Source organism: Lytechinus variegatus, chromosome 5 (assembly GCF_018143015.1).
Source record: "Lytechinus variegatus isolate NC3 chromosome 5, Lvar_3.0, whole genome shotgun sequence".
In the NCBI taxonomy this organism is placed as follows: domain Eukaryota; kingdom Metazoa; phylum Echinodermata; class Echinoidea; order Temnopleuroida; family Toxopneustidae; genus Lytechinus; species Lytechinus variegatus.
In genome coordinates this window covers 739,935-884,113 of record NC_054744.1, presented here as the reverse complement: position 1 = coordinate 884,113, position 144,179 = coordinate 739,935, and the positions used below count along the sequence as shown (strand labels likewise).

General features: G+C 36.7%; 3 protein-coding genes and 1 long non-coding RNA gene across 8 annotated transcripts in view; 2 read left to right on the top strand and 2 right to left on the bottom strand.

Annotated features, from left to right (window-relative positions):
• LOC121414789 overlaps positions 1-475 on the top strand; it is a 6,150-nt gene extending 5,675 nt beyond the window's left edge. Inside the window, exon 3 of the mRNA XM_041607845.1 lies at positions 308-475. Within this exon, the coding sequence (XP_041463779.1) occupies positions 308-475 (168 nt within the window). The remainder of the gene's footprint in view (positions 1-307) is intronic.
• Positions 476-1,767: 1,292 nt separating this feature from the next.
• Positions 1,768-10,086, top strand: LOC121415020. Of its 5 annotated transcripts, none has more exons than XR_005969944.1 (6): positions 1,768-2,461; positions 2,858-3,170; positions 3,702-3,918; positions 6,630-6,875; positions 7,990-8,131; positions 8,519-8,611. XR_005969944.1 is itself a non-coding variant. In XM_041608064.1 (6 exons), exons 1-5 carry the CDS (start codon positions 1,848-1,850, stop codon positions 8,028-8,030), a joined length of 1,431 nt encoding a protein of 476 aa, XP_041463998.1. In that variant the 5' UTR covers positions 1,768-1,847; the 3' UTR covers positions 8,031-8,076; positions 8,519-8,605. The 5 variants fall into 5 exon arrangements, 3 of the variants coding, with proteins under 3 accessions (XP_041463998.1, XP_041463995.1, XP_041463997.1); XR_005969943.1 differs by having other exon boundaries at positions 7,990-8,166; XM_041608064.1 differs by having other exon boundaries at positions 7,990-8,076; positions 8,519-8,605.
• Positions 10,087-38,727: 28,641 nt separating this feature from the next.
• LOC121414784 (dolichol kinase-like) lies at positions 38,728-90,868 on the bottom strand (the record flags this gene model as incomplete). The annotated part of the gene is given in 12 exon segments (XM_041607842.1): positions 38,728-38,870; positions 38,872-39,056; positions 42,581-42,679; positions 45,073-45,241; positions 52,399-52,596; positions 59,096-59,249; positions 63,348-63,451; positions 64,509-64,666; positions 67,820-68,121; positions 74,709-74,784; positions 77,820-78,000; positions 90,800-90,868. Coding segments are annotated over 12 exon segments (1,734 nt in total), but the record flags the coding sequence as incomplete, so codon positions are not given.
• On the bottom strand, positions 88,744-89,361 carry LOC121415019. Its single transcript, XR_005969942.1, has 2 exons — positions 88,971-89,361; positions 88,744-88,814 (listed from the first exon to the last, which is right to left on the bottom strand). It is a non-coding gene; the product is annotated as an uncharacterized LOC121415019 (long non-coding RNA).
• Positions 90,869-144,179: the final 53,311 nt, after the last annotated feature.

Here is a 144,179-nt window from a genome sequence, read left to right as displayed (position 1 = left end):
AATTCTAATAACTTTTTACTTATTTGATGTATTTTTCTCAAATCTTTGGCAATATTTTTTATTATTTTTTCTGCTATTTTTGCAATAAAAATTTTGTCAGGGTGAACTTCCCCTTTAATACAGGTTTACATGAACTTTAGATCACAAATGAGATTTTTAATAATATTTTGATGAATTTTTCAAAACTAAACCATCATTCAACAGACACGACACCATAATGTACACAATTCACCCAAGTGTGGATTCATATCAGGTACATGTAATCTATAGAAAAATGCAAATACACATACTTTTCTCTTTCATCTAGAAAGCATACAGGTGCCATCACAACACAAGACCAGCAAAGGAGTCTACCAATGCAGGTCGTCGTGTGGCCTCTAAGAACACCAACTGCCCAGCTGACATGGTTGTCTCCATTAAGAAATCAGTGTACGAAGGGCGCACCGTCAGCAGGTACTTTTTAATGGCCATTTGAAAAGAAGTGGGGGGGGGATACTTAAAGGGATAATTCAAAATTGGTTTTGATTTTTAATCTGGATTATAATTATGATTGATTTAAATATTTTATTAATTTTCCCCAAATTCAATAATAATGGTTAAATGTATGCTTATGTAAAATTAACATATCCTCACATATGTGTTACCCAGTAATAGCGCATTTCATATAATACGTAATCAGCAAATTGCACATAAATAATGATTATTTTCGAATTTAAATTGTCATCCAAGGATACTTGGACCGCAATTCGAACCATTTTTCAATCACATTTCAGTTATTTCATAGATTTTCCTCAAATAAATGGCATTTAACTTTTAAAATTAATATTCTGCTTTAATATACAAAGTAGGTTTTCTCCTACCTACTGAAATAATTTTCTTTCTGGGGCACCCGAAGAACCCCACAGGAATATTGCAATGTACTTGTTATGATATCGTCACTAAATTCCTAAAAGTCCTAAAATTTTTAAGTCCTAAAAAAGTCCTAAAATTTTTAAGCATGGGGAAAGCAGTATACTATAATTTGCATATTATGCAAATTAACAATTTGAATTTGATTGTAAATTGATCATACCATGTACACTAGAGTGAAAAAATAAGAAAAAATCATGAATTGCACAGCTTGACTATGATGCAAATTAGACCACCTCTCCCTGCTTGAATGTATTAGGATTTTAATTCAACAGTAAACTGTAAGTTAGGATATCATATCATGTCATATATTGCAGATGTTTGTTTGTTAATATAGTGGTGTGTAATGTGTTACATCTTCAAATGCGGTAGATTAACATGACTATTATCTTTCCATTATAATAAGGCCCCCAGAAAACTTGTTATGTTGCCAACCGACGGTAAAATACAGAAAAACAGATTTTGTAAGAAAATGCAGGATACGTTTGAAGAATCAATCTGCTCGAACACTGGCTTGAAAAAAAGCATACTTGTATGAGCTTTGACTGGCTTCTGCCTATGTTTCACCATTTAGAAATTCTTGAATGGATTATGTCCACAGTTTCGCATTTGGAAACTTTGGCTTAAATATTCAAATTATGTACTTGTGAAAGCAACGTACCTTTTTTTGTTGCCAAATACTGATTTTATTTAATTGTATCACTAATAATAATGATAATAATAATAACCATGATAATATAATAATAACAATAATAATAATAATGAATAAGAATTTTTATAGCAGCAATCATTCTGGAAAATAAAGTACTATCAGAATAATCATAACGAATTTGGATTTGGATTTTGGCATCTAGACTAATTGATTACTATATTTTGTTCTTTCCAGATTGTACCGCAAGGTATTTAAAGAAGAGTTTGGGGAGTCAACTGGTGAGGGGATGCTGCATAGCCTTAGAACGTACATCTCTCATTACAACACGCAAGTGGGCTCAGAGTGCATGGCGCTTGATATAACAAGCGACAACAAAGTTGTGATGGCTATATGCACTCCGCTAATGAAGAGGGTCCATGAAGAAGTGAAACATGCCTCAGAGCTGGTATTCATCGATGCCTCATCGAACATGGACAGGTACGGCTGTAGTGTCTTTTTGCTGCTGACGCATAGTTGTGCAGGTGGCCTTCCTCTGGGGGTGCTCATCACCTCTAGTGAAGCAGAGGGGGTGATTGAGGCAGCCCTCAAGCTGTACCGCTCTCTCCTTCCCCAGAAGTGTTTTGGAGGAAGAGGAGTCCAAGGGCCAGCTCTCATCATGACCGATGACTCTGCAGCAGAACAGAATGCCATCAGTCACGTTTTCCCTGCCAGTCAGACACTCCTTTGCGTGTTCCATGTTCTCCAAGCCACGTGGAGATGGTTGTGGAATGGCAAAAACCAAATCCCCAAGGAGCAGCGACCCAATCACCTCCAACATCTAAAGCGCCTCATCTACGCCTGTACTGAGGAGGAGCTTGAGGAACTGTACCAGGAGAGTCTTCAAGACACAACCCTGTCCGAGTGAGTTAACTTTATTGCTTTATTAGTGAGCATGCATGTATTGAGATTACGGAAGAGGGTCCCCCATTATATTATCATGTAATGCCCATATAATAGAAGAGTCTACATGTATGTTAACCCTCAATAGCCTGGGCTATTTGAAACTGCATAAAATTATGACCATTGCAATATGTATAATATAGATCCAATGATGATAAATTCAACGATAATGATAAATTATTTCTTATAGAAGATGATTTCAAAATATATATTTCAAATAGTCTTTTAGATTAACAAATAAATGAGTTTGACTAGAAAGATTTAATTTGTCTAGGATTTTATCAAATATGTATGCAGAAACAGTTGAGATGTTTAACATTATGTGTATACTGATTGCCACTTTTTTCACTTTAACAGCAAATTCAAAGAGCATCTTACTGGCTACTATGGGAGGAAGGAGAAGTGGGCAATTGCTTGTCGACTTGACCTCCAGGTGCGTGGTAATAACACCAACAATTTTTGCGAGGCAGCCATGCGTGTCCTAAAGGATAAGATCCTGGAAAGGACAAAGGCCTTCAGTATTCCCCAGCTGGCAGACTATATGTCCACCTTTCTGGATGAATACTACCAACAACGGCTGATTGATGTAGCCAATGGACGCCTGCAGAATGTGATTGCCTCTAGGTATATGCCCCAGGAGAAATCAATCAAGCTCCATGACATCAGACAGGTAATGAAAGTAGAAGACCTCCTAAAAAAAACAGGAATCACCCCCAAAACAGAGGTGCAAACCCAGCTTACAATCAAATGGCATGCTTTCTGAACTTTCTAAACATAAATCAATTGAGTTACTTGTACGTTTAGCGATTTCATCGTTTTGGAAACCTGTTTTTTGTGTGGAAGGTTTTGCCTATACTTCATATCATGTATGATTTTAATATGAAATTTGTTAACAAGTTTTCCACATTTTAAATCTAATCCCAAACCTTTTGCTTTCAAAACTTATGTAAGAACCTACCAGATGCTGAAGATAGTCTGCAAACATTTGAAGAACATAATAAAAACATCAGAAAACATTACTTTAAAAGTCAGGAGACAAGTTGATTACTTGATTATAAGTAAGATTATTGAGTCAAGAGCTTATATCCCAATATGTAGAATAAGTAATTGTAGAAATGTTCATTAAATTATTGTCAAGCTGCAGTAAATTGTAATGGTGTAAATTGTATAACTATTGCTTTAACTTTTGTTTTGGTTATAGCTCTCAGACTCCCAGTTCATCGTAACAAGTCAGACTTCGCAAGACAGGGGGTACGATGTCGATATGGAACTTGGACACTGTTCTTGTCATGCTGGGAAGACTGGAGCCCCCTGCAAACACCAGGCAGCAGTGGTGAAACATTTCAATGTTTCTTCGACAAACTTTGTCCCAGTCAATGACCCGCAGTCAAGACTACTGCTGTATAAGATCGCAACAGGTAAATGTTTGAAGCAATATCTAATTTTATATGTATATGGTATTTGGAATTTCAAGCTTGGATTCACTTCTTTATGTGATATTCCATATTGAGAAACATTCCAAATCTTAATTGTACAATTTCACTGCATTTTGATAAAGATGCAAATATGTCAATAGAATGAATAGACCTCTATTCTGTATTCAAGAATCCATACTAAACGAAACAAAAATGCTGATACACACATGTAAATAATGTAAGCATGATGGTCTGATTTAAATTCTCATCTCACATCCCTTCTCAGATAGATGCCTTTTTGGAGGTTCAATATATTTTTAAATTTTGATTTATACACTAATAGCATAACATATTTATTTAAAAAACAGAAAAATACAACACATGAAAGTAAGGTTTTCCATTAAAGGGGAATCCAACCCAAATAAAAACTTGTTTTTATAAGGAAAAGAAAAATCAGACAAGTTGATTGGTGGAAGTTGGAACAATATTGGACAAACAAAAAGAAAATTATGAATTTTTAAAAGTTGTAAATATTGGTAATCACTATACCAATGGAGACTTCAAATTGGCCGCATATGGGATGTGATAGTGATGTAAGGCAAGGACTACTCTTCCATGTACTCCAATACACATTATGGCTAAAATGTCATTTTTCCCAAAAGTTTTATTTCAAATTATATTTTTCTTTCACGAGGACATGAAACAATATACTCCCTGGGTTATATTTAGATTACTGCCACAGGGGAATGGGTACTTAGGAGAAAACCACAAATCCCTGATAATAAAGTACATGGCCTATGGGAAAGTTGTCCTTGCCCCTTGTCATAATTTACTTACTCAGTTGCCAATTTGAAATCTACATAGTATTAGTGATCTCAATTGTAAAGCAGCTATAACTTATTACTTGTCCGATTTCTTTCAAACTTTCACCATTCTGTTTAATTTATTTTTCTCCTTCCCAACACTTTATGACCAAGGCTGGATTCCCCTTTAAAGAACCATGCAAAGACTTTGATTATGTCGAAAAAATAAAAATGATTTAACTGCACTGCCCCCCCCCCCTCCCCAGACAAATTTAAACATGTACTCCAAACAGCTGCACCTCATGCCACACAATTTCATGAGTTTTTTTTTTGAAGTCTTGCGCATATTTTGACACCAAGTTTGCGAAAATCAGACCACCCATTACAGAGTCACATGACGTTTTGTGACCAAAGGTATACCGGAAAAGTATTATTTTTTTCCATTTTGTGTACAAAACCAATGGCAAAGTGATTTTTTTTAATTGGGGGTATAATCCACTATATTTTCCTGTTTTGGCTTTTTAAATAATTTATTCCGACATGATATTGATTGAAATGAAGTACTAAAAAGAACAATAAAATACATAACAATTGAAAAACAATAGAATTCATAAAAAAATTCATAAAGCAATAAAATACATAAGAATGAAAGCATACTTCAGTTATTTTTCCATGTTTTAATGTTAACCAGTCTTCTAGTATACTTATGGCACCCAAATGATTTTTAAGATGCTTAATTTATGAAATTATTTAAAGAAACAATATCCATGCATCTCATTTGCATAAATTATCGTAACTAATGAAATGAAGTTGTTTTCGTTAAATCTTTACCACAATCCATCTATTAACGGGACTGTTGATGTGCGGGCAAATTTTTGTGGCAATCGGCCTCTTTGGAGCCAAGAGTGTTTCTATGGAACAAAATAGCCCAGTGCAGTGATGGTTAACGATTTGGATGCATTTGAATATTTTTTAAAATATTTATAATCTGAAAACCCATTTGCCGTTTGTTGTTGTTTTTTCCTGGCCACTATTGTAACAGTTATGTAATATAATTGATTATGATACCAAATTGTTTCCAATATAATTATAGTGGTAACAAAAGAAAAGTCAACAAAGTTAAAAAGAAATTGAAACATGAGTTGTGTGTTGCAGTAGGGTTTTTGTTTAGGGTTGGCGTTATGGAAATATGTATTGTAAAGGCCGTTCAGAAGGTATAATTTTGATTAGTATGAGGGATTGCATGTGGAGCTAATGCTAGGGTGCTAGGGAACCAAGGTAAGGTGGCACTTATGACCCTTGTGGGCTTTTTAATGTTACATATACACATGTTGCCTGATGATCTAATGCCACAGTGTGACATCTGTCCATCTGTCATGCATCCATCCACAGTTTTCAAAATGCTTCTCCCTTATCATTGAGGGATTTAAAACTACTTCACTGAATCATGAAATTCAATTGTCTAAATTGTAATTTAGTAATTTTATTTAAAATCACAGAAAAATGCTTCAACATATTTTGTATTTTGATTCTAATTGAGGTATGCATGCACACAAAACTTTACAGAATTTTGATATTTTCTTTTGATCACAAACTACTAACTTGTGCAAATTTAATCTCAGGAACAAATAGATAAATGAAAACCCCTCGCAGGTCACATGGTAAGGTCAAAGGTCATTTTCAGGTCAACATTAAAGTTTACGTGCAAGGCTCTTATGACAAGTGTTATTCCATCCCAGTCATTTCACAATGAAGTTTCAATATAATTCTCTTGCGTGCCCTCACAAATCACGTTATTTCTGGTTATTTTTCATAAGTGGGCGAGACACAAAATAGCTTTTGCCTTGTTTATATGATACTATTTTTATGAATAATCTCTAATGGCCTCTCTCCTATAATTTTCATGAAAAGGAAATTGTAGTGTTCCATCAGGGTTCTTTGATGGATTAATGACCCAGCCCTCAGTATCAGGAGATATTTCCATCATGGATGCTAGCTTCCCAGCAGAACCAGTAATAGATGAGATGGAATCTATTCCTACAAGCCAAATTGATCCCAATCCTGCTGTTGCAAGTCTGCGTGCACAAGCAGCTGCTCAGAACCACTTTGATCTTCGAGGCTCGACAAGATCAGCACAAACATCTTCCAGCACCAATGGTCCTTACCTTTTTTCAGATAGTTCCATCATCGTTTTGCTGGCTTTAGTCGCATGTTTGCCAGACCGTTTTGCATGCTCTACTAAATACTGTTCTAAAAATCCCTTTTGTTTATCTAATTTTTGTCTCGCCTGCATAGCAGAGACTCTATGCGGCGATAGGCAAGGCTTATCCGATGGCGGCGTCAACATTTAAATCTTGACCAAGGTTAAGTTTTTGAAATTTCGTCATTACTTAGGAAGTATTTGGACCAGGTTCATGAAACTTGGACATAAGGGTAATCAAGTATCACTGAACATCCTGCATGAGTTTTCAGGTCACATGATGAAGGTAAAAGGTCATTTAGGGTCAACGAACTTAGAATATGCTCAAGTTTTTATGCCAAAGAAGTGGCCAGAGGCATTATGTTTTTGGGTTGTCCGTCCATCCCATTTTGTTTTTGTTGATATCTCAAGAACCGTAAGGTGGTTTTACATCAAACTTGGTATGAGGGTATATCCTGGGAGGATAATACTTTGTTTGGATTTTAGGGTCACGTGGACAAAAGTCATGGGTTATTTTTGTCGATATCTCAAGAACCGTGAGGTGGTTTTACTTCAAACTTGTTATGAGAGTATATCGTAGGGGTATGATACTTTGTTTTGAGTTTAGGATCACAGGGTCAAAGGTCACAGGTCATTTTGTGAAGAACATTTCTGGTACAGTATTTTACATACTATGAGACATGAACATGTAACTTGGCGTAAGGGTAGAATGTGACAAGACAAATATTAACTGGTATTTTTGGGTCAGAGGGCGAAGGTCACAGGACTCATTTGCATGTACCGGTATATTGGATCTCTGACAGGGCTATGAATATTGGTAAATGATATTTCAATATTTTTTTGCCTCCATCAAGAAAGTGGCCCATTGTGCTATGATTTGGGGGATCTAATTGGGTCAAAGGCATTGTGGTCATGTCATTATTTGAAATATGGGAATCTAGGTTATTATTTAACCTGTTGGCTCGGGTGGTCCCTGTTCAAAGTCTATGGGGATTAAAAGAATTCCATAGGGAAATTGTTAAAAACCAAATCATAGAAAGCTAAATTAAATCAAAATTTATATTTTACTAGGTTTAGAAAGTACTTCATCTAATTCTGGCCTGCATGGATGAATGATCAAGGATTTAGTACCGGTCTTATAATAAAGTCAACCTACAGGTGATGATTTGCAGCATTTCTTCAGTGCCATTTACACGTGAAAACACAATCAAAGGTACCCGGGGGCCGTACCATTAAACTGTCATAAGTGTACGTTTTTTATAATTATACTTTCATAGTTAATTTTTTTTTTTTGGGGGGGCTTGCTTTGTTTGCATGCCTTTTTGCTTGTATTGTTTCGTTACGTTGAAAAATTTTGAATTTACTATTTTTTGGAATTGTTGTACAACTTACATGGTATGAATATTCTGAATGGATAAATGTTATTAAGAATGTAAGATATAAAGGTCAGTTTTGACCTGAAGATTATAGCTTAGACCTGCAATTCTCTGTAGACAACAATACGTCACACATTTTTTTGGACACCTTGTAAATCCAATGTCATGTGACAAACACAATTCTTCCTTGTTGACATTCATTTTTATTTCTTTTCATTTTCCAGATGATGACCAGCTCCTAGAACAATTCCAGAATATGCATGATGACCTGTGCACCAAGATGAAACAGTCACCAGACCTCTATAGACCCGCCATAAGGGCCATGCTGGCCAGCTACAGAGGTATCAAGACAGATACGCATCTGGTATCAGCACTGCATACCTTTGGGAAGTATTCTGGGGCTGCCATGACAGTTAGGAAACGAGGTCTGGCAGCAAAAAATGCTGCAGTAAGACATTTGAACCTGAAAGGTTCCAAAAAGATCGGTGTCCAACCCACATCAACTGCTCGAAGGTGCCACATGGGACGTGGAGCAAGTCGACTACATGCAGGACGGCCACCCAAGTCGTTGCGCATCCAGGAGCATGGCTATTCCCGACTGTCTTCATCCCAGTCATCAGCTGTCGTGCCGCTAATGAGGAGGAGAAGAGCACCTGCTCCTCACAGTTTGAGCCATGTTGTGTCGCTTAACAAAGCACTGGGGAAGACGCACAGTGCTAAATAGGTGGTTAACTCTACTAATGTTAGTGACAGGGTATAAAAGGGTAATGTTTCAAATACCAGCTTTGCATTTTCCAGTTTTGCATCTTATTGAAAAGAGATTGACTTATCAATTTGACATCATTCTTATGAAAATTGAGTGCCAGCCAAAAACATTTTTTTGTATTGGGTGTTCCGAAATTCAGCTTTGCATCTTCAAAGCTCATAGTTTTAATATACTGAAGAAACCAAATATGATTTTAATGCATGTTTTCAGTATTGGAAAGGCTAATAAACTTACCTAGACTGTCATCATCACTCAGTCTACCTGGTCCATCCATCTGAACAATATATATGCAACAGACATCAAAGATGAGGAATTTTTTATATATGGCCTCTGCAATGTTTAGTTTGTTTACCAATGTCTTTATAGATTTGTTCAGAAACCCTAACCCAATTCAATAAATATTTTAAATGATTTATATAAAATCAAATAAAAGATATTTAGAGCATACCATTACTGCTCGATGACTATCTATTACTATAATTTTAGGGGAAAATAGTTTTTGAAATGTTTTCAAATTTACCAAAAACTATCTTGTTGCTTTTAATACCTGAAACTTTATCACATATTTGTCATATATGTTTTGTACATACTGTTGTGTTGGGGTTGGATCGATTGCACTTTAACTTTCAACCAGACTTAAAATGAAGGAGTCAATACAAAGCCTGTACAGTTCATATATACATTTATTGAAGATGATAACTAAGGTGATGATGATGACAAATAATACAGGAACATGAGTAAGTCTGATGGTGACTATACTCTGCAGTATAAAATATAAACTCTTCTGTAGCTGTCTGTATGCTGGAACAATCTGTAAAGTAATCTGTAACAAGCTAACAATCAATCTGCATTCTCTGAAGTAATCTGATTTGGGTTCAGAAGTAAACCCCTTTTATATTGGTCTGGTCTAGACTCTTTACGATCAAACAGGTGTTGGTCAACCTTGGACGCTTGACCAAAACAATCTGTACGTCATAACTTTACTCTGAATTGGGGGAGTTGACCTTATAGGGAGAACATGAAATGTAGTGAATAAGAAACCCATAAAATATGTGTGCGTCAGAAGTTTAGCTGGAAGAATGAGTAATACTTTCTAATGAAAGTTGGAGCTGGTATACTTCCTGTAGAAGTATTGATTATGTATTGATATAATATTGAATATGTGAGATATGTCTTATCATCACATAACAATACATATGTAAATGCAGTATTGTGTCAGAATATGTATGGTAAGTTGTGTGATATCACATTAAGTGAAAATGGCAACCCAAACATAAAGGTGGCACCAAAGACCAAACCAGGTTAGTTTATACCAATAGAGGTAAAGGTGAATTAAATTGATTTGCAACTCAACGTAATACAGACATTGACAAGTTGTGCCAAACTCCACAGCTTGTAATTTTGGAGAGCGCTTAAGCCCAAAACCTGCAGGGGGGGGGGGGGGGTTAGGGGGTTGGATTACCGTTACACCAGTGATTTGAGAATTTCCCTAATAAATCAAAGTAATGGTTATGGTGTATGACCTAAATAATGGAAACAGGCATTCATATGATACAATGTTGCTTAGAATTATGCCAGCATATTATTAGTTAAGTGTACCTTTTTGTGGGGGGGGGGGGGGCAGCCTGTCCAAATTTTACTTTGGCTGGCTCTGACTGTCTCCATTTTCAACCCATTTTTGAAAAAAAAATGGTGTAAATTTTATCAGGAAGTTATATACATTCAAATGAGATATACAATTACATTGGCATGTACATTGGAGAAGTCGTTAGTAAGAATTATAAAACGGGTTGAAAAATGTAGCCAATGCAAACGGTTGATTCACATCACATGAATATGTGTTAGTTGAGCTTGGGTGTGTGTTAGTTCTCTGAACTAACACACAGGGACTGGGGTCGGTGATTTTAGAATTTCCCTAATAAATCAAAGTAATGGTTATGGTGTATGACCTAAATTAATGGAAACAGGCATTCATGTGATACAATGTTGCTTAGAATTATGCCAGCATATTATTAGCTAAAGTGTACCTTTTGGTGGGGGGGGGCAGCCTGTCCAAATTTTACTTTGGCTGGCTCTGACTGTCTCCATTTTCAACCCATTTTTGAAAAAAAAATGGTGTAAATTTTATCAGGAAGTTATATACATTCAAATGAGATATACAATTACATTGGCATGTACATTGGAGAAGTCGTTAGTAAGAATTATAAAACGGGTTGAAAAATGTAGCCAATGCAAACGGTTGATTCACATCACATGAATATGTGTTAGTTGAGCTTGGGTGTGTGTTAGTTCTCTGAACTAACACACAGGGACTGGGGTCGGTGATTTTAAGCTTTTTGCCCTTTTAAAAGACACTTTTTGGTAAAAATTAATACACTCAACCCGTTTTGTCTCACCTGCGAAGCAAAGTGAGACTATAGGCGCCGCTTTTCCGACGGCGGCGGCGGCATCAACATCAAATCTTAACCTGAGGTTAAGTTTTTGAAATGACGTCATAACTTAGAAAGTATATGGACCTAGTTAATAAAACTTGGCCATAAGGTTAATCAAGTATTACTGAACATCCTATTAGAGTTTCATGTCACATGACCAAGGTCAAAGGTCATTTAGGGTCAATGAACTTAGACCATGTTGGAGGAATCAACATCGAAATCTTAACCTGAGGTTAAGTTTTTGAAATGTCATCATAACTTAGAAAATATATGGACCTAGTTCATGAAACTTGGACATAAGGTTAATCAAGTATCACTGAACATCCTGCTTGAGTTTCACGTCACATGACCAAGGTCAAAGGTCATTTAGGGTCAATGAACTTTGGCCGAACTGGGGATATCTGTTGAATTCCCATCATAACTTTGAAAGTTTATGGATCTGATTCATGAAACTTGGACATAATAGTAATCAAGCATCACTGAAAATTTTGTGCAAGTTTCAGGTCTCATGATTAAGGTCAAAGGTCATTTAGGGTCAATGAACTTTGGCCGAATCGGGGGTATCTGTTGAATTACCATCATAACTTTGAAAGTTTATTGGTCTAGTTCATTAAACTTGGACATTAGAGTAATCAAGTATCACTTAACATCCTGTGCGTGTTTCAGGTCACATGACCAAGGTCAATGAACTTTGGCCGAATTGGGTGTATCTGTTGAATTACCATCATAACTTTGAAAGTTTATGGATCTGATTCATGAAACTTGTACATAAGAGTAATCAAGTATCACTGAACATCCTGTTCGAGTTTCAGGTCACATGATCAAGGTCAAAGGTCATGTAAGGTCAATGAACTTTGGCCATGTTGGGTTTTTTTGTTGAATAACCATCATATCTCTGTAAGTTTATTGGTCTAGTTCATAAAAAAGGGAAATAAGAGTAACCATGTATCACTGAACACTGAGCACTGCTGCTATATTGAACCGCGTGATGCAGGTGAGACGGCCAGAGGCATTCCACTTGTATTAAAATATTGACACATGATTTTGAGCTCATGCATTAGGGCGTGCGGCAGCACTCACGATTATTTTATGGTGACCAACAAACGAAGCTTGCTGAGTTCGTTAGGAACCACAAAATAATTAGGCACCACGAAATAACCGTTCATGCAGCCGCCCGACCTAACGCATGTGCATTCATGTGTTAATAGTATACTATTTACCTCGAAGTAGAGCTGGCCTCAACTGTATATACTGTATATGTACATATCATGTTTATGATATAAAGCGATGCGATTAATCCAGTAATGAGTGCTATATAAATGCAAATATTGTATTGGATTGTATTGTACTGTGGTATACTATTAGTCAGTCGAACCTCGTTACAAAGCAGTCAGATACATCAAAACCCCTTACATAATATGGTACTCATGCTGGTCCCAGCTCTTTATAGATTGTTTTTGTTGGTTTTATTTACCCTAATATGAGAAATCTGATAGAACAAGATAATATTCATAATCCCAAGGACCTCGTTATAACAAGGTTTCAACTTATTAAAAAATCATATCTCATGAAACATGTACAAGTACATCTTATTTTCTCATTTTTCCAAGATTGTGCAAAAATACTCTTGTCATTTTGTGGTGTATTAGATCTTTCTAAATACAGGTGAACCTCACTATAACAAGTACTTTAAGAACATTACAATTACCTTGTTATATCATGTTTCTCACAAAGTCACTCAGGGTAAAAAACAACAACAAAGCAATACAAATACACCAGCTAAATCACCTTTTTATGAGAGGATTTTGTTATATCTGACCTCTGTAGGTTCCATTTTACAATGTACATGCAATTAAAGGACAAATTCACTAAATATATCTGACCTATACTAAACCCTGTAATACATTTTTTATATTTTGTTGTGAAATACCTACCGGGTATATACATTAAAAGTTCGGAAAATGAAAGAATACAATTTTTGCTATTTTTTTTTTTGGCTATGAGTGAAAGTTTGAAGAAAATATACCCCAAATTAACGAAATTATGAATCTGTGACGTCACGAGTTATTTAAATGTACATTCCATAAAATGTAATTTTTTCAGAAGAATATTCCCATGTGCATATACCATCAAACTTATGTTAATATACATGCCTCTATGAAATAGATTCATTCTTTTATCAAGAACCATTAAAAGAGACAAACATATACAACACATGGGACATGACATCACAGAATCAAAACTTTAGATATTCATATCAAATTTCGCTATGTTTCTTCAAACCCTCATATATTTCTTTTATTTTCTGTTTTTTTTTAAACCAGTAAAACCAGGGAGAACTTTCCCTATATGAACATCTTCATTTTCCATATAGTGTGTGTTGTGTGTGGGTGTTGGGGATGGGTGTGTGTGTGTCTGTGTTTTCTTTTCTTTTTTTCATTTGGGGGAGGGGGGTTACAATGTAAACTATTATTGCTCTGTGATTCAGGAAACGAACCCATACCCAATCAAAATATATTTCATCCTAATCTAGCTATCCTCTGCCCACCCCCCCCCCCCACAGGCACACATATTACAGAGGTGCCAACTAGTACTGATTTTCAGTATTTAGTACTTAAAAATGAGAAGAATACTGATGGTTTCTTGCAAAATACTGATTTCTAAGTTTCATTTTTATGTGTTCTATGGTATTTCTTCAGAAATACTGATTTCCTCACCAAAATACTGACTCTTTTTACTTTTAAAATACTGAATGATCTTGTTCAAGTTGGCAGCTCTGATATTACATGCAAGTAAACATTCTCAAATGGAAAGTGACAGGAAGGTAGATTCTGTTGACCTAGTGTGTTTGCATGTTCAAATGGCACGATGGACACATGTATGTGGTTTGAATTGTGCTGGGTGGTGGAATCAAGGCCTGCAGTCCTCAAAATATAAAATTAGAGCAAAATTACTTTGCTGCAGTTATTAAAAGCGGAATCCAACCCAAATAAAAACTTGCTTTTAGAGGAAAAAGGAAAATCAGACAAGTTGATAGGTGTTAGTTTGAACATTATTGGACAAACAGAAGTTTATGAATTTTAAAAAAACCGAATATTGGTGATCACTATATCTACGGAGATTTCAAATTGGCAACAAATGTGCAGTAAATCCAAAAATGAGATAAGAGGTTTTCACAAAGATGAATTTTGACATTTTATTTTAAAGATATGCAACTGATGTGGTTATTACGAGTTACACCTCACATTTATCAGTTAAGTAATTTCAGAAAAATTTGAGATACAAGGTTTTAACAGCCAAGTGACGATACGTTCCATTATGATAAGTGCTTTCATTGACATTGCAAGTTGAACTACAATGTATATTACATGTATTTATTTCATGTGGGAATTTGTTCTTATAATTAGTCCTATAATGGTCAATGTTACAGACTCTAAGGGACTCTTGTGCATTTTTTAAAAGATGTCTTTAATTTTTTCCAAGTGCGCCAACCCTGAAAAAGTTACTAGCTTAATTAGACTCAGACTAATGAACACCAATAATAAAGTTGAAGTTCTCATTTATGGGGGACTCTTGCACATTTTTTCATGACAAATTTTTCCACAGTGCACCTGAAAAAGTCTCCCAGTGGGTGGGGGTGGCTCTTGTATGTTTTTGGAATGTCTTCAATTTTTCCCACCGTGCCAACCCTGAAAAATTCACTCAGTTTGGGTCTAGGGGGGGGACTTTTGCACATTTGTTCATGTCCGATTTTCCTCCGGTGTGCCAACCCTGAAAAAGTTGATCAGTGGGGGGGGGGGGGGGGGTTGGTATAGTGTATAGTAAAATATTTTACATGTTTATCATATGCACACTATAAATACTACATATAAATATGATTTCTTGTGATAATACTTGCAGGTACAACTGAAGAACATACATGTATATGGTCAGATAAGTGTTTTGAAGAATGATGTTCAAACTGGTTGGAACATGCTTCTTCTCTCCTTTTGTTAATGTCAACAAATATTTTACTTTTAACATTACAATAAATAAACATGTACACCAATAATGATACTCAATATTTTCTCATCATTTTGATTGCATTGATTTACATTTTGCATTACAGGGATATCACCAGTGTTGTGTTTGTTACAGATTGATGAAGATGGTGTTGGAAAGTGATATCATTATGAAGTTTGTTATGATGATAATGTGATAAAAATGATGGTGTGGGTGATGATATTTATAAAGGCAGTTGTGGTAATGTGATTATTCTATACCATGAATTTGTGTGTGATATGATAGTGATAATGCTGATGGTGATAATTGATGTAGAACTTTTTAGATTAGTTAGATTTGGGGGGGGGGGGCCTGACCTTAATACAATACCCACTTTGTAGATATAGGTACCCATACCTACATACACGTTATTTGGATAGACCAGGGAGTTTATTTAATTACTGAGATAAAGTTCAACTGCATACAATCACGACAATTTGTGTGACTAAATTGCGTTATAGATCTTCTCTATTCCTGAATTGATAATGAAATTAGTATAACACTGCCCTTAAAGGGGAAGTTCAGTATATGGGGTAGAGGGTGCTTCAGGTTGATAACTACTTCGGGAGGGAGGATGAAAACTACCATGAGTATATTGAAGCAGAATTATCATCTATGAAGAAATATGCCTTTGGTTTGAAGAAAATCTGTTCAGAAATGGCTGGAATATGAAGCAAAAACTACTGTTAACAGTTGGGTATACCCGACAATATATAATTTCACATGCTATACGCTGATTGGCCTTTTTTTTTGGGGGGGGGGTAATGCATATGTTAGAATTTTTAATGGACTAGCTATCATTTTAAATTTTGAGGGATTTTTTTTAACCGATTATAATGATAATCAACTGTTAATTAATTTTATCCAATTTATCTCTAACAGTATAAAGAAGCATTTTTTTTAATGGTTTCTAAAATTGCTAAATAATATTCCACTCCATAAATGTAATGTTAGCATGATTTTTTGATATGGTTGAAAAATCAAAACCACTACTGAGAGAGATCTGAGACAAAACAGAACAGATTATTTACTACAGGTAGTTTAGTTTTTGTTTCTAAGTATATTCATAGACTCAATAAATCTGCACGAATTTGGAGGTTGGGAAGGGCTTGTTGCCATAAACTACCATTGCAATATACCCCAATTTATCCTCATTATCAGGTCCTTCGGAGAGGACCTTAAGCCGTCGGTCCCCGACCTGGTTGCTTGCTCACAGGCACTTGTGGTTTCTTAGCAGTCGGGTGAAAACCTCGATGTATGCGTGTGTACTCATGTCTATATAGTGACTGCAATCACTAACGAGGCTAAGTCCACGCGCATGCGTATTGCACAACTTTCGTGGTATTGCACTTTTTTGCGTACCGAAAGCGATAATGGCCTCTGCTCAAGACGCTCTGCGGCATTAAATGAGAGAATCTGACGCGTTAGCGGTACGGTAAAAAAACACGCAGGCCGCGCTAGCGGGATCATGAAATGCCCGTTCCATAGGGGTGCATACGCACGTACTCACACACTGGTGATCCGTTCCAAGGACCCCCGTTTTCACAAAATTGTAGTTCAGAAGCCCGTTCCGAGGACCCTCCTTTTAACAATAAGCCCGCTCCAAGGCCCCCGTTTTTTGTCTCGCCCGCGGCACACCCCTACCACTTAGTTTGGTCGAGTGCCCCCCCCCCCCGGGATCTAAATCTCATTTTTTTTTCGCTCGCATCAATTGTTTAGTTATATAGCTATCCTGTTCACGATTGATTAAAATTTTCCATTCTTTATGTAGAAAAGCCATGCATTTTTTCAGCTCGTGCTTTGCGCCATATCAATTTGTTGTGTACAAAAAACGCTCGATCCTCTTATAAGGCATAGAAATGGGACGTTTTAACGCACAGTCACTAATACGCGCCGCTGTCTTCGCATCGTGCAGGCAGTCTACGTGTATAGTGGCGGGCTGCTACATTGCGGTGCAGGGGTGTTCAACTTACATATCGTGAGCGCACTCAGCTGCATGTTTTCACTTTTTCTCCTTTCTCTCCTTTTCTTGTCATTTTTCCTCGCATTACTTGTTTTCATAAATTTCCCTCTCACTTTCCTTGTTTTCTCACTCCCTTCAGTTTTGTAACTCTTCTTGATCACTTGCATTCATTGGCACACCCCCCGGTCAAAAATGGTACGGTCCTACCCAACATCACTCAAGTCGTCGCTGTACGAATAATGAAAACGTGCAAAATTCTTCACGCGCTGCGTTGCCTAGCTAGGCGTGTGTACTGTGTACTTTACTGGGTACACTCAATGCCATCGGCTGAACCCGCCAAACTATAGTGACCAATTATTGCAAAAGCTTTTGCAAATGTGAAAAGTGACAGAGGTTTTTTTTACCCAATCAAAATAATTCTTAGGTATTCGCAATCTACAGCATTTTCTGCAAAATGTCTTTTTTTTGATAGGGTCTATTGTGACGTATATATTTTTTTACAACAATGTGAAGTCGCACCAAACGTTTCGTTTCCCGCACTTGCCCATTGGCTCATGTACAAATGGATTTCCAAAATCATCAAGAAAGGTTCCAAAAACCTCAGAAGTGACAGAACTTAATTTGACTAAAATTAAATGAAAATCATATCATGTTCAAGGTGAGAATCTGCTCTATTCTATTCTGTTTTGATAGATCACCTTGTTGACGCGTTTGGGAGATATCTTAGCAAATCCCTCAAAAACGGCGTATTTTCTATTATTCTCCATAGGGAAATAATTTAACACGCTACGCACTGCAAAAAAGGAGCGCAAACAAATTGATATGTCGCATTAATTGATTATTGAAATATGTAACGTCTTCATGGCTAAGTGCAAGCAGTCCTTAACAGATACCTTTTCGATCAGTTCAAAATGTATATAAAAATGTTCTGCGCTCGCATGATTAATGTAAGGAAGATCCCCAATTACTTATCCTTTTCATGATGAACAGGGGCCTGTTGCAGAAAGAGTTGCGTTTAAACGCAAGTCAAAAAATCAAACGCAAGTCCCAAATGCGCGCTGTTGATTGGTTGAAAATCAAGTTGCGCATAATTTTTAGAGTTGCGATCGATTGCAACTCTTTCTGCAACGGGCCCCAGCAGGTCTAAATGTCAAAATTTTCCGCTCGCGCTTCGCATCAATTGTTTAGATACATACCTATTCAGTTTAAGTTACAACAATTAAGTGCTTAGAATTTCAATTTTTTTGGTAAAAATGTAAAAAAAAAATCAGCCCGTCATTCGCACTCGCATCATTTGATTTTCAAAATATGTAACGTCTTTATGGCTAACTGCATGCAGTCTTTAACAGGCACCTTTTCCATCAGTTCATTTCTATACTCGCGCTTTGCGTTCGTAAGTAATTATTGAGCCGCATACACATCTTTTTCAGGATAACAGACATTGCCCAGAATGTTCAAATTATTTTTAGGAAAAAATATACACATGATTTCCCCAGAAAATTTAGCTCGCGCTTCGCGCTCTTACTTTATAACTAAGGATTATGATATTATACATTTATGTTGATTTATAAGAATAAAGCTAAGAAGTGACTTTTAGGACTACTCCTTTATAGAAACCAAAAATCATCTTCGAGCGGGCGATCGGGAAAAATATGACCGAAATCCCCCCCCCCCCCCTTATTGGCGAAGGCTGGATCCGCCCCCGTTAGTCATAGGTGGCTGGAGGAAACGGCCGATGAAATGTGTGTGTATTTGAGTTCTATCAGACGTGTATCAATCAGATATGATTATTTACGCCTGGAACCGACCTTTAACGTCACCATCCGAGAGACGTGACCAGGGCTCGAACCTCTGCATCAATTTGTAACTTCCCCACTTAGCTTGGATTTCAGGCGCACGCCACGACGCCCAGATGAATGTGTGTGTGTGTATTTGAGTTTTGTCAGACGTGTATCAATCACATATGATTATTTACATCTGGGACCGACCTTTAACGTCACCATCCGAAAGACGTGACCAGGGCTCTAACCTCGAACCTTTGCATCAATTTGTAACTTCCCCACATAGCTTGGATTACAGGCGCACGCCCCAACGCTCAGTGAAAGCACCATGTCGATCTAGTTCATCAATTACCCAGCTTTTCGAGGAGCAGTTAAAAATATTGAGCTTTTTTGTTTTGCCAGTATCCATATGCCAAGCTTCAAAGCGGATATTCAAACTCACGACATATAAAAAAAAGAATTAAAAGAGAGAGACAGAAAGAGAAAAGTTGAGGAAGCATTGAGAAAGAAAAAAAGAAGAAAAACATAGAAACAGTTCTTTGTTCAAGTGTTTGTAATCGATACAGTTTCTGTTTTATTTTCATTTTAATGTTTTTTTTCTCTTAAAACTGATCAACGTATATATGTACAAATGTAGATATATATGGCCTATAAACTAAGGTCCTATACTCTATATGGATAGAGTATATGACCTCTGCATCAATTTGTAACTTCCCCACTTAGCTTGGATTTCAGGCGCACACCACGACGCCCAGATGAAAGCACCATGTCGATCTAGTTCATCAGTTACCCAGCTATTCGAGGAGCAGTTAAAATATTTTCTGGGTCATCATAGTTGGACTGCTCTTGATTATTTTAATTACTTTATATCATAGATAGATACTGTTCCTATACATGGTCATGAATAAGCAAATAGCCTTCATATTGAGTTGGCTTAAATGATGAAATACGCATGCATTCAGTTAATGTATATACGGATTGATATTTATATAAACCCCTCAAAAAAGTTAGGAAATCTGAGTTTGACCATTGATTTCTCCCAACTGCAAATTTTACACAATGCATATTGATATGATTCAAAAGATCTCTTTAAAATGATGACTTGCTTGTTATGATCATGCCATCACGAAAAGAGCAGGATAAAAGAGGCAAAAGCGATTTTCGCCCACTTATGAAAATAACCAGAAATATCGTGATTTGCGAGGGCACGCAACAACACAATTTTAACAAAACTTAATTGTGAAATGACTGGGATGGAATAACATTTGTCATAAGAGCCTTGCACGTAAACTTTAATGTTGACCTGAAATGACCTTTGACCTTACCATGTGACCTCCGACTGCAGCATAATATGCAGGTCCCCCTGCAAGTCCATCTACTATCCAAGTTTGGTTGAAAAATGATTTACGGTTGCGGAGTTAGGCATCATAAGAGAGTCTTGCACACAGGCGGATCGGGGGGGGGGGGGGCCGGGGGTCGAGAGGCCCGCCCCTCCTATTGGCGGGGGAAAAAAGGAAAGAAAGAAAAAAAAAGAAAAAGGGAGGAGAAAAAAAGAGGAGGAAGACGATTGAATAAATAAGATTAACTAATGGGAATACTTTTTTTTTCTCTTAAAGGAGGCGCGCTAGCTCAGTCGGTAGAGCGGGGGTTTCGGTGACCCGGGTTCGATTCCCAAATGGTGCGCTAGTGCCCTATCCTCATTACCAGGTCCCTTGGAGAGGACATTAAGCCGTTGGTCCCCTGGTTGCTTGCTCACAGGCATTCGTGCTTTCCTAGGTAAAATAACCTCGGTGTTATCTTGAATAATAGTAATAATAATAATATAGGATATTTATATTGCGCACATATCCACCTTGTTAGGTGCTCAAGGCGCTCCTATATTACCCGGCTAAGCTAGGCGTTCATAGCGCACACAGCTTCTAAAGGAATTACTTCCTACCGGTACCCATTTACCTCACCTGGGTTGAGTGCAGCACATTGTGGATCAGTTTCTTGCTGAAGGAAATTACGCCATGGCTGGGATTCGAACCCACGACCCTCTGTTTCAAAGTCCGAAGACTAATCCACTGGGCCACAACGCTCCACACAGTGCCTCCCAGAAAAAAAACGAAACCGAGATTAAGCGATGATTTATCATAACTTAATCACAAATAAAATAGACAAATGCCTAGCTACCAATGTAAAGCTTAGAATCTCCTCTCTCATCTGACATTACTTAGATTATTCCTTATTTACGCATGAGTGAGCAAAAACAATTCAAAGATGCCAAAAACTCATTTGGCGGGGGTATCTGAATTTCAAAAAGAAAATCACATGACCAAAAAGTTCAATATCTGCTCTTTTCTTTGATACCTTAATCACAAAAATGGTCAAGAAGTAAACAAGTTATGATCCCTCGAAACAATGCTTGTATTTCATTTCATTAAATAAACGTGTTTTCACCAGTTTCCCACAGAAGCTATCGCACGGTAACAAAAGGGTTAATGCATGGCTGATCGTCAACAAAACGGATCGTGGAGTGAGTTTGAACGCTAGCCTGTAAAACCTCTTCATTTTATGAAATTATTGAAATTCAAGCCTTATTTCAAATAACCAGAACTTTGTTATTCCTTGACCATTTTCCGTAATTGAGGTATCAAATCAAAGAGCAGATATTGAACTTTTTAAAAATGTGGTTTTCGTTTCAAAACCCAGAAACGGCCCGCCAAGTGACTTTTTGGAATCCCCTTTTCAAATTGTCTTTGCTCACTCATGCGTGAATGAGAAATAATCTAAGTAATTCCAGATGAAAGAGGAGATTCTAAGCTTTAAAATGGTAGGTCATTTGTCTATTGTATTTGTGATTAAATTATGAAAAATCATCGATAAATCTCGGTTTCGTTTTTTGTGGGACGCACTGTATAAACGGGTCTGGAGAAAAAAAGACTTCGACTTTGCGCATTATGGACGCATATGATTTTAATTTAGAACAGATTCGCCAAATATCCCTTTAAATCTATTACATTTGTGTGTAAAGTTGAAACATTTTTGGGTGATCAAAATTTATTGCATTGGTAATTAACGCCCACAAGGAGCGGGGCTAAGTGAACTTGAAGTTAACCAAATTTCTGTCACTTTAGGCTTCCAATGATTTTAGAAGAGTTTAGACCACGGCCAAATTTAGGTTAGAGTTTAGAAAATTATCACTGGTTGGAGAGCAGTCGGCATGCTGATCAAAGAATAACAATGTCACAGAAAATAGGGATTTAGGAATTGAAAAAAATCATATCATGCATTCTTTAAGAGTGGCTGGCATTGTGCTAAATTAATGAATTTAAAGTAACTTGCAAAGTTTAACCTATGAGTGAAATGTTTGCCCAAAAGCATTTTTAACCAGATTATTTATGCAAAACATATTTCATGGTTAAAAATGCCCATAAAACATCTTTGAAGTCTAATTTATCTGAAGTCAAACAGATCTCACATATTTGTAATTTTGACATATTTTTTTTTGTTTTATGGCTTAACAAGTATTTTACGCCAAAGGGTTAATAAAGTCAGACTTAAGTAAATAAACTAGACAACTTTGAGGTTACGTGTGACTGTCTTTAATGACCATGGCCAAGAGACCAACACAAGGTGGCGCGCTTACAATTTGCGGTTGCAACATCGAATCATCATTATTGTACTAATACAACATACTGGCGTGACTGCCTTTTACTTTAGTCTCCTCTTTTACAATATAATCTGTATAACAAAATCATGATGATTCGTAACTAGCTTACTATTAGGTTACACGGGCCTTCAAAGTGGCGCAGGCCATAGATATTCATTCGAGCCAACCCATTGCTATTTTTTTATTTTGATATGGATGATTGACAAAGTGTATGCATATGATTGTCCATCTAACACTGATTCTATTTTTGGTAATTACTGAACTTCCTTTTCCCAAATTGGGAAGAAATATCACCAATTTTGGACTATATTTTGACTGGCGGAAGGATAGGGCTATTTTGCTGTTTGAGGTGATGAATCTGCTCCCCCCGAAGATGTCTTCAAACACGCCAATTTATTTTTAAAATGAGCCGGTCGAGGGACCCTTTTCTGGTCAGATATGGATTGCCAGATATATATCCTATCCACTGGTAGTGAACATTCGTCCCCGAATTTCATCCTTATTTTTTATGAATTTTTTAAAGTGCCAATTTAACACATGAGTCTATGGGGAATGAATTAGGCCTGTGAAACCTGTACCTTGACCATAATCTATTACATGGGGAATTCCCTAGTGGATGAAATACCTGCCCTAACTCTTCAGTAGCAGATTGCTTTCACTAGTATACATGTTTCAATCATCAAGAAGTCCAAAAACTGAACTTCATGGCTATATACAAGGCTACATAGGGGGTATAACAGGTAACAAATTGTGATTAGTAACTCTGTGTACCTAGGCTAGGCTGTGTAGGCTGTGCGTGTGTTTGTCTCTGGGTTGCATGTTGTCGTGTGTTTTCGTATACCGACGAGCGCTGCTGTAAATCGTGTATAGCACCCATCACAAGATATAGTACACATTAGATAGAGGCCTTGCATCAATTGCACTTGTGAAATTGGTTCATGGGGAAGGGAATGGGAAGAGAAAACTTTAGAATTTGGCTGAATTAAGAGTGGTGGATTCAAGAGGGAGGGGAGGGGGTAGAGAAAAGCATAGTTAGTATGTTGGGGGGGGGGGGCTGAGAATGAGTGCCATCCACTTTTACTGACTTCTAGCCAGACTAGCCCCCCATCCATTTAGAATACAAGCCATCTAACCCCCTCTCTCCCTGTCTCTCCCTCTCTTACACCCTGGCTTGGGCCCTTGTCATAGGAAGATGTGAATGTATAGTATGCTTGTATGTTGATTCTCATTTCTTTTTATTGTTATCTAATTTAACTCATGTGAATCTGGTATTTATAATTGTAGGTAGATCTTGAATCCAGATATGCACACTATTCATATCTACAATTTGCATTATAGGATTTGGGCCCGGCCGGCCTACATTCCATCCATTGTTGAGCTACATATAGGAATGTAGGATGTGTGTAAATCCATAGACATTAGGAGTAATATCAAAATTGGTCATTACATAACACATCTGTATATTTCATGCATTTCTTTGTGATAAAGTGAGTGTACAGGAAGGTAAATTAAAAAGAAACCTTCATGTGCCATACAATACAGGTTACACGGGCCTAATTACTAGTGGCAGGCCATATATATTCATTCGAGCCAACCCATTGCTATTTTTTTTTGTTGTTGATATGGCTGATTGACAAAGTGTATGCATATGATTGTCCATCTAACACTGATTCCATTTTTGGTAATTACTGAACTTCCTTTTCCCAAATTGGGAAGAAATATCACCAATTTTGGCCTTTGACTGGCGGAAGGATTAGGGCTATTTTGCTGTTTGAGGTGATGAATCTGCTCCCCCCCGAAGATGTCTTCAAACACACCAATTTATTTTTAAAATGAGCCGGTCGAGGGACCCTTTTCTGGTCAGATATGGATTGCCAGATATATATCCTATCCACTGGTAGTAAACATTCGACCCCCTAATTTCATCCTTATTTTTTATGAATTTTTTAAAGTGCCAATTTAACACATGAGTCTATGGGGAATGAATTAGGCCTGTGAAACCTATTAAATAAAAAGGGTTAGATCTCCGTTGGTGTAAGACTCTGATAATCTAGATACCAATGTATCATAACGAGTTGAATACTTAACGAACATATTAATAGATCATAGGTCACAATTCAAATAACATCACATGGCATCACCACTTCCCATCTCCCTCCATCATCCAGAATGGGGAAAAACACATTAATTAATGGGCTTAAAAAGTGGCTACCAACATCATCGCTATCTAGGCAGCAAAAATCCGACCCAAATCCACTCAAAAATGCAAGGCGCAATTAAGGTTGTGCACTAAAAAACAATTATAGACACGAATCAATCGACCATAATCCTGCACAAAAAAAAGAAAACATACATATTGGCAAATACTTCAAGTAATGAAACAAGATTAATATAGTGACCTCAGAATAACATGTCCACATAACATTAAGTGCACAGTTCGACGGTCTCACCCTAATAGCAATAACATTATGTTGTGGATAATCAAAAAGGATGGCACAACAAGACAAAAAATACTAAATTATAAGCAGTCTCATACAATCTCAATGAGATCGAAAAGCCCGCAAAAATGGAAAATAAATCAAATAAAAAAAACAGCCACTTACCCACAGTTTATGATTGTTCAACATTACTAGGCATACTTAAATACACAATGTCTGTCAGGCATATAAATCATTATGTAAAACAAAAGTACAGAAATATCAGAACGAAACAGAAATCATTTTCTCAAATATCACTGAGGCACATGTATACTGTATATATGAAAGGATTATATCAGCAAATGTCAAATAATCATCACCAGCATAAAATCATAAAAACATACATTCATGAAATCAACAAAACTTATAACTGGCAAAATCACTCACCCAAAATACACCACACAAATAAACGACAAACATCATAAAGCTGTTTATTGTGATCAACCAAAATCACTTATCAAAATGCAATCCTGTAACATAAAAAATACCTGCAAAGGAATAAAATGAAACATTTCGACATAAAATCACAATCAAAATCACTATCAATAAAATAAAGAAAGCATTTTAAAAGCGTTGATACCTGCAAATAAACATAAAACAAATCAACATGGTAATCTGTATATAAAATCAATTAGGCATCAGTTGACAACTCAAAAGACAAATCCGAATAAAGCGATAAAACTATGCCCTAGACTAGCATGGGGCTGATCTGGCGAACGAGCACATCCTTCAGGGACAGACAGATCAGCAGGACCATTCTCTGGAATAGCATGGGGCTGATCTGGCGGACGAGCATGATGACGTCCTTCAGGAGTGGACAGTTCAGCATGGCCAAGCTCTATGGTAGCAAGGGGCTGATCTGGAGGGCGAGTACGGCAAGCGACATCAGTCCAGATGGAATGAACGTGCTTATTAGCGATTGAGATGCTAGCAGGGTACAGACATTCAGTTGAAGGTGACGCTTGCAGGGCGAACGACTGAAAGTTCTGCAAAATCAACCCATCCAAGACACATGGTACCCGTGCCAGATGGATAGCTTGTGCAGTAAAGCTACTGCTGCTGACGTTGGCCGGGCACAGAGGCATAGCGGTTGCTCTGTGGCTGTGACCCGCGACGAAGGGTAAAACCGAATCGGCCGATGGTGTAACGGTAACGGACATGCTATCAACACATCCGGGAGTGTCAAACCTTTGATCATGAGGCAGCACGGTACCTCCACGGTCAACCACACGGTTGCTACCAATGCAACGATCCAGTAGCATATCAGGCAACATGTTAGGCAAAGTCAGGTTAGGCAATACCGTCACGTCAGGCAAATTTGTCACATCGGGCAAAGTCAAGGTAGGCGTAACTGTCACATCAGACAAAGTCATGATAGGGGAAACTTTCAAATCAGACAAAGTCAAGGTAGGCGAAACTCACATCCGGCAAAGCCAAGTTAGACAAAAATGTCACATCAGACGGAAAGTGAGAAACATAGTTCCGACTAAGATCCGTATCAAGGGAATCTGTGAAACTGTAGATCATGATGGATTGGCAACAATCCCAAAGTAACAAAGATTGAAAATCATTGGCAGAAAGTGGAGAGCGACTCGATCCACTCGGAGGAGGAGAGGCAACATTGCCATGCCAACAATCGATGCAATGAAGTGAAGAAGACATTCTGAAATCACGCAAACGCGAAACTGGATGAGAACATGAACTGCTTTCATGAGTGTCTGCAACTCTACACTCTTGGAACAATGAAGGCTCACTGGCCTTGATATCATGACCAGTTACTTCACTGATATTTAACACTATGTCATTTTTCTTTGTTTTATTTGCACCTGTTATGTGATCAATAGGCACATCATTTCCATGAGCTTTATTAACCACACCAACATAGGCTTTATATCCATTTTCCTCATTACATTGTTTTACATCACCTTGGTCATTTTCATAAACCAAACCATCACAAGCTGCATACTCAACCTCTTCATTCCATCCTTTCATGTCAGCACTGTTTGTTACATTCACCTCATCATCACTAGTCATGTATCCATCATCTGCATTACATTGTTTCACATCAACTATGTTAGAATCATGCCCTTCACCATAACTACTCTCAACCATCATCTACATTGCATGGTTTCATTTCACCTTTGTTAGTTTCATGCACCTCACCATCACTAGTCTCATCTCTTCGGTCTTCATTCCGAGATTTACAACAATTACTTTTAGCTTCATTCATCTCTCTATCACTAGTCTCATATCGAACATCTTTGCGTATATTAGTGTTAACTGGTGTGACCGTGAACCCTAATGTAACATGATTGTTAAATCCATGACTATCATCCATTTTACTCTCATTTTCCTCACGTTCCCGATCAATGAGAGTGTGCGTTGTAATTGAATGTATGCCAGCGAGATCAACATCACGAAAACATGGCGGAGCTGCTTGCGATGAGGAAGCATAGCAGAGAGTAGCACTGTCTCCAAACATGATCAACTGCTTGGAGGGGCGAACCGAAATATCGTTCTGCTCCATAAATGGAGCCCCAGCAACAATATTGCGAGAACCACGCAAGTAGTCATCATGGACTACCACACCATCAAATCAAAGCTCACAATCATCATACAATAATGTGAACTGAGTCACACCTACAATGTGGGTCTGATCGATGAGACTTACAATGGAAACATCATCAACAAAGTAATCATCAAAACCGAAATCATCAACAAGAATCTCGACACCAATATTATCTGCTAAAGATTCAGTGATTAAATTGAGCTGTGATCCGCTCTTCAATTCCACATTAATCCACGAATTATCAATTGAACGGGCACAAAAACAAGGTTTATTCAACATCTGCCTGTTCGCAGAAAATTGGCGCAACCCTGATGGCTGCGACGACCTGCTATATAGCCGAACATCAGCTCGACGAATCGTGAACGGCTGCCGCGGCGGTCAACGCGGCCCTGGCCATGGTATATGTGGGACTACACAAATTTAACTTCCGACTGCGGGAAGAAACCCAACCTCTCGTCTACCACCGATAATATAAAACACGGCGTGCCTAGCCCCAATTTACAGGGTTAAATTAACTTCGGGAAGGCTTATTCATACTCGATGGGTGGATAGAATACAGCTGCCACCACGCCAAGGGTTAATAAAGTAAGACTTAAGTATATAAACTAGACAACTTTGAGGTTACGTGTGACTGTCTTTAAAACCATGGCCAAGAGACCAACACAAGGTGGCACGCTTACAATTTGCGGTTGCTAGAGGATTCTAAAAAATACTTCTGTTCTGCTCTTTCCACAGCTCTGAACATTGCTGATTCAGCATCTACTGGATAAAGACAAACGGTACAGGAACCCATTTATGTTCACAGCTTTTCTGTTCAAGCCTGCCTAGCTACCACCATGCCTGTCGTATCCTGCCCAATTCCAGGCTGCGACTATGCCACGCCGGATCTGGATGCCTCTATTGTTCTGCCCTGCTCACGATCCACTCCACAATTCATGCCTCTGCTGGGACGGGGTCTGCTGCCAAGATAGAGAAGGTCAAGAGTCCCACCATAGTTGCAGCCGGTACTAGCGAAGACTGGGCTTACTTCACCTCTCGATGGTCTGATTATGTGGAGGCTACAAAGATTTCTGGCAAAGAAAAGGTTGCGCAACTCCTTGAATGCTGCGATGAGCCTCTTCGCAAGGACCTTACAAGATCCTCTGGTGTCAGCCTCACCACCAAGTCTGAAGCAGAGGTGCTGGCGGCCATCAGGAGGCTTGCTGTGCATGAGGAAAACACCATGGTGGCTCGAGTGGCACTACATAACATGCGTCAGGACCAGGATGAGACAGTCCGCAGCTTCGGGGCCCGGTTACGTGGTCAAGCAGGGATCTATAAGTTCATCATTAAGTGCCCTGGTTGCTCTATGGATGTCAACTACACTGACGAGATACTGCGGGATGCCCTTACCAGGGGGATCGCTGACCCCGGGATTCAGCTTGACCTCTTGGGGGGACAAGAACCAGACCATGGACTTAGAGGACGTCTTCCAGTTCATCGAGGCGAAGGAGGCCGGCAAGCGTTCTGCTTCATCCCTACTGGACTCTCACGTCGTGAACTCCGCGAGCAGCTCATATCGGAAAACCAAGCAAATGCACCTCAAGGAAGGCCAAGACTTGTGTAACTGTGGCAAGAAGGGACATGGACGGGTGCCCCTGCTCGCGTCCGTAAGACACAATGTGATGCCTATGGACACAAATGCAGGCACTGTGATAGATTCCACTACATGGAAAACGTCTGCCGAAGCAGGGACAAACCTAAGCGTCTCCCTCCGGTGACCCCTGAGGGACAGGAGAATGCTCTATTTGACTCCTTTTGCTCTGTTCATGGCTATGATCAATCCTGCGGAGGCCATGGCATTCCCCTTGATCATCACGTTTATGACAGCCTTAACCAAGCATGGATCAGAAAGAAGTCTTCCCGGCAACCCTTTGTAGATGTGACTGCTCTGGTTGTCCCTTACGACGACGAAGCTCTTGGATTTCGGCTCTCCTCCCCTACGATGCCTCAATCTGCCCCTGCTATGGCTGACACCGGGTGCCAGAGCTGCTTGGCTGGCATGAAGATAGTTCCCGCCTTGGATTACGTCAACGGGACCTCATCCCTGTCAGTATGAAGATGCGAACTGCCACTAAAGGGGGCGTCAGGATTCTTGGGGCCATCCCTTTGCGTATGTCTGGCACGGGTGCCCGAGGCCGTACCGTCCGGACGTGACAGCTTATCTACGTTCCGGACAGTTGTGATCAGCTCTTCCTCAGCCAAGAAGCCTGTGTTGGCCTTGGAATCATCTCAGATAGTTTCCCACAACTTGGTGCGACACGAGACCCGCCCCTGCCGGACACGGCTGCAGTCCTTGAGGGGCCTCATACAGGACGTGCCTGTCACTGCCCTCAACGTAGATTGCCCCCACCGCCTCCCATCTCGCTACCTTTCCCGGCAACTGAGGACAACCGTGCCAAGCTTCAGCATTACCTCCTTGATTATTAAAAGGGTGGTATGTTCAACACTTGCGAACACCAACCACTGCCCCTGATGGATGGCCCTCCCCTTAAACTGATGGTGGACCCCGATGCAGAGCCTATCGCACATCACACACCTGTACCTGTCAAGGCTGGGTCAAAGTTGGGTGTGCTTGAACCTGTACCTGTTGGAGAGCCTGTAACTTGGTGCCATAGGATGGTTGTGTGTGCCAAGAAGAATGGCAAACCAAGGACTGTTGACTTCCAGGCCCTCAATGCTCATGCAACCGGCGAGACACACCACACTCAATCCCCTTTTCTCCAAGCGAGGTCAGTTCCACATGGCAAGAAGAAGACTGTCTGTGATGCTTGGAAGGGCTACCACAGTGTACCCATCTGCCAGGAAGATCGCCATCTCACAACATTCATCACACCCTGGGGTAGATACCACTACAAAACTGCGCCTCAGGGTTACATCGCTTCTGGTGATGGCTACACCAGGCGATTAGACACATTAGCTGACAGCTTTTTCCAAGCAGTCGAGTGGCTAGACATCTGTGGTAGAAAAGGAATCATCCCCAACCCTACCAAATTCACACTTGGCGCGGATGTTGTTGAATTCGCAGGATTCGAAATCACTACTGAGTGTGCGGCCATGCCAGAAATACCTGCAGGCGATCCTTGATTTCCCAGCACCGTCTAATATCACTGATGTGCGGCGGTCATGGTTTGGGCTTGTCAATCAAGTATTGTATGCCTTCAGCATGACAGAGAAGATGTTACCATTTCGTCAGCTCCTGAAGCCCAGTACGCCATTCGTGTGGACTACTGCCCTCCAGCGGGCCTTCGACGAATCCAAGGCTTGTTATTGCCGGCGAGATTGAAGATGGCGTCAGGATATTCGACCCCAGCAAGCCGACCTGCCTGGCAACGGACTGGTCTAAGGATGGCATTTGCTTTTGGCTTCTGCAGAAACACTGCACCTGCAATGGCACAATCCCCTTCTGCTGTGTCACAGGTTGGAAGGTAACACTTGTAGGGAGTCGGTTTACTCATGCTGCTGAATCCCACTATGCCCCAGTGGAAGGCGAGGCACTAGCAGTAGCGGATGCCCTTGACAAGGCACGATACTTTGACACTGCGGTACAAGTTCAGGATGTTCCACGTCCCTGGCGTCCGTCACCGAGCTACAGATTGCCTCTCTCGCCACCCTACAGGCAAGGCAGAGAAATTGCACCTCCCAGATGACGTAGCCATGGTTGATGTTGTGCCCCTGTCATTCCTGCACTCACCATCGCTAATGGGGGGCCTTCGGACCTCGGACCCTACCACTGATTCTGTTGAAGTCTGCACACTATCCTCTGCCATGCGTGCCTTGGACTCTATTCACCTCAAATCGGTTACATGGGATAGAGTACATTCTGCGACAGCGAGTGATGACAACATGCAGACCCTCCTTGAACTCATCGAGTCTGGCTTGCCTGAACATCGCCATGCATTTCCTCACCCACTGCGTGAATATTTCCAGTTTTGTGATGGACTTTCTTCATTTGATGGCGTTATCCTCTTCAATGATCGTTTACTCATTCCTCCTTCCCTCCAGGATGAGATCTTGACCCACCTGCATGCTGCTCACCAAGGGGTTACCTCGATGACTGCTCGTGCTGAAGCATCTGTCTTCTGGCCTGGCATCACCCCGCGATCAGAGCCCTACGTGCAGGATGCACTCAGTGTAACCGGCTAGCCCCATCCAATCCCAGTGCACCACCGGCTCCCCTGATCTTGCCGGCCTTCCCCTTTCAGTGTATCTGTGCAGACTATTTTCATTACAAGGGATGTAACTATTTGGTCATAGTGGACAGGTACTCGAACTGGCCAATCGTCGAACGGTCTGCACAGGGGGGCGAGTGGACTCATCACATGTCTCCGTCGTGTCTTCGCCACCTTTGGCATCCCCGATGAGCTGGCTTCTGATGGTGGCCCTGAGTTCACAGCAGTAGCTTTGCGTCGTTTTCTTTCGGATTGGGGCATCCATCATCGTCTTGCCTCTGTTGCGTTTCCCCACAGCAACTGTCGAGTTGAGGTTGCTGTGAAGACCATCAAGCGCCTCATCATGAGCAACACGTGCACTACTGGTTCCCTTGATACGGATCACTTTCAACGAGCGATACTTCAGTATCGCAACACCCCGGACAGGGACATGAAGCTCTCCCCGGCCAAGTGCGTCTTTGGCCACCCGATCCAGGACTTCATTCCTATTGCCCCTGGCAGATACAAGCCACACAACACCTGGTGTGAGACCCTACAGGCAAGGGAAGAGGCCCTTCGCAACCGTCACATGAAGGGAGCAGAACGCTGGAAGGAACACACAAAACGGCTTCTTCCACTTGTTGTTGGCAACCACGTCCGCGTTCAAAACCAAACAGGGCCGCATCTTCTGAAATGGGACAAGACCGGCGTGGTGATTGAAGTACGGTAGCATGACCAATATCTAGTCCGTGTTGATGGGTCCGGCCGGATCACCCTACGGAATCGCAAGTTTCTGCGGCATTACACTCCGGTCCATCGGCCCCTGCCGAGGACAGTGGAAGATGACCTTCGTACCCACAGTTACCCGAACACCCCATCTGCCCCGTCGATCTTGCCACCTACTGATGTGTCTAGCGGACTACAACCACCATCACCGTGTCCGGTTGTGCCCACTCCGTCTCGACAGCAACCTGGGCCCATCACCGACGCCTGCCCATCCCCGGTGACAGATCAACCCGATGGCTCCCGCCGACCAGACCCTGTTGATGTCTTGTCATCCCCGGCCAGCCATGCTGCCCCAGCTGCGGTTCCTCGTGAAGCTTCCCCTTCGGTGCCTGCTCGACCACCTTCCCCTGCTCCATCGCCTGAGGATGACTGCATCGCTCCTGCTGCCACGCCAGCTCCTTCGCCCAGGCGATCTCTCCGTCGGGCCAGTAGACCTGCATGGCACTCGGACTACGAGATGTCTCTCTAACGTGCTATGACGTCCTTTTTGTGTTCTTGGAGTTTCTGTTTTACGCGTTTCTGTTCCTGCTGGTGTTCGTGTTTCCGTTTATTTTGATGTTACATTTTGTTTTTCTTCTACTTTTTGGAGTTAGCTATTTGGAGGAACTTTTTGAAATGGACATTGCTTTTTGGACAGGACTTTCATCTTTGCCACTGACTCGTTTTTCATCGCTTTTCGTCGTGCCAAAGGCTTGGGGGGAGATAGAGGATTCTAAAACATACTTCTACTGTTCTGCTCTTTCCACAGCTGTGAACATTGCTGATTCAGCATCTACTGGATAAAGACAAACGGTACAGGAACCCATTTAGTTGCAACATCGAATCATCATTATTGTACTATAAATACAACATACTGGCATTACTCTAAAAAGATAATTTCTACTTTCTTAATTATGCACAGCTTTGAATCAGCCTCTTGATCCATTTTTATTGTCTTGTCCACCAGAGGTGAACGCAAAGGGATCCAAATGTCGTCCGTCCGTCACAAACCATTATGACACATAACTCTGCAATTGTAATTCATTTTTCACCCAATGTAGATGTACTTATAGGAGACCTGCATATCAAGGTGCAGTCAGAGGTCACATAAGGTCAAAGGTCATTTTGAGGTCAACATTAAAGTTTATGCACCAGACTCTTATGACAAATGTTATTCCATTCCAGTTGTTTTACCATGAACTTTTGATATGAAGGGGTATGAAGGGTATGTCTATGATTCTAGGCGAGGCGAGCCGAGGGGGAATTCCGTGTGTGAGAAAGAGGGGGGGGGGGGGGTTGGTCGTCTCCTCCTCACTTCTGCCCTTTCCAGCCTGAACAAGTTTTTGTTTTAATGCTTTGCATCGTGGACCCTTTCTTTCTATTATTTTTTTTTTGATAACTTTGCCAAAATTTGTTGCTGATTGGTTTCCATTCTAGGGGTTCTTGCTCATGTAAAAATATGATATTGTTTTAAAGAAATGATATACATGTACTCCTCTTTCTCCTTGTTGCTTTTTATCTTTCTTTTTCTGATCACACCAATCTTTTGTATGTATCTGAGTTATCTTTAATTTTTTATGTAACTTTTATAGTGGAATTTGATGTAAATGATTTGTATGTTGATGATTTATCAATAAAAACATAAAAAAAAACTTTGATACAATTTCATGCCCTTGCAAATCACAATATTTCTGGTTACCTTCACAAGTAACATCGCTTATGTCTTGTCTTTCATCCAGTATTAATTATTCAATATATGAACAAACAAATCGAGACAAAGTCCATTTCGCCAACCTGTGATTTTATTTCAATAACTTAGGCAATGGATAAAGACAAAAAATAAAATAAGATCATATAGAATTTTTAATCTTTGATTGCCATGTTTTATGAATTTCAACTTTATAATCTTTTGGGTCTTCAAGATTTCTTCATACTCAACCTATTTATTCTTTGTTCAATAAATATAAAATTTCTGTATACAAATAAAATCAAGAAGGCTTAGATGATACATTTTACACAGTATTCTAAAGGGCAAGAATTTGTATTCCATATTATTTAGATCTTGGAAAAGCAGCCCTGTTCACCCACAGTTTTTTTTTTCGATGGAAATCGCCAGAATGTATTCATAAATAACATGACTTCTATTGTTTTTAATCAATGAATATCAAAATAATGATACATATATGAATGGCTCCATACATGTACATAACTTGCATTGGATTTGTATATGCATTAATACAAAGTGTTACATAACTTCAGAGTCACAAACAGTACAACAGGTGCATGACACTTGAAGGAAAGTCATGAAATGTTGAGGCGAGATCGTTTTGCATTACACAGTTATCGAGAACAATGTTGAGGGAGCCAGGGGCTGTCTCCCCCCCTCCCCCGGCTGGATAGGGTTAAAGCTAATTACCTAATGTGTCAGCAAACAATTACATTAGAATCAAGATTGTCACCATATTTTCTTATATCTAGATCTAAATGTAAATAAACTTATCTCTGTGAAATCCAAGCTACAATGTAAAAGAAGACCACACTAAAGATGGGACAGTGTATTATCATTGCTTAGAAAAAGATAAGCTGAAATACCATGCTCATACTCAAATGTTTTGTCAATTTCTCAGCAATTAGGGGAAGGCGGGGTAAGTTGAGCCACCACCCCGAGGCCAATAATGATTGAGTCAGACATTGTGATGGTGTCATGTTTTGATGACCCATTGCACAACCCTTAACCCCACCACATTGTTTTCAACTTTGAAACCAAAAGTACTATTAAGAGGAAAAAAGTACAAAATTTCAGCCAAAAAAGTAAAAAAGGGTGTGAAAGGGATCAGTGTCTTTTACCCAAACATGTCCTTAAATATAATGTTAGTCCAGGTATGGATTCTCATTCTTGTCATTGTCTTTTACATGATGGATGCATAAGAAATGAGTGGATGTGAAAAAATTGCATTAAGTTCGGACAGTGGTAATTTGAACCAGCCAACATGGGGCAAGTTGAGCCATAGTAATTCTTATGGTAATGTTTATACATAAAAAACCTTAAAAAGCCATTGATATGCAGACAGAAAGGAGCAAATTCACATGACAGTTCTTTTACTTTTAAAGGATGTTAGTAATTATAAAGAATTACATTGTAGCAAGTGAAAAGACTAAATAAACAAGTGGAACACCTCTGGCAGTCTCGCCTGCATTACGCGATTTAACATAGCAGCAGTGCTAACTTTGAAAACTACTATAAAATAATCATTCACAAAAACACCATTCACATGACATATATACCACATTCATTGACCATAAATGACATTTGAACGGTGACTTAAGACTTGTCAACTACACCCATGTCCACATTTCATTCACTCTATCCTTAAACTTTCAAAGTTATGATGGCAATGCAACAATTACCCCATCATGGCCTAAGTTTATTGACCTTAACTGACCTTTGACCTTGGTTTTGTGACCTGAAACTCACAGGGGATGTTCAGTGATACTTGATAACTCTTATATCCCAAGTTTTATGAACCAGATCCATAAACTTTCAGAGTTAGGATGGTAATTTAACAAATACCCCAACATGGTCAAAGTTCATTGACCTTAAATGACCATTGACCATGGTCATATGACCTGAAACTGGCACAGGATATTCAGTGGTACTTGATTAACCTAATGTCCAAGTTTCATGAACGAGATCCATAAATTTTCAAAGTTATGATGGTAATTCAATACCCCCAACTTGGCCAAAGTTTATTGACCCTAATTGACCTTTGACCTTGGTCATGTGACCTGAAACTAAAGCAGGTTTTTCGCTAATACTTGATTAACCTTATGCCCAAGTTTCATGAACTAGGTCCAAATACCTTCTAAGTTATGATGTCATTTCAAAAACTTAACCTTCGGTTAAGATTTTGAAAATAATTCTCCCAACATGGTCTAAGTTCATTGACCCTAAACGACCTTAAACTCAAAAAGGATGTTCAGTAATACTTGATTAACCTTATGTTCAAGTTTCATGAACTAGGTCCATATTCTTTCTAAGTTATGATGTCATTTCAAAAACTTAACCTTATGTTAAGATTTGATGTTGACGCCGCCGCCGTCGGAAAAGCGGCGCCTATAGTCTCGCTCTGCTATGCAGGCGAGACAAAAACTGACATGCTGGTTCTTCCCGCATATATTTTGTACATAGTTTTTGTGGCTCAACTTACCCCAGAAGGTGGCACAACATACCCCACAGAAGGGGCAAGTTGAGCCATTTGATTTTCTAACATGCAAAATTCGAAAAGTGTCACAACTTACCCCGCCTTCCCCTCCACTTCTACCACAATCATTTGGTACCATCTTTCATACATAAAAACACTTGGTGGTCAATTTATTGGATTCTGTTCTTTGGTACATATAAACACTTGGTGGTCAATTTATTGGATTCTTTTCAAACTAATCATTGGATCACTTCTTCAACTGGCATTTATGCCAAAAAAGAAAAACAAATTATCAACCATGATGAGATCAATTTCCAAAATAAAATCATTAAAGAAAAAGTGTGTTGCTAAGAAGAGCACATAATACCCTGTAACGCAGAAAATGGAGCTATTGGTCAAGCAAGAGAAATGGAAGGTGGCGACTTCACCTTTGACCTTCTGACCTCAAAATCAATAGAATCCCTAGGATCTATGCTAGTATCATTAGAGCTGTTAATGATAACCTCTTTATCGATAGTCTCATCAATAATTGCTTGTTGTTTTTAATGCTTTATTATTCAGATAATATCACATCTCTTATAGATACAAGGGTAATAAATACAATATACAAAATAAAGAGAAGTACATGTATACAGCAATATAACAAATAAAAATATTATACATTATGATAAACATTTATTTAACAAAGATTATCACAATCCATAATGCAAACAGAAAAAACAGTTTCTTTCACTTGTATTTAGTATATAATAATGCTGTATTGTAAGATGAAAAATCCAAACATAAAGACTTTTTTAAAGTTCTGAACAAATAATAAAATTGATACATATATAATATTTTGTTTAATAAAGATGTCAATAGGCTATTCCATAATAAAAAAAAAATATTTATATCTCCATATTTTGTACCCCCCCCAAAAAAAATAAGTCCCTACGTTTATACTTAAAGTTGTACACCAATCTGAATAAAGATTTTATATATAAAACACACAAAATCAAATCAACAGAACAAAAACAAAACAAAAAATATAAAGGAAGAGCAGCCAAACTGAAACCCATATTATTTATCTTTTACCCAAAATGGCATCATGATATATTTTATAATATTGAATTATTCCAATACCAATCAAAATACGCTTTGTAGGAAGATAATCGTATATTGATTTAAAAAAAATATTTATTTAAATTGATGGGTAGGGATCAATGGGAGGGAGAGTTTGCAGAAAGAAAAATTTTGACCAAAGCAAGTATAAAAAATGCGTATTGATTATGTTCTTTTGTCGATAGTTATAGATAGATATCAGGAAGATATTTTTAGTGATATATCGACAGATAATTTTCCTAACAATAACAGACTTCAGTATCATACATGTACACACCAAGTCATATGAGCCTAGGTTTAAGTTAAAATAAACTTATCGCGTTTTATACAAGAACTGCAGAAGGGTAAGATGAAAAAATGTCACTGTGATCTTGACCTTTGACCTTTTGACCTCAAAATCAATAGGCCTCCTGTGATCCATGCTAGTATCATACACACCAAATAATATGAGCTTAGGTTAAGTTAAACTAAAGTGATCAGGTTTACAAGTAGTCAACAGACGGATAGACAGACAGACAGGCACTTGGCATGATACCATAATACGTCCCATAGGATGGGTGTATAAAAGAAAGAAAATGAAGACTGGACAAGTTTCTCATGATAAAGCCATGAATATAGCCATCATAAATGATGGGGAGAACTAGATTATCAATCTGTGTTGTAAATGCTTCTAATAGAGAAGTAAGAATAATGGTCCATGTGATGGGTATCCAAGCACTACTAAATGATGGTTCAACTCCAAGGAAGATTGATAATAATGCACATACTATCAGCTGAGACACCACAGCACCTAATGTCCCTTCTATTGTTTTTTTAGAACCTGCAGATAGATAAATACAAGTACAATATCATCCCTTTGCACATTCATACAGTTGAATTGAACTCCCTTACATTTATATTAGGGAAGCTATAATTGGTGAACACTCTTAAGTAACATCTACAGAATGAATTATCAGTATAAATATTGCTCTATGGAAATCTACATTCAAAGAAAATATTGTGAAAACAATTTTCATTATATTCTAGGAATTAATTCCACATGACAACAGACCATTATATTGCAGCCTTGTAATTCATTGTTGGGTCGGATGAGAAAATGGGCCAGGCAAAACCAGCCACTTGCCTACAAAAGAGAAAGTCCAAATTTCCTTAATGATAATACAATCACCTCAGGCATTCATTCTATAGGTTATTCATCAAATTATTGTATTTTCAGGGGGGAAGAGGGGGGCAATATGTATCCCAATCACATTCTTGTAATTTCAGACGGCAATGCATAAGTTTTCTCATCACATACCCACTGTACAGTCATTTTCTTGACAAGTTTGGTCAAAATACATATTGCCTTGGGAAATATCTAGGGTAGTATGTCTCCAGAGCACAATTTCTTGTAGTGTTTTAATATTCACAAAACATTCATTTGATACCGGGGGGGGGGGATGGGAGTTGGGCACTTGCATTGACAAGTGGATACCATACGCGACCCCAAAACACGTAAAAAAGGATGTCTTTTTCAAGATAGGCATGTTACATACGTAATATAATGAGGGTGTCAAAAACGCTAAAAATAATTTTAAAAGGGTATCTATTTCGCTAGGAAGTTATGTGTTTAGGGTCAAACTTGCGAGGGTGTAAAAAAGACTATATGTTTTATGAAGGATGTTCTTTTTATCCCAAAAGTCAACACTACATGTTTAGAGTGTGTGAGGACTAAACCCCATGATGTAGGTACATCTGTGACATAGCAATTAAAACATTGCTGTATTTGTTTAGGAGTCCAATTCAGGGAATACTTGCCAAGGGTATATTTTTGTTTCCAATACTTTTTAAGGGTAGGGTTTCACATGCCAATACTTGCTCAGGGGTGCATTTCAGAATATGGAAAATACTTGTTTAGGGTGCTTTTTGAGACCCCATGGTTGCGCATGGTATCCACTCATCAATGGAAGTGGCTCCCCAGGATTTGATATTTATTCTAAACCTGGGGAACGAGCTGACCACCAGTGTGTCTTGGCTCTCTTCCACTGTGTGTTATAAATTTCTTGTCTTAAAATATACCTTTTGAGAATGAACTTTTTAATAATACAGATCATAATAAATTAGCCTACAATTTAATTAGCATATAGGAATTACAATCTTTTGAGAAAAGTACTTGTTTTGCTATTTGGTAACATCCTTATCATGACACTGAATGTAGTGAATTGGAGGCATTACCCTTGTTGGGGAGATGGCTGCAGTTAATGGCCTGAACTGCGGTTTTATACCCCTTAAAAATAACATTATTAGAGGATCCAAGACATTTCTTCCGAAGCGCTATCAACCATGTATCAACCATGTATCACCCAATAATCCCACTAATGTAATATTTATCCTCTGCAGGCAAGCCCGAGGGTTAGACCATAAACAACTGCTGTGATATTACGTAAGAACAGCTCGGCCTTTTAGAATTTCATCATTGTATTTGATATCTAATCAAATTCTCAGAGGCATATTGTATTTTGAAATCCAATGTTATTTTGTTTTCAATTTTGAAGAAAATCAGCCCCAAAATAAGGAAACAAAGAGAAATGAAACAAGAGTGTCACTAAGGTGAGCACATATTAACACACTCGCCTGTAACACAGAAAATTGAATTATTGGTCAAGCAAGAAAAGTGAAAGGTGGAGACTTCATCTGTGACCGCCTGACCTCAAAATCAATAGAATTCCTGGGATCTTTGCTGGTATCATACCCACCAAATTAAATGAGCCTACAGGTTAAGATAAACTAAAGTTATGTTTACAAGGACTTCAGAAGGGTAAGATGAAAACATGTCACTGTGACCTTGACCTTTGACCTTAAAATCAGTAGGCTTCCTGGCATCCATGCTAATGTCATATGAGCTTAGGTTAAGTTAAACTGAAGTTATCACATTTACAAGGAAAAGTTAATGGATGGACAGACACCGAGCGTGACACCATAATACGTCCCTAAACGGACATATAAAAATGATGGCGAGTTTGCTCGAATTGGCAAGCTGTGTTATTGCGGTTTTAGTTCTTTTGGGACCCACTGAAGTCAAGAAACACATGTTTAGATAATTAAATAACTTGCCCAGGGTGATTTAGGTGGTTCGTAGCGGGTTTGCCTTCTCTAACGATGGTCTCATCAGTCAAGTGGGTCTATATTACAAGACTTCATTGCATGCACTCTAGAATAGGAACCTGGCCAGAGTTGAGATCTTGGGATGGCTACTGGTTCATAATTGCTTTAATATGCATTGTGCAAAAAGGGGAGGTTTATTTTTAATTGGTCTATTGCCAAGTCGTCCAGTTGTCAACTAGTCTACTATCATTTGGTCTAACGTCAGTTCGTCCACTATCCACAATTTCTAAATGCCATTTCGTCCACTCACCATTTTGTCTAATAACCAGTTGGTCAAACAGTCATTTAATCCATATAACATTTGGTCTAACATTTAGGCCGGTTTTGGGTACACGTGTACACGCCCAGTCAAGTCAGTACATGTGTAGTGAATTCCGTGACTGTGTACAAGGTAAGAGCATCTGTATAAAACTTGCGTGGGAGTTGTAAACAATTGACAATTACTTAATTGAACACAATTCTATTTCTGCAATTGTCCTGTGTCTAAAAATGGATTATCAATCATATCATTATCAGAATTAATTCTCAAATATTGTCATAACTAATATTCCACAAACTTTTCTCACAATCGTTTTATCAGCATATAATAATACCAATTCAAATGAACATCTAGAGAAAATTACATATGATATTCATTTCCATCGATTTGGAGCTCATTTTGGATCCAACTACATCTCAGTCGAGTTGGTCTCTGCTAGTATAGCACTTGTTGGGCGGCAAGCAAGCCTGTCGTTTCGGGAGAGTGAGTGTAGTAAGGGACTTTAGTGTGTGTGTGAGTCTGGACTGTGAGTTGACCGAAAATTGTTCGGATTGACTATGCTTGATTCTTTCTTCCATGTTATTTTATTTCAAACGTACATGTAGATGTTGTCATCTGCAAATATCCTTGTTTTGGATATTTTGGAATTTGCTTGGATACCCCTTTTTTTTAGTTGTTTTGTGATCATTGAAAATCCAGATGATCTTTATTGCTCTGCATCTAGTCGCTTGTGCAACGCTTGCCCGACCCTCAACGCATAGACGAACAGCCAAACAGTTATGAGACGAATTGGTCATAGACGATCTGGTGAATAGACAAAGTGATGATTGGACCCAAATGGTTGTTAGACTATATGTTGATGGATGGAATGGCAATACATGAAGGTAGACCATGTGGTGAGTGGACGACAAACGGGATACAACCTAGAAGAATCTACTCACCAGGCCATCTCACACGCCCATATTTTGATCCAATGACAGATGCTGCTGTATCACCAATACCTGTTGATAATACACCACTGTACAAAAAGAACTTGGATTCTGAAAATAATAATAAAAAACCCCACATTATCTCATTATCAAAGAAATAAAGCACCACATTGCTGGACATCACACTAGCACAAAAGTGTCTTGGGCTCCATCTTACAAAGAGTTTGATCCATTGTAACTCATCCATCCATACAATAATTTTTCTACAGGAAATTTGCACAATCTGCTGAGTAAACAAAGAAAATCACACTGAGTCTTCATGAGAACGATAAATGCATGAATATACATCATATCTAGATAATACTTGTAACAGATTTGCATTTTAGATGTTGACATTGCTGGCCATCCATATTTGTGGTTGACCAGATCAATTGCAACTCTTTGTGATAGAGGGTCCAGCGCATTCATAACATTGCATACAAGCATCTGTTAAACTGAAAACGCATGTTTCATTTAAGTTTTACTCCACATGCAGGTTGCTATTAAAAAGACTAGTAGTGGATCTCAATGAGAAGTGTATGAGATTATAAGGATGTATGACAGATAATATTGCTTTGATACCTCAGTCATATGTGATAAATATTACTAGTACATCTATGTCCATTGACCCAAAATGACCTTTGACCATGATCATGTGACCTAATACATGTGCAAAACAATCATTCATACTTGATTACCCTTATGTCGATGTTTCATGAGCTAGATCCTAGCGAGAGTTCATTGACCTTTAAATCATCTTTGACCTTGGTCATGTGTCCTGGAACTCGCACAGGATGTTCAAGGATACTTGATTGCTCTTATGTCCACATTTCATAGATCCATAAAACTTCAGTTATGATGACAATTCCTCGAATAACCCCAACATGACCAAAGTTCATTGACCTTTGACCTTGGTCATGTGACCTGAAACTAGCACAGGATATTCAGTGATACTTGACTACTCTTATGTCCAAGTTTCATGAATCAGATCCATAAACTTTCAAAGTTACAATGGTAATTCAACAGATACCCCAACATGGCCAAAGTTCATTGACCTTGGTCATGTGGCCTTAAACTCGGACAAGATGTTCAGTGATACTTCATTACTCTTAAGTCCAAGTTTCATAAAGAAAATCCATAAAATTTTGAAGTTATGATGGTAATTCAACATATACCTCCAACTTGGCCAAAGTTCATTGACATTAAATGACCTTTGACTTTGGTGATGTGACGTGAAACTCAGGTAGGGTGTTCATTAATATTTGATTTACCTTATGTCTAAGTTTCATGAACTAGGTAAAGATATTTTTTAAGTTGTGATGACATTTGAAAAACTTAACCTTGGGTTAAGATTTTGATGTTGATTCCCCAACATGGTCTAAGTTCATTGACCCTAAATGACCTTTTGCCCTGGTCATGTCACCTGAAACTTGAGCAGGATGTTCAGTAATACTTGATTAACCTTGTGGCTAAGTCTCATGAACTAGGTCCATATACTTTCTAAGTTATGCTGTCATTTCAAAAACTGAACCTTCGGTTAAGATTTGGTGTGGACTCTGTCGCAGTCTGAAAAGCAGCGCCTATAGTCTCACTCTGCTTGTGGCAGATAAAATTTGTTTAAAATGGGAAAACTCCAGGAAAAAAGGAAAAGTTGGCAGGCCTGAATAAAATGAACATCCAAATGTTTGGATGAATAGGAAAATATGTGGAAAATTATTGCGGTAGAAAATGCTGAAAAATAAGCATGGCATTGCTACCAGATGTAAGGACGCTGTATTAGAATTATATGGAAATCCATCAACATCACAATTTTTTTCCACAGGAAATTTGCACAATGTTTCATGAAAAAAAAAAAAAGCTCACTGAATTTTATAGAAACCAATGAAAGTATGAATATAAATCATATCTAGAAAATATTTTGAACAAACACATATTTTAGATGTTTACGTTACTGGCTTTCCTAAGTTGTGGGTGATTGGATAAATCATAACTATTTACAAGACAGCGCCCAAGTGTTTTTCCAGGAAATGATAGTAACACATTGTTCCTCATGGACTGATAGTGGCAATTAACTTTGACTCTTCTTTTTCATTACTAAAACAGCATTTCTGTAGCTTTGAATCAATACATTGAGAGTAGCTTACCTTATTAAAAAGAAATACATTTTGACATTGGGAATTTTTTTGTTGTAGGTCAGGATTTACTACTAAATGAGTTTAATTTAATCATTATTAGAGTCCACACACATGAAAGCATTTCGTACTAATTTAACTTTTTTTGATGATGCTCAAACTAGAATCATTTCAAAACTTCAGGTGAGTGTTGAATAACAAATAATTGCCATCTAATTGTACCTTCCCTGAAATCCTTGATTCTGATTTGCTGGGTTTTTGTTCCACACACAGGATTTAACAAAAATCCCTCTAAATATAAATAATAATTGCCAATTTGATGAAGAGACTTACCAAACTCTGCCAGTGAAGCATCATTCGAATAATGCAATGGTTGATAAAAACCAATCAGTAGACATATTGGTGTTAATATAGCTATCCCAGAATCCTGTTCATTAGTGAATGCCGACAGTGCATCATGGATCAGATCACCATATGGCTGCACTCGGAAGATCCTGATATACTGTAAAAAAGATGAGGAGATTCTATGATCCATTTGATTTTATCCCACATGGTCAATATTAGTTTGTCTACAATCACTTCATCCATTTGATTTTATCCCACATGGTCAATATTAGTTTGTCTACAATCACTTTATCCATTTGATTTTATCCCACATGGTCAATATAAGTTTGTCTACAATCACTTCATCCATTTGATTTTATCCCACATGGTCAATATTAGTTTGTCTACAATCACTTTCTCCATTTGATTTTATCCCACATGGTCAATATTAGTTTGTCTACAATCACTTCATCCATTTGATTTTATCCCACATGGTCAATGTTAGTTTGTCTACAATCACTTTCTCCATTTGATTTTATCCCACATGGTCAATATAAGTTTGTCTACTACCACTTTGTCCAGTTGATTTTATCCCACATGGTCAATATTAGTTTGTCTACAACCACTTTGTCCATTTGATTTTATCCCACATGGTCAATATTAGTTTGTCTACAACCACTTTGTCCATTTGATTTTATCCCACATGGTCAATATTAGTTTGTCTACAACCACTTTGTCCATTTGATTTTATCCCACATGGTCAATATTAGTTTGTCTACAATCACTTTGTCCATTTGATTTTATCCCACATGGTCAATATTAGTTTGTCTACAATCACTTTCTCCATTTGATTTTATCCCACATGGTCAATATTAGTTTGTCTACAATCACTTTCTCCATTTGATTTTATCCCACATGGTCAATATTAGTTTGTCTACAATCACTTTGTCCATTTGATTTTATCCCACATGGTCAATATTAGTTTGTCTACAATCACTTTGTCCATTTGATTTTATCCCACATGGTCAATATTAGTTTGTCTACAATCACTTTATCCTTTTGATTTTATCCCACATGGTCAATATAAGTTTGTCTACTACCACTTTGTCCAGTTGATTTTATCCCACATGGTCAATATTAGTTTGTCTACAACCACTTTGTCCATTTGATTTTATCCCACATGGTCAATATTAGTTTGTCTACAACCACTTTGTCCATTTGATTTTATCCCACATGGTCAATATTAGTTTGTCTACAATCACTTTGTCCATTTGATTTTATCCCACATGGTCAATATTAGTTTGTCTACAATCACTTTCTCCATTTGATTTTATCCCACATGGTCAATATTAGTTTGTCTACAATCACTTTCTCCATTTGATTTTATCCCACATGGTCAATATTAGTTTGTCTACAATCACTTTGTCCATTTGATTTCATCCCACATGGTCAATATTAGTTTGTCTACAATCACTTTGTCCATTTGATTTTATCCCACATGGTCAATATTAGTTTGTCTACAATCACTTTGTCCATTTGATTTTATCCCACATGGTCAATATTAGTTTGTCTACAATCACTTTATCCTTTTGATTTTATCCCACATGGTCAATATAAGTTTGTCTACTACCACTTTGTCCAGTTGATTTTATCCCACATGGTCAATATTAGTTTGTCTACAACCACTTTGTCCATTTGATTTTATCCCACATGGTCAATATTAGTTTGTCTACAACCACTTTGTCCATTTGATTTTATCCCACATGGTCAATATTAGTTTGTCTACAATCACTTTGTCCATTTGATTTTATCCCACATGGTCAATATTAGTTTGTCTACAATCACTTTCTCCATTTGATTTTATCCCACATGGTCAATATTAGTTTGTCTACAACCACTTTGTCCTTTTGATTTTATCCCACATGGTCAATATAAGTTTGTCTACTACCACTTTGTCCAGTTGATTTTATCCCACATGGTCAATATTAGTTTGTCTACAACCACTTTGTCCATTTGATTTTATCCCACATGGTCAATATTAGTTTGTCTACAACCACTTTGTCCATTTGATTTTATCCCACATGGTCAATATTAGTTTGTCTACAATCACTTTGTCCATTTGATTTTATCCCACATGGTCAATATTAGTTTGTCTACAATCACTTTCTCCATTTGATTTTATCCCACATGGTCAATATTAGTTTGTCTACAACCACTTTGTCCATTTGATTTTATCCCACATGGTCAATATTAGTTTGTCTACAACCACTTTGTCCATTTGACTTAATCCCAAATGGTCAATATTAGTTTGTCTACAATCACTTTCTCCATTTGATTTTATCCCACATGGTCAATATTAGTTTTCTACAACCACTTTGTCCATTTGATTTTATCCCACATGGTCAATATTAGTTTGTCTACAATCACTTTCTCCATTTGATTTTATCCCACATGGTCAATGTTAGTTTGTCTACAACCGCTTTGTCCATTTGATTTTATCCCACATGGTCAATATTAGTTTGTCTACAATCACTTTCTCCATTTGATTTTATCCCACATGGTCAATATTAGTTTTCTACAACCACTTTGTCCATTTGATTTTATCCCACATGGTCAATATTAGTTTGTCTACAATCACTTTCTCCATTTGATTTTATCCCACATGGTCAATATTAGTTTTCTACAACCACTTTGTCCAGTTGATTTTATCCCACATGGTCAATATTAGTTTGTCTACAACCACTTTGTCCATTTGATTTTATCCCACATGGTCAATATTAGTTTGTCTACAATCACTTTCTCCATTTGATTTTATCCCACATGGTTAATATTAGTTTTCTACAACCACTTTGTCCATTTGATTTTATCCCACATGGTCAATATTAGTTTGTCTACAATCACTTTCTCCATTTGATTTTATCCCACATGGTTAATATTAGTTTTCTACAACCACTTTCTCCATTTGATTTTATCCCACATGGTCAATATTAGTTTGTCTACAACCACTTTGTCCAGTTGATTTTATCCCACATGGTCAATATTAGTTTTTGTACAACCACTTAGTCCATTTGATTTTATCCCACAAGTTCAATATTAGTTTTCTACAACCACTTTCTCCATTTGATTTTATCCCACATGGTCAATATTAGTTTTCTACAACCACTTTGTCCATTTGATTTTATCCCACATGGTCAATATTAGTTTTCTACAACCACTTAGTCCATTTGATTTTATCCCACAAGGTCAATATTAGTTTTCTACAACCACTTTGTCCATTTGATTTTATCCCACATGGTCAATATTAGTTTTCTACAACCACTTTGTCCATTTGATTTTATCCCACATGGTCAATATTAGTTTTCTACAACCATTTCATCTGGTTATTTTTTGGTCTAATTGCCATTTAGACCATTTATAATTTTGATGAATGTTAATGAACCAATTTTTCATTTGACAAAATTATAGAATAAAAACCAAGAGAGGACAAAAGTAGTAATTAGACCTACTTTGTATTAGAATAATAGAAAAAGACTAAACTAGAAATATCACTGAAGGTGACTAATACCCCTGCCCTATTGCGTTACCTTGGAAAAGCAGATTTGAACACATTCAGAAAATGAATCTTGCATGTCTTTATCTTAAGATGAATGTTCGTGTCAACTTTAATGAGCACTGGATAAAGACTAGGGAATTAGTTTGATCCACAAGGAGTTTTCCAGGAAATTTGGCTATAATACGTGGATAGCATTGCAACACAATTTCTCACAAAGCAAAAAATGTTTCTTTTACGCATATCGTTAACTCAAGACCAATGTGTGAGCCAATGTATGAATTGATTTTATTATTTTCTTCTGTATTCATATCATTCATAATACAGTTTTCCATAACACAACAACATAATATCATAACAAGTGGAACACCTCTGCAGTCTCGCCTGCATTACGCGATTTAATATAGCAGCAGTACTAACTTTGAAAACTACTAAAAATAATCATTCACAAAAACACTATTCATATGATGACATAATACCACGTTCATTGACCATAACATAACATTTGAACGGTGACTTAAGACTTGTCAACTACACCCATGTCCACATTGCATTCACTCTATCCATAAACTTTCAAAGTTATGATGGCAATTCAACAATTACCCCAACATGGCCAAAGTTTATTGACCTTTAATGACCTTTGACCATGGTCATGTGACCTGAAACTTGTACAAGATATTCAGTGATACTTGATTACTCTTATGTACAAGTTTTATGAACTAGATCCATAAACTTTCAGAGTTAGGATGGTAATTTAACAACACCCCCAACACGGCCAAATTTCATTGACTTTAAATGACCATTGACCATGGTCATGTGACCTGAAACTCGAGCAGGATGTTCAATAATACCTGATCAACTTTATACCTAAGTTTCATGAACTAGGTCCATATACTTATATCTAAGTTATGCTGTCATTTCAACAAGTGGAATGCCTCTGGCCATCTCACCTGCATCACGCGATTCAACATAGCAGCAGTGCTGACTTTGAAAACTACTATAACCCTTAATGACCTTTGACCTTGGTCATGTGACGTGAAACTCAAACAGGATATTTGATGATACTTGATTAACGTTATGTCCAATTTTAATGAACTAGGTGTATATATTTTCTAAGTTATGATGACATTTCAAAAACTTAACCTCAGGTTAAGATTTTGATGTTGATTCCCCCAACATGGTCTAAGTTCATTGACCCTAAATGACCTTTGACCTTGGTCATGTAACATGAAACTCTAAAAAGGATGTTCAGTAATACTTGATTTACCTTGTGGCCAAGTTTCATGAACTAGGTCCATATACTTTCTAAGTTATGATGTCATTTCAAAAACTTAACCTTGGGTTAAGATCTGATGTTGACGCCGCCGCTGTCGGAAAAGCGGCTCCTATAGTCTCACTCTGCTATGCAGGTGATACAAAAACTGAACATTTGGTTAGATTTTGAAAAAAATTCTCCCAACATGGTCTAAATTCATTGACCCTAAATGACCTTTGACCTTGAACATGTGACCTGAAACTCAGGCAGAATGTTCAGTAATACTTGATTAACCCTATATTCAAGTTTCATGAACTAGGTCCATATACTTTCTAAGTTATGTCATTTCAAAAACTTAACCTTAGGTAAAGATTTGATGTTAACACCGCCGCTGCTGTTTATCAACATGTGTAGAGAGCTTATGATATTAAGAATTGAGAGTTGACTGACAGTATAGGATGTTATGAGAATATTTAGTATTCAAGTAATATCTAAACATTCCTAGGCATGAGACTTATATACCACATGGTGAAGGATAGATAGGCTAATTCGGGGCCTAATCCCATCAGTGAGGTATATGTATGGATAGATAGTGAGACAATAGGTTCACTTAATGCTAATAGTGCTAAATAAACATTTTACAGAGCACTTGAAAACATCACATGATCAGAAATTCATTCAATCTAATTAAACTAAATATCGTGCAGAAACCAAATAATTTAGAACTTTGAACCAATTCGCGAATTTAATGAGCTGTGACTTTTGATCTTTGACCTGCGGACTCCAAATTTGAACTTGACGCCTGTATTTTGGTGTCGTCTACCTACACATCAAATTTTTTAAAAATACATTGAATGTTTTTCGAGTTATTGCGCATAAACCGACTCGCATATTAAATGAGCTGTGACCTTTGACCTGCGAACTCCAAATTCGAACTTGGCCTGTATTTTGGTGACATCTACCTACACATCAAATTTTTTTTTTAAATCCATTAAACCTTTTTCAAGTTATTGCGCGGAAACTAAGTTTGGTGACGGACAAGGGCAACACTTAATGCCCCCTCTGTCTGCGGGGGCATAAAAATAATGAATGCTCTATATTCGAGCTGAAATATATTTTGTATACTGACTTCAAAACTTGACATTTAAAGCTCCATATCAGTCTATATTGATTAAGATATGAATCTCATCAAACAGGAAATGCGAGCACAAAGGGTGAGCGAAAACTCTATATATGTAGTGACATAAAAAGAAAGTTTTCCCCTCACCTTATTTTTTTCAATCCTTTTACTCCTCTTATTTTCCTATTTTCTTCTATCTTTCTCCTTTTTTTCAATCTTTCTCCCCCTTTTTTTTGCTCCGCCAATTTTTTTCAGGGGGAGGGGTTGGGACATATGCCTCCTGGCTCCCCGTAGCTATGCTACTGCGAAGATTGCCAAAACGAATGATTATGCTAAGGTGACATAAAAATTATGATCAAATTCTGGGATTCATAAAGAATTGGAGATCACTTTTTACGGCTTTTGATTCCAAGATACTCGAGAATGCCTTGAGGACTTCTTACGTCCAATTCGTATGATTCTATGCACTTCCTTTGTCTAGGGGGTTATTGTCTGGGAGTACTTGTCCGGGAGGTAATTGTCCAGGGTCCTGATTCGGTTATTCATTTATTTATCTTTTTTACAAAACCACTATTCTTTCTCCTTTTAGGTCAACAGGCTGTTTTTCCTTTATTTTTCTTTTACAAGTTTCGTTCTTTTGATATCCAAGCATCTCTTTGTATTCATTCAGCTTATCATTTCTTTTGAAATTAGTTAGCTTGAAGACTTCCTATTTCTAGTTGAAATAAATAAATCACTCGCATGCCAGGACAAGGCCTGCACAGGAGGTGACTCCCCCAGTGCATATGGTCAGCTCAATGAGCCGGCAGTATGGTGGGTCAGCCCACTAAGCATGTACGTGGCCACTCAGCCCTGGCAGCTCTCAGTACTCCAACCAGGGAGGGGACGACTCCCCGCAGGTTATAGAGGCACACTCGCTTGCTTGGGATTGATACGGAAGTGCAAGTTCAATAGTTCACCGAGAGATGGCGCTATTGTGCAAAAATCTGTGCACAATATTCAAGGGCAAGTCATGAACTAGCAAAAGTAGATGGATATATCCAATGATATCGTAAATAAGAAAATCAAGTATTTTCATGATGATTTGCACACCAAGTATGAATTAAATGACACTACTACTAATCGTACTAGGCATTTGTATAACACCATCTATCTACATGTACATGAAGACATCTATTCCAAAGTAAACTATTAAAGTTACTATCCTGGCTCTTGCTCAAGCTGCTGTTTCCACTCATTCCTGCTTGGTAACCATTCATATCACCTGGGTCTAGTGCTGTGCAATGTGGGTAAATTCCTTGCTGAAAGAAAACACATTATGGCTTGGATTTGAACCCACAACCCTCTGATCCACTAAACCACGACTCCCCCACAATTAAAATTTGAACACTATAGAAAAAAAGTACTGACCTCAGTCAATATGAAGATACATGTGAGTCCAGTGGCAGCTAGAAGTAATAACTGCGGATCAAGATGGAGGCCAGGGATAAACACTGCTACAGCTAAAATATGAAAGATCTTTCTAACTTGAGTTGATGAGGTTTGATTGAATATCACCACTCCAATGCCAACAGTTATCAGAATTAACCAGATGTTGATTAGAATGATCTGTAGAGGAAGATAGAAGAATAGCACTCAACTAAACACAAACAAATATAATGAATTCAAATGCAAGGGAAACAGATTTCGAACAGTGCCCTCCTATATCTGTATGTATGGTTTTGTCATAAATCTAATTTGAAATTCTGTAATGTTTTATGTGTCATTATGTGTCATTATTTTCAAAAACATAACTTTATCATATTTTTAAGAGGTTTATTATAAATAATTTCATCAGTGCATTTCTTATTATGTATCATCTTTATCAATTAATTTCTGTGCAATTTCTATGTGGATAATTTTAATTGTAAATGTATTTTTATCATGTATATTGAAATCGAGATCTTGTAAAACATGTGTAATTCTGTTTTCACTGCAAGATATGTCTTCCTTACAAGTGGTATGCCTCTGGCAGTCTCGCCTGCATAACGCGATTTGATAAAGCAATGCTGATAGCTATTTGAAAACAGCTATTGAATAATTATTCAATATAGAAATTATTCATATAAAATACAATGTCCATTGACCCTAGATGACCTTTGACCATAATCATGTGACCTAAGATGTGTGCAAAACATACTTAATTACCCCTATGTCTATGTTTCAAGAACTAGATCCATAAACTTTCTAAGTTACAGTGCCAATTCATCAAAACACGGCCAAAGTTTCGTTGACACAAATTCAAACATTTATAACTCTCTGGCGGATTTATGTCAAACATTCACAAATATTCTTCTGTATATTTTCTGCTTTTATTTCAACACCTTCAGGGTAAACTTCCATTTTAAGTTTGGCTTTTTACACCATTTTGTCTACTTTTGTGGAGATTGCTGAGAATGTAATTTTTATACTGCATACCACTCGTCGTATTAGCATTTCTAAGTGAGGTAATGTGCAATATTTGAACAATTTTTATCTGTTGACTTCAATCGTATTTTCTTCAAGAGCTTTAATTCTTCATTGTCCCACAGACTACATTTCATGTAGTGTTTGTTTTTACTAACTGCCACTTGCCTGGCACTGGCCCAAGCTCTAACTTTACTATGCAAAGTTTAAGGGAGATTCCTAGCAAACATTACCTTCTTGTGAGGCATGGCGAGTGCAGCAAGCCAGGGCCTCTTGACAGCTGAGCTGAATCATATATTCATGAGGAACGTCTGTCTAATGAATATTTATGAGCTCAATGAAATATTTATTAGTAACCAATACATTGACCAATGAAATGTCAAAGCTGTTTCATCTGGGGTTCGGAACAGTCCACTAAAGGGGATATAACCAGCAAAATGCTACAAGTAGTGGTACTACTACTACTACTACTACAGTACTAACATTTGAGTACTACTACTAACATATCACTGTCCCGAAACTTCCCAAGAGATCGGCTTGGTCCACAAGGGGTAGCACCAACTGAACAACTCGATTCCAGCATTCCCTCAACGCGGAGTTAATCCATGTGACGCAAAGTGGAATCGCATGAAAGATTACACTTTTTCCATATCGTGTGGTAGTCCAAACATTTACAAACATCTCGTCCTTTCAGTGCAGATTTAATTGCATCAACATGCAATTCCTTAAATTGTTCATTATTCAACATTTTAGAGGCATATTCAATGCTCTTTGATATTTTGTCATCACTCTTCGAAAAGAATCCATATGATTCTCATTCAAGAAGAACTCATGAATATTCAATATGACGTCATAGCAGCCCGTGCTCTCATTGGATGATTTTCACCAACCCATCTTTGGTCAGAATATTGGTAAAAACAATAAAAAACAAAGGAAAGTTGGTGAAATTTGGCTCAGAAGTCAAGAGGCCCTGGCTAACTGTGCTCGTCAAGCCTAATTCACTTCGCAAACTATATCCCTCGCTTTGCTGGAGAGAAGCTGCCAGGGCCTCAAAAAGAAGCTAAGCAAAATTGGGCATTTCAAAATATTCATATTTCAAATCTGGATAAAATATTTATATTTCAAATCTTGATAAAATTTTTCTATCAAAACTCATATGGTTAATAAATACAGAAGGGGAACATAATTAGCCACATGGGAGAATCAAGACAAAACAAACAATTCTATACATGGGACTACATGACTTTTTTTTTACTCAATTTCAATTTAACAGAAACTTGAAAGTATCGCTTATTTTGTTAAATTTTCTTTTGGATAATCTGAAGCTTGGTCATCATTTTACAGTGTATTAAAAGAAAATTTTCAAATATAAGTTCATTTTACATTGCCTGTGAGTGGACATTTCAAATGTCACTCTATTAACTGTCACTCTGTGAATAAACTGGGTATGGGTTCACGCTTTAAGTCGTAATAAACAAAATAACACATCAATTTTTTAATGTAATGTACAGCTAGAACAGAGAATCCAATCAATAACTCAAGCTTGTGATAACCATTTTAAAGTTCACAGAGTTTGAGCGATATGTTTTATCCTAAAAAATGCATGCTCAAACTCTGTCACTCCGTAACCATGTTTATGAATATTCATATCTCATTAATCAAGTGGATGGCTGAAACAAATTATTTTTAAAAGTGGGTTTCAGGAACAACTGTCAGGTACCATTTCTTTGCAAATAATGATTCAAATATGGGGGATAAATTTGTTTAAATGCTAAGATTTGTTTCTGAATGTCACTCCCGTTACTTTGGAACTGCTCTAATCTAGAACTTCATTCTAAGTAACTCTTTCAACATTAATCATGACAAGAAGATCTATTTCCAGCATAGAAAAGGAGTTACTTGAGAGTCCTGACTTTATTGGTGGAATTTCTACATGTACTGCTGTGGAAAAAAATTGATGAATTTTTAGCAAAAGTAAATAAAAAAGAGTGCACTAATGGAAAACTAATTAGGAGGCAGCGTAGCTCAGTTGGTTAGAGCGAATGTTTCAGATAAAATCGTAGATCTCAACGTAAGGGGTTTGAGTACTGCTCATGCCGAAACCCATCTGATGCTATAGCATCGTGTGTTAGCGTGCCTCACCACTGTATTCAGTGCAGGTGTAATTGCAGTTGGAAAACATGCTGTCCATCGAAAAGGATGCAAATGTTGGTCCCGTGTATGGGAGAGTCCACAACCTATGCATGTTAAAACCAATACACTATTTGTCAAAGAGTAGGGTGTTCACCCGGTGTAATGTACCTGCTGGTCCTCGGTATTACGCGTGAAGCGTTGTGGCCCAGTGGATTAGTCTTCGGACTTTGAAACAGAGGGTCGTGGGTTCGAATCCCAGCCATGGTGTAATTTCCTTCAGCAAGAAACTGATCGACAATGTGCTGCACTCAACCCAGGTGAAGTAATTCCTTAAAAAGCTGTGTGCGCTATGAACGCCTAGCTTAGCCGGGTAATATAGGAGCACCTTGAGCACCTAACAAGGTGGATATGTGCGCAATATAAATACCCTATATTATTACAATACTGCAAGAATCTTCAGGATTGAAGGAGGCAGTCAGTGTAGCTTGAAGAACTTGAAAGCATTCAATCGTCACAGAAAGTAACCAAACAGTAGGCAGACATGCAATCTCAACTCAATAATATCAACTGTGCACTTACGTCAAGATGTGACAAACTTGAGTCATCATTATTTGATCATCAAACAAGAACGACAAAAAAAGATGTTAAAATCTTGGCCCTGGAATAGTGACTAGAAAGGAAATGCAACACCCTCACTGCACTCAAACAATTCATTGAACCAGTTAGAACAGTACTCCAGAAGAATTTGTATCTGTGGTATCACAGAGGAACAAGGAGAAAACACTGATCAGCTCAAGATGTTACGAAAAAAGTATGGAGATCGACCCGAAGGCCACAGACATCGACTGTAGTCATCGTGTTGGAAAGAAACCAGAGAAAAAAAGGTAAAAATATAATGATAAAGTGACACATTGTGGAATTATCGTCAAGTTATGTTCACATCGTATGCAACAATTGATCCTCATACGCAGAAAGCTAAAGGGATCAGGAATCTCAATCCAAATCCCAACAATTGTTAAATACATCAAATCTGCATAGAGCCATTGACTCTTAATGGACAGATTTATGTTCAACCAACTGATGCTGGCAGCAAGAAGCATGTGTGATTACATGCAATGAAGATTTGAAGTCACTGTAACAAAATGCCACTTTCCTTTTTGTCTCACCTGCATAGCAGAGTGAGACTATAGGCGCCGCTTTTCCGACGGCGACGGCGTCAACATCAAATCTTAACTTAAGCTTAAGTTTTTGAAATGACATCATAACTTAGAAAGTATATGGACCTAGTTCATGAAACTTGGCCATTAGGTTAATCAAGTATTACTGAACATCCTATTAGAGTTCCATGTCTTATGACCAAGGTCAAAGGTCATTTAGGGTCAATGAACTTAGACCATGTTGGGGGAATCAACATCAAAATCTTAATCTGAGGTGAAGTTTTTGAAATGTGATAACTTAGAAAATATATGGACCTAGTTCATTAAACTTGGACATAATAGTAATCAAGTATCACTGAACATCCTGTGCAAGTTTTCAGGTCACATGATCAAGGTCAAATGTCATTTAGGGTCAATGAACTTTGGCCGAATTGGGGGTATTTGTTGAATTACCATCATAACTTTAAAAGTATGTTGGTCTAGTTCATAAAACTTGGACATAAGAGTAATCAAGTATCACTGAACATCTTGTGCGCATTTAAGGTCACATGACCAAGGTCAAAGGTCAATGAACTTTGGCCATAATGGGGGTATCTGTTGAATTACCATCATAACTTTGCAAGTTTATTGATCTGACTTTTGAAACTTGGACATAAGAGTAATCAAGTATCACTGAATATACTGTGCAAGTTTCCGGTCACATGATCAAGGTCAAAGGTCATGTGAGGTCAATGAACTTTGGCCACATCGGGGGTATTTGTTGAATTACCATCCTATCTCTGTAAAGTGTATTGGTCTAGTTCATAAAACGTGGAAATAAGAGTAACCAAGTATCACTGAACATCTTGTGCGAGTTGTAGAAGTTTTCAAAGTCAGCACTGCTGCGATGTTGAATCGCGTGATGCAGGTGAGACGGCCAGAGGCATTCCACTTGTTTACTTTCTATTCTTGTAATCCTCCTTTTTATGCAGCACACACAATTACATGTACATGTATCTTGAATGGAAAATGATGATTATCTTTTTCATAACCTAGACTGAAAGCTTCATGTACATGTACTTCCTGCTATACATTTTGTATTCATTAATTTTAAAGAATTTGCCATACCTCAGACAAATTTGAGATATTATTCAGGTATGCTCCTTTAATGACATTCCAGAGTTTTACGAAATATACCAATACCTCCATATAATGTAAATAATTGTAAATTGATATTTATGTATTCTGTACTATATGTATACATGTTTGTATGTTTTTGTGTAACATGAGTGGAAACTCTGAATTCAACTTGGTAGATATTTTTCCATTTCAATCCACATGCAATACTAACCTACATCAAAAGTTAACAAAAAAAAACACATTCCAAATACATGTTAACAATAGATATTATTGCTCTAAATTCTGAATGTCCCATGGATACGTCTGATAATCATGATGCAATTTTGATCCTTATGAAAACTTTATTTTATATACAACAAACTGTAAATATTAGAAAGAAAAAGCTTCGCAGAACATGTCCATAATGATATCCACACATGACATGAAAATCAAGAAAATTGACATGCCTTTTTTAGATAAAAAGGGAACAAAATTTGGCAATAAAAATAAAGAAAGTAAAATCTGACAAAATTAAAAGGTGATCTGTCGTATTCATGACAGACCACCCCCAAAATAGATAGTCACAGTAAGGAAGAAAGAACATTAAAAGACACAAAAAGAAACATAAAAAGGTAAAGAAGGAAAAGTAAGGGGAAATGATAGAACATAGATGTATAAGGAGATATATAGGAGGGCAGAAGAAGAGAGAAAAAAAACTTTAGGTGTAGGAAAGAAGGAAGACACAAAGAAACTAGGAAAGAAATCAAGAAAAAAACGAAGGAAGAAAGGCAAAGGAAGGCAGATACATACATCCATGCAGTTTGATTGTTTTGGGTGTGATCCCCTGATGTCACAAAGGTTTAGTTCTTGTACAGAAAGAACTTTAATTAATGGCCTGGGGTGATTTAAGTTTTTCATGGTTCAAAACTTTGGTATATCTCCTCTTAACAATAATTTTGCATATGTTGAGGCACCCCCCCCCTGGTAACAATATCAAAATGAGTTTGAAAAAATCCAACAAAATGGCCACCCAAATGTTTGTATGTATAAATAAAAGAGCATATGTCAAATGGCTACGGAGAAAAATGTGTAATTGCTGAAAATAGTTTTCAGCTAGGATTCCATGATTTGACAAAGATCAGTTTATTTTAATGTACAAGAACTAGATCTACGTGTATGATAAGATGTCCAGTGACATTTAACCTTGATTTTAAAGTCTTTCTCATGAAATAATTGTTTGCTGCAACTAACTTCTTTTACCTTTAACAACTTACTCTTTTTCTGTCAGTGAGAATAAAATCTAAAAGCCAGAGAAAAGGGTTTTCCCCTATCCTTATATAAAGCCTTGGTAACTCAAAGAGAAAGATTTCAGCTGCTACTCCAAGGTAGAAATAGAGGCTCCATTTCCATCTTTTCTTATCTGCTGTGCTGAAAATGAAAGATGATAATCAGTACGGTTAATAGATATCACATTATAATCGGTTTAGGTGTTGGCTTGGTTTGATTGACACATAATTTATCCTAGACTATAAACAACATTTTTGAAAATGAGAATATAAAATTTTTATGGTTGGTCTTAAAACAAAACATCTTTCAAACACCTTTTTTTTGGATATAGAATAAAAATATGAACTTGATCCATCAAACTGTTTTGTAGCTATCACTAGAATGCAAAGAGACAGAGGCATTATCAGACAGGACAATTCAGGTTAATAGAGGAGAATAGGATCTTTGAAGTATTAGGTACACAATTTATTTTCAAAATGATTATATTTTCATAAAAGAATAGGACGGAAGCTCTAGTTAATCAAGGAAAGTGATGCAAATTGAGCACATCGAGTCCAAACAGTGATGGTGTTCATTTTCAGCAAATAAATTATCAACATTGTGCCTTGACTGCACAGAGCACTGGAAATAACAGATTACATATACTCTTAAGTCAGGATGATAGATGGCGCTATGTAAATGCCTATTATCAAATGGGTTCATAGATGTAGCCAATAATAGCAAGTGCATATGCAACCCACAAGGTCTTGTTAAATTCTATGCAACCTTTCAACTGTGTACTTTTTGATATAGCACTGTACATCTTGGGTGAATTATTTAACACATAATATAACAAGCAGTACGCGTCCGGCAGTCTTGCCTGCAATTTACGATTCAATACATCAGTTCACGAATGAAACATTAAACATTTATGCTCATGAATAGTTATCTGTTTAGGCATTTTGATGTTCAGCAATATATATCATATATATTCTTGTTAGTAAAGTGTTTACTTTTATCATCAAATTGTTGAGTATATGTCTATTTAATGCTCCCATAAAAGTAAACACTTTACTAACAAGAATATATCTGTATATGATATATATTGCTGAACATCAAAATGCCTAAACAGATACCTATTCATGAATGTTAAATGTTTCATTTGTGAACTGATGAGCTTAATTTCTTTTTAAGTGCATGCATACTGTAACTTCAATTGGAAGAAATCATAAGTGGTAAACACTTTACTAACATGAATATCAGTATGTAGGACTGGGGTGAAATTTCATGGTATCTTTGGAAGTTTTAAAAGGTGAAGAAATAAAATATCATCATTGATTTTAACATATTTTCAATAACATATTAATAATTAACATACACAAAAATCAAGTTAAAAACTTATAAATCGCTCCAATACATTATTTGATACATGTTTTGGATTTCTCTCTAAATTTCCTAATAAATGGTACCAGTTTCATGAAAATTGGTCAACACGTTATGATGCAGTGGCCATTGGAAACTGAAGGTCACGCCCATTTTTGTCAAAAGAAGGAGAAAAGGGCAGGCCGTAGCGCGAGAACCGACGGACCTACTGGACTTATTTTTTTTGGTTTGTGCGTGGGCCATGGTGAATTTTATGTGTACCAATTTACAAGAATTCCGAGAGGGTCGGGTGCAAAATTGCACATTCATTGGGTGAATTGGCATGGAATGACCCTTCTGTAATAAACTTTCAAAGTTACATGTATGATGGCAATAGACCAGTTCGGAGTTACTTCATGGACAATTTTGGTCAAATGACCTTTCATTTCTTTCATTATGATAGGCAGATTTCAAAGCAAGATATTACGTAAGCATGCCTTACATAGCAGGATGAAGAAATTGAATAGACCAGGTGACTAGAATAGCACATCAATGAACCCTTTATGAAGTTATTTGTTGCATCCCTACTTTGAAATGCATATCATAGCATGTTGCACAATGTACTTGGCAAACTGTGAAAGACCAGTCGTTCGTGGACGCATTGTTGTTTTGGTATGTAAATTAAAAACACATTTCAAAAGAATATAAGAATGATCAAGACATCAAAGTTGGTGCTTATCTCATTAGATTTTAAACCACCGTGTCATTTTAGTACAAATGACCTTCCTCTGATCATGCGTAGAATCTTTTGATCATGCGCAGAAAGGAACTACAAACTGGCTTATTCAACAAATACCATCAACATAGCCAGAGTTCATTGACCCTAAATTACCTTTGATCTTGGTCACGTGACCTGAACCTCGGGCAGGATGTTTAGTAATACTTGATTACCTTTATGTTCCTTTATGAACAAGTTGTACGATACTTCAAAAACTTAACCTTAGGTTAAGATTTCAGTGTTGTGGGAGGTGTGAAAGCTCAGTCGGTAGAGCGGGGGTTTCATATTCTGGTGACCCGAGTTTGATTCCCAATTATTGAACTAGTGCCCTTTGGTAAGGCATTTAAATCCTCTTTACCAGGTCCTTCCGAAAGGACCTTAAGCCGTCGGTCCTCTGGTTGCTTGCTTGAAAGCATTCATGCTTTCATAGCAATCAGGATAAAAATCACTACCTTTTACAATTTTACCAAAAAAAATTACCAAAATTTTGAGGTTTTTTGGACATCATTTCCAGCAGTCAACGATTTTCGTCTGTCCGCCATTTTGGACCTCGGTATCATGCTGTTACATTTTCAAAGGTAGAGGGCAGCCACACAAGACCATGTTGTTGAATCAAATGATGTGTGTATGTGAATATTTTCGATAAGCTCAACTGCGCCTGGCCTGGGCCAAGACAGCTACAGGGATAGGGTACGGTACCGGCGCGGCGAGGAGGGTATGATCGAGTGTGATGAAGTCAAGTGCAGTCACGATGTGTGAATTGTCATGTTTGTAGCGAAGTTGTGTTTTCTGGGGTTTATGGCCATTTGTGGTATAGTGGTTCTGACTCTCGCTTTTCAAACAGAGAATCCTAGCCATGGCGTGTTCTTTAGCAAGAAATTTATCCACTGTGCTACACTCGACCCAGGTGAGGTAAATGGGTAAAGGCAGTAAGTAATTCCTCAAAAAGCTTTGCGCACCAGAATTGGTAGACTAGCTTAGCCGGGGTAATATAGGAGCGCCTTGAGCACCTAGCAAGGTGGATACATGCGTTATACAAATCCTATATGTATATCATTATTTATTTATTTAACATTCGTATTTTGAGATTTTTGAGGAACTTCTGTTGCTGTTCTGTGTATTTTTTGAAAAATATGTTTTCAGTGATTTTCCATCTGAAATGCCACTTTCCGTTTCAAAAGGCCCTTTCCGTGACTTCCGTCCATTTTCCCGCGATCGGGGAAAATCAATGTCCCTAAAAACCTCATTCTGTTATGCAAGTGTATTTGGTTTATTTCCTTTGTATATCCAGTGCGTTCCAGAAAAAGGGAAACTGCGATTCCCACATTTTTTTTCTTCAAAGCAAATTAACTACGATATTTCATTTACGTCATGATAAAATTCAATTATTCTTCCACAATTTGATACCTTATATATGTGACGAACACTTTTGGTTTGGTTTTATTTACCGTATAAAAATCACAATAAAATACATTGCACAAGATATGATATATAAACATGCACATAAAAATATACGGATGCATCACTCTATTCAGAGCCATTGATATAATGGCTCTGTTCTGAGCAAGACAAGTTTGCGCAGAAAAATTGGACAAGATTGGTTCTTGATACGACAACCGTGCTTACCATATTTGATGATTGGCTCATTAGTATTTATTTTGTTTTCTTTGTTAAGTTTCTCTCACTGATCCCTCGAATGAGAGTGGATTCAGATAAACACATGTTTTTCTGCACAAATCATTTCTGAAGGGCCTCGATATTCATTCTTTTTAATCTGCCACGCGTGAATGATTTGCTAAGCTGTTGGTCTCAAAGAAAAGATGAGATTCCAATCTTACAATAAGTATCAAATTAAAATCATATATAATAATTGTGAAATAAGTCTCTGAAAACAGGTTTCCTTTTTTGTGGGATGCACTATATACCTGAACTGTATGTATTTATTATGAATGTACATATTTTTTTAATGGAAAAGGATATAATATAAATTTAATTGGAAATGTTGCAAATACCCTCAAGTGCAATACATTGCCATAAATAAACTCTTATAAGTTTGTGCCTGATATCATATATATCATCAATATAAATTCAAATTGTGATGTAGATTATTTTGGACCTACCTTTTGTCAATGTAGCCTTTAGAGTATGCTAAATTGATTTCATTAAGTTTTGTCACCACATACATCACCACAATGGCTATGTGTATACAAGATGTCAAACAAACCTGCAATAGAAACATAAAGATAAAAATATGGCAAAAACTGACCATTTACAATAAAAAAAGAGATAATAATCCAGACTACAGTCTGACCTCTATTATCCGGCCTCCCTTATCCGGATCTCTCTATCATCCGGACGCACACTTGCCGAGATTTAAAAAAAAAAATTCGATCTAGTACATGAGGAAATGAGATTTCAATCTAAAGTCAATCCTATACGTAAACTCACTTTGATTAAATATATTTTCCAATATAGTCTTCCTACGACAAAATTATTTTTCATGAAAATATCTCATCCAAATCACAGTAAGAACTTAGGCATGATAATTTCCAGTAAATCAGGGCGCAGCGCAAACATTTCATCACGTTTCTCTTTTTGCTTCCAGAGAAAAACACATGTCTTATTAGCTAACGTTAGGACTCGATACGAACAGCGACATTTATTACGTCAGTGTAACAATGGCTGATATTGCAAAGCTGTGATACCCGCTGCGATGATTTAATGGTAAAACTTAGTTTCATCGAGTCATTCTATTTCTTTTGAGGTATTCTCGATGTATACTTCAATCATTTCAGCAGGTAAATCATCCAACAGTTTTGGCCATCAATCAATTTCATTTCCCTAAAAAATACCGCCTATAATTTGCACTGACACTGCAGTTAATACTGTCTGCACGCCCACTACAATAAATAACGTGTAGCTACCGCCGTTGGCATTGGGAGGCAGCCAGCAGCGCAGCTGATCTGGATAAATCCCTTATCCGGATTGGTGGTGGTCCCAACGTGTCCAGATAAGAGAGGTCAGACTTATCTCCTGGCTGCACGTGTGAATTCATGAATCTATTTCATTCTTGCAGAATCTACAATAATCTGATCTAGACTCGGTCTGAATTGATTAAGGGTGACTTTATAAAAAGGGTAAAATATGGTTTCAAAAATTCCCTTTCACAAATTGTATCTGATTGAAATATTACCTTTTAAGTATAAGATAGGTATCTATTTGGTGTAGATGATTCTACCGGTATCTTTGTCTGAGCTATTAGTAGGTGAGTGACATATTACCTTCCTAATATAAGATAGGTGTCTATCTGGTGTATCTGTATAAGCTGGTTCTACTGGTACCCTTGTCAGAGCCGTTAATATCTGAGTTATAAAGAGAGCTTCCCCAGCTGTGAGACTACCAGGCAAGAACATCAACAATGCACTGAAGAACATCAATGCTGCAAACATAAAAATAAATGCATAGAATAAATTTGGCCCTGTCTCCTAAATCATTTGGCTACAACTTCACCATTATGGCAATTACCATAATTGAAACTTGATTTTTATTGTTACTGAGTCTTGCTATCATGGTAGTTAGTAAAAACAAAGTTAGAATAATGATCAAAACAGGACCCTAGATTTACAAATGTAAATCTGTGCAATCTGTTAAAAGCATAAAATAAAGCATGTTACCAAATGACATCAAATATACTAACAAAAACTTGAGAAGAATGGAAAACTATGGTATTCACAATTACATGTCAATAATTGATTATCTTCATTGCCGGGCCCACAATTAATTTGGCAAAATTAATTTTTGGAGGATAATTATTTCTGATTTCTGTTTCGAACAATAAAATGTGATTTTTCATTTCCATTTTTTAACAAGGTATAAGTGATGCCGTGTCTCGCCCACTGTGAAAGTAACCAGAAATATCGTGATTTATGAGGGCACGCAATAGCATTGTATCAAAAGTTCGTTGTAAAATAACTGGGATGGAATAACATTTGTCACTAAAGTCTTGCACATAAACTTTGTTGACTTCAAAACAACCTTTGTCCTTTATGTGACCTCTGAACACAATAACATGCAAGTCTCCTACATGTAAGTACAGCTACATGTACAACCCAAGTTTGGTTAAAAAGTGACTTACAGTTGTGACATTATGTCATATCAATGACCTCAAAATGACCTCAGACCGTACAATGTGACCTCTGACTACACCATAGCCTCCTGTCGAGGCCCTGTCGGCTGCTCTTTGAGCAAACATGGCGAAGCAAGGGAGAGAGCGAAGCAGAGCGCCGTGAGACAGGGCCTCTTGCCATCTGTGCCGAATTTCACCGACTTTCTTTTGTTTTTTATGGTTTTTACCAATTCACTGACCAAAAACTGGTAGGTGAAAATCATCCAATGAGAGTGAGGGCTGCTATGACGTCATATTAAATATTCATAAGCTCATCTTGAATGGCGACCCTTGGATTCTTGGCGAAGAGTGACAACGAAATATCAAAGAGCATTGATTATGCCTCTAAAATGCTGAATATTGACCGATTTAAGGATTTGCAAGTCGATGAAATTAACTCTGCACTTAAAGGACGAGGTGTCTTTGTAAATCTACCCACAGGATATGGAAAAAATGTAATATTTAATGCAATTCAACTGATCCATCCGGGGCGTCGATTATCGGTCTCTGCTGTGCAGTGCAGTGAGGGAAGCTGGGGTGAGTTGCTGGGAGTTGACTCAAGTCTGACCAGCGGCTGAGCAGTATCCCCCGGGAAGTTTCGGGGCGGTGATGGGTCTGTTACGGCCAGCAGTAGTACCACTACTTGTAGCATTTTGCTGGTTATATCCCCTTTAGTATCCCGCAATTAAATGAATCCCCGGGAGAATAGTGGACTACTATATAATTCAGAACCCAAGACGAAACAGCTCTGACATTTCATTGGTTTACTCGGTGACCGGTTATATCATGACTCATGTATTAGGAAGAAGTTCCTCATGAATATATCATTCAGTTCAGATGTCAAGAGGCCCTGGCTTGTGCCAGGCCTAATTCGCTTTGTGAATTAAGGAATCCCTTGCTTCTCTCTGAAGCAGCCACCAGGGCCTCGACAAGAGGCTAACTATACCATTACATGCAGGTCTCCTAAGTACATCTACAACCTAAGTTTGGGTGAAAAGTGACTTATGGTTGTGGAGTTAAGAGAGTCTCGCACATAAATTTTAACGTTAACCTGAAAATGACCTTTGACCTTCTTACCGCATGACCTCCGACTTTAGCATATCAAGCAGGTCCCGTAAGTACATGTATATCTACCATCCAAGGTTGGTTGAAAAATGACTTGCTGAACGCGGAGTTATGTGTCATAAGAGTCTTGCAGATAAACTGACCTGAAAATGACCTTTGACCTCATTTTGTGACCTCCAACTGCAGCATTACATGAAGGTCCCCTAAGTAAATCTACCACCAAAATTTGGTTGAAAGGTGACTAATGGTGGCGGAGTATGTGTCATTATGTTTGTGACAGAAGGACAATGGATGGACTGACGGATGACATTTTGATCCCTTCGTCTCGTCTTCACCTCTGGTGGGCGAGACAAAAGCAACATTTTTTATTGAAAAATTATGTTGATCTCACTGTATTGAAGAAATGATTTGATTTATCAATAATCTTAATATACAGTGCGTCCAAGAAAAAACAAAACCGAGATTAAGCGATGATTTATCAGAACTTAATCACAAATACAATAGACAAATGACCTACCAATGTGAAGCTTAGAATCTCCTCTTTCATCTGGTATTACTTAGATTATTCCTCATTCACACATGAGTGAGCAAAATCATTTTGAAGAAAGGATACAAAAAAACTATTTGGCAGGGTATCTGAATTTCAAAAAGAAAATCACATGCCTAAAAAGTTCAATATCTGCTCTTTTATTTGATACCTTAATCACAAAAAATGGTCAAGAAGTAAAAAAGTTAGTTCCCTCAAAACAATGCTTGTACATGTATTTCCATAATTTCATAAAACAAATTTTTTTTACTGGTTCCCCACAGAAGCTATCGCATGGTTAACAAAAGACTTTAATGCATGGCTGATCGTCAACAAAACGGAGTGTCATGTGAGTTTGAACACTGCCCTGTAGAACCTCTTTTATAATTTTATGAAATTATTGAGATTCAAGCCTTATTTCAAATAACCAGAACTTTGTTATTTCTTGACCATTATCTGTAATTGAGGTATCAAATTAAAGAGCAGATATTGAACTTTTTAGGCATGTGGTTTTCTTTTTGAAACCCAGATACAGCCCGCCAAATGACTTTTGGTATACCCTCTTCAAATTGTTTTTGCTCACTCATGTGTGAACGAGGAATAATCTATGTTATTTCAGCTTTCCAAGCTTTACATCGGTAGGTCATTTGTCTATTGTATTTGTGATTAAGTTCTGCATCGCTTAATCTCAGTTTCGTTTTTTCTGGGACATACTATATATCCAAGAGGAATAAGAAAAGAATGAGCTTTTTGAAGACAAATACATGTACTTGCTGTATATGCAGGTTAAACACAGAACAAAACTGAAAGCGGAAAGAAGAAAATACACAACTCACTCATAGTTGGATAAAAGATAAACATATCCACAATGTTGATGACAGCTGTAGGCATGCCCTGCAGACCACTCCTAACAAACATAAATCCTCCTAGGGCATAGACTGTCTGACCCATGATGATCCATGGCTTACCAAGGTTAGGAACAGAACATACTAATAGAACTAGAAGATTGAGAAACATGAGCTGGATGACGGAGCAGTCCAGGACTGATTGGAAACCTTGACAGGTGTCGCCTTGAAGGCCAAGGGATACTAACATGAAGAGAAGGGATCCAACCACAATGCCATTGTTGGAATTCTTCCTGAAAATATAATAAAAATAAGAATCCACATTTATATGGCCCTCAAGACATCAGAATAAAAGTGCTTTAAAACTATTACCTTGGACATCGCATCATACATGTATTTGCAAGGTACCCACTATGTAGAGTGTAATAAGGTGTGAATTACCACCTTGCTAAAGATTCCATAAGTTATGAATATCAATAAGTGGGATATGGCAAGTAAAAAACCTTATCATAGAGCATTCAATTCTGCTACAAACACAAAATGCTAGATGGCAAATAAACTTTTAAACTGAACTGAATTTAATTTACTCACATCTGCCAATTTAGACATTCATAGCACATAGTTAACAACACAATAAACAATCACAACAGAGAATAAAGGGAATACAACTAATATAAACAAACAAGTGGAACGCCTCCGGCAGTCTCGCCTACATTACATGATTCAATATAGCAACAGTGCTGACTTTGAAAACAGCTAATGAATACTTATTTACAGAATAAAACAGTCATATGATGATAAAATACTATGTTCATTGACCCAACATGACCTTTGACCATGATCATGTGACCTAAGCCGTGTGCAAAACATACTGGATAACCCTTAAGTCTATGTTTCATCAACTAGATGTGTAGATCCATAAACTTTCTAAGTTATGATGCCAATTCAACAAATACCTCCAACACGGCCAAAGTTCATTGACCTTAAATGACCTTTGATCTTGGTCATGTGACCTAAAACGCGCACAGGATATTTCGGGATAAATGGTTACTCTTATGTCCAAGTCTTGTGAACTAAATCCATAAACTTTTTAAAGTTATAATGACAATTCCACAAATACCCCCAACATCATCAAAGTTTGTCGACCCTAAATGAATTTTGACCTTGGTCATGTGACCTGCCGAAAATTGCACAGGATGTTCATGGCATAGAGATATATTTACTTATTTGCTAGAGTTGCAATAGTCGCACATACTTTAAAGTCTGTAATTATACATAGCATGGTCGGCATTGCTCAATAGGTCTAGATTTTCAAAAGTACCCAAAAATTTGCTTTACTCATTCATACCTTGTTACACTGTCAAAAAGGGATGTCGTCTTTACCTTGAGGAAAAGAATCCAACATCATTACAATTGATAATGACAATTTGTATCTCAAACTATTTTACCTGACTTCACAGGATTAAATTCTCCAAAATCTTTTGCATTATATGCCTATATACCAGTTGGCTTATTTCTTGGGATACACATGGAATAATACATTTATTGATGATACACCGTAAGGGCACTAGTATTCTGCCCGTTTGGAGAGTTTCCTCAAATATATAGAAATATGAAATTAACTTTAATTTCAGACTCGTCTTATTTCCAAGAGCAAATGCTGGTTATTCTTTTTGCGTTATTTTTTTCTTCAACCCGTCAACTGTGTGCATGGGCGATCATTTTTTACACTAGTATTCAATCTGTCGGCACAAGTAGTCAACCTAGCGATAAAAGATGGCCCTTTCTCTTAATCTGCCCTTGTCCCATCCGACTATGGACTAGACCATTTGAGATGAGATCAAACAGGGAATTAATCAAAGCCAGAGACTTACATAGATCTAGTTTAGCAATCTAAACCATTTTGAAATTCGCTATCTATCATCACTAGGTTGAATACTAGTGCCATTCAGTGCAAAAGGTCATCGCCGCATAATTCGATCCTCCATGCACAGTCGACATATTGAAAAAGAAAATACAGACAACAGATCACTCTGGAAATAACAAAGGTATGAAACTAAGATAAATTCCCCATTTCTAAATATTTGGGGGAATTTGTCCAAATCTTTTTATTGTGCCAGGTTGAATACTAGTGCACATACGGTACATGTACATATATAGCCAATCACACCAAACAGCTCCTGGTGTAAAAAGTGATAAAGGAATCAATTAAAATTAGAACTTGGAAGGCATGCATAACTTATTCACAGGCGGAATTTGTGAAACAACGGTTATAAATTTATTTATTCATTCATCGTCGGTGCATATCTTCTGCTGCTGTTCGGTGAGATGATTTGCCTTCAGGTTTGGATACATTCACTTGTTTGTAAGTACAGTTATATCACTATTTTCCTTCTCAATATTTTGTTGATAGCGGGAAGAGACTCTGTCTGGATGTGGTCATGCTGGAATTCATTTTCATGGATTTGACCCGTGGTGCAGCGTGCAGCTAGCTGCATGAGTTGGTAGCATATCGGCATGCAAGTTGAATTGTCCGACTCATCATCACCGGGGTAATTCCCCTAATTTACCTCCATCCACGTCACTTTGTTGTTCTAGAGCTAGAAACTTCATAATCATTCTCTTCATCTTCATAATCATCAATTTGAAAATCCAAATCTAGATAAACTTCTGGGTTTTCTTTCATTTCGTGATCAAAGTATTCAGTGACAGTGTGGAGAAAACGTACCCTCGCAACAGGTTTTGCATGTAAGTGGAGCTTGACGTGGGAGAGCCAATCACGTCTCTTGTTCACTCATGCACGTCATCAAAAATCCTCAATTTCGCGGACGTAATTCTGCGTGTTTTAAGCATTCAGAGAGAGAACTTTAATCTATCAATTAACTGAGTTTCATCGGTCTCCATGATAAATGATTTACACCATCATGTTCTTATTTTCTCCTTTAATTTGATATATAATTCTCCATTTTTAGGATTTGCAATACAGTGCGTCCCCAAAAAAATGTCCCTCTGATATGAGCCTTAATAACTTCTAAAAATAAAATTTATTCTCAATGAAATGTATGGATATAGGAAGCCCATCTCATGTTCTAACTTCTATAAAAATTTCATTGGTCTCACTTCAGTGGTTTTGAATACACAGCCTATTATGTAACAGTGGTACTTTTCAGCCCATTCCAAGTTTGTATGCATGCAACACTGCTTTGTGTTCTGCACTTTCTTGCACATCAACCCCCTTCGACCATTCTGACCAAGGAGATATCACCTCTATCTCCTTGTTCTGACCAAGGAATTCCCTGATCTGACCAGGGAAATCTCCATGATCTAACCATGCTCATCAAATCACAACCTTGAGCATGTTCAGAAGGGCAAAAACAGTATTTGACAGTTCATTTCATGTTTGATAAACGGGAGATGCACAATGATTGAGACAACGGGTCATGTCTATTTCATGCATAATTCCAACAATACTGCATTTTTGTTTTCATTACTTTTTTTTAGTTAATTAGCTACTGAGATCAAGTTCAATAATTTAGTGTAACTTTTTAAAAGAAAAAAGTCAAAATTTTCCTTTTCGAATAGGGTGATTAACTTGTGGATTCCCCCTTATTTTTCTAATTTTACTCATCCATCATTCACATTTTCTTTCAAGTTGGTGCACTGATTCCCCTTATCAATCATCAAACAAACTTAATTTTTTATGTTTCTTGTCCTTCTGAACATGCTCAAGTTTATGATTTGATGAGCCTAGATATGATTAGGGAATTATCCCTGCTCAGATCCTGGATGTAAGAATGGGGGTTAACATGCCATAGACAATGAAGAAATGCATCAATGCTGCAAACTAATGAGCTAAAATGCACCATTGTTACGTAACATAGTGTGTATTCAAAACCGCTGAAGCGCGACCAATGAAATTTTCAGAGAAGTTAGATTATGAAATGAGCTTTCTACTTGTGAACATTTATTTGAGAATCCTACCACATTTTCAATTAATTCAGTCCTATGTCAGAGGGACATTTTTGGGGGGACGCGCTGTATATTTCTACTTTAAAAGTAAGGTTAATAAATCATAAGACACTGAATAAATCTCTTCTTTGGATTCCGTACCTTTAACTGCATCGTCCTATTGTTCTCAAGACCCATTTATTTTATAATGTTTATTATGTTGGATACAATTTTGTAATTTCTAAATGTAACTTGCTGTAATTTGTATGAAATATAGGTTGTTTTTCTAATGTATAATAATTTGTATAAATTATTTAGTGTTTTAATCTTTGATTATATACAGCGATATTTTATCAAGTAGTATTGAGGGAATTTCTACACTTGTTCTTGGTGAGCCTCCAATTATACTATACCATCAGTGTTAACATTTGTGTTATGTAGATGTATGTATAATTAAGTTTTGGGTTTTCAGAGTACTTTAAAACATTTCCCATAGGAACAAATTAAATTTCCAAAAGCTCTAGGCCTATATGGCATCGAAAATGAATTGTCTAGAATGACTTTTTATTGTTCTAACTTGTTTGCTTCTTGCTTTCCCTTCACTTTCATTTAGAATCATCTTCCCCTCTTTTTTTTAGGGGGTGGGGTGAAATGACATACAAACCCAATTAAGCAAGTTCACTTTAACACAATCAGAATACAAGTAAAGGGAGAACGACCAGGCTCTCCCCGAAATAAGAATGAACAGTATAGGTCTACATCAAAATGATTGTGATTTTATGCTCCCCACTTTCAAAATCACTCCATGGCCCATTAAAGTGACGTAATAATTTTGTTCATCCAGGGAAATTATAAAAAGAAACCTGAATAATAAAGATAAATGAAGTCTATACTACACTAGCAAATGAAATTAAAAGAAGAAAATATAATAAAATCCAGTATTAAAACAACAAACAAAACTGAATCTGCAAAACGTGTGTTTATCTGTGTATGTACTATACAGAGACCAACTCTAGTAATTGGAACTCTGCCATAAAATTAGTATTCAAGAAAAGCACAGTTATTAACACAAATATATTTGAGGTTAAATTTGGATAATAATCACTCAACAGCTGACAATTTTTAATATTTTATTCCCATTATTTGTTAGTTTTGCGATATTATTGTTTAAAATGTTTGGTTTAGTACTGAAAATTTTGCAAAAAATTTATCTGACAAGTTTATTAAATTTGCATTTATCTTTTTAGGATATCTTTTATTGGTTTTATACACTCAGTTTTAGCAATAATATTCTTTGTAATATTATAATATCCTCCTGCTTTTTTTCTTTTCTCCTTCACCTCCCCCAAGAGTACATTCCCCCCATTAAGCCTCCTGTAAATTGCAAATCATTGGAATGCACGTGCACATTTGACATGCAAATTTTGCTGTCAACAAACTTTCCATTGAATTGCATGTAAGAGAGTAACCAATATGATCGAATGGTTGCCGGCATTGGAAATCTGAATTTACATTAACTTATACATTCATACATTAAATGGACCAATGCGTAAATCATATATTCAAATATCATCAATAAAAAGTTAGGTATTTTATGACTCAAGAGTTATTGTGATGATGGTTACATCGACGTTTAAAGCCATGGGGGTGGAGTTAGGCCCCATTCTTTATGATTTCCATGTGTAGATCTAAACGAAATATAATTTATAACAATTATCAAAAATGAAAAAAATCATCACATCACAGTAATTAGGAAACTATATTAAAAATTGCAGTCATGTTTTCTTTTGATATCTTGTGTCTCTGATACAATTAGACAGTAGGCCTAGTTAACTTTCTTGAAATTAGGTCAACTTGAACACCAGCTCATGTTAAAAACATGAGAAATTAATCAGGACCTACAACAATATGCATAAGCTTACATGCTATTTTTAATACTCATCCTCCAATTCAGTAGTAAATAGAAGTCATATATCAATGTAATATCGAAATGCTATGATGACCAAAGCAAAAACAATTGGGGATCTATGTCGTTGGCCTGTAGTATAGCTGTAGGATATACATGTATCATGCACTATAGATAGGCCTATAGATTAATTTTTTTGTTAATTTGAACTTTAATTCAGTGTGATAAATACAATTTTGATTTTCTGTTGCTTTCGCTCTCATATGTCATTTTGTTCCCGTTAACATGCCTCAATGGTACTGTATGCACATGGTAGCTGCGAAGCCCTATCGAGTAATGGCAGCCAAGTCTCTGCATAATCACAGCGATTTGACGAAGTACGTCCTCTAGCGTTATTAGTATATATCTCTATGGTTCAGGGATACTTAATTGCTCTTATGTCTAAGTTTCATGAACTAGATCCATAAAAATTCAAAGTTATGATGAAAATTCCACAAATACCCCCAACATGGTCAGTGACCTGAAACTGAGGCAGAATCTTCAGTGATACACTTTACCCTATTCAATATTGATTCCCCCAACATGGCCTAAGTTCATTGACCCTAAATGACCTTGCTAATGTGAGCTGAAACTCAGACAGGATCTTCAGTAATACCTGATTACCCTTACGATCAAATTTCATGAACTAGGTCCATATACTTTCTAAGTTATGATGACATTTCAAAACTTAACCTTGCTCAAGATTTTAATGTTGATGACGCAGCCGTCGGAAAATCGGGCCTATAGTCTCACTTCGCTATGTATGTAAGTAAAAAAATCAAATGAGAAATATTATTATCTAGAGTTTGGGCCCAAAACATGTCTCATGCACAATAATTCCTCTCCCATGAGAGACTGAGCCAACATATACTGTACTAGTATTTGCTATTTGGAATTTATGGAAAAACACATGTTATAGCAAAATTATTCATTCCCCAACAGGTTGAAAATAATTACCTATTCTTCAGAAATAAATATGACTCATACCTGAAAATCCAGGCTTCTTGAGCAGCTAAATGTTCAGGTCTCCTCAAGAACTGTGTAACTGATGCTACAATATAAACTGAAAATAACAAACATGTTGAGTTCGATTCAATTTACCAAAACAAAACTTTCAAATCAATAATGGCTTTCAAAATATGTGTAGAAGTCTCTACATCAGCTTTTTGAAAATGAAATGAAAATTCATGAATATTGTGAGGTTTTTTTTTAAATCATGCAAACATCAGCTTTAGTTTGGAAAACAAGTGTCAGGTTTTGTTTGATGATGAGAGTGTTTCACAAAGATATAAATGTGACTTTTAATTGCATTTGAATTTTAGTTGTGTGAGGTATACATGTAATGCATCGCTGCATAGGTCAATCCAAACGCACGAGATGCACACTACCATCAATTACCAATTATTAAATAACGTGTGTGTGTTGGCATGACAGGATGAAACATTTCAAACACAGATATGTCTTGCACATCTATAGGGGAAGGCGGGGTAAGTTGTGACACTTTTTGCATTTTGCATGTTAGAAATGATATAACTAGTAATATTGTAGAAATAAGTACCTTACCTTTTAAATTTGATTCTTGGGAAATATTTTTCACCTATATTTAACTTTCTACCCCCACGCTGAATGTCATCGTGACCTTTGAAAAAAACAATGTCAAATGGCTCAACTTGCTCCATCTGTGGGGTAAGTTGTGCCATCGTCTGGGGTAAGTTGAGCCACAAATTCAATGTACAAAATGTATGCGGGAAGAAGCAGGATGTCAATTTTTCATTTAAAGTCTTTTCACTTGCTAACTCTCTATAAATACTAACATCTTCTAAAAGTAAATGAACTGTCATGTGAATTTGCACCTTTCTGCCTGCATATCAATGGCTTTTTACGTTTTTTATTTTTTTTATTATAAGAATTATCATGGCTCAACTTGCCCCATGTTGATTTGGCTTCAATTACTCCAGTCCAAACTTATTGCGATATTTTCACATCCACACATTTCTTATGTATTCATCATGCAAAAGACTATGACAAGAATGAAAATCCATACCTTGACTAATAATAATAATAATAATAATAATAATAATAATAGGCGTTTATAAAGCGCCATCTATCTAGAAATATTCTATTCCGAGGCGCGTTGTTATTATTATTATCACCCCGGCTTTAGCTCGAGCTGCCTCTCAGCGCTCATGCATTCAAGGAATTAATCCTGCCGGGTACCCATTCACCTCACCTGGGTCGAGTGCAGCACAGTGTGGATAAATTTCTTGCTGAAGGAAATTAGGCCATGGCTGGGATTCGAACCCACGACCCTCTGTTTCAAAGTCAGAAGACTTATCCACTGGGCCACAACACTAACAATATTGTTCTTATTTCTATAATATATTTAAAGACGTGTGTGGGTAAAAAGCACTTATCTATTTCACACCCTTTTTTACTTTTTTGGCTGAAAGTTGTATTTTTCCCTCCAAGTAAGTACTTTTTGTTTCAAAGTTGAAAACAAAATGGTGGGGTTAAGGGTTATGCAATGGGTCATCAATACATGACACCACCACAATGTCTGACTCATTCATTATTAGACTGGGGGTGGTGGCTCAACTTGCCCCTATGCTCAACTTACCCCGCCTTCCCTACCTCAAATCCAATGTGTGCATGAGCCAAGTTGCATGAGAATTGGTTGATAACTAATCAAGTAGTTCGAACCAAAAAGATTTTTACCTAATTTATGGCATATAATATGTTGCTACCATGGTCACATGATCAAAATATGTGTCTCATAAATCTTTACCTCGATGCCAATGTGTGAGCTAAGTTTTAAGAGAATTGGTTAAAAATTTACAAAATATTTAAAACTGCAAGTTTTTTACCCAATTGTTGCCATATAATGATGATACTATGGAAACATGATTTCTGACACACACACAAAATATGTCTTGCACCTCTTGACATCGATACCAATGTGTGTGCCAAATTACAAGTAGAATGCCTCTGGCCGTCTCACCTGCATTACGCGATTCAACATCGCAGCAGTGCTGACTTTGAAAACTACTAACTCGCACAAGATGTTCAGTGATACTTGGTTACTCTTATTTCCACGTTTTATGAACTAGACCAATACACTTTACAGAGATAGGATGGTAATTCAACAAATACAACCAATGTGGCCAAAGTTCATTGACCTCACATGACCTTTGACCTTGATCATGTGACCTGAAATTTGCACAGGATATTCAGTGATACTTGATTACTCTTATGTCCAAGTTTCAAAAGTCAGATCAATAAACTTGCAAAGTTATGATGGTAATTCAACAGATTCCCCCATTATTGCCAAAGTTCTTTGACCTTGGTCATGTGACCTAAAATGCGCACAGGATGTTCAGTGATACTTGATTACTCTTATGTCTAATTTTTATGAACTAGACCAACATACTTTTAAAGATTTGATGGTAATTAAACAAATACCCCCAATTCGGCCAAAGTTCATTGACCCTAAATGACCTTTGACCTTGATCATGTGACCTGAAACTTGCACAGGATGTTCAGTGATACTTGATTACTATTATGTCCAAGTTTCATGAATTAGATCCAAAGACTTTTAAAGTTTTGATTGTAATTCAACATGGTCATTTGACATGAAACCCTAATAGGATGTTCAGTAATTATTAAACCTTATGGCCAAGTTTCATGAACTAGGTCCATATACTTTCTAAGTTATGATGTCATTTCAAAAACTTAACTTTAGGTTAAGATTTGATGTTGATGCCGCCGCCGCAGTCAGAAAAGCGGCGCCTATAGTCTCACTCTGCTATGCAGGTGAGACAAAAACTGAGGGAGTACTTTGAACTGCAAGATTTCTACCTTATTTTTGCCAAAATATACCGATACCATGCCAACATAAATTCTAACACATGAGAAAAGTATGTCTTGCATATCTTCACCCCAACACCAACATGTGTTTCATTAGAGTTTCATTAGAATTGGTTGAAAACTGAGGAAGTAGATTTGCAATGGACTGACTGACCGCCCACCCAATAGTACACTGGTACAGTGATACCCCATTGAAACTTTGTTGGTGGGGGTAAAAAAATAGATATTTCTCACCTATGATTATACTGAGCTTGGAGGCCGACATGGGTCCAGTGAGTGTAACCGTGGCAACACCCAACCCTATCACACCTACCTCCAATATCTCCGAGGTGGTTACCTCTGGAAATTCTTTATCTTCCTTCATTCTAATCCTCATCCACAGAACCTCATAAGTCTGCACTCTGGTAAAATATCCCTGATAAAAGAAATTTACAAAATAATAAAAAATACATTCTTTGCATGATGGGTGACCGTAGTTTGCACACTTTTTGAAAAAAGAATTATGAAGGTGATATTTTATCAAACATTACTTAAATTTCACAAATAAATTAAATAAAATCATGAACACCAAATGGATGGCAAGATCCTAGCTTAAGTCAAAATAAATTGAAAGAGCTATTATAATAGCCAATAGTCATGTACAACCCCGACATAACCTTCAAGTTGGGTATGGCTGCGAATTTTTAGCTGGAAGTTGTAGTATAGGGTGTCTAATCCAAGAATCCGATGGGTGCCACCTGGCACCCTTGGGCATTTTTTTATTAACATCATAGGCATCACGGAATTGACATGTCATGTTTGGTATCAAATTAAAGCTAAGAAAAATCAAATGCAAATCCATGAATCACTGGGCATTTAAATCATGCATAGGTCAGGTAAAGGTCATTTAAATCATTAAAGGTCAAATTGCTTTACAAATGTAAGATATATAATGTAAAACATACCATGATTTCAAAACAAACAACTTAGGAAATATATGCATTTTTGCAGTCTGAAAGGGTGCATATTATCTGATGGATGCTACCATGGCATCTTGAGGAATTCTATTTTTCTGAAGTCATAAACCACACCAACTTTCAGTTATATTCCTCTTAAATATGACTTTTCTATTTGGCGGAATAAACATATCATGTTCATCAAGAACTGTTCTTGATGAACATGCTCCTGTAAAACAGCGACATGTAACAGTTCGCCCCAATACACAGTGGTACTCTCAAGACATTGCCGACAAAAAACTTCAGCGCAGGAAATTTGAGCGCAAATGGCTAAAATCAGGTCTAGAGTCTGATCATAAGAAATATCAGAAACAACGTCAGGTAGTACAGGCGAGTGTTCGTGTTGCCAAAACATCTTATAACTCTATGCTGGTTGAAAAATGCACAAATACGAGACAGCTCTTTAGAGTTGCCAATTCTCTGCTAAACAGAGGTAAACAAGATCCTCTTCCTACTTTCCAGATCTTCCAGAACGTTTTAATAAATTTTTTGTAGAAAAAGTCCAGACGGTACGATCAAGTCTCACTAGTGTTGGAGAATTTGATATCCCACTGATTACTAACAGAACCTTGGATACACTTTCTCCTACTACTCCTGATGAAATCGCATCTATTATAATGAATTCACCTTCAAAAGCCATTGAGCTTGATCCTATACCAACACTACTTCTGAAAAAATGTCTCCCTGCAATCTTACCTTCAATTGTATCTATTATAAACTCAAGTGTTTATTCAGGGATAGTTCCTGATAGCATGAAGGTTGCAGCAGTGCGCCCTACCCTTAAGAAGTTAAATTCAAACAGCAACTGTCTCCAAAATTATAGACCCATTTCAAACTTATCTTATCTTTCCAAGGTCGCTGAACGAGTGGCCTTCTCACGTCTTCGTGCATATCTTCTTGAAAACAGTTTAATAGACAATTACCAGTCTGCCTACCGCCCAAACCATAGTGTAGAAACATTACTTACTAATCTTGTAGATAACATCCTATCGGAAATTGACATAGGTAATATAACTTTTCTCGTGCTGTTTAAAATGTCAAGTGCATTTGACACCATTGATCACTCTATACTAATAAAAAGACTACACTCTCTTGGAGTAACGGGCACGGCACTGAAGTGGTTTTCTTCGTACATCAATCAAAGAACCCAATATGTGTCTGTCAATAATTCTCAATCAGATAGAACCCTCCTTTTGTATGGTGTGCCACAAGGGTCTGTAGGTGGCCCATTAATGTTCTCTGTTTACCTTCAGCCTATCAGTACAATTATTAAAAAACATAATATTAAGTATCATTGCTATGCTGATGACATTCAGCTATTCATTTCTGTACATCCTTCCCCTGATGCGATTGCCAGTGCTCTAAGAGTCTTAGATGCCTGCATCCATGACATGAAGTGCTGGATGGATTCAAATAGTCTTAAACTTAATGAAAATAAAAGTGAATTCATTGTTTTTGGTTGGAAAAAGTCTAATGTGAAAATTAACCATGATCGCTTGCTTGTACATATTGACGATAAAGTTATAAGGCCAGTTTCTAAGGTACGTAACCTAGGTGTGGTATTTGATACCAATATGTCTTTTGTTGAACATGTATCTAGCACATCAAAGTCTGTGAGATATCAATTACGGAACGTAGGGTTTATTCGAAAATTCTTAAAAAACAAGCATGTGAACAATTAATTCCTGCTTTAATCACATCTTGGCTTGATTTTTGTAATTCTCTTTTCTATGGACTCACAAAACAACAACTTAATAGACTGCAATCTCTTCAAAACTCAAGTGCCAGACTCCTCACCTTTACACCAAGAATGGCCCCAATCACACCAGTTTTACATTCTCTACATTGGCTTCCTGTCCACAAACAAGTTCAATTTAAACTTTTATTATTTGTATATCGAGCCCTCAATGGATTGTCACCGCAATATATAAAGGATTCCCTTAGGCCATACAATCCTATCCGCACTTTACGATCTACAGATTGTAAGCTGCTTCAAACTCCCTGTACCTATCATTCCTGGGGAGACCATGCTTTCTCAAATGCAGCAGCCAGGTTATGGAATATGCTTCCTCTCTCACTTCGCTCCATCAAGACATATACTACTTTCAAAGATCACCTTAAGACATACCTATTCAAATTGTAACTGATTTTAAATGTATTTTGTTGTATTTCATTTATGATTAAAAGAAAGATGATTCATCCCTTCCCGTTCACTGGCTGCTCATGTGGGACCAGGTGTCCTCAGATTGCTAGAGCTCCTGTGAGTTATGTACTGACTGGGTTTACCCCTTAAATTGTCAGTGAACGGGGCAGCTAGAGGGCACTGGGTTCCACATGATGATGGGCTGATGGATTGGTTGGGGTGAATGAAGCAGATGTGAAATTATTATTCTTACATTGTACTTGTCCATGGTTCTTGTGTAGTATTTAAATAAATTTCTATAAAATCTAATTTTTACATTGTAAAAAAGAACTGTTGCTCGGATAGCGCCATGAGCGTCTACTGACGGTGTGTGCGCTCTACAAATATACACTATTATTATTATTATTATCATTATGTTTGAAATCACATTAAATAAAAGGAAAACAAAATCCATACAATATGAATTGCTACACATTAAACGTGTCCAGGGCTATTAAAGGTCATTTAAGGTAATAAAGGTCAAATTGGGTCAAAATTGTAATTATCACTTGTTCATTGCTACCATCCTGTCTGTGGGGAATCTACAGGTAGGACCACTTGTTCATTGCTACCATCCTGCCTGTGGGGAATCTACAGGTAGGACCACTTGTTCATTGCTACCATCCTGTCTGTGGGGAATCTACAGGTAGGACCACTTGTTCATTGCTACCATCCTGTCTGTGGGGAATCTACAGGTAGGACCACTTGTTCATTGCTACCATCCTGTCTGTAAGGAATCTACAGGTAGGACCACTTGTTCATTGCTACCATCCTGCCTGTGGGGAATCTACAGGTAGGACCACTTGTTCATTGCTACCATCCTGTCTGTAAGGAATCTACAGGTAGGACCACTTGTTCATTGCTACCATCCTGTCTGTGGGGAATCTACAGGTAGGACCACTTGTTCCTTGCTACCATCCTGTCTGTGGGGAATCTACAGGTAGGACCACTTGTTCATTGCTACCATCCTGTCTGTGGGGAATCTACAGGTAGGACCACTTGTTCATTGCTACCATCCTGCCTGTGGGGAATCTACAGGTAGGACCACTTGTTCCTTGCTACCATCCTGCCTGTGGGGAATCTACAGGTAGGACCACTTGTTCATTGCTACCATCCTGCCTGTGGGGAATCTACAGGTAAAACTATGGTATGCCAATGCTGTACATAGCACACACTTTGAAAAATCATTAAAATATCACTTATGTGACCAAAATTACTAATTTCCATATAGTTGCAATTTTTTTTTCATTATTAACTTGGGAATATTTTTTGTATTCACCAGTGCGCTCAAAAACTTGAATTTTTGGCATATTTTTGTGTACGCCCTCTATGTGGAAAGTAATATGGAAAGAAAATTTTCATTTTTCAATCTCTATTTTTAATTAAGAAAAAAATATTTTAAAGAATTAAATTTAGATAAGTGCCAAGTTATATGATGAATAGCTGTTATGAAAACTGACAGTGTAAGAAAATTAAGCATTTGTCCCATATAAAAAGAGAAATTAAGCCAAACATTGCCACCTTTATTTTGCCACACATGGGGATGTAACTGAGAACAATGTTATATCATAACCTTGTTCATTGAACGAGTGGTAATTATCATGATATAAAATATATATCATGTTTGGAATACAGACAGGTTGGGCATTATTTTATGTAGGTCTATTTTTGGCTGAAAGATATGTTAAGAATGTGCAGATGAAGAATCTGAAGAAGGCTACGTTGGCAACCTCATTTTCTGACATTATAAACCACACCACCATTTTCACAGGCCTGTGAGTGGGGTTTCAAAAAACTAGCTGAAAAAAGCTGAAAATTTACCTTATTATTTACTTCTCATCTTTTGCTTTTTAGAGGTATCTTGCTTATCATTGTGCTCTTGAATGTCTGTATGCGCTCTTTTGAAAGTCGCCAGCTTGTACACTCCCATATTACGAAGCATTTGGAAATGCATGAAATCTTGGTTGACAATCAACATGGTTTTAGAGCAAATTCCACTACCACCCAGTTAGTACTTACTATCCATGACATAACAAATGCTCTCGAGAAAGGAAAGTCTGTACATGTAGCTTTCCTAGATTTTGCCAAAGCGTTCGATAAGGTAGCACAAGAACGACTACTGAGAAAACTACAATCATATGGCATTACTGGATCGCTCCTAAAGTGGAAAGACAATTTCTCACAAGACGCTCCCAAACAGTCTCGGTCAATGGATCTCCCTCCGAGGAGTTGCCAGTGCTCTCAGGAGTGCCCCAGGGCACAGTAACCGGCCCACTAAATTTTCTTATGTACATCAATGATCTACCTGATGGCCTCCTGTCAACGACAAGGCTGTTCGCCGATGATTGTGTCATTTACACTTCTGGCACAAATTCTAATGACTTTCAAATCCTCCAAGACGATCTGTCAAAACTAGAAGAGTGGCAGAATAAATGGGCCATGTCCTTCAATCCAACCAAATGTGTCATCATGAAAATACCATCCAAGGCAGTACAGATTCCTACAGAAAGAGATTACACCTTCTGTGGCCAAAAACTACAAGAAGTGTCTACATGTTCTTACCTTGGTGTTGAAATGGATAACAGGATGCGCTGGGACACCCAGATCAACAAAGTCTGCTCCAAAGCTTCCAGAGTACTTGGTTTCCTGAGGAGGAACTTTTGGTCTGCTCCCAAGGAAATAAAACAACTTTCCTACCAAATGTTGGTGAGACCAATCCTGGAATACGCCTTCCCTGCATGGGATCCCCATTACAAGAAGGATACCCAGAAGATTGAAGCGATTCAGAGAAAGGCAGCTCGTTTCTGTCAGAGGAATTACAGACGAACCAGTAGTGTCACTACCATATTACGGACCTTAGAATGGGACTCATTGGAAGACAGACGGAAATACAGTAGACTGAGCCTAATGTTCCAAATAATCAAAGGTCTTGTTGCCATCAACCCCAAAAACTTCATCGAGCAAACCACCAGGCAGACTTGAGGAAATAGTATCAAGTTCCAGCGTCTGCTAGTCAAAAGGGACGCTCATAAATACAGCTTCTTCCCTCGAACTACGAAAAATTGGAATGAGTTAAACATCGACACAACATTGATAACCTCATTGGACTCTTTCAAATCCAAACTCTCTCAAAAACCTAGCAAGTGACCTGCTTACTTGGTGGTCTCACACACATCAACAAAGTTGGCGGAGTACAGCAAGTCTGCATATGCCGACTTAACCCAAGACAAGACAAGACAAGCTTCAGTTTGATTTTGGAAGAAACAGTATGTTCAACAGACATTTTGAAAGTCATAGAAATATTTCCAATGATTCAAGAATATAAACAATAAAGTCCAAACTCCAAAGTCAGAAAGTTCAAAACACTAACTTCGTAAACATCCCGAACACTAGACCAAAAGCTTCAGTCTCTGTATTTTGGTTGTTCCGCTGAACTGCGTTGGCTCACTCACCAATACATAGACTGAAGAGCTTGGAGGCCTGTACGTACAGACAACTTATTTTAGCAATAACGTTAGATCTAACAGCGGAAACCTGATTTTCCGATCTTTTTTTGTACATAAAATGTCACATTATCAAAAAGAAATCACATCCATATTTACGAAAAAATGCTTAAAATTCAGAAATATCGTACCTTAGACCACAGTTACCGCTAATTCCTTTGAAATGATGATCGAAACATCGTCATCTTTGATCCTTTCGTTGGTCAACGTAAGTTGCCATATTAGATGACGTCATCATCCTTACAGACGTATTTACCAGTTGCTACCTATCGCGATTTGTGCCGCTGCTTTGCGCTTGTACATTTTGATGTGCGTGCGTTCGGAACTTGTCGCTCGCATTGATTGGCCAAGAAAGATATCGAAAATTTAATCAGAAAGCCTTGATAAGAGCACAACTCGTATCCATTTACCTAGACTTGTTTTCCAGCCGTTTTGGATAAAATAGCGGAATTTTGACTTAGAAAAAAAGGAAATGGAACATAGGAAAAAAGCGGAAATTGAAATCGGTCTTAAAAATGAAAATAGCGGATTTCCGCTAAATAGCGGAGATTTCACAGGCCTGTTTTCAGCAACAGGGTGAGTATGTCAATACTCACCCATGGGTTCAAAGCATCTCGCGTGTGAAGGAATATCAGTAGTATGCACACGACACTTCTTAACTTTTCTGGGCTTTTGCCCACATAAGATATTACCTATGACACTTACCGAATCATTTAGATCCTTCGGTGACTTCTCCTTGAAATTTCTTTTAAAAACATGTATATTTTCTTGATCTTTAGTGGAGATTTTACGGAGATGAAAACTGATCGAGGATATCAATTTTTGCCTAAAGAGGGCGCGCGATTTATATTCATATCAAAGACACGACAAGGGAAAGACTAGATCTAGGCACCAACACTATTTTACGCGCAAATCGACTCAAGGCATTACGCGAAGTCTGTGAAGTGTGCAATCTTTTCATTGTATAGACTTTGGGATACCGTATGTATACGTATTATTGAAGTTTGTTAAAGCTTGTACTGCTGGTTTCTTTCCAGACACATATATTATTTTCATTCTTTTTATTAGTCATCTTTTAAAATTAATTGCAAATAAGTGTTATCATCACCAAAAATAATCTTTAATTATGTTTTTGAAGGTATTTCATTTATTAGTGCCCATAATTAGTAAATTAATCATAAGGATTGCGCATTCAAAGAATTTAGATACAGTTATAAAATTACCGAGGAGCTGAATCAAGGTTGTGAAATTATTAGCGCCACCAACGGGCTTCCTTGTATTTCCGTAGAAGAGACAAGTGAAGTCACTTTCGAGGCCGAGGTAAGCAAAATTTGCTCTTTTTTAAATGATTATTTAAAAATTATTTTCATATTTGTTTAGGCCTAGTTAGTATTGCTACTTACCGGGCAAGAGCCCCGGTTCGTAGCGAGAAGGAGTTTCGGCAAATATTACTTCAGCAATGAAGCGATGTTTGCCGACTACTTCGAAATCCAGGGTCAAACACGGTCTATTGTACGAGGTTAGTATAGATCTCGGCCCATCCATGGTTTCAAATCATCTCGCATGCGAAGGATTCATATGCACCTGGTGCTGGCAAATCTTTCACACCCTTTTACTAAAATAACTATGACTTTACATCATAGCTAAGAATTCTAATTGTGCTATGACACTTACCGAACCATATGGATCGTTTGTTGACTTCTCTTTGCTGTTTTTTTTAATAAAATAAGAGCATATCAAATTTTGCCTAAAGAGGGCGCGCGATATTATTCACAAAGCCGGTAGGCACTTAAGAACTAAGTTTGAAAGGATACTCGTAAAATTGCGTCACTCTCGCCGATGAATATTCATTAGATCGTGGTCGTGCGTGTTCAATACACACTGAGTGCATGTGAGTTTCTTGATGAATATTCATCGGTGAGAGTGACGTAATTTTATGAGTGTCCTTAAACTTGGTTCTAAGTGCCTACCGTTTGGGTACGGGGTTTTGCAACTTGTACTGCTAGCTGCATTCTAGGCGATCAGCATTATTTTCTTGCTCGTTCAATCCACTTTCATCATCATCTTGTCAAAAGATGGCGTACTTTACCAATAAGTATATACATGAGATGCAACCTGTTGATTTTTGGTACAACTTCCTATTATGCGCTGACGACTTGAATCGAGAATGTTTGATAAGAAAAATTGCTTTTCGATTGTTTGTGTACTTTCCACCGCAGTATCAAGGATAACTAAGGATGGATCGAACGGAGTATCCTGGTTGAGACTTGGAGGTAAGCGATAAAAACACTTTTATAAATAATTTCCAATTCCTTTTTAAAACGAACTTAAATAATTCAATAAAGATTACCATAGTGGAGAAATACTGAAAGGTTTGGCGTGTTTTATTCCCTCACATTCATGTGATGAATGAAAACGTCAAATACAAGGTTAGTATTACTAACCTTGTATGTTGTGTGAGTGATCTAGGCCTAGATCTATAGTACCTCGTAGTACAATGTGTGAGTGGTCAATACTAACCACTACTGTACAAGTGCTACTGTGCCTGTGGAAAGACCAACCCAGGGCGCCAGCCCCCATCGCAGGCCGGCGCCCAGGAGCTCACCGTGTATTTACCCATACTCACGGGACAAGGGTAGATTATGGTCAAAATATCTAGAAAGATAAATTGTGAAAACAGAAATTATGCACTTACCACGATTATATGGATGATGGTCTAACGAGTGGTAGTATCCTGACATCAAGGCACAGACTGGAACCTCAAAAAAACGAAAAGTTCTCTCCTTCTACCCCAGTCTCGATCGGCCATTTTGTTAAAAAAATCATAACAAATGGCCGATCGAGACTGGGGTAGGAGAGAACTTTTCTGGGTTTTTTGAGGTTTCAGTCTGTGCCTCGACGTCAGGATTCTACCACTCGTTAGACTTTATCCATATAATTGTGGTAAGTGCATAATTTATGTTTTCACAATTTATCTTGCTAGATATTTTGACCATATGATGGCATAATCTACCCTTGTCCCGTGAGTATGGCCTATGGGTAAATACACGGTGAGCTCATGGCCAATGACATGGCATGACATGACTAGACAGGAATAACAGTCATTTCTGGGGATTTATTCAACAATTTCTGACATTTTACTGTAATCCCCATTCACCGACGGTAAAGTGTCCGTGTGGGCTCCCATTTGTTATAACACCAGCACTTTTGTCCGACCAGAGTCCAAAGTTTGGGGTTATATAACACATCGAGGTTACAATCTAAGGATATGTAAACTACAAATTAAAAATATTTAATTATTCAATTTTAAAATACTTTAAACGATATAGAGGAAAATGATGAAAATGCATGAAAATTATACTTTACCGATGTTTAGTTGGGAAAAGCACAGCTAAATCGATCCAAATTAAGGCAGCCAAACTATGAAATATTTACAAACGAACGGAGAGGGCGTAAACAATTTACGAATGTGATATCGATCTTGCATTCTACCAGCAGACCTCCAAGGCAATAATACGATACAATACACTACACGAAAACAAACGATAATAGTTATAATCGCGATATATCGAGACATTAACGATAATGACGTCATTCAAGATGGCAACTTGCAAGAAAAACCGTCAGGTCAGAACAGAAGAAAATGTCTAAAATGACAGATTTATCAATCATCCAGTGGATTTTTTTTCAATAACTCCGGTCCAAGGTACCGGTATGCAATTACTTTAGGTATATTTCCCTGATAATTAAACTAGAAATTTCGCTCAAAAAACCAGTTTAAAAACAGTAGAGGCGCACGGCCAATATGGGAGACTCTCTCCAATAGGGGAGACAATCTCCCACATTGGAGACTTGCTTTGCAAAAGGACAAAAGAAACAACACCAACAAAAGTATGATTTTTTCCACCCAAAATTTTGTCTCACTGAGGTCAGAAGCCCATTTGTTCTGTGTGTGATTGACAACAAAAATCCTTATCAAAACAAAAGTAGACGGTGAATTTTTAAAGTAGGAGTAGACGGTGAAAAGGGTGAATTTTTCATGAGGAATCGGCTCATCACATTTTTATTTGCCGCCAAGGTAATCCTTTTGCCGCAAATGTAAACAAACTGGTCTCCAAAACTGGAGACTGTCTCTGAAATTGGATACCCAAATTCTTCACAAAAGTCTCCGATATAGGAGATAATCTCCCACATTGGAGACAGTCTCCAATATTGGCCGTGCGCCTCTACTGTAGAGCTCTATATTACATGATTTTTTTTTTTTTTTGAAATACAGACAAATTATACATCACTTGAAAGATTTTTTCCAAACAAATTCAATGGTGAAGACCAAATTACAATTGGAGCACCATAACTGAAGATATGGCCTCTTAAAGGGACGCTATACGCGGAACTTTTCCGCCACCCAAGACAAGTACCCATTGGGTGGCAGATCTACAGGTACTTGTAGATCTAAGAAACTTCCATACTTTTTTTTCATGTAGGTTACTAAGTTAATTTGACTAAAATGCAACACAAGAGGTGATCTTGTAGAGCATGGCTGTGTTACCTTCATATTTTTCTTATTTAAACAGCTTCTATTTGTGAAAATATAGTATACAAGAAGAAAGATAACAAATTAGAATAACACAAGAGAAGTGCATGGGACGCTTTGCGTTGTTAAAAAAAATTAATCAATTCTTGGGGGTATCATTCCTCAACAGACTTTAATCAGAAAATAAAAATGAATGTCCCACTATACTTCCCGGTATCTGTAAGATTTATATCATTCAAAAGTAGAAAATTAAGTTTTGCAAGTAAATTTTTTTTTTCTGTTTGTCCATGTTCACTCTGTATTCTGTATAACTACCATGATGTCTCTTTTTGTTTGCAGATCTGAGAATGCGAGATCAGACAGCTGGAGCTGCAACAGTAGCTACAATGTAGAAATGTACTCCACTGCTTAGAATTATAGAATATATTAACATTAAATATATTGGAATATATAAAGTTAAAAAGCAAGTCTCTGACATCTGAATTTTTACTACATTTAAAATCACATTTACAAAATAATCTCCCTCCTAGTAAACATAATAAAACAGGGACCCATTATTGTGTACATCATGTGAATTGATGAGACAGCTTATTGATATGATGACACAAAACAACAGAATATAGATATAGTCATGTATCTATTCATTTTAATACCAGTACCAGGCAGCATTCAATGCATGGTCTACGCCTGTACACCATGAAAAAAAAATGAGACTGAAATTAAACGTGCTTTAAATTCCCGCCTGTTTTTTTTCTTGAAATATTAAGTTGAAATTATCATTAATTTATCATCAATACACATAATTCATGCAGAAATCAAATGCACAACTTATCACCTACAACTAATTTCAACAGGTTTAACAATAACATACATGCATCAAGTACCACACCCACGGCCACCACGCCCACTCACTCCTTTCGGTCAGCCATGGCACCAAAATCACACTCTAGGCGGCACAACATGGGCTTGCATTCGCCTCTTGCGCAGCTATGCGACACATTCTTATATATCAAAATTAGATTTTCTGACACAAATATACTTCAAAGAATTAATTTATATCTGATATTTGACTGTTCCCTGGGAAATTTTCTGTTTATACGGCTTTGAAGTAAGAAAATAGAAACATGATTTACCTTAAGTGTCCAAAAAACTCCTTTTTGTAACAAAAAACATTGCCGACATTGAACTGAAATCGTCACTAACTTGTAGAAGAAAGTCTGCCGATTTTAATGATACATAACACATGTTATTTGATGCCCCTAGAGGGCGTCAACAAGTAAAAGTAACTTGCAAGATTAACCCGGTTCTGGAGTCATATTTTCCAAAATGGCGACTTCCATCGTGTGACGACGGACAGGTGGTGCTCTCGAAAACGGCCTTAAAAACAACATTTTGGCGATGCAAATGTGAGTAAATTGACTAGAAATAAGAAGTTTAGATATAATAGAAAAAGATCGTAACATTTTATGAAAAAAGGATTTGAAATGTTGATACACTGGCTCAATGAATTTTGCCCATTTTGTGTGTTGGCAGAATAGGAAATGTGTTAAACGCGAACCCGTTGCGATCGCTATCTACTGACTGTAAATCGCGATATATAACGCTAGTTCACTACGTTGTCTGTAGCCCGCGGGCCCCTAACTCTTCAGTCTATGTCCTACTATGGTGAGTGGAGCTAACGTAGTTCAGCGGAACAACCAAAATACAGAGACTAAAGCTTTTGGTTTATTAAAAGACATGATCATGACATGGCATGACATGTCATGGGCGCCGGCCCGCGTAGCGGGCCGGCGCTCCCGAGCTCCCTGGCCTGGGTTATGGAAACAACAAGAAAGACTTTCGAAAACAGAAGCAACCACCAAAAGGTAAAAATGCGACACAAAAACGTAAGTAAATTCATTTTAAGTATATTTTATGAAAGTAAATCATGATAATTTGCAATTTTTTTGCTTAATTTAAAAAAATCTAGAAAAATAACCATCAAATTATCGAATTCTTACCAAAAATTTTGCGTTGGTTCTGCCGGAGATACGGTACGTAAAATTAGTGTTGTGAGTAAGGTGCGAGAAATGGAGTAATCGAAAATGAAATTACGGAGAGAGAAGAAGTAAAGATTAGGGATGATGAACGTTGAAAGAGAGAAAGGAAATAAGAATAATCCTTGCGATGTGGTTGTGGGTCTGAGCTAGTCTGCAGGCACAGACCCTGATTGGAACTTTGATTAACAAGTGTGCCTCCACGCAAAGACTAGCACATACAAAACTTGCTGTTCCAATACAGGGTCTGCATAATCTTCCAAAAATCATTTCTCACGCTCCAAATCTGGCCCCACCTCCTTCTTTCAGAGTCACTTTCCATTGGCTAGTAAATATTGTCAATCAGCCTCCCAGGGGAACTGCTACCAGTGGCCAGTGAGAAGATAATTGATAACTCAGATAAGATTTAGCCAGTAGTTAATCCAACATAAACAATGTCCCATGCTCAGAAAACCCTCCAGGGATCTTGTGGTCTACAGTATCCAAATGCAGAAATGAATGGTCATTATAGGGCCTATACTGTATGATATCAAGGAGCTTGAGCTCCTTATATCATGAAGCTAACAGAGATAGCTCCTTGATAATATCATAGGAAATGTAGTCACATATCCCTGCTAGTCCAGTCCTAAACAGGGAAGTACACGTAAGCTACAGAAATGCCTATTTCTTGTATTGGCCCATTATAGTTTGTTCCATTACCAATATTCTTCAAACTAAGATTACATTTCCTGCAAATAGTTTCTTTATATCTTTCTGTTGTGTCATTTTTTCACTTTATATAGGTTGGAATTTCCTTCATTATGACTATAACTAAGGATCAAGGACAAGTTCACCCCAACAAAGAAGTTGATTTGAATAAAAATAGGAAAATCCAAAAACACTGAAAAATTGAATGTTAAATAAGAAAGTTTAATCACATTTTAAAGTTTCGGTTAATTTCACATACAGTTTTCCACATCCTGGTCCGATTTGAAAATGAGGAGACAATCCACTTTTTTGCATTTGATTAATAGTATGTGAAATATTCTAATTTCCTCCTCATGTCAAATGAAACAACGACCAATTCCTCCCTGAACTTGTTGAATCAGCTTTTTTATTAACATGGTTCAATTAACCTGGTCCTTATTGTCAAATTTGTAAAAATGAATTATGTACAATTTAAACAATAACAAACAAATGAAATAGTGAGTTAGGGTTATAAACTATCTCGTTTGCATGTCACATCACTGTTTTGTGAAAAATAAGCGAAACTTTAAAGGTCAAGTCCACCTCAGAAAAATGTTGATTTGAATCAATAGAGAAAAATCAGACAAGCAAAATGCTGAAGATTTCATCAAAATCGGATGTAAAATAAGAAAGTTATGACATTTCAAAGTTTCGCTTATTTTTAACAAAATAGTTATATGAACGAGCCAGTTACATCCAAATGAGAGGGTTGATGATGTCACTCACTCACTATTTCTTTTGTTTTTTATTGTTTGAATTATACAATATTTCAATTTTTACGAATTTGAGGATTAGGACCTCCTTGCCTGAAGCACAAAATGTTAAAATAATGGAATTCCACGTGTTCAGGGAGGAATGAAACTTCATTTCACATGACAATGACGAGAAAATCAAAATATTTCATATTTCAAACAATAAAAAACAAAAGAAATAGTGAGTGAATGACATCATCGACTCTCTCATTTGGATGTAGCTGGCTCGTTCATATAACTGTTTTTGTGAAATGAAGCGAAATTTTGAAATGTCATAACTTTCTTATTTTTACATCCGATTTTGATGACGTTTTCAGTGTTATGCTTGTTGAATTTTTCTCTTCTTATTCAAATCAAGTTTTTATTGGGGTGGACTTGTCCTTTAAAGAGAAATGCCTGTAGTTGCAGTAAACATTGATTTCATGAGAAAGTCTGTAAAACCAGGCTTAATTGTCAGAATACATAAACTGAACTTTGTGAAATCTTGAAATCTACGCTGAAAAATGTTCACACTGAAGATCACCAACACAGATAGGCACACGTGCATGGGACAGTGTATTAATATTGCTGGAATAAAGACCCGACGGAAGTGACCGAATCCGCGCTTATTTTGCTTATTTCTCAGCAATTACACAATTTGTTCCAGAATCCTTTGGCACATATTTTTTATTCATACAGACACTTGGGTGGTCATTATATTAGATTCTGTCAAAAGTCTTTTGAGATCGTTGCCAAAACCGGAATTTATCTATAAAATATACATTTCTTATTTTACGTCCGTTTTTGAAGATAATTATTTTCAGCCTAGCTAGTTTGATTTTCCTCTATTTATTCAAATAAAAAAATTATGGGGTGGACTTGACCTTTAAGATTTCATAATATATGCACGAAGTCCATTTCTTTTTGGTTTTCTATGTCTAATTTTTCTTCCCTATTCTCCACACTTATTTGATTTTATCTCATTTTTCTAGTTAAATATTATTACATCTTTAATTCCAATCTATCATTACAGCCAGTGCTGTTGGCAACAGAAAACTGTGTGCATGTTATAAATAGTAAAATTAAATTCAAATACTTAAAAAAACGGTGAAGACTTTGTATTCCCAACTTATAATGGCATGTTAAATGAGAAAGACAATGATGTCACTCATTTTATACCTTTTCTTTCTTCTTCTTTCATTAAAAAATAGTTTTAACGATATTTAAATTTTTACAGAATTGACATAAAAGGCCAACTTGACTGAACATATTAAATGTTTGTACCATGGCAATGCCACATATTTAGAAGAGAAAACTTTGCTTCATGTGACGATGAGGAGAAAATACTCAATATATCCTAAACACGTTTGGCTAGTCTAAAAAAAAACTTTGGAAAAATACCCTACATGTAAATAGACTCTACGTTTGACCCCGCGATTGGCCATTGACCAGTCCGTTTCAAAACCACCCCTTTTTTGAAAATTGGTATTTTTGATACCCTATACGAGTGCAGCCCTTTAAAATATTTTCTTTTTTGGGGGGTGACGCATGTGTACAGCAATATATTTCACTGCACCCCCCCAGCCACCTTGGCGCTACGCGCTCGCGATGCATACCAATTATTTACACAATTATCATGCTTTGTATAAAGAATACTATAGGCCAAAACTACAATTGCTGTATTTCCCTGTAACGATAATTATGTGGATCCAGAGAGCGGCTCCGCACCCCCCCCCCTTCTGCCGAAAATAGGGGGAAAGGGTAAATAAAAAAGGAAGGAACAGAGAAAAATATGAAGAAAGAAATGAAGAGAAAAACGTGTGAAGATGATAAAAGGAGGGTAATAATTGGAAACAGAGAAACTGTCAGGTCATTAAAGGACAAGTCCATTCCAACAATAACTTGATTTGAATAGAAAGAGAAAAATCCAACAAGCATAATGCTGAAAATTTCATCAAAATCGGATATAAAATAAGAAAGTTATGACATTTTAAAGTTTCGCTTATTTTCACAAAACAGTTATATGCACATCTCTGTTGGTATGCAAATGAGGGAACTGATGACATCACTCACTATTTCTTTTGTATTTTATTATATGAAATATTCTAATTTTCTCCTCCTTGTCAAGTGAAAAAAAGTTTTATTTCTCCCTGAACATGTGGAATTACCATTATTTTAACAGTTTATGGTTAAGTTACACTCTAAATTACAGGGATTTAAAATAAGTCTACATGGACTGTAGTTAGGGACGAATCGAATTCCGGATTTAGTTTGAATCCTTAAGATTCATTTTTAAATCTCGAAAGATTTAAATTTAAATCATTTGAGATTTAAATTTAAGTCTTGAGGATTAAAACTAAATCCAGAAATCGATTGGTTCCCCACTACAGTCCATCTGGACTTATTTCAAATCCCTGTAATTTAGAGTGTAAGTTGGTCCTTATTGTCAAATCTGTAAAAATTGATATATTGTATTATTCAAACAATAAAAAAAACGAAAGAAATAGTAAGTAATGGACATCACAGACTCTCATTTGTAAATCGCTGAATTGTGCATTTAACTGTTATGTGAAAAATTAAGCGATACTTAAAAATTTCATAACTTTCTTATTTTACATCCAATTTCGATGAAATTTGCAGCATTATGTTTGTCTGATTTTTCTCTATTGATTCAAATCAACCATTTTCTGGGGTGGATTTGACCTTTAATGTTTTCAAAATATTTTTTTTTGTCGATTTCAATTGATATATAAGTTTTAGTAGTTTTGTATTTCCCAGGGTTTGTTCGGCTTTTTGCTGTCTCATTTTTAGTGTAATTTCTATAAAATGTTATTTCTTTCTTTTACCATTTTAAGTAAATGGGTTGGTGTTTAAGTAAGAATGTTATGACATTAATTATCCACAAAACATTGAATTTAATGTTTATGCAATTGTACATGGAGGCCTACCTCCTGATCATCATGTAAATGAGAGAATTATCCTTGTCACACACCATTTTCATTTGCATTATCTTATGATGTGAAATATTTCAATTCTTTTTGTTTGTAATCATATATTATGAAAAATTGTTAATATGACTGAGCAAATTTGTACATGTGAAACCACATGAGGCATATTGTAGATGAATATGAATTATTCGAGAGTATCTTTGATAAATGATAAATGCTTTGCTGTTTTCCAATAATTATAAGGGAAAACAAACCCATATAGGCCTACAAACTAAAACTTGATAATTAAGATAATATCAACAAAAGTGATATTGATATTGCAGTTTTGGAGAATATTTCCCGAACTTTCTTTGCCTTCTAATGCCTATACATGAAGGATAAAATGTTATGCCTGCGCTGTCAAAGATTATTTTTGTTTAAACCTTTGCTGTACAGTGTTAATTATAAGCAACGAAAAGGGCTTTGTTTAAAAAAAATGTGCGATCCAAAAGAATAAACATACCAACATGCACAATTAAAAAAAACTATCAAGATTCAAAAAGAGAGAAAGCAACATTTATTTATCAGGGACCATGGCAAGACATTTGCCATAACAGCATGTATGCCACTATGCTATTGCATAATGCTAGACTGGAGTTTCAATCAGGAGTAGAAGTGCAATGCAGCGTGTAATTAAACAAACACCAGTTGATCTCCTGCCCAGCAGGTGACTGGCCCAAATGACCAGCTAAGTGGGAGGAGAGTTCAGAGAGGGAATGTCATGGTAACAAACTCACAATGATTGACATAGCAAAATTTGTGCCCAACTTCCAAAGATGAAGCAGACCCTGAGCGAGAGAGCCTTCAGTACACAAGGCATGAGTAGGCTGCACATTCAGACCCTTATTTCGAGTGAAGGGTTTGCCCAGCAGACTAGGACTGAGCTGAGGTGGATGGGGGCGTGAACCGGTACTTTGCATTTAAGTGAATGTGATTATCTCCAAACCGGGGTGAATATGAAAGGAAAGTGCTTATCATGAGATGAGATAATGAACAGAAAGTGAAAAATACATAGAGATAAGGTAAAAAAAAAAAAAAAAAATATATATATATATATATATATATTGAGTAAAAATAGAAATAGTCTGCTTCGGCATATGGAATAAAATAATCACAAATGGTTTAAAAAATGCCGTAGAAAATCTATGATTTTATTTCTATGGCATTTTCTAAACAATTTGTGATTATTATTACATATATATATATATACATATAAATTATATATATATATATATATATATATATAAACCCCTCAAAAAAGTTTTGCAACTCAGTTTTGGGAGATGTTATCTGTTTGGTTAATGAAGTATAAAAGATGAAACTGGTTTCATTGGAAAGCTGAATTATTCCTCTTTACAATGACATACCATTTGCTGTGATTATGTAATCATGGAATATGCAGTCACCATGAACATTGAGAAAAGTCATAAGTGAAATGTTGCAAAGTGCATTGATTTCTAACAAGAGTCTCCATTTCTATAGAATTTCCACCATGCAGGCCGGCCGGTGACAGTGAATGCACTCGGTCCATCCTCGAAACAATTGGAAATTCGCTATTGGAAACGACGCACTTTGCAACATTTCATTTCTAACATTGCTGCGTATTATCATGTCTGTGTATTTCATAATAACACTAGCATTACAAATGATTGTAAAGGAGAATAATCATGCTTTCTAAAGATATAACTTTTACACATAATGATGGCACATTAAGAAATTTATTGGCACTCAAACTTGCAGTTTGAGTTGCAGAACTCAAACATGAGATGGCAACGAATTTTACAACATTTCATTTTTGACATTGCTGCATATTTATCATGTCTGTGTATTTCATGATAACATTAGCATTACAAATGACACATGATTGTAAAGAGGAATAATCATACTTTCCAATGGTACAACTTTTACATATGATGATGGCTCACTAAGAAATTTATTAGCACTCAAACTTGAGTTGCAGAACTTTTTTTGAGGGGTTTATATATATATATATATAAATATATAAATATATGTATATATAAAATTCTGATTTATTCAAATATACCTTTTTAATGTTTATTTTAATACAGAAAAATGCAATGAAGCGGGCAAAATACTGCCAAAGCTTTGAGCAGCATTGAGGTAGGCATATCTATAATACAAATTAATATAGTAACGTATAACTATATTTTACAGTCTATTCAAAAAACGTAATAAACTTTATAAATCATTCATTTCTGATAGATCTGAACATAATTTTATCAAGTATAAAAAGTATCGCAATACACTCACCAGCATAATTCGACCTTCGAAAAAAATATATTATTCAAAAGAATTGAAAAACGCAGAAGGGAATTTTATTCCAACTTGGAATGTCATAAAAAAATTAATAAACAAAAGTAAACCCCATGATAAAATTGAAAACCTTGAAGTTGAAAATAAATTCTTTACTGAACCTTTTGAAATTGCTCAAGCGCTTAATCTTTTTTTTCACGGGCATTGGTCCTGACCTGGCTTAAAAAACACAAAGTGATGGTAAGAATTTCACTGAATATCTGTCCGAGCCCATCTCAAATACAATGTGTTTCATTCCAACAGATAAACATGATAAATAATTAAGATCGTTGAAGCCTTAGCATCTAAAAAATCTAAAGGATATGTCAGAATCAGCACAAAACATTTAAAACATGTAATATATAGCATTGTCTTTCCATTAGAATATATCTTTAATCTATCTCTCTCTACTGGCTGTTGTCCCAATTTATTAAAAATAGCAAAAGTAGTCCCAGTTTACAAAAAGAGATGACCTGACTAAAGTTACTAATTATTGTCCTATATCACTTTTACCATGTTTGTCAAAAATATTGGAAAAAAATTGGTACAAACGATTGGATTCTTTTAGGTCATTAAATAAAATACTTACTCCAACCCAATTCGGATTTAGAAAAAAATTCTCAACCTATTTTGCAATGACTAAATTACTTGATAATGTTGCTGACTCTCTTTCAAAAAGAAGTCATATAATAGCTTTATCTATGGATCTAAGTAAAGCCTTCGACATCATTGACCATACGATTTTATTACATAGATTATATAATTACGGAATACGTGGAGTTAGTGCCTGGCCACGGATTAATAGTTATCCTTCAAATCGACAACAATTCGTCTCTATTAATGATATTAAATCTCCGTTGTCTTTTCTTAATTGTGGAGTGCCACAAGGTTCGATTTTGGGGCCACTTCTGTTTTTAATATATATATATATATCAATGATATAGAAGCGTCGTGGTGTAGAGGTTCTGACTCTCGCCTTGTAATCAGAGGGTCGTGTGTTCGAATCCCACCATGGCCTAGCGTCCTTTGGCAAGACGTTAATCCACACTTTGCCACTCTCCACCCAGGTGTTAAATGGGTACCCGGTAGGATGTGAAAGCCTATATGTAGTATGCCTAGCAATTGAGTCTTGGAACTCTTGTTGGAATGCTCCCCAGGGAGTGGAGAAGGTGCATATACGGTATGCGGGCATGTAAGGATCCTATGACCGGGGTAATAATAAGTCTGTAAAGCGCTTAGAGACGTCGTTCCGATGTAAAGCGCTATATAAATGCGGAATATTATTATTATTGTTATTATTATAGTAAATTCTTCCCAAATTCTTTCGTTTATTTTATATGCTGACAACTCCAACATTTTATCTCACAGAAATTTAGATGAATTGATTAATACAATGAATTTAGAATTAAAAAATGTCTTGTCGTGGTTTAAATGTAACAAGTTGTCCTTAAACATGAGTAAAACTCATTTTGTTCATTTTCAAACTACTCATAGGAATGACGATTTTCTCCCAAGATATTCGAATTGACAATGAGCCAATAGATAAAAAAAGGTGAAATTTCTTGGCATTACAATAGACAAGCATTTATCATGGAACCAACACGTAAGCAATATATCCTCATCAATGGCTAAATGAATTGGAATATTACACTCTAAAAAATGAAGTGATAATTAGTGACTGCACTTCGGAGTGCTGATTTATCTAGTTCAAATTTGAACTAGACAAATCAGCACTCCGAAGTGCAGTCACTATACACGCTCTTTAAGAGCTAAATTAGCACTTCATTTTTTAGAGTGTATACAAATTGAAGTATTTTTTTGCCAGAGCATTCCCTTTTAATGATATACAATGCATTGGTACTACCATACATTAATCATTGTAACCTTATTTGGGGAAACTGTAGTAAAACCAACCTTGAACATTTACTTTTATTACAAAAGAAAGCTGTTAGAATCTGCACTAAATCAACATACCTTTCACATACTGATCCTCTTTTTATTGTCTAAAAACGTATAAGATATATGATATAAATACCACACAAATAGCTATTTTTATGTATAAATATCATTACAAACTGATTCCTCCTGTATTTACCGATTTCTGTTCATATAATAACAACTTACATTCATATCAAACACGGACTTATCCTAGAACACTATTAGCACATAAAACACTTAGACATCATGGACCTGACATATACATTGCCAAATTCACTGAGTTAAGATTCACTTCTCCTTTCAAAAACGGTATTAAATCACTCCCAGTGAGCAAAATATATGGGGCCCATATGGGTTACTTGTGGGCTTATCTGGGCTAAAAATGTGGGCCCCATATGGGTTGCCCATGTGGGCTATGTATGGGCCCCTTGTGTTTTTTGCACCGTATACCCCGTCTGGGGCCCATATGGGCCAGGGTTTCGCATGGGGTAAATATGGGCAGGCCCACGTCGTACCCATGTAAACCATATGGGGCCCATTTGGGCTATGAATGGGCCCATATGGGCCCCACCTGGCCAATCTGGGACCCATATGGGTTGCCCATGTGGGCTATGTATGGGCCCATATGGGCCCCTTGTGTTTTTTGCACCGTACGTATACCCCGTCTGGGGCCCATATGGGCCAGGGTTTCGCATGGGGTAAATATGGGCAGGCCCACATCGTACCCATGTAAACCATATGCGGCCCATTTGGGCTATGTATGGGCCCCACTTTGCCAATCTGGGACCCATATGTACACCCTATGTGGTGCCCATTTGGGCCAAAGTGGGTTTAGTGTTGGTTAAATATGGGCAGGCCCACATTGCTCGAGATGGGCCCCATATGTGTTGCCCCATATGAAAACAATACTGTGTTTAATCAACTAAAAAAATTACATTAATTTGTGTCATTAGGGTGACTTTACAACCCAATACTCTAATCCTATTCATATCCTATAATCCTATCCTACACATAACCACTGAATCTTGTTATTGACTTCTATATATACAGCGAGTTTGCTATACTTGACAGGCAATGGTTAATAACTATTTTCAATATTTAACCTTGAAAATTTTGTCCTGAAATTAAATGTTTCGATTTTTCATTTTATAGTAATAAATTACATACTTTTCTGTAATTTTTTATGGTGGAATCCTTGCATAAACAAAAACATTTCAATTGTTGTAGCTGTTTTAGCTAAAATTTTGGTCATTTACTGTTGTAATGAATATTCATGACTGCAGTCTAGATCGATCGATCCAGTGATATGCCCATCTCCAGCCCAGCTGATATTCATCTGGTACATATGGGCCGAGATATATCCCAGATGGGTCCCACATAATTTAGCCCATCTGGGTCCCACTTGGCAATGCCCATCTCCAGCCCAGATAATATTCATCTGGTACATATTGTTGTGTTGGGTAATGGGGTTGGATCTTATGCACTTTTGCTTTCAACCAGACTAAATGAGACGAAGCAATGCAAAACCTATACAGTTCATATATACATCCATTAGGGTGCATACGCACGTACTCACACGCTGGCGATCCGTTCCAAGGACCCCCGTTTTCACAAAATTGTAGTTCAGAAGCCCGTTCCGAAGAACCCTCCTTTTTACAATAAGCCCGCTCCAATTAAGGCCCCCGTTTTTTGTCTCGCCCGCGGCACACCCCTGCCAATTTTTTGGTCGAGTGCCCCCCCCCCCCGGGCATACCCAGGGCCCATAATATTCAAAATGCACAAACTATCGAAACATTTAAATTGATTTATAAGAAGTTTTTTTTTCAATAATTAATATTTGATGCTTTTTGTTCCATTTCATTTTATTCTCCTTTTGATTGTGTTATAATGATTTGGGATATTCAATATGTTGGAACGATTGCTTTTTATGTAATATAATTCGTGCATTTAGCAAGTAAGCTTCCATTACTTAGCTTGTGGCGATATTTATTTTATAAAATTTAGTATGCTATGCTCAATGATGATTAGATTCTTAGTTTCCTTTATAAATTTTGTTTTATTTGTATTTACTATGCCAACTTATGATACCATACATCTTAATTTATATTTCGCAGTTATTGTATTGTCTACAGGATAGTTTTCCCATTTCATCAATTAAAAAAAATGAATACAATACCGCGCGGTCACCATTCTTTGAATCACTATGGCTGAGGCAGGTAGTGGTGAGTTACTGGTAGTGTATGTTATCTTTGAACAATTTTGTATTTTGTAATAATTCTGATTTTAAATGTTATTGAACTCACTCATTACAAAACCCACTGTTACCTTTTTATATATTATGTATCATTATGAAAAATACGGGACATTTGGCTTCCTCCTGCTCGTACGCACGGGCGTCCGTCGATATAACACATGGAATTTCTACGAAAATATGCACCCTTTTTATTAAAAGTTGATGGAGAGGGGGGAAAATTAATCGTATCAAGTCGGGGCGTTCAGTAATGAGGACAGAAGAAACTATATTTCACTAATTTTCATGATTCGTCCCATTTGATTAACTCATCTATTTGTGTTTTGGGGCTAATCTTTCCCTTACGCATTGCTTTTAGGCAGAAGTTCTATGGAAAATGCACCTTTTTCACACAAACTTTGAGACACTCGGTATTCATTTCCCCATTGCTCGAGAACGAATGGGCAGTTAACGACGGGGTGAACGATTTATTGAAGAATGGAATGTATATTTCATGAAAATGAAAGCCATTTCCCCATTGCATGTTATCTGTAATACGTGTTTTTTTTAGATGAAGTTAATTGTCGAATCGGCTCTCCTTGCATTTGAGGTCTTTATCGGTGACGTCACTCAGGATCGCCATGCCTGAACCATCGGCCGGGCAGGGGTCGCAATGGTAGTATGCACTGGATATGTAGAATAATATTGTCTTCTCGTTCAAATGAATGTGAAACTAATATAATTATCATCAGAGCATTCAAAATGAGTACTGTATTTAGTGTTTCTTACTTTAAGTGAAGTAAGTCCCTCCAGTGAGTTTGATCACCCCTATTGTAAAAATGTATCACTCCCCAAGCTGTAGCACAGTCAGCTATTTGCACTCATGCAGGGTCACTAGCTCCGTGACCTGTGTGTGCGTTCAAGAGTTGTACACGATTTTCTGTCTCATTTAGGCAGAAATCTTTCATAATATATTGTTATTTTTATGTTAATTAACAGGACCAGGCTGAAAAACAGTTAATCTGAGCCTGATGTTATCCTGTATTAAGATATTTTAATAAATGAATGAATAAATAAATAAAATAACTTATAAAGCATTTAAAACATGTTAAAATCAAGGGTTCATCGTCTAAGGAATGACGGTCAGCCCGATCATGGCGCACGAGAAGCCACACAGTTTGTATTTCATGCTAACGTCTTAATTTGTCCGAATCTTTTCATCATTCCTCCCCACTCTGACTGAACTCATTAATGCTTTGCTGTCAACAGGGACATTTCCAGCAGCTCTTGGCTCAGCTGTTATCACGCCAGTTTAAAAAAAAACCATCACTTGACAAAAATAATCTACAAAACTACCGGTGTCAAACATTCGCTACTATGGGAAGCTGATCGAGTCTGCTGTTTCTGTTCAACTCACTAAGCACATTGAATCAGACTATCTGATCCAATGTCGAGCTGGTTATAGTACAGAAACTGCTCTTCTCCGTCTCCAGAACTACATATGTACTTCACTTGATCATCAAAATTCAGTTGCCCTCATAAGTCTCGACCTATCAGCTGCATTCGATACGGTTGATAAGGGAATCCTCCTAAAGCGCTTAGAGGAGTCATTTGGCATCACAGCTAGGTTGTGCACTACACTGGTTCTGGTAAATGATGCTCAGTCAAATGTTGAGGACTTGAAATTTGGAATCCCACAAGGATCAGTAATTGGTCCTAAATGTTTTACTTTGTATCTTCAACTGTTAAAAATATAATTGAAGAGCATGGGTTTCAGTACCAAATGTATGCTGACGATATACAAGTGTATGAAAAATTCAACATAAATGAGGCAGATGCGACTCTCAGCCGATTATCTGATTGTTTGAAGGATATCCAGAATTGGTTGCAAATCAATAAACTTCACCTTAATCGTGAGAAAACTGACTTCATTATTTTTTCGTCACCAATGCATTATCGTACTCTTCAAAACGTATCTTTGAGCATTGATGAACATTCTTTATCTCCATCAGACTCTATATTCGTATTTTTGGTTGTGTTCTTGATAAACATATGACAATGTCAGATCAAGTTACTTGTGTGTCTAAGTCAGTTAACTACCACCTTCGAAATATAAATAGAATCAGAAAGTTTATTGATAATGATACATATGTCATACTGCTGTTAGGTCGCTTGTTACATCTAGATTGGAATATTGTAATTCTCTCTATAATGGTGTCACCTCTCAGAACTTAGATCGTCTACAGAAATTACCGAACAAAGCAGCTAGGGTCATTTACTGTCAACCATCATATACACAGGCATCAGCCATGGTAAGAGAATTACGCTGGTTGAAAGTAAAAAATCGAATTGAGCATAAGTCTCTGACTAACACATTCAAATGTCTTATAATAATAATAATAATAGACAGTTCTTGTATAGCGCATAACACATTATAACACATTATACCCTTTTTAGACAGGCTTTTTAGACAGGCTAAAATTTCCTTATTGGTGGGGCTAAATGGCAATTTAGCCCCACCTATAGTACGGGGTTAACCTTAGCCCACTTTCGTTTTACACAGCGTTTTTGCAAAGTGGGCTAACCCCACCTATAGTACTGGATTATTTGGCCCTGCAAAAAAGCAGGGTTATCCCACCAATTGCGGTTACACTTCGTAATTCCGAAGGTTCTTTATTCCGAAGGTTCGTAATTCCGAAACACGTAAATTGCCTATACCTCGATGTTCGTTAATCCGAAAACGAAAAAGGGTTCGTTAATCCGAACATTTGTGGCGTTATTCCGACGGTTCGTTATTCCGAAGGTTCGATAATCCGAAAACGAAATAAGGTTCGTTGTTCCGAAGGTTCGATAATCCGAAAACGAAATAAGGTTCGTTGTTCCGAAGGTTCGATAATCCGAAAACGAAATAAGGTTCGTTGTTCCGAAGGTTCGTTAATCCGAAAACGAAATAAGGTTCGTTGTTCCGAAGGTTCGTTAATCCGAAAACGAAATAAGGTTCGTTTTTCCGAAGGTTCGTTAATCCGAAAACGAAATAAGGTCCGTTAATCCGAAAACAAAATAAGGTTCGTTAATCCGAAAAATGAAACCGGGAAAGCAGAGGCAGAGGCAAGGGGGAGGGGGGGGGGGGGGGGGACACTGTTGCCGTTCAATTGTTATGAGGATGGGAAGGCAAGGGCGGCCGAACGAATTTTGGGGGGTAAAGCTAAAAAATGAAACTCATACGTCAAAATGGACACTGGTGATATTTTCCCCTTAAGATTATCATCTGCTTGAAGTCATCGTGTGTTTGATAGTGATTAAGTAGAGAAAAAACTTTTTTGAACTGATCATTTATTATGGCAAAACGTATATTTAGGCTTTATTTTTCGGGAGAGAGTGTAATGAGCGAGCGGCTTGGTAAAACAAATTCAAAGGTGAAGTTGTAAAACGTTTTTTGGGGTCAGTTATTCTTAAAATGGCATAATTGCGAGGTGTTGCGAGCGTGAATCACAAGCTAAAACTTTAGGGTATTTCAATAAAAAATGAAAATAAGTTTTTAAAAATCCGAGCAGGTTTCTGCTGTCATTAAAAAGATGTGCATCTAACTAAGAAATTAACACGAGCGCAAAACGCAGCTTAAACATACTGACCAGAAAAGGAACCTGTTAAAGAGAGCATTTAGTGACCTCTTTAGGATGCATATTTCACCAATCGAATGACAGTGCGAAGCGCAAGCTGAAAATTTGCAATATTCCAGCCTGAAAACTTAACTTGTATACTTTAAAAAGAGTATTTTATTTCGAAAAAACACGAAAAACCGCATATTTATTTTTGAAAAAGGAACTTTCCCATTTTGGAAAATATTCATTTCCCTGCTTTTTTTATTTCATTTTTGGGGTGCAAGTGCCCCATGCCTCCCTCCCGGCGGATCCAACTTTCGTCAAATGGGGGGGGGGGGGGGGGCAATATTTTTTTCAGCCACATTTTCCTCGATCGGCAGCTTAAAGTTGATTTTTGTTTGTTTGTTTGAAAGGGTAGTCCTAACAGTCAATAATTAGCTTTATAATAAAGTAAATATGTAATAACATGATAAACCCTTTTTAAATAATGCGAGCGCGAGCTATATATTTTTTAATATGATGGGCAATATGTTTGTGATCTTCAAAACGAGATGCCTATGTAACTAAATTTAGATAATAACTGCGCGTAAGATCGCACACAGAAATTAAAAATATATAAGCTCTGACCTGATCTAAAGGGGAAATTTAAAGAACTTTTTGCAGTTAGCCATGAAGACGATGCGTGTTGCAACCACCGGCGGCGGAATATATTTTCCTGGGGGGGGGGGGGGGGCAAAGCCAAAAAAAGGGGCCAATAGGGGCAATTTGGTGCAAACGTATATTTTCACCATGAGATCATCATCTGTGTAAAGAGGTTGTGTGTTTTGTAGTAATTGAATTGAGCAAAAAAAATTAAGTGATCACTGATTGATAAATTACACATTTACGTTTCATTTCTGCGAGCGTAGCCAGCAAGCGGTTTGGGGGAAAGAAATCAAATCTGAAGATGTAAAGTTCGCCTTTTTGGTCAATTACTGTTAAAAGGGCAACCTTGTGAGATGTTGCGAGCGAATCACGTGCTCAAACTTTTGGAAATTTCATGTAGGCCTACAATGATAATAATGATATAGATATTATTTACCCAGGGAAGCCACTTTAGTTCTGAAAACTATTCTCCCAGCTATTATTATTTTTTACAAGAATGCTTAGAATGTCCAGTTTTCAGGTTGGAAAATCGGAAAATTGTGGCTCACGTTTCTCGCTCGCATCAAGTATTGTTTATTGAGGAACTCATTCTATTCCTGGTTACAAAAAAATATAAAATGTCCAGTTTTCAGGTGGAATATCACAAATTTTAAGCTTGCGGTTCGCGCTCTCATTATTTAGTTCTTGAGATATATATTCTATTCATGAGTCACTAAATGCAGTCCTTAAAAGATTACTTAGAAGCCTGTTGCATAAAGCTTTTGACCTGAGAAAACTCTGGTGAAAACTAAGGTTAGTCTGATTTCCGCCATTGACTTTAGCACAGGGCAAAAACTCTGGTAAAAACAACCTGAGTTTTCTCAGGTAAAAAGTTTTATGCAACGGGCCCCAGGTCAGTATATAAACAAATTACAGCTCGCTCTCGAGTTAATTCTTTAGAAAGATACACATCTTTCTCACGATTAAAAAACTGCTCAGAATGTTTAAGTTCACGTCTTGTTACATGAAATGTCTACTAGTTTGAGCTTGCGATTCGCGCTTTCAACATCTCACAAGGATCATTATTATAGTATTATTTTTATTACCAGCAGAAGCTGTTATTAAAAATGACATCCCCTCCAATACAAATCCTATTATCTAGAGGTTACTCGCACGCGACCAACACACTTGATCCCCTGCATCTTTAAACCATTTGCTTAGGCAGCAATTGCTCAGATAAAATCGAAATTAGCCTATGCTTGATCAGGGCGCCTATTCTTAATGAAATACATGCTTTTGGCCACAACACACGCATGTATTTTTGATCGTCATAGCATAATATCGTATAATCATCTAATGACAACACCGTTTTTGTTACCAAAATGAATATTTTTTTATTTTCGGAAATACGAACCTTATTCAATTTTCGGATTAACGAACCTTATTTCGTTTTCGGATTAACGAACCTTCGGAATTACGAACCTTATTTCGTTTTCGGATTGACGAACCTTCGGAATTACGAACCTTATTTCGTTTTCGGATTAACGAACCTTATTTCGTTTTCGGATTAACGAACCTTATTTCGTTTTCAGATTAACGAACCTTCGGAATTACGTACCTCATTTTGTTTTCGGATTAACGAACCTTCGGAATTATGAACCTTATTTCGTTTTCGGATTAACGAACCTTCGGAATTACGAACCTTATTTCGTTTTCGGATTGACGAACCTTCGGAATTACGAACCTTATTTCGTTTTCGGATTGACGAACCTTCGGAATTATGAACCTTCGGAAATACGAACCTTCGGAAAAACGAACCTTCGGAATAACCGAACCTTCGGAATTACGAAGCTTCGGAATTACGAATGTATGCGCCAATTGCGGTGCTAAGAGCAATAGTACGGGGTTAAGATCGCATGTGTAAAACGAAAGTGGGCTAAGCTTAACCCCGTACTATAGGTGGGGCTAAATGGCAATTTGGCCCTACCTATAGTACGGGGTTAAGGAAATTGTAGCGTGTGTAAAAAGTGTACGAGTGTAGCACTTGTACTACGAATGATCGACAAAAACCACTAGTCCGGGGTTAGCGAGTTTCGTGTGTAAAAAGCAAGCATTCCTTATCCGGGGTTAGCAATAACAATTTGGCATGTGTGAAAAGGAAAAAAAATAGTACGGGGTTAAGGATAGTACGGGATTAGCGATAGTCCGGGGTTAAGAAAATCCTGTGTAAAAAGGGCATTAATGATCAAGCCATCATACCTGTCAAACCTCCTAACAGTTCGCCAATCAATGTACAACACTCGGTCATCATCACATATCCCTCTTCACATCCCCCGGACATTCAAATTAGTAGGTGATAGGTCATTTGCTGTGTTTGCAGGGGCGGATCCAGCTTTCGCCAATAGGGGGGGGGGGGGGCCGAAAATATTTTCATCAAAATTTTTCTCGATTAGCCGCTATAATCTGATTTTTTGTTGGTTTTTCAAGGGGTAGTCCTAACTAAAGACTGAAGTTTTAAATATATGTTAGTTTTTATTGTTATAAACAAGATAGGGTATCTCATGTGGTCTTAATATATAATGCAAGCGCGAAGCGCGAGCTAAAATTCTTTGATATTTTATGTCCTTAGAACTGAAGATTCTGAGCAGTTTTTATAATCATGAAAAACAGATAAGTATATCCAACTAAACAATGCGAGCGCGAAGCGCGAGCCGAAATTTGATTATAGTATTGTGAAAAGGGACTCAATTAGGACTGTTTTTAGTGATTAATGAAGAGGATATCAGCAATAAATTATGAGAGTGCGAAGCTCGAGCTCAAAATTTTTGATATTCCGACCTGAAAACTGGACTGTCTAAGCGCGTTTTTATTTAAATAAAGAACAAGCTGTGTGTCTCAAGCAATTAAATGCGAGCGCGAGCATATGAGCTTAATTTTTTGATATACTGACATGATAAAAGAGCATTTTGACAAATTTTGGAAAGAATTTCCAAAGAAGATAGGTATCTCACAAATCAAACAATGCGAGCGCGCAGCGCGGGCTGAGAATTTTGATATAACAATTTGTGTATCTCAAACAAAATAATGAAAGCTTGATGTGCGAATATTGTGTGCAAATTGATTTCAGAAGTGGATATAATAGGAAGTGTCATTTAATCCTCTTGAATGGGATTCATTACACAGGCAATGCGAGCGCGAAGCGCGAGCGAAATTTTTCATATAAAGTCTATTTTACAATTGTTTCCCTAACCTTTTTCTCGTTTCCTTTCGGGGTCGGGCCGGCCGTTACGAGACTGTAAGTTACACATCATGGGTATAATACCTCTTTCTTACTTTCTTTCTGTTTTTCGTAGTTTCTATCAAGATAAAGTGTACACTTTTTCTGCAGGTTGTCAAAAATAGGGGGGGGGGGCGGGGCCGGCTCGGCCCCCTCCTGGATCCGCCCCTGGTTTGCCCCCAAATATTGGAATAGATTGCTCCATAAACTGAGACAATGTTCTTCTACTGATGTGTTTAAGAAGATGCTTAAATCTCTTTTGTTTTAACATGTTTAATATATTGCAATAGTGTTTCATTTTGTGTAGTTTTGTTTTAAATTTTTACCGATTGTATTTGTTTTGTCATTTGTACAGCGCTTTGTAACTTTTGAAAAAGCGTGAATAAGAAGGAATTATTATTAATATTATTATTATTATTATCTGCATTTTATCATCATGCATTAAAAAGACAAAAAAATATTGCCAGTCGGGTTAGATTTAAGAGAGAAGTTGTATTAATCATGCTCAATAAACATGTCACTTTGTACATGGTCCAGACAATTTTTGCTATTTTTTCTTTCGTATGAGTTTAGAATAGGCTTACTTGTAACACAAATTTAATTAAAAAAAAATAATATACAATTCACTGCAACAATGAAGGAATTTCCAAAAACACCATGCATATCAACCAGTCCCAAATGTACCAACTTGTGATTTTAGTTGGGGTAATGTTGAAAGCTCCCCATCCACAAGAACATTTGTGTCAATCATCCCCCCCCAACCATGAATACCGATCGACACCCCTGCCTGTTCAGGGTGATTTTCGAAACCCCATGGTCGCATATGATATATCCATGGAGCTATTACAGAGCTCTATGGTATATCCACTCGTCAATGGAAGTGAAGCAACCACTTCAACCTTGCTTGTACTGCGGAAGTAAAAGAACAGGTGCAAATTCTGAAACTGAGCGTTATCATGTTGACCGCTGCAGGAGCTGATCACATTTGACGCGAACAAGGTTAACTCGCTCCCAGCATGCAGAAAGGAAATAATGCCCACACTGCGTATTTTTTGTATGTTTCCTGTCTTCGCATCTGTCTGTCTGCCAGGCGGTGTGATGGTTACAATGACCATGAGTTTGTTCGCTGAGTCTAGTGTAGAATCTCTGCTTCTCTATTGTTGACTTGGAGATATTATACTTGTTAAAATACCACCAACATAATTGAGAAACTTAAAAGTGATCTCTGCTGCCGATTTGGCTCATATGTTTTTTGTTTTGTTTCTCAGGCTCGGGCCAGGTATTAAAACACACACCCAGATGATTTGAGCTGCCATGCAGGCGCTATGGCGAATATGACGGTGAACTTGGAGGAAGTAATGAGTTCAGCAATCAGAAGTAAGAGAAAAACATGTTTTATCGTCATGTTGATCTTCGCTCTACTATTGTTGGTGATCAGATCGAGAAGTTTGGGGGCATCTGAACATATGGGTAAGTTAAGATTTGACTTGAATTTACTAGTAACATCTTATTATTTCCTTAGATCATTGCGAGTTTAGCCTTTACCGTTAAGGTAAAGGTTTTCACCCAATCAAGCTCCAGGGGAGGAATTGCTGTACACATGCGTGACACCCCCCCCAAAAAAAACGCGTTTAAAGGGTTGTGTTTTAGTTTTGGACGCTGGCCGTGTGTGCACTCGTATTACCTAAAGGGTATCAATAAACGCCGATTTTTGTTTTAAAGATGGTTTTGAAATAAGACTGGTCGATATGGTTGATCGCGGGGTCAAATACTTTTTTCCCCAAAGCTTTTTTTCTTTTAGACAGCCAACCGATTCCACAATAGAATGTTTACATGAAAGATATCATGAATTTCAATATGCTTTTAATAAGCCATATAGTGTAATATTTTACTATGATACCTAAATTTTATGAAAATTATGAGTTTTAACCAAAAGTGAAAGTCAGAGATAGTTTTTTTGAAAAACAATGGGGTTTTCAATAATTTTACTGATTAATCATGAATGTACAAACATTGCCTGAAACATGCTAGTATTGAACATAATCATGCATAACTTGGATTTTAGTTGACATGGTAAAAACCTTTTAAAATGTCATATTTGGATATTTGAAATAAGCATAATGTTGTATTACCTCGATGTTATCAAATTCCCTTAAAGTTTATATTTTTTTCATCTGAAAGGAAATATTGTGAGCAGTACAACTCTGGTGAGTATATTTGGGATCCTAAAAAGTCAAAGAATTTCACTCATATCATGTGAATAGTTTACTCCACCTAACTTTATCTATATAGGGATTTTTTTTTCAAAATTATGACAAGATATTCAGTATGGACACTGGGGTAATGAGGCAACACTGTTGTCCCTTTGCAAGATGTAGGCGTTTTAAATGGCAATATATGAGTAAGAAAATTCTGAACAGCGGCCGAAATCTTTATGTTGATATTCTTCGAGTTGTGAACTTTCAACAGTATAAGTATTTGCTGCATTGCGGAAAATTTTAGTATTAACATAAAATGAAAACCATGAGTTCACTTTCAGCTAACATTCATATTCAATACTTCATTCACTCGCAGGGCCGTATGGAGAAGGAGCAATATCCAATCACCAAAATGTAAGTTGTATTCATCCATTACCATAGTAATTTCATTTGAATCAAAGCATACTTGAAATTAATCATCGTGTCTTATGGTCTCTATTTTTTATTTTTTTCAATTTAATTGCATTTATTTAATTCTCGATAAAAACAATTATAAAGCAAGGTATGAGAAACAATATATTTACAAGCAAGAGTAAAAATGAAAATGAAATGGGGAACTGCATAAATAAAGCCAAATGGCCTTGTGTAAGCGCAGTTCCCAAAAACATTAAAGGACAAGTCCACCACAACAAAAACTTGATTTGAATAAAAAAGAAAAATTCAACAAGCATAACACTGAAAATTTCATCAAAATCGGATGTAAATTAAGAAAGTTATGACATTTTAAAATTTCGCTTCATTTCACAAAACAGTTATATGCACATCTCGGTCGGTATGCAAATGAGGGAACTGATGACATCACTCACTATTTCTTTTGTATTTTATTATATGAAATATGAATTATTTTGATTTTCTCGTCATTGTCATGTGAAATGAAGTTTCATTCCTCCCTGAACACGTGGAATTCCATTATTTTAACACTTTGTGCTTCAGGCAAGGAGGTCCTAAACATCAAATTCGTAAAAATTGACATATTGTATAATCCAAACAATAAAAAACAAAAGAAATAGTGAGTGAGTGACATCATTGACTCTCTCATTTGGATGTTACTGGCTCGTTCATATAACTTTTTTGTTAAAAATAAGCAAAACTTTCAAGTTTCATAACTTTCTTATTTTACATCCGATTTTGATGAAATTTTCAGCATTGTGCTTGCTTGATTTTTCTTTATTGATTCAAATCAATATTTTTCTGAGGTGGACTTGACCTTTAATAACATGACATGGTATATAGAAACAATAAGATGAAGAATTAAACATGATGTATAAACAAGAAAAACAAAACATAAAAAGGTGTCAGTCTACAAGACAAAAATAAGATATAGGTATAGGAACTGCTTCAATCTTTTTTTTGAATGACCTAACAGACTTGCTTTCAATTACATCTCTCGGGGTGGAATTCCAAATTACAGGGAAATTATGTCTTACACATTTCATTACATTATTTGTTTTAACTGGCCATAGGTGGAATGAATCTTTAAAACGAGTATTGTGATTATGTATCCGGTGATTAAGGGTAAACATTTTATGGATATAAAGAGGAAGTTTATTCTGGAAATAAAAGAAACCAATTAATGCAATAGAAAAATAATACAAATCATAAATATTAAGAGACTTTATTCTTCGAAAGAGTGGGGCAGAATGGGCTTGATAATGACATCCCATACATATACGAAGGGCTTTTTTCGGCATTTTAAATAATTTTTCTAATTTCGTTCGACTGCAATTGCCCCAAACAACAACACGATAATTAAGATATGACAAAATGAAAGAATTGTATAATAGTAATAATGCAGAAGTTGGAAGGGAGTCTTTTAACCTATATAGGATACCAACACATTTAGATACTTTTTGGATGACTTTTTGAACATGAGTGTCCCATTGCATATTATAGTCTATATAAACACCTAGAAAATTAACACTTTTTACCTCTTTAATTGGAACTTTGTCTATTTCAAGTAATAAATCATTGAGTAAATTAGAAATGCAAGACTGCCTATGGAAAAAAGTAATATAATTAGTTTTACTAGGATTTATTAACAACCTGTTTGATTTGAACCATTTTGTAACTTTATCTAATTCAACATTAATATCATTTTGTATATTAAGATTATAAGGTTGGTTGTATATTAAAGTAGTATCATCGGCATACATGATATATTCAAATTTATTAGAGGAATATATGAGATCGTTGATGTGAATTAGAAACAATAGCGGGCCAAGAATAGAACCTTGCGGTACACCATGTGTGATACTGGAAAAGTCTGATGAACTATTATTAAAAACAACATATTGGGATCTATCAGAAAGATAACTTTTGAACCAAGAAAGTGGTAAACCCCTTACCCCATAGTGTTCTAATTTGGAAAGAAGTATTTTGTGATCGACAACATCGAAAGCTTTAGAAAGGTCCATGAAAATTCCTGTGCAAAATTTATTAGTATGAATGGATGTCAGAACTTTATCTTGTAATTCTATTAAAGCGTGTGCAGTAGAGTGATTTTTTCTAAACCCGTATTGTGAATCTGGGAGAATTTTATTGTTTAAACAAAATGAATACAGTCTATATAAATACACTTTTCAAGCTACTTAGAAATAAATGGTAGAATAGATATAGGCCTATAATTATCAAATTTATGAGGGTCATTTTTTTTTAAATACTGTAGTTATCTTAGCTATTTTCAACTTATCAGGGACCGATCCTGTAGAGAGAGAGAGAGAGATTAAAAATGAATACCATTGGCTGTACAATATAGAAAATAACTTTTTTCAATAAATTAGTACTAAGATTATCAAATCCAGTGGAATTGCTACTACTTAATGAATTACATATTTGAATGACCTCATTTTCTGTTATCGGATTTAAGAAAAAAGATTTGTCAATATGATCAATGAGAAAATCTTTATAAGATATTTTACTGGTATTATCTATGTTTTAATTATTAAACGTAGTTTTGAAGATTCATGTTTTAAATTTAGAAGACACTCCAGTATTAAGAAGATGCTTTACTATTTTACATATATTGTGTACACTCTTAAAAATGATTGGTCAAAATGACCAATCTGTTGGTTAATATGTGTCCGACCGATAAAATTGGTCAATATCAACCAAAATTTTGGTCGATTTGAACCAATAAATTTGGTTGCTTTTGACCAATTTTATCGGTCGGACACATATTAACAAACAGATTGGTCATTTTGACCAATCATTTTTAAGAGTCAGGTCGGTCGTTATAAGGGTCTTTTCCTTTCTGGCTGCTTCCTGCCAAGCATTTTATTTATTGTACCAATGTAAATATTGTATTTTATGTATGTGTATTATGTTATTGTATTTTAATGCTTTGGTCAAATAATTTGAATTGAATTGAGTGTAGGTCTTTATACGATTTTGGAGGAACCATTTTATCACAGTAGGGCAACAAACGATTTTTTTCTTCAAATTTTCTTCGGCAATCAAAAATAAGAGTGCAGATATGAAATTATCATGCACAAAAAATCAAAGGGGGAAACAGAAAGTAAGGTTACAATGAATAAGACTGGGAGGGCGGGGTTGGGGTAGGACGTTCCTTGTGCTCCATCCGATATATTTGCGTAACCCCCCGTCGCGTCGTTTGGATGGGTTGCCACTGGTCCTTACCACGATAATGTCATATCCTTCAATATGGAAACAAAGTTACAAAAAACAACCTCTAGGGTGTGTTGGAATTGATGCCCGTCTGCACAATCTTATATTCTAAAGGTTTCATTGAGTTCTTAAAAAATGTTCAGTAACCGATTTATATAATTAAAAAAAACTTGTTGCACCCTTTACTGGTATGCTGCTGCTTTTTGATGTTGCATACGTATCTGTTTCTATCTCTACTGTGTAAAAAATGAATCAACATAATATTCGATACAATTAGTTGAGTGGTGAGTGGTTGAGTTTAGGTGATTTGAATAAAAAGAGAAAAATGCAACAAGCATAACACTGAAAATTTCATCAAAATCGGATGTAAAATAAGAAAGTTGTGACATTTTAAAGTTTCGCGTTAATTTCACGTAACAGTTAGATGCACATCCTGGCTGGTATACAAATGAGGAGACTATGACGTCATCCACTCACTATTTCTTTTGTATTTCATTATATGAAATATTATAATTTTCTCCTCATTGTCAAGTGATACAACCTTTAAGAACTACTCTCCCCCGGGGGGGGGGGGCACTTCCATTTACGAGTGGATACCATGCGCGACCATGGGGTCTCGAAAAGCTCCCCAAACACGTAATTTCCATATTCTGAAAATGCACCCTTAACAAGTATTGGAAACAAAACGATACTCTTGGCAAATATTCCCTGAAATGAACCCCTAAACAAGTACAGGAATTTTTTTATTGTTACGGGTCCTTCGGTCCGTCGGCTTTACCTTATTTGGTTTAGTACGCCCCCATCTTCTACACCTCGCGCAAATCGGACTCTAAACACGAACTGTTGGGGCAAAAAGGACATCCTTTATAAAAAAAACATTTTAATTTTGTTTTATCATCCCCGCAAATTCGACCCTAAACACGTAATTTTCCTAGCGAAATAGATACCCTTTTTTAATTATTTTTGTGTTTTTGACACGTTACTTACGTTTTTGACACGTTACGTACGTAACGTGCCCTATCGTGAAAAGGACATCCTTTTTACGTGTTTTTTGATCGCGCATGGTATCCACTCGTCAATGTAAGTGCCCCCCCCCGGGCTACTCTCCCAAAATGCGTACACGCTGTCCCGGAGAGGGTTGTGCTTTGTCAGGTGCTGCCAGTGCTTCAGGTGATGTGGTGATCCCCGGGTGATCCTGTGATGGTATTCTTGGTGCACTATATACAGTGTGCTAGGTGCAGTGTGTGGGTGGTGCGTGTGTGTCCGTCTTACAACATCTTAAAGGGGAAGTTCACCCTGACAAATAGTTTATTGTAAAAATAGCAGAAAAAGTAATAAAAAATATTGCCGAAGGTTTGAGAAAAATTCATCAAATAATTAAAAAGTTATTAGAATTTCAATTATTTGATTTGTGACGTCATATGCGAGCAGCATTCATACATAGCGAATGGTAAAAAATCAAAGAAACGTCATTTTCTCAGAAAATTGAAAATGGTTTTCACTGTACCTTTTGTATATCAATAGACAAATCATTTCACACCCGATCATGAATAGAAAACAAAATTAAGTCATCAGGAACCATACAAAATTTGAAATTCATGCATTTTATATTGCATAACACATGGAGCAGCTGCTCGTTTATGACGTCACAAATCCAAAACTTTGAACTCTAATAACTTTCTTACTTTTTAACGGATTTTCCTCAAACCTTCACCAATATTTTTTACTAATTTTTCTGCTATTTTTACAATAAAGTTTTCTTCAGGTTGAACTTCCCCTTTAAGGGGAGGCAACATTTGCTGAATGATAGGCAATGTTGCTCCCTGGAAGCCAGCTATAGAGGTCGAAGTTACAGCAGCGTTTTTCGAGAGTATTCCAAATACGGGTGGTTCTTGGGAACATCCTGTACATGTAGCAGTTCACTCTACAAAAAGGCTGGGTGTATTTGGGCTGATGTCCAGTGTGTTGTGAACGTTGTGGACGAGAATTGTTGCTTTACTTTATGTAGCATGTTAATGTAAACAAACTTGCGATGAATTTTGTAGAACAGCTAACATTGGCTAGGAAGGCGTCTATGTTGGAGAGTATCCAAGTGAAGAGTTGACAGCATCGATGTTACACTGGATTCTCTGCTATAGTCGTGAAGGACAAACCTAGCACCCTGACGCTGAATGTTCTCAATAATGTTTACATATTTCTGTATGTGAGGATTCCATGCCCATGAAGCATATTCAAGTTCAGGTCTGACAAGTTGCTTGTATGCAATGTCTCTCACTTTCTAGTCACATATACCCAATGCTCGATGCATTATTCCAAGAGTACGTTATGCTGCAATCGGAGGTCACATGGTAAGGTCACAGGTCATTTTCAGGTCAACGTTAAAGTTTGGGATCAGGACAACTACCCCCGGACAATTACCCCCCGGACAATTACCCCCTGGACAATTACCCCCGGACAATTACCCCCTGGAAATTACCCCCGGATAACTACCCCAGGATAATTACCCACGGACAACTACCCCCGGACAATTACCCCGGACAATTACCCCCCGGACAACTATCCCCGGACAATTACCCCCTATTACAATTACCCCCTGGAGAATTACCCCCAAGGAAAATTAGCCCCTGTACAATTACCCCCGAGGACACTTACTCTGGACAATTACCCCCGAGTACAATTGCCCCCGGACAATTAACTCCGCTGACAATTACCACCGGGAACAATTACCCTCCCCCCAGGACAATAACCCCCTAGACAAAGGGAGTGCACAGAGTCATACGTCGGCCGTACGTTTGACGTAAGAAGTATCTTGGAATCAAACGAACGCCGTAAGGAAGCTTTAAAATAGCTCCATCCATAGGCGGATCCAGGCCCCCCCCTTATTGGTGGATAAGAAAATGAAAGAAAAGGTGGAAAGGAAGAAACAAGAAAAATAAGGGGACAGAAAGGATAAAGAAGAGGTAAAATAAGAGGAGGGAGACGAGTGGAAAAAAGGTCAGGGGAAGACTTAGAAAATGATTTAAAAATATTTTCTGTCACTCTATTAAAATTTTCGCTTGCGCATCGCGCTCGCACAGCCTGTTCGATGAGATACATATTTTACTAAATAGGCTGATATGTAGCTTAATATATCATGTTTTGAAGTCGATGTACAAAGCATATTTCAGCTCAGACATTATTCACTATTTTGTTTGATTTACAAACTGACTTTTTAAGTGCTCAGTTTTGTGGTATGAAAATAACTTGCAGCTTGCGCTGTGCGCTCGCTTTCTTTGATTTGCCAAATTATAACAAACTATAAAAACCCCCCTTTATGACAGTTTACCAAAAATTTCGTCTCAAGATTTGCGCTCGCGTTTAAAATATAGTTTGCTACGGACTCATACAAAATGTAGACTACAGGCGTATGAGCAGGTTAATTAAGTTCATTTCAATCAGATCAAACTATCCAGAGAAGTATCTCATATCGAAGAAAAACTCTCTCTTCCAATCAATGTTACCCCATTATATACCCTGATGATGGTCTGAAACTCGACCACCCCTGGAAACATGTTTTTGTCATCACATACAATGTAAGACATTCATCGGACCACTTTCTCTGGTCAGTGGAAATAGAGACCCTATTTATTACCAAGTGGTCAAAATGTTACATCTGCCTAACTACATGACATATCAGGTCAAACACAGGTCAGGTACATGTATGTGACCGTAACAATATCAACTCACAAACCCTATTCATGATTAAAAAAGTGCTTAAAATACCCAGTTTTCAGGCCTCAGTGTCAACACATTTCACTCACTCATTAGGCATATATTACATTAAGAAAAATTAAACCGGAATATCAAGTATTTTCCACTCGCGCTCGCATTATTGATTTTCGTGAAAAAAATATCAGAATGCCCAGTTTCTGTCTAACTCTAAAACACGTGCACATCATTGAGATACGCAGCTTGATCTTTATTCAAAACGTGCTAAAATTATCTAGTTTTAATTAATGTAGGAAGAAACCAAATTACCCATCCTTTTTCATGATTTACAAAACATGGTTAGAGTGTGTCATTTTTAGGTCTGAAATCTCAATTTTTTCCGCTCGCGCTTTGCGCTCGCATCAGTTGTTTGGTTTTATTACTATACTGTTAATAATTGCAAAAAATGCTAATAATGTCATCTTTTTAGGTCAGAATGTCAAAAGAATTTCAACTCGCGCTTCGCGCTTGTATTATTTAATAGTTAAAATATGTATCGTTTTAATGGCTAACTGAAAAACCTTCTTAACAGGTCCCTTTTCGATCAAGCCAGAAACCATATAAAAAATTTCTGCTCGCGCTTCGCGCTCGCAGTAATTATCTAGTTACATACGCATCTTGTTCAGGTTCACAAACATTGCCCAGAAGAGTCAATTTTCAGGATAATATATATACATGCAATTCCAAAAATTTTCAGCTCGCACTTCGCGCTCACATTTAAATATGGCTTATAAGACTTTTATGTTGTTTTATAAGAATAAAGCGTAGAAAAGACTGTTAGGACATGGGCGTTTTGCCCCCCCCCCGTCCTTCACGACCGCAAAGAAAAGAGAGAAAAGGAAAGGGATAAGGGTTTAATATAGGCCTTTTATTATCGAAAAATGTTATGTCAAAATCTATCAAAAACTTTGATTTTTGTAATAAATATGTTAAAATTTTTGCTCGCTTGCTTCGCTATCACAACTTCTTGTTAATTTTCACGCGATACGCTGTATTGAGCTCCCTTAAAATTATTTGGCTCATTACTCAACTGGGACAACCCTTTTAAAGAAATAAATTATAATCAACTTTAAGCGGCCGATCTGGGTAAATATGGGTGAAAAAAAATCGCCCCCCCCCCTATTTGCAAGAGCTGGATTCGCCCCTGCCATCTGCAAATCTTTACGATACCCAGAATTCGATCATAATTTGTATCACCATAGCACAGCATCATTCGTTTCGGCAATCTTCGCAGTGGCGTAGTATACGGGGGGGGGGGCAGGGGGCACGTGCTTCTCCCTGAGATTTGGTTTGCCCCCCCCCCTGAAAAATTGACGGAGCAAAAAAAAGGGGGGAGAAAGAAAGAAAGAAGAAAAAAGAAGAGGGAAATGAGAGGAGGAAGAGGAGTGAATAATATAAGGTGAAGAGAAGACTTTCTTTTTATGTCACTATATAAAATTTTCGCTCACGCTTCCCGCTCGCATTGCCTTTTCGATGAGATTCATATCTTGCTAAATATAGGCTGATATAGAGCTTAAAATATCAAGTATTGAAGTCAATATACAAATCATATTTCTTCTCGGATATCGAGCTTTCATTATTTTCAAATTTACAAATTGATTTTTTTCAAGTGCTCTGTAAAAAATCCGTTTGCATAGGCCTACTTCTTTATAAATTCTTACTAGTCCAGGATAGAAGAGGCATAACCTTGTTTTTTTATATATACAATATTTTTTGATGGTTTTTTTGTCAGTTCGAGCGTGCTGATTACGGATCTGAATGATGCCACTCGTGTAACCTTGAGCATTTTCCGCAAATTGGCAAAATCCAATATGGCCGCCAAAATATGCAAATTACCCATGAAAATCATAAAAATTGTCCGCTCATTGGCTATGAAATGCATGAAATTGTGTGGCAGGAGTGAAATACAATCTTAAAAAATAATTTTTAATAAAATATTTATTTTCCTGATATTCAAAATGGCCGCCATAGGCCATTGTATACACTATCATGTACAATATGAATAGGGAAAACTAATTTTCAAAAAAAAATTAGCACTAAACTGCAAAAAATCGTGATGTATGAACGAAGTAATATATGCAAATCAACATTACTAACGAGATACATAATTTATAATGTCATATATGGGAAAGTTGCAGTATTTTCATATATCTAAAATAGCCGCCACTGGCCCAAACAGTATTGCGTACAATTGCAATGGGAGCCAAAAATTTCTCAAGAGTGATCACTAAAATGCTTATTATGAAGATTAAACAATTGGAATACTGACTACAAACATAATTATTAACGAAATATATTATCAATATGCTTTGTATGTGGTAAATGTTGTATTCTGATATTCAAAATGGCTGACAAATGCCCTAAAAATATTATACACAATGAGAAATGAGAGAAAAGAAATCACAAGATTGGGCGCTAAGATGCATATATATGTGATAAATTAACTGGATACTGTCTAAAAACGTATTTTCTAACGAAATATATCATTCAGGTTTCAAGTTTGTGTCAAATACTGTATTTCGACTTTCAAAATGGCCGCCATCGACATTAACCGTATTATCATGTACAATGTAAAGTGGGAAACCAATATTGACAGGAGTGAGCACCATAAATGCACGTAATAGTGATCTATGAGTAAAATATTGTCTGAAAGCATCATTTCTATTAAGATACATGTATATCATTTATTCTGCCAGTTAGGTGATAAATACGGTTATTTTAAAGTCAAAATGGCCCCTACAGTCCCTTACGGTATTATACACAATATGAACGGGAACAAATCATTTGAACAGAATTTGGCTATGCTTGGTCAAATGGTGATGTATGAGTGGAATCTTGTCTGAAAACATGATTTATAACAAAATATATAATATCTTATGTAATTTAGGTGATAAATACTGTATTTCAACATTCAAAATGGCTGTCATATGCCCTTTTTGTGAACATCATTTGTCTCCACGCAAATTGTATATATACGATAAGTGCTTATGGTGGCCATTTTCAATTTAAAAATGCAGCATTTTATCACCTTAATTACACAACATTATGATATATCTAGTGAGAAACCATGGTTTTAGACAATAATTCACCTTTACATCACAATTCACAATTATATGCAATATTTAGAGTCAAGCAAAGCCAAATTCTGTCAAAATTATATGTCCCATATTACAATGTACACAATACTTTTAGGAGCTATGGCAGCCATTTTGGATTTCAAAGTACAGCATTTATTACCTCCACCATGTCCACGACCCATATGTGATGTTTTCAGTTAGAAATAATGTTTAAGACAATATCTTTACCCGTACATCACAGTTATATGCATTTTATGATTCTCACTCTTGTGAATATTAGTTTCCCTGGTCGCATGTTACATAATTTATTTAGGGCTTGTAGATGTTATTTTGAATGTCAAAATACAGTTTTTATCACCTATATGGAAGAAGAAATGCGATGATTAAAAAAAAATGTTTTCAAATAACGTTTTACTCATACAACAGGATTATATGGATGTCATAGTCAAGCAAATCCAAATTCTTACAAAATTATATGTCCCAATTCACATTGTAGATAATACTGTTAGGGCCTATAGGAGCCATTTTGAATTTCATAATACAGTATTTATCTCATGCATGACAAAAGAAATGATATGTCTTGCTATAAAACATGTTGTCAGACAATATTTTATTCATAGATCACAATTACATGCATTTTATGTTTCTTACTCGTGTGAAAATTAGTTTCTCCATTCGCATTGTACATGATTAATATAGGGGCTATGGCGGCCATTTTGAATTTCAAAATACATGTACAGCATTTTCCCCATAAATGGCATATTTACAATTATGTTTTTAGTCAGTATTCCACTCGTTTATCTTAATAATCTGCATTTTAATGCTCAATCATGTCATTTTTTTGGCCCTGGCCATTGCCATTATACATAATACTCTTTGGGCCAGTGGGGCTATTTTAGATAATACCCCTTTTCCACTAGGGCCAGGACAGCGTCAGGACAAGGCGCGGAATGTAATAATTGCAATCCGCGACCCTTCCGCAACCTGTCCGGACATTCCTGGGAGTGTCCGCACGCTGTCCTAAACCCTTCCTGATGTTCGGGAAATCAAAATTTGTCCGCATCCAAATTTTGGTCGAGACCAAAATTTGGACGCGGATATTGAATTCCTGACACCTTCGGGACCCTGTCCTGACGATGTCCTGATGGTGTCCTGCCCTTCCTAAACCCTTCCGCGTCTTCCGGAAACCATCCGCAATCAGGTCAGCTTCAAGAAGGAAAGAAGAAACCATGCGGAATGTTTCAGGAACATGCGGATTGGAATAAGAAGGCAAGCGGACAGTTTCAGGAACGTGCGGACAGGAATAAGAAGGCAAGCGGACTGTTTCAGGAACGTTAGGACTGGAATAGGATAGCAAGCGGAGTGATTCAGGAATGTGTGGATCCAATGCTAATGTGTATGGAACGAGTACACAAGTAGCAAAAGCCATTTGTGGTCAGTGCACTAGATGTGGCAACCGGATAATACAAGACAAGAAAATTACAAAAAGTAAAGAAGTACGGGGGTTAAGGGGCCTAATTAGTATATCACTAAACAAACATGAGAACCTAATATATTTAAAGCAGTGTTTTAAACATACATGTATTACGCGAGCGCGAAGCACGAAGGAGGAATATTTCAAGCATTTTCTTCTGATCTGAAAAGTGGACTTTTTAAATATTTCTTGCAATAGTTAATCTGGCAATGATGCGAGCAAATTATTTTGTTCTGTACTGAACATATAAAGATGTTTCGTGCAACGTTTGATTATGAACTAGATTATTTTAATGTACTCAACTGAAAAAAGGACCGTATAGGCAACGCTTGACTTTACAAATAGGACAAATATCATAACACAATTAATAATACAGGTGTAGATTTCAACTGAAATTCAAGTTTATATTCCTATTACATTTTAAGCACTTTGTTTGATCATGAATGAGGTGTCATTAATAAGAAATGATAATAATAAATGAGAGCAAGTTTATAAATATCGCTTTTCTCAGAACGGCTCAAAACGATTTACAGCAGGGGCAAAACGATTTACCCCAGGATTCATTTCAATCCCACATGAAAAGTGCACAATTTCCACACCCTGGGAAGCATTCCTTGCATTCATCCCAGCCTCAAAATGGCGCTGGCAAATTCAAGCATACAATAACTTTCGCTTCCAACCGGGTACCCATTTAGCACCTGGGTGGAGAGTGGCAAGGTGTGCAATACGTCTTGCCAAAGGACGGTTAAGACCGCGGTGAGAATCGAACACACGACTCTCCATTTACAAGGCGGGAGTCAGAACCACTACACCAAGACTCTTTACAAAAAATAGGCCTTCCTGAAAAAAGTCGTGCACAGAGCATGTTTCTCATAAACATAAAATATGAGCGCGAACCTACTTCTTTCAAACATCAAAAACGAAAAAGAAAAGACGAAAGACCTAAGCATTTTTCGTAAATAAAATGAACAGCGTGCACAACCTTTTTATGATTAAACTATTGCAAGTATGAAGCGCGAAATGGACCATTAATATTTTTACAAATTGACCTATCTGAAACACTGTTATTCTCCCCGTCTGCAGGACTGTCAATTTCTTCACTCTTCTTCCTTTTTTCCATCTTCTTAGGGTTACTCCATTTTTCCTATTTTAACGCAGTCAATATGGCGTAGCGATCGCATTTTGCCTCCTCGAATTGCCCATTTACTTTTCTTTCTTAGTCTATTTCAATTGGTACAAGAGGAGGCAAAGGCGATTAGACACCTACTGGATTCACATTTTCGTCCAAAATTTAAAAGTGATATTTTTAATCTTACACATTCATAATCTCGACCAATTATTTTCTGTTCATTATCGCGATTTTTTTTCTCCTTGATTCTATTTCACCTTATTTCATTCATCTCCTTTGTTTATTCATATTTCTTTTGTGCTGTTTGTATATCTCTTTAATACTGGGAGGGGTAAGCCAGCAGCAGGGAGAGGAGGGCCGTATCAGCACGGCACCCCTTTTTCTTTTCCACCATATCATTTTTTAAGTTTCACTTTCCATTTTACTTAGTTTTCTTCTGTTTGTACTTTTTTAAAGGGGGGAGCAAACCACGTCATCCCTTGATCCGCATGTGCCTGTCGAATGCAATTTGCATCCTAACTCCCTGTTTTCTTCCTCTTTTGTAATATATGTATTAATTTGTAGAAAAATTATAAGAAAGTAATGTTATAAAGAGAGCCCCGACTTTGCTATGAACATATGCACTCTTTTTAAAGTTACCTAAGTTGAAAAAATCAAGATCCGAGATAATTTATTGTTATGTATAAAAATGCACAAAATCTGCTTTCAAAAAGTGAATACTACATTACACTGCTAACACACTTTCCTTTATCCTACATATTTCAACTATCAAATAATGCGAGCGCGAAGCGCGAGCGGAACATTTTTTTTACATTCCGACCTAAATACTGGGCATTCTAAGCACCTTTTAAAAGCATGAACAGGAAAGGGGTATGACTATACACTTGATGTGAGCGCGAAGCGCGAGTTGAAACGAAATTCAACATCTCACGTTTTGTAAATCAGGAAAAGGATGGATAATTGGATAGATGGATAATATTCCTACATTAATAATAATATTTGGTAATGTGATCTGAAACTGGCACAAGATTGGTATCTAAATAAACATGCATGCGTGTGTTTAGATCCATACCTAGAATCTGGACATTCTAATTACATTCTTTATTATAATATCAATAATAAGAGCGCGATGAGCGAACTATAAAGATATTTGATTTTCCGATTTAAAAAAAAAAGAATTTAAGCGCAGTTACGAACTGGATATGGATCGCGCTTAATAAATGATGCGAGTGCGAAGCTCAAGTTTATATTTTTATCATTACAAATATTTTAAGTTGCGACCGGGACATTTTAAGGACATTTCTTGTCTTCATATGACTATGATGACTATCTTCCTAAGCGAGAGATGAAACTTGTCGATATTCCATTCTGAAAAAAACGGACAATGATTATTAGGAAATCATGAAAATATTATTATATTACTTATTAATCTAATAAGCCCAATGAGGGCGCGAAATTGATATTAAGGTCAGATACTAGTAACTGGACATTTTGTAATCATGAATAGGATGCATGGGTTGATATGTTTTTAACAAAAATAATGCGAGCGCAAGTTGCGAGCCGAAAATTTTGATAAACTGTCGAGGAATTTTAAATAATTTGTTACAATTGATACAGGTATACATAACTCCCCAATCAAAATGCAAGCGATCAGCTTTAGCTGATACTATTCACAATCAGACCATCCTAAAAAGGGATATTTTTCAAAAAATATGGAATACACAAAGAGAATAGTTATTTGACAAAACAAATAGCACGCAGCGCGAGCAGAAAATTTTCATATTTAGACCATAAAATATAGTTATATTACAGAAAACTATAAAATCTATTTGTAAATCAAACAAATTGAAAACTTAATGTCCGAGAAATGTCTTTTTATATTTACTTCAAAACTTGATATTTCAAGCTCAATATAAGTCTATTGAGCAAGTTATGTATCTCATAGATTAGGCAATGCGAGCACAAAGCGTGAGCGAAAATTTAACATAGTGACATGAAATCCCCCCCCCCTCATCTTATTTAATTCACTCGTCTTTCTCCTCTTGTTTTTCCTCTTCATTTCCTCTTCTCTCTTCCCTTCTGGTTCTTTTCCCTCTCTTTCAATTTTTTTTCTTTTTTGCTCGTTCCAAATATTGGGGAGGGGGGCATTTAATATCAAATGCCCCAAAAAGTGAGGGGACGCGTCGCCCCTGTCCCCCTGGGGTGTCCACCAATGTATGCAATTTGAAAAGAAAATCCTACATAGTCTCTGTAGTCGAAGAAAACCCAATAACACCCCTAAATTCATTTTTTTTTAATATATGAACGATAATTTTCATGGAGTATTCGCAAATTGTCCGATTGTGTTAGTCCTTGAATTTACCACTCGTGACTTTGTCCTAAATGTCTCCGGTTCTGTCCTAATACGATCTGCATGCTGTCCGCACCGAACGCCGACAAATTTATTTAGATAATCTTGTCCTAGGACAGTCCAAGGAATGTCCTACGACAATACGCAGACAGTCCTGGTTTTGTCCTAGGACAAGATCATTTGCATACTCTTTTACGGAATTTGGTTGCGGACAGCATGCCGAAATGACAAAAGTAGCTTCCGCAACCCTTCCTGGTCTTGTCCGCGCCCTAGTGGAAAACCGCCTTTAGATAACAAAATACAGCAATGTTCCAATATTTGACACAATAAATAATATATCTCATTAGTAATGATGATTTGCATATATTGCTTCGTTCATACATCGCGATTTTTGTAGTTTAGTGCTCATTTTTGTGAAAACTAGTTTTCCCTATTCATATTGTACATGATAGTGTATAAAATGGCATATGGCGGCCATTTTGAATGTCAGGAAAATAAATATTTTATTAAAAATTATTTTTTAAGATTGTATTTCACTCCTGTCTGATTTCTTTCCTGAAATAACCCTCCCCCCCAAAAAAAAATCAGATCAGTTGGAATCAGAGACATTCAGCATTCGTGATTATTGTGACTAATCGTGTTCAATTGTTCTATGAAAACTTAGTATGAGGGCCAGTTTACACATTTTCTGATTTATATATTATATATGCATAGCCAAACGGAAGGTTTCGGGTGCAAGCCCGAAAAGGACAAAAGAAGAAAGCGAGAGAACAGGAGAAAGAGCAATATAAAAGAGAAAGAAAAAGTTTTTAACACAAGATAAAGTAACAAATATTTCGAAAATCTGTGCCACCGACCAAAACTTACAATGGGTCCAGCTTAATTCTAGCATTGATGCCGGAGAGAAAGGGGGATTTTCTGGGGGTAATTGTCCTCGGAGGGGGGGGGGGGATAATTGTCTGGGGGTAGTTGTCCAGGGGTAATTGTCCGTGGGGTAATTGTCCTAGAACCTTAAAGTTTACATTAAAAACTCTCTTATGACTACACCAGCCATTCTCAATTACTTTTTTTGAAGCGCCACATTTCTTGTTGAGAATCTGTAATGCTCCACTATCCATTACGCAAACCAGCAATGTATCAGCGGAGTGGGTCCAGGGCCCCTGGTGGGGGTCGAGGGGGCAGAGCCCCCAGAAGTTTTGGAATATGAATCCTTTTAAATTGTCCAGAGGGGCTCTAATTAATATCAACAAAAGAATACAAATGCCAACAAACTGCACAATATTAATATTAAAAGAAAAATGACCAGTGACTTTTTCACATCATATACCAATGATACCACTAGTTCAAAATGTTCAGCACCAGATATAGAGCAAGTGGCGTAATGAGTAAAAAAAAATGAGGGGGCTAGATATGGCAACTGAAGCAAAAATATTGAACTTTTCAATACAAAATTCTATATTTTTGAAAATAATACAATGGTCCACTCTTTCATTTTCCTTTTTTTTTTCTTGGCCGTGAAACACTTGGGGCCCCCCAATCCCCACCCCAATCTGTACGCCAGTGGCTGAAGTTACGTTCCCCGATTTTGCAAGGGCTGAAAATTAGGCCTTGCACTGCACTAACGCCCAAAACTGCCCCCTCTCTCTCTCTCTACAACTCACATGCGGTATCATTCATTCAGTTCGTGTTATTAAGCAAGAGTGCATGCAGGCATGCAATCACGGCAGGCAATACATCTGAGCATACATGTATTTCACTTTTACAACATCGGATTTTAATCGGCCCCGGAAACAAAGTTTCTGCTTGTTATGTCCCAAATTCATATTCTTCTATGATCAGGATATTCTTTGAATATCTTATTATTTGATGTTTAACTCTTAACCAAAACGTATACTCTGGAAATGCAAAATTTCTCACCGTTGAAATAGAAATCCTAAAAACGGGGTTTTCAAATCACTTGTGTGGGACATAAACTTTGTACATAGAATAAATAAAAAGGAGAACACCATCGATCCTCCATAATAGGGGGTTATCGCGGTGCTAAATTGGACAAAATTTGAAGAAATCAATTAACAATTAAGTGTCAAATAAAGAGTTTTTGTTTTCTCTTCGTATTTAAATGATCACCACATCCTTATTTCCAGGTTACTGGTAGAAACATTTTTTACTCCCCAATTTTTCCTTATTTTTTTTTATATATATACCGGCTCCCAAGCGCCACTCCGCAAGGCTCGGTGCGCCACAAGTGGCGCGCGCGCCACCATTTGAGAATCCCTGGACTACACAAAGATTACACTTGAACATAAGGGTATTAAAGTATCATCGATTATTTTGCACAAATTTCAGTTCACATGATCAAGGTCATACGTTATTTAGGTTCGATGAGCTATGGATGGCGTTTTTGTGAATAATTATTAATATCAGTTGTTTCCAATGTCCCGCTGCTATAATTATTATGTTAAAATATGAATAATAAATGTTATTTGGTCTTTTGCATTGCATATTATAATTTTCATTCAATTCATTTTACTTCATCAAAGTTTTTGCATTTGCTATTATCACAGGTCCATGTTGTTATACATCGTAGTCTAAGACGGGGGCCGGACAGCCCGACCCTGCAGCCCTTGACATACCAATGCCCTTTTGGGAAATGCAGTTGTACGACCATCTATATATTACAATATATGCGCTGGACGCTGGTCATTGGTCTTTAGATTTGTTTGTCATAATGGTCGTGCGATGGCATTTCCCAAAAATGGAAATACACTGTGATGAAATGATTTTAAGAATTGAAATGTGAACTTTAAAGGACAAGTCCACCCCAACATAAAATTGATTTGATTGAAAAGAGAAAAAAAAATCCAATCAGCATTACACTGAAAATTTCATCAAAATCGGGTGTAAAATAAAAAAGTTATGACATTTTAAAGTTTTGCTTAATTTCACAAAACAGATATATACACATCCTGGCTGGTAAGCAAATGAGGGGACTATGACGTCATCCACTCACTATTTTTTGTATTTTGATATATGAAATATGAATTATTCTAAGTTTCTCCTCATTGTCAAGTGATACAACGATTAATTCCTCCCTGAGCTTGTGGAATTAGCATTGTTTTATAACATATGGTTCAGTCAGGTTGGTCCTAATTGTCATATAGATAAAAATGAAATATTGTATAATTCAAACAATAAAAAAACAAAAGAAATAGTGAGTGATGGACATCATCGACTGACTCACCTAGTTGTGCATATCACTGTTTTGTTAAAAACATAAGCAAAACTTTAAAATGTCGTAACTTTCTTATATTATACATCCGATTTTGATGAAATTTTCAGCACTATGCTAGTTTGATTTTCTCTATTTATTCAAGTCAGCATTTTCCTGGGGTGGTCTTGACCTTTAAGAAACTACTCTTTTGGTATTTCAAACATTCTCCACAGATGAAAACTCTTAGCTCATGCAAATGGTTATTGGCCGATCTATTTTAATTTCTGGTCTTATGAATTGTTCATTTAACTGATTAAAGAGACCTCAGTTGCATGAAATAATGCCTTCTACATTCTAAAATTGGGGAAATGAGCTACGGACACTGACATAAGCCTTTTGATAGAGGATGCATGGAGGTGATGGGAGAAACTTGCCCCCCCCTCCCCAAACAAATAAAAATCAAGAAAAGGCATAATTGAAGCAAAATAATCGAAAGCTTGTTGGGGAGGGGGTCATTTACTTATTCATTAATTTTTATCTGTTATTTATACATCAATATATATTTATTTATTCATTATTGCTTCAATTGAATGTAATTATTGTAATTTCAAACATTTTTTTACTTAATAAATACAAATTCTTCCCTTGTTTAAAACGATTGGTCAGTCAGCTGCACTCACCAGCAGCGTAGCTAGGATTTTATCAACAGAGAAGTACGGGGGCGGGGCTTGGTATTTTGCAGGGGGTACCAAAATAGATTCTCACAAGCACAATTAAGTATCTGACAAGTCCTATTTGAATAATGCGAGCATTTTTTTAACATGCCATGAAATTAATAGCTGAAAGTTAGAAAGTTACACAATTCGTAAGTGTAATCATGAACATGATTCATATTTAATTGTAATGTTATTTTTTTTATATTCTGACATTAAAGCGGAGCATTTAATACATTTTTTTAAAATGATCTATAGCAGGGATTCTCAAATGGTGGCGCGCGCGCCACTTGTGGCGCACCGAGCCTTGCGGAGTGGCGCTTGGGAGCCGGTATATATATAAAAAAAAATAAGGAAAAATTGGGGAGTAAAAAATGTTTCTACCAGTAACCTGGAAATAAGGATGTGGTGATCATTTAAATACGAAGAGAAAACAAAAACTCTTTATTTGACACTTAATTGTTAATTGATTTCTTCAAATTTTGTCCAATTTAGCACCGCGATAACCCCCTATTATGGAGGATCGATGGTGTTCTCCTTTTTATTTATTCTATGTACAAAGTTTATGTCCCACACAAGTGATTTGAAAACCCCGTTTTTAGGATTTCTATTTCAACGGTGAGAAATTTTGCATTTCCAGAGTATACGTTTTGGTTAAGAGTTAAACATCAAATAATAAGATATTCAAAGAATATCCTGATCATAGAAGAATATGAATTTGGGACATAACAAGCAGAAACTTTGTTTCCGGGGCCGATTAAAATCCGATGTTGTAAAAGTGAAATACATGTATGCTCAGATGTATTGCCTGCCGTGATTGCATGCCTGCATGCACTCTTGCTTAATAACACGAACTGAATGAATGATACCGCATGTGAGTTGTAGAGAGAGAGAGAGGGGGCAGTTTTGGGCGTTAGTGCAGTGCAAGGCCTAATTTTCAGCCCTTGCAAAATCGGGGAACGTAACTTCAGCCACTGGCGTACAGATTGGGGTGGGGATTGGGGGGCCCCAAGTGTTTCGCGGCCAAGAAAAAAAAAAGGAAAATGAAAGAGTGGACCATTGTATTATTTTCAAAAATATAGAATTTTGTATTGAAAAGTTCAATATTTTTGCTTCAGTTGCCATATCTAGCCCCCTCATTTTTTTTTACTCATTACGCCACTTGCTCTATATCTGGTGCTGAACATTTTGAACTAGTGGTATCATTGGTATATGATGTGAAAAAGTCACTGGTCATTTTTCTTTTAATATTAATATTGTGCAGTTTGTTGGCATTTGTATTCTTTTGTTGATATTAATTAGAGCCCCTCTGGACAATTTAAAAGGATTCATATTCCAAAACTTCTGGGGGCTCTGCCCCCTCGACCCCCACCAGGGGCCCTGGACCCACTCCGCTGATACATTGCTGGTTTGCGTAATGGATAGTGGAGCATTACAGATTCTCAACAAGAAATGTGGCGCTTCAAAAAAAGTAATTGAGAATGGCTGATCTATAGGCTATTGATGTGAGCGCGAAACGCAATCTGATATTTATATTCCAATTCGTGAACTGGACATTTTGATGAAGTTTTGAAATAAACAATATTATATATCTGTTTAAAAAGAATCCAGTACAAGCCGAGTCGTTTTTTTTTTATTAGAAACGAAACATTCTAAGGCGCGATAGCTCAATCGGTAGTGAGGGGGTTTCGAATTCCGGTGGCCTGGGTTCGATTCCCACTTAGTGCGCTAGTGCCAAGTAAGGCATTTAAATGCCTTATACTAGTAATGGTAGTAAGGCATTTTAATCCTCATTATAGGTCCCTCGGAGAGTACCTTAAGCTATCGCTCCTCTATTTGCTAGCTTAGAAGCATTCAAGCTTTCTTTAATAGCAAATGAGGTAAAATAAAAATCGTCAAATCATGAACAGTGATCAGTATTTAATTATAGCATTTGATGTGAGCGCGAAGCGTGAACTGAAAATTTCGAATTAAATGAATGATTTTGAACATTTTTTCAATGTGGAAAAAGATGAATATCTTACTAAACAAAACCGTTAGCGCAAAAGCTGGATACTTTCAGCTCCATGTAATCCTTTCGGACACTATACATGACCTTAGACAGCGGGGGAGGGAGGGGCAGAGGCAGTTGCGGCCAGAAATTTTGTAATTCGTTTTTAAGTACTTATTCATGTAATTATGTTTATAATTTACAGTATCTTCAATTTTACACTCAAAATTCCCCCCCCCCCCGATAAATTTTGCATGTCCAGTTTCGGAAAATATCTCTTCCACCTTACTTAAAAATATATTTTGATATTTGTGACATTAAAAACGATCGATATTCAATAGATGAACCAATTTAAATCCAAGAATTTGAGTTGTAAAAAAACTAAGAGCTATTTATAGTATTCACAAACTTTTATTTCGAGTAAATCACGATTTTTTGTGTCATATTGCCATATATGTGTGTGTAATATTCAAATTTGAAATGCATGTCTAGTAAACTTATAATTTGAAACTCTGAATAAAAACAATTCCATATCAAAGATAATAAAAAATATGATGATAATCCGTCAAAATATCAAAATGCGTGATTTTCGACAGTCTTTCAGATTTTACGCGAAAATTGATACTTTCACGCAAAAGTGCACTTGGCATCCGCCCGTACGCTATTCCTCAGTATTTTCGCAAGACTTTTAGCTGGGATGCAAGGAATTTACAAATTGTGCTATCCAATTAAAAACTCGCTTTATTATGGACTTATACATGTAAATAAAAACCTGCTCTCTGTTCTTAAGGAGGAATACACTAAGTTTGAGTCTTTCTGGGTCGGAACAGAGATGATTTATAGCACAGTAAGGAGTTAGACTTGCCAGATCATCACTGAGTCCGTTTTAGCACACTGAGGAGTGATTATTACATTACAGATTATTGTTCAATTCAATGTTTTTCTACTCCATTCAAGTAGTGATACAAAATTATGGCTGTAATTTAAATGTTCCAGCCTTATTATTTGAACAAATCATCATTACAAATGCAGATGCATTGTATTACTAGTATCAGCATGTTTTACCAATACTGTAGGGGTATCATCCCAATTACATCAGTTTCAGATATTTTCTCAGAAATATTTCTTATACCATGGATGCGTTTGAAGATTTACATTGATCTAAATCTCCATGGAAGGAACAGTAGCGTTAGTTTAAGCCCAACAATCATGACAATAGAGGCATGTGTACCTGTTTTCTGAAGCTTTACCCATATCAACGTCCTTTACATATGTATGCATGTTGAGAGGAATCCTTGTCTTTTCTTTCAGACATCTTTTTTTAAACCGAGTATTTAAGGCATCAGTTTTTAACCATCGGAGTCACTGACACTATCGCTGTAGCAGAAAATACCCAAAGGACAAGATCAAAGACTACATAAGCTGATATGCCTTCTTTCTATATTCTGGGACTTTTGTTGTCTCTATTCAGCAGATGTGTGCAAACCTCATGACATATTACATAATGACACTTAGACATAGAAAACATCTCCCACTTTAGTAAGCCTTTCTATCCTTAATGGTTTTCTTGTCCTTTTCTTGGCCTGATCAGGAATGATAGCTCAGTCGATAGAGCAGGGGTTTCGGATTCCGGTGACCTGGATTTGATTCTCACTTGGTGTATTAGTGCTCTTTTTTAAGGCGCATCCTCATGATATTCTCATTACCAGGTCTTGGAGAGGACATTAAGCCGTCGGTCCTCTGGTTGTTTGCTTACAAGCATTCATGCTTTCTTAGCACTGTGGTAAAAAAATACCATATTAAGGCTTAAGATCCCAAGTTTTCATACTTTCATCCTTCTGATTTCTTGACAGTTATCACATTGAAAGTGACATAATAAATTCCCTGTGATTAAACTTCTGACACCTATTAATAATATTAAAGTTTCAACAGAAACTTGTCGAACTCACAGCCTTGGCATATTTGGGCTACAACCTCAACACAGACACAACCTTGGAAGATGGACATGCATGGGTGATTAGGTACTATTTGACAAGAGAGATCCATTTGTTAACCATTCCATATTCACTCGAAGAAAGTGATCTAAATGTAAATATGCAGCCAAAAGCCTTTGCCAATGACCTAATTGAGTACTAGTATAGGAGGGCCCTGAAATTGAAAAAAAAATATCTGTATAAGCCTTATGTGAAGGCCCACTGTATGATCAAAGTTTTAATCAGGGACTGTGCCTAAATAGTAGTGTTGTCCATTTTATCATATCATCAATGCTATACCTACTGTAGCAAACTAAAAAAAGAAAAAAAAAATGCTTTGTACCCAGCAGCTATTTCAGTTTCAGTTTATGAATCATCCAAACCATATCAATTTTTATCTGCAAAAACATTTAAATTTCTCTTTGAAGCTGCTCTTTTTTAAACGATAAAGTTTAAATACCATGCTCATGTTTAGAATAGGTAGTCAAGCAATATACATACAAGGGTAGATGTTTTTTTTTTTTTTTAGAAATAAGAGAAATGAAGCGGTGTCCTTCAATTTACCATTGCCAGTATGCATGTAGGTATATTATTGTACAAATGGTACTGTACAGTTAAAAGTGGATTATTTTCCCCCAAATTGGTGAGGGGGGAAACATATCGTTGCTAAGGTAAATAGTGTTCCTAGGCAATGAATCTGTGTGAGATACATAATGGTAAACTCCGGAATATTGTTTGCCTATCGATAACAAACTATGATATGTTAATTCTCTCAATATTTTTACTCTATAAGGCACAACTTCGTCAACACATTTAGCCGAGATGAAGAGTGGTAACATAGCCGTTGCTAGGGAATATTGTTTCTGGGCAACACATTTGACTCCATTGAAGCTATAAAATAGACAGTTTGTTGAATGATTACTGAAAACGAGTTTGTAGACATCTTTAATGATAATTGTGTCAGCATTATTGCTCATAATGGACTATTTTCCACACATTTGTCCAGGGAAAAGAGTGTTAATATAGGCAACAAATTGGTATCCATGGATAATATTAAATGGTCATTTTGTTGTTGTTTATTGAAGACAAGATAATTGTTCAGGAATTATTCACTCAATCAACTTTTTCACCACAAAATATTAAGTATGTGAATTGTACGTACATGTATCTGTATCAATGTAGTCAAAATGAACAATAAAATGGCGATTTGTACGATGTGAAGGGGTGTGTCCGGTAGAGCATAGCAAATTAATTTGATGTTCTCAATAGCTTTAATGGGGGTTTTCAGTTCTTTTTATTATTTCCAAATAATAATTTATGTAATTTCATTGGTGTAACTTACTTGGTTTAATTCAAACTAGTTAAAAAGTTAAAAGTTAGGTTTGAAATGGAAAAATAAGTGGTTAACTTAAGGAGCTAAATGGTTGCTAAGGAAAGTTATGTTGCTAGGCAACAATTTCTGAGAAAATGTTCATAAATTCATGCTCAGTTGTTTTTCAGTAATTCTTTTTACAATATATAGTAGATCTATCCTTTGAAAATAAGAAAAAATATCTGATAATGTAGATTAATGAGTAAAAAATCAATATTCGTGATAAATATTCAAAGTATCTTAAATGGGCGTGGCTTGTTCAAGGCTGGTTTCGATAGTGATGCTACACATTACGGCATTTCTAATGCCTAATTCCGGAAAATTCAGGAAATTTCCCTTAATTTGATGTATGATTTTGCTTTGATCCAGCCGGGGGGATTAAAGTCAAGAAATAAGGCACTTTTTGGCTTCTGGCCGCTCACCTATTATACATGTAATTATGTACATAATGTACGGTATTTTCAATTTTTCTTTCAAAATGCGCACCTGGTAAAATGTACATTGTCTCCTTTCAGATAACATAAAATGAGATATCTACCATCTTACTTGAAAATTCTTTTAATATTTGTCGCAGTAGGACATTTACTATATATTCGATGGATAAACGCATTTAAATCGAAGAATTTATGTTGCGTAAAAAAACTTCAAACTATTGATAGTTTTTACAAACTTTTATTTCGAGGAAATCGCGGTTTTATGTTACCCTGTGCCATATGTGTGTGTGTAATATTCAAATTTGAAATGCATATTTAGTAGACTTATAATTTGAAATTGTGAATAAAAATAGTTTCATATCAAAGATAATCAGAAATATGATGATAATCCGTCAAAATATCAAAATGCGTGATTTTCGACAGTCTTTCAGATTTTACGCTAAAATGACATTTTCACGCAAAATTGCGCTTGGCATCCGGCCGTACGCTATTCCTGGATATTTTTGCAAGACTATTAGCTGGGATGCCAAGCATTAACAAATTTTGCCGTCGAATTCTTATCTAGAGCACTTTTTAAGGTTTGGCCGGTCTACTATAAGTAGGGGAAGGCGGGGGTAAGTTGTGACACTTTTTGCATTTTGCATGTTAGAATTGATATGACCAATAATATTGTAGAAATAAGTACCTTGCCTTTAAATTTGAGTCTTGGGAAATATTTTTCACCTATATATAACTTTCTACCCCCACATTTAAAGTCAATGTGACCTTTGAAAAAACGATGTCAAATGGCTCAACTTGCCCCATATATGGGGTAAGTTGTGCCCCCCCCCCTGTCTGGGGTAAGCTGAGCCACAAAAACTATGTACAAAATCTATGCGGGATGAACCAGCATGTAATTTTTTTTATTTTAAGTCTTTTCACTGTAGTCAGGTCCAGATTTGAGAAAAGTAGACTGCTTTAGGCAAATCGTGTTAATGCTGAATTGAGAAGTGGTTTAACATAATTGGAGGGCGCTGAGTCCAAATTTGCTGTTTGCCAACCTTGATTTTGATGTTAAAGTCCTCAAATTGGCAAAATCAAAATGGCCGCCATTCTACACCCATTTTTACTCTATTCTGACCCCCAAAACTTGTAACAAAATGTTTGTCAACGGTTTTGGGTACTATTTAATCTAAAAAATAACACTAAAAATCCACCAAAATCCGTATCCGGGAAAGTGGTCATTTTCAAGATGGCGTCTAAGATGGCAGCCATTAACTGAAAATTAAAAAACTGGCACTTTATGTACCCTAAAAACATTTTTCGGTACATACATGTATTCAATTTTGGAGGGCCAAAAAGGAAAGAGTGAACATAAGCACTCCAGAGTACCTGGAAATCCAAGATTGCGTAAAAATGGCTGCCATGGCCTAAAAATTCATAATTCATCTTTTACGTATTTTAGTGTCTTTTATTTGGGTTGTATTCAATGGTGATTTCAAGGGTCAAGAAGTAAACCGGGACAAGTTACATGGACAGTCAACAGTCCACTTTGTCCAAAAATCCAAGATGGCTTTCAAAATTGGAGTCTAAAATAGCTGTTGTTATCTAACCCCCCCCCCCAAACCTGACATAGTTTGTTTAATACCTGCAATGGGCATATGATGCTGGTGTCTAACCCATGGTTTAATGGGTCAAGACATACGTTGAGACAAGTAAAAACATCCTCCATATCTAAAAGATCCAGGATGGTTTGCAAAAATGGAGTATAAAATGTCTGTCGTTAATTACAAACCGACACAGTTTGTTTAATAACCGCCTGGAGAATATATTTTTTAGTATAACGCATGGTTTAAAGGGTCAAGTATTAGATTGGGACAAGTTACAAGGACAGTTAGTGGTTCTATTATGTCCCAAAATCCGTAATGGCTTCCAAAAATGGAGTCTATATGGCCGTTCTCACCAAAAAACTGACAGTTTGTTTAATATCCGCCTGGGGTATTTGATTATGTTGTCTAACCCTTGGTTTAAATGGTCAAGTAATACATAAGTTTCAAGGGCAATCAATGGTCCTGTATGTCTAAAAATCCAAGATGGCTTCCAATTAAGGAGTCTAAAATGGCTACTGATACTCAAAAATTGACATAATCTATTTAAAATCCATTTGGGAAATATGATGTTGGTGTCTACACTATGGTTTCAAGGGTTGAATAATACCTTTGGATTAGTAACAATGGTATGAAGCGGTCCATTTTGCCTATTGTTTAAGTTGGCTATCAAAGTGAGTCTTAAAAGACTTCCTTTAGCTAAACATAGTCATAATTAGGTGAACAAAATCTTCACTACATGTATTGTGGTTTGAAGGCTGAAATAATAAATAGGAACAAATAAAAAAGATTGTCAGTTTCCTTTTCGTCATAAAAAGTCAAAAGCGACTTATAAAATTGCGTGAAAATGACTGCTGTCCCTTAATCATGAAACCATAGGATAGTACTGAGCACAAAAATGACGTGTCTTGAAATACTTATCAGTGAATTATGGAAATTTTTAGGTAAAAGTGTACCTTATTTTTTAAAGTTTGTTTTTGGATGTTAACTTATTGTTGCACCACCATCTAATTATGTGACTAATTCTTGTAAAACATATTTTCATGAGTCTTAGAAACAGAGACACGTAAATAGTGGCACTAGATGGGATATGAAGTATTGTAATTTTTGTAACAATGGTGGCCAATTTGAATGTAATTTTTGGAGCGTTCTTCATTTTTTTGATAAAATTGACAACAGTGGTTCCCTGTAATCTGTCTTCACCTGTATCATATGAGAAAGGCACAAAAATGTTCTTACATTGTAGGTAGATATAGTATATGAACTTTGCAGCCAGATTTTTAAGAAATAGCAACTATTTTCTAAGCCATCATTATTATTTTTTTTTTTTTGGGGGGGGGGGGGCAAAACTACACCACTGATAAACCTTGAAATTTTTCCAATGTAATTTTTCCCTTTGGAATCATTATTGTCTATATGTTTTATCTCATTCTCGGTAGACCCCAAAGTTATTTCTACCAGGTGGATATTATATGAATTTGGACCATGGCAACGTCCATTATAGACGCCGTTTTGGAAGGTAATCTTGAATTCTCTGACACACTCACTGACTATCTTGTAACATGTCCTGATTCGTTATTTGCCTTGAAAGCTTTTCGATTATTTTTTTCATGAGGATTTACTTTATTTTTGGAGTTGATGGTACAACGACTGCTGTTGTGGACGCTATGTTGGATTTCCCGGTAACCTTGACGACGTTTTGTAACTATAACCTGTGTCAATAGACTTTGTTTAATCCTAACATGCCTAAGTTTCATGAAATAGACATCTAAACCCTAAAAGTTATGAAATTTCAATTATTTCTATAATATATTTAAAGACGTGTGTGGGTAAAAAGCACTTACCTATTTTACACCCTTTTTTTACTTTTTTGGCTGATATTGGTATTTTCCCTCTAAAAAATACTTTTTGTTTCAAAGTTGAAAACAATGTGGTGGGGTCAAGGGTTATGTAATGGGTCATCAATACATGACACCACCATACTGTCTGACTCATTCATTATTGGCCTTGGGGTGGTGGTTCAACTTGCCCCTATGCTCAACTTACCCTGCCTTCCCCTACTTATGTGAAAGACTTTTTTTCACTCCAAACGCGTGCGATTCGTATCATAACCAACTCTAATTACTTCGCCCATACCGAACCTCTACTTCAAAAGTTAAATTAAGTTAATTAAATAGCCTATACGAATTCCAAATTTCAACTTTTATGTATTCAATTCAATTCAATCTTTATTTCGCAAAATAGGATAAAAATACAAAGAAACATCAAATAATGTGATTAGATAATAAAATACATTGCGTGGCTTTCCATGAAGGTTATCAGAAACCTGTAAGGCTGGATCGCCAAAATATAGTAAAAAGACAACAATATTAATAAAAGAGAAAAACCAGAATATCATATCATTGTAGTAAATATAATTTAGGAAAAGGGACAGAGAAAACAAAAGTATACAAAAAGACACGAATCAAAGGGGGGGGGGGTAGATAGGGTACAAGTAATGCATCGATATCAACTGCGAAAATTGATAATCATTCACTAGAAAATTTTTGTACTGTTTTCTAAAGGAAGATATAAATTGTGAATTAGATATTATTTGGGGAATCTCATTCCATTGTTTGGGACCTACATAACTTAATGATTTAGCTTCGTGACAAGACTTGATAGACCATAGATGAAATTTATTGGAAGAACGGGTATTATGGTTATGAATTTGATTATTGTATTGAAAAAGATTTGAAAAGGAGTGGGTAACAACCTCTTCTTGTACTTATACATAAACATTGCGAGTTCTTGCTTATTGATATCATATATATTAAGTAAAGACAATTTCTTAAATAAAGGTGCGGATGGTGCTAGGTAATGGGAATTAGTAATTATTCTTAAACATTTCTTTTGAATTTTGAATATTGAGTCCAAATCATATGAAGTTACATTGGTAGACCAGACAATATTGCAATATTTTAAATAAGGGAAAATTATGGAATGGTATAGATTTATCAGATTTTTATGAAGCAAACTATGCTTAAGTTTATAAATTAAACCAGTATTCCTACTTATCTTATGTAATACATTTATCATATGGTACTTAAAACTCAAAAGATGATCCAATGTGACACCTAAAAAGTTAATGGAATTACTTAATTCGATACGTTTATTGTCGATATAAATGTGAATACGATCGTTGTCAATTGAATTATTATTAGATTTGTCAGTATGGGTTCGTGTTAAAGATTTATTTTTTTTGAAAATAGATGCATCTAGTTTTATTCATATTCAGGGACAACTTATTTGCTTTTAACCAGTCTGAAACATTTTGGAGTTCATTGTTCAGGATGTGGATGGTGTTATTTAAATCGTTAGAAGAATAAAAAATACTTGTGTCATCAGCAAATTGATAAAAGGTTAACAAATTAGATGATTTACAAAGGTCGTTTATATATAAAAGAAATAACAAGGGGCCTAAAATTGATCCTTGCGGTACCCCAACCATGCCAACGGAAACATTTAATGAAGAAGAAAAGACACCGTGGACAAATGAATGTTGAACCCTATTTAAAAGATAATCCCTAAACCAGTCTAACGTGATCCCTCGAATTCCATATTGACTAAGTTTAAATAAAAGTAACGAATGGTCCATAGAATCGAAAGCTTTAGATAGATCTAAGAAAACTCCAATTATGTGTTCGTCAGCAATAAATGAATCCTTTATTTTTTGTTCACAGGAAAAAGTGGGTCGAAATCCGTATTGAGAATCACTTAAGATATCATTACTGTTTAAAAACTTATGTAATCGATTATATACTTTTCGTTCAAGCAATTTAGAGAAACATGGTAAGAGGGATATTGGTCTATAATTTACAAATTTATCGGGGTCATCTTTCTTAAAAACGGGAATTACTTTAGATACTTTGAGTTTTGAAGGTACTTTCCCAGTTACAAAAGACAGATTAAATACATGAGTTAAAGACAATGGTCTATTATATTGGTCTATAATTTACAAATTTGTCGGGGTCATCTTTTTTAAAAACGGGAATTACTTTAGATACTTTGTGTTTTGAAGGTACTTTCCCAGTTACAAAAGACAGATTAAAAAAATGAGTTAAAGGCAATGGCATAAATGACACGCTTAACAACTTTACAATTTACGTTATTAATTCCACAACTTGCACTGTGTGTGTGTGTGTATTTGAGTTTTGTCAGACGTGTATCAATCAGATATGATTATTTACGTCTGGGACCGACCTTTAACGTCACCATCGAACCTCTGCATCAATTTGTAACTTCCCCACATAGCTTGGATTACAGGCGCACGCCACAACGCCCAGCACTACTTTTAAGGCATTTACAAATATTAATCAATTCATTTATATGTACAGGTGATAAAAAGAAGGAACCAACCACATTTGTTCGACAATAAAAATGAAAAGAATGAATAGATTGTGGGACCATATCACTAATATTTTTTCCAATATTTACAAAATACTCATTGAATGCATCAGATATTTCAGTTGGTTGAGAATATATTTTTTGATCACATTTAAACACTTAGGGGATTATTGTCTGGATGATCGGTGCAAAAAATAGCAAGAATTGTTCAGATTATGGTACAAGCATGAAATTTGGCTGACAGGTAGAGTAAACAGTGCTGGAAATTTTTAGCAGGGGGTGCTAACCTGTTCTCTCTTTGTATGGCAACAATTGCTAGGTAACATATTTACCTTAGCAACCGCCATTTTGGGGGTGTTTTCTTCATTTTAAAAACTATATTTTGACTTCTAAGTGCCAATTTTACTATCACATATCAAGCAACGTTCCAACCATGTACAGCAACAGTTGCTAGGCAACACATTTTCCATAGCAACTATAGACAATATTCCTGTATACCATATCTTGTCATAATATTTGAATGAAAATTGTTAGAAAATTTGTCAAAGTATGAAACCTGGGAGTAAAAGCTATCTTATAAGCCTGAATGTGCTTACTATTTAATAAGTATTAGCATTTCGTCTGTTATGGTTGGAAAATGGAAAGCACTGTAAAGAGCTTTCCAACCTGCTTCGAATGACTTATTTCATCATTCTTGCCCATAATATTTGAGCATCTCTAAAAAAGATAACTAATGATTCTAATCCCAAGTTTACTAGAAGCAATTGCAACCGTATGTATCTCTTTTATTTGATCATAATGCTGGGCACTTGAGTCATTTACTTAATTTGCATGATATTTTGCAATAGTTTCTAGATGATGAAGAAAAATAAATGATTTATATGTACACTGTAAGTTTCCAATAGCTTCGGACTTTGGGTACAATTCTAGCGAATTAATCGAACATACATTTTATGTGTCGCACATGCCTTTTCAAAGTAGGGCATATATTTATTCCAAAAAAATAAGTTAAGACTGGGTTAATCATAAATGAGGGAAAGCAAGACTACTATGAAGCATGCAGTATGCTCGACAAAGAATATCAGAGGCAACAGAGGAATACATCAAGAAAGCAACAGTCATTATCCTCTTCGGTGGGACAATTAATTGTTCATCAATCAGAGTGTAAGAAACATTTCTCTCCATAAGGAAATTATGTTGCAAGACAAGGTGGTAGGCCATCAGCAGAATCATTTCCATCTGAGTCGGACATGCCAAAAAGTATTGGGGTATATGTAAGGAAGCAGCATATCAGAACTCCATGCTACTGTTCTTTGGAAGAGTATGGATCGCGTCCAGCCAACCTGATATCACAAGTGCTTTACATACGTAGGTGACAAAGTCAGATGCGCCAAAATACCTGCAATTGGAACTAACAGGTCAAATCAACTTCTGCACGAGCTTTCAAGTCATGGATCCTGGAGCTGCAGGATTGATCCATGTCAAAACACCTGGAAACAGAACGGACAGGTCCAAATCAACTTCTGCAGGATCGAGTCATGATAGATCAATGATATAGCTGCAGGATCCATGCCAACATGCCTAGAAACGGA

Excerpts from the sequence above, each read along its gene's own strand:
- LOC121415020 (XM_041608061.1), top strand. The coding sequence starts at position 1,848 with ATGCTGCATAGCCTTAGAACGTACATCTCTCATTACAACACGCAAGTG. Across the intron at positions 2,462-2,857 it reads CAAGACACAACCCTGTCCGA|CAAATTCAAAGAGCATCTTA; the intron begins GTGAGTTAACTT and ends TCACTTTAACAG. Across the intron at positions 6,876-8,518 it reads AACATCTTCCAGCACCAATG|ATGATGACCAGCTCCTAGAA; the intron begins GTCCTTACCTTT and ends TTCATTTTCCAG.